At 26.4% G+C, this 144,179-nt stretch overlaps 4 protein-coding genes across 4 annotated transcripts; 2 read left to right on the forward strand and 2 right to left on the reverse strand.

Moving 5' to 3' along the window:
• Nucleotides 1–8,516: 8,516 nt before the first annotated feature.
• LOC145836017 (uncharacterized) lies at nucleotides 8,517–32,273 on the forward strand. The gene is made up of 11 exons (XM_082943805.1): nucleotides 8,517–8,714; nucleotides 8,985–9,084; nucleotides 11,489–11,651; nucleotides 14,624–14,804; nucleotides 15,666–15,767; nucleotides 15,991–16,083; nucleotides 16,468–16,567; nucleotides 16,808–16,914; nucleotides 17,761–17,832; nucleotides 31,920–32,024; nucleotides 32,073–32,273. The coding sequence occupies exons 1-11, from the start codon at nucleotides 8,529–8,531 to the stop codon at nucleotides 32,271–32,273; spliced, it is 1,410 nt and encodes a 469-aa protein (XP_082799931.1). The 5' UTR covers nucleotides 8,517–8,528.
• A 6,307-nt stretch (nucleotides 32,274–38,580) lies between these two features.
• LOC145833699 (signal transducer and activator of transcription 5B-like) lies at nucleotides 38,581–66,138 on the forward strand. The gene is made up of 20 exons (XM_082940851.1): nucleotides 38,581–38,778; nucleotides 39,049–39,148; nucleotides 41,553–41,715; nucleotides 44,688–44,868; nucleotides 45,730–45,831; nucleotides 46,055–46,147; nucleotides 46,532–46,631; nucleotides 46,872–46,978; nucleotides 47,825–47,982; nucleotides 49,447–49,599; nucleotides 56,181–56,277; nucleotides 57,067–57,143; nucleotides 58,540–58,645; nucleotides 59,023–59,157; nucleotides 60,004–60,096; nucleotides 60,890–61,058; nucleotides 62,172–62,319; nucleotides 62,760–62,899; nucleotides 63,374–63,541; nucleotides 65,709–66,138. Exons 1-20 carry the CDS (start codon nucleotides 38,593–38,595, stop codon nucleotides 65,771–65,773), a joined length of 2,541 nt encoding a protein of 846 aa, XP_082796977.1. The 5' UTR covers nucleotides 38,581–38,592; the 3' UTR covers nucleotides 65,774–66,138.
• A 1,200-nt stretch (nucleotides 66,139–67,338) lies between these two features.
• LOC145836026 (uncharacterized) lies at nucleotides 67,339–72,114 on the reverse strand. The gene is made up of 6 exons (XM_082943817.1): nucleotides 71,995–72,114; nucleotides 71,167–71,409; nucleotides 69,893–70,243; nucleotides 69,244–69,367; nucleotides 68,887–68,991; nucleotides 67,339–67,453 (listed from the first exon to the last, which is right to left on the reverse strand). Exons 1-6 carry the CDS (start codon nucleotides 72,035–72,037, stop codon nucleotides 67,339–67,341), a joined length of 981 nt encoding a protein of 326 aa, XP_082799943.1. The 5' UTR covers nucleotides 72,038–72,114.
• Nucleotides 72,115–118,128: 46,014 nt separating this feature from the next.
• Nucleotides 118,129–119,466, reverse strand: LOC145838660 (gremlin-2-like). Its single transcript, XM_082946288.1, has 2 exons — nucleotides 119,205–119,466; nucleotides 118,129–118,774 (listed from the first exon to the last, which is right to left on the reverse strand). The coding sequence occupies exons 1-2, from the start codon at nucleotides 119,456–119,458 to the stop codon at nucleotides 118,432–118,434; spliced, it is 597 nt and encodes a 198-aa protein (XP_082802414.1). The 5' UTR covers nucleotides 119,459–119,466; the 3' UTR covers nucleotides 118,129–118,431.
• Between the last annotated feature and the right edge of the window lie 24,713 nt (nucleotides 119,467–144,179).

Consider the following 144,179-nt stretch of genomic DNA (forward strand, 5'->3'; position numbering starts at 1 on the left):
AAATTTATGATGAATTACATGATGTAATTTACATCTAATGATTAGAATCATAGTATTTAATATATAGAATAATATTTCAAAATAAGCAAAGATTATCTTATTGTTTTTTAGAAAATTTGCAGTAGTATTAGCGTGTTGTAATCAAATAAAAAACTTCGCATAATTTATTTAATAAAAAAAAACATTTTAAGTTTTAACTTAATTTTGTACAAATGTATATTTGAATAGGCTAAATTAAAACTTTAATAAAAATGACAACGTAAGAAGCCGCAAAAAATATAATAAGGCTACTATAATTTTTCGGCAACTTGGACTGTTTATTTGATTATTACACCTTATTCTCAAAAACAACTAACGCAAAAACATAGTAAGACAACTTCTAAAATTTAAATACGAAACATAAATTACTACTTATAACATTTTGTTTTATAACATTATAATACAAAAATGTTACAATACCGGGAGTAATATCTTTGGAGTCTAATCGACTTCACTAATAGTTACCAGCCGCTTAAAATTTATGATAATGTCGAACAATGCAACCTAATACTTTTTTCCACTGTTTTCAAGTAGACCTATTTTTAGTCATGCCTTGTTTGTCGGATCACATTTAGCTAATGTTATACAATTTACCTACATCTATTTTTCGATAACTCACGTATTACAAAATATTTTCATTTAACTTTTAGCCAACGATTTTTGAAAATATTAAGTACTTTTTAGTGAGCGATCTAAGCCGGTTGCGTTAGAATAAAGAGCGAGTCAGTTGCGGAATTATTATATAAAAGAACACTTAGTATTAAATTTGCCTACATTCTGCTATATAATGACTTCAAGTATTAGTTTCAAGAACTACTTTATTTCAAGAGTATTTGGACTAGTATCACTTAGTTTTGGAATTAATTTAAACTTTTCCAATTCTAAACAGCTACAATAGCATAAACTATATCCATATTAGAAATACTTAATTATATATAAAATAAGCTCTGTTTTTTTTTGTTTATTACTAAGATATCAAACCACAATAGAACTAAAAGTACTGCAACACAAAATATAACTTTTAAGGTAAAATATATTTTTTTAGATATTAAACTGCGAATAAGGTTGCGTCATAAAAAATGCTTGAGTAAATGAATTAAATCGTTTGATAATTGTAGAAGTGTTTCTTATTGCGCAGGAGTTTCACTTCTCTACATCAATCAAATTATTCTTCTTTCATTTGTTTTCACAGGCTTATCTTTTTTATTTGATTGAGTATTTGACTAAGCATTTTCTTCCAAATGATGATGATGATTAACACTCTATAAAGTTGATTCTGTTATAATATTTGTTTATTTAATTATCATGTTAACTACATTTTTTAAGGCTATGGTTACATTTTATTAATTTTCAGTTATAACAACCGACACAAAAATAATTACAATTAGATACAAACTTAAAACAACCTGCTAACATATATTATAGGTAATAAATATTACAGTGAATTGCAAAAGTATTTATTAGTATACTATATTTTAAAATTTTTTCTTAGGATAGCCAAAAGGTTTAGCAGACAAAAACTACACAGTAATAAAAAAAATTACCATGTATTTCTTAAAATACTGCAATTTTAACTTGAAGTTAATTTTAAAGAAATTTTATAAGAACTTACTAACATTTTGATGACACTGCTTTGTTCAAATGTAATATCATCTTTTTGAAATAATTAATGTTATAATTTCATCAGTATCAAGGCAGATATTGTCATTCATTACTCACATATTTTCTAACAAAACAAGTAAAAGTCTGCAGTTTGAAACTCACTGATAAAAAACAAAGAAATCATGTTACAAACAAATCAGCATAAAACGAACAGAAAACTTCTCAAACACAACAAAAACAGACCGGCGAATACAAAGAACGTCTAATCATGACGAAAGCAAGACACAGACTGTGGAAACATGCTGCAAAGGACGGTCTCGTTTGAGAACCACCAATAAGCTAAATGCGAGCACGTTAGAATTATCAGACTTATCCTCATCATTTGGTCATGAGCATTGTCTTGCTGCCAGACTACTTGGTAAAAGTAGAAAACAGCTCCAATCCCAATGTTAGCCCACCGTTCGTTGTATGGACCGAAAAAGTAGAAGACAGAGAATGCGACCGAAATGTAAATAACCTCATGCCAGAATCTCAAAGCATTGTACCTTATAGGTCTGTTCAGTACTAAACAAACAAGATAGCAAAATAACATCACTATTTTCAAAATTAGGTACATATCTGTACCGTTAACAGCACTTAAAAGGCTAAAGAACACGCTTTTGATGAAATAGTTCTTATCATACAAATGACCAAATAAGTGGTTTAGCCCGCATTCAAGAAACAAATGGCCAACAAAATGCTTCAAATCTTCCATAGTGGAGTCAAAAATTAGTAACAGAGTGCAAAAGATAATTAAGAGTAGATGATTACATTTGAAAATTAGACTGTATATATACTCAAAAATAATCATTAGTATATTCGTGGTAAGAAAAGTAGTAATCAATTATTGTTAGTACTACTTTTTGAACCATTAAGTGTTTACTAGGGACAAAAAAAAATTTTTTGGTTTTCAAATAAATGAAAACATAGAAACTAAACTGTTAACATTTTTTTGTTTAAACGGTTTTATAAACATTAATTTTGATAAAAACTTTAAAACTATTTCAGAATATTAAAAATCTAAACTAAGTAAAAAAACGCGTAGTTTTAAATACTCTTTACATGCTATATAGTAATTGAAAAAATATTTCTTTATAAACGCTTATCAAGTTACTAAGTAAACTGCTAAACAAAAACAACAGTTTTAAAATTGAAGAATTTTTTTTTATAATTTTTTAAAGTTATAAACATTTTTGTTTTAAAGTTGAAGAATTTTTTTAAAAGTTTTGAATCTATTTAAGTCGTAACAACTTAAAAATCTGTTTTTATTTTTTAATCAAAATGTTTATATATTTTTGTACTTTAATAATTTTAAAACAAATTTATATAACTAAAAAAACACCAAATTAAAAAAACTATTCTTTTAAAATTTATTCAGACGTCTAAAAAACCATTTTTGCGGATATTCTAAAAACATTAAGAGAATTGCTTTTAAATATTTTTAAATTATTAAAAGAAACTTAAAAAATTTAAAAATACTGAATTTAAAAAAATATCTAGCTTTTATTGATCTAAACAAGTAAATATGAAAAATATATGTAGTTTTTACTAGTTTAAATATTTTTGAATAAGTTTTAATTATACAATAGTTATTAAATACTTTTTAGTTTACAAAAGTAAAAAACAATTTTAAAATATAATAATGAAGCAACCAGAATTTAATTAATCATTTAATGTCCTGGACAAGACCTTAAAAGGTATCCAAGTGATGTTCGACTTGTTAGCCGAAAGGTTTTTTGTGCCCTTGGTTTTGAGCGCATATATTTTTTGTTCAAAAACTCAATAATGAAGTTTATTTTTAGTTTTATATTTTTGAGAAAATTATTATTTTTTGATGTCTAAAAAAAAAACTATTGCTCAGTTATTTTTTCTTGAACTGTTTTTATTTTCCTACAAGAAAAAAAAAATCTTACTATAAAAATACAATTACTAAACTACTTATTTGCTATAAAGAAACCCTTCGGATTCACAAAAGTACATGAGAATGATAATTTAAGATGAAACATTTAACATACCTATGTACATTATTTATAAAGTATTTATTATTTTTACATTTATTCTAGAATCTTTGCTCAGCTTTATCTTTGAAAACAAGTAACTTGGTAAAAAATGTTTTAGAAACAATCTAATTTTAATTATTCTTTGACTTATAGATAAGTTTATTACAATAGTATATTGAAATAGTTTTAATAATTACGACCTATAACGATTCTATATACATCATATGATATGATGTATATAGAATCGTTATAGGTCGTAATTATTAAAACTATTCTTATAGTAAAACTGATTCTGATATGATTCATATCAGAATCAGTTTTACTATTAGAATCATAATTAAAGTGTTTTAATAACATTTTTGATTATTATTAAATTTATTTTAAACGTCTTCCAATTTTTCGAATTAATAATAAAAAATGTAATTTTAATAAAATCTTATATCTTATTTAGCGTATCTCAGTTTCGCTTACATGGACCTGAAATTATTTTTGCTTCGAAAGTTAACAATTAACCAAAAAGGTAAATATTTCCATCTGGTTTAAATTGGGAAAGCTGTAGTCACTACAAGCTTATATTTCAAAGTTCTGTTATTTCAATGCCTCAGGCAGTTTTAAAATAATGATATCTTTTAATACATTTAGTTAGCTGCTACTTTCTTCTTGGCAAAAAATAAAGCACAGTTTAAGCTAATGTATTTTTGTAGACAATTGTTTGACCAAAAGTAATACAAGTTATATATTTGCTTATTAAAAGTGAGTCTACAATAAAAGCTTTATAAAATTATAAATAAAAGCTATCAATACAACTTGAATCTTAATTAAATTTGATATTTTTTACAACTACTGTTTTAGTTTGTTACATTACAAGTAAAATTTATTGTATTTATAAAGTAAAACAAAAAAAAAAGATTAAGTTTAATCCTAAAGTAATGGTATTAATATTCAATTAGGCTAAGTATTAAATAGTTTATATTTCCTTACATAGCTTTTTTAGCAAAATAGCTGTCAGGGTAGTTGCAATAGTTGATAGAAGTTGCATAGGGAAGTGGCCCATGGTAGACTATGGTTTCCGTGGTCAATATTGGCTGTTATGGGTTAACAAAGGTGCATACCATTTTAAACTAAATAAAAAAATTAATTAAATATAATTATATAATTACTTTTTAAGTTTTTTGTTTCTATTTTTCATTATTGTTTCAAAGTTAGCTCATAGTATTAGTAACAAGTAAATGGTGTGCAGCTCAATGACCAAAAGGTCTTTCTCCACACCAATCCATTGATCTTAGTTGTGTGCGTTCACATTTTTCTTTCTTTCAATAAAATTTAGAAAACCAATAGCAACCTCAGTTTTCTTTATTCATTGGGTTCAAAATAACTTATTAACAAACCATTGACTCTCATTTAAAAACTCTATTTGAATAAAAGAGTATTTTTTGAAGGATAACAAAAAATACTATTTACACTTTCCGTATGGTCATAAAAAAATCCAGTACAAACAAATGTAGGATAAACTTTTCATAGTAAATTTTTTTAGAATATAAATATATATTATAAATTCAGTTGATACTTTTTTCAAGATCTATGTACCTAAAACTTTAAGGAAATGTTGATTGCAACAATATTATAAAAACAAAAAAGCAAAAAATAAATCAGATAACAAAACAGTGTTTTGTCAAAAAAAAGTAATTATTGTATTTCTAATTTATATAATTTATATGTAATTTATTGAAATAACGATTTTAAAAATTCTGGAACATATGTTTCATAAAAACAAAAAAGATTGTCTTTAATCTTCAGCCAGTTCAAATTTAAAATAAAAAGCACTTTGGTAAACAAAAATGCAAAAGTTTACAAAAAAAATACAAAAATATTATGACGTAAGAATTGAACATTGTATTTTCAATCTTTTTTTTTTATGAAACAATTGTTCCAGATTTTTTAAAATCGTCATTTCAATAAGTTATTTAAAAGCCCTTCAAGTGGGCTCAGTAGAAGGTGTTCAAGTTTGAACATTAACCTTCTTTTATATATATATATATATATATATATATATGTATATATATTGCGCATAATAATACTGATTATATTGATAGTAGCAAAATACTGAAATATAATGGTATAATTATTAGTAGTCTTTAAAATGAAAATCATCTTCAATTACCAATTGCCGAACTCAGAAGCACTTCTTAAAATGTATTTAAATACTTTTTAAGTTAAGTCATGCATTAGCTTGTCAATTTTTCCGGCTTGTTAAAATTTTTTTTTCTAAATTTCCAGCCAATTTTATTTTACTCAATCTAGTTGATTGAATAAAAATTCAGTTGCACGATAGGTATCAGTTGCCATGTGCTTGGGATAACTCATGGTAGTTTGAAAAAAATTCAGGGTGGCTTAGGCTAACTCAGGTCTTATCAGCTTTTTTATTTTTACTTTGCAAAATTTAGTCTAGTTTGGAAAGCTTTCTAAAACATTCATGTTGATTAATTGTGATTTTAACAATTCTTTTTTGTTATTGTTTAAGTAATTCAGCTTAACAGTACTTTATAGTTTTTGGCTCATATCAATAATTTTTTTAACTTTGTCATAAACTTAGGCCAGGTTAAGCTAGTCTTTGGTCACTCAAGTTGTCCTTTTCACTAAAAATAAAATGTCAAACCTCTTTTTTTATTGAAATTTAAAAAATTATTTATTTTCTTAAAATGTCTGTTAATCAAATTTAGTTAATTAATTTTTTTAAAATATTTCACTAGTTGTTTAAGTTATTAAAGTTTCCATTATATGTAATAGCAACTAACTGCAGTTATAACAAATATACCTCACAAAAAATTTAGAAAAAACTTAAAAAAAACTTTTGAAATAACTGTGTTATTCCTTGTCAATTCACAAAAATTTGCAACTAAATTTACCAAAAATGTCATTTTTGTTTTTAAGTTTGTAGCAACTGAAGTATATGTTTCTTGATTTAACATAACTTTTTATATTTTAAACTTTAACTTACAGGCTCTAAATTGTTAGTGTAATACTCTGAAACTGTAAAAACTTGTAAGAACAACAAAACAAGCATCTTAAAATCCTTATTTTTTTGATTCCCATAAACAGCAAAGTTCTATATAGTTTTTTTCTAAAATTTGAAATTAGTAATTAAAATTATATATTTAAAGTATAAAAGAAAATAAAAAACTCTCCTATAGTTTTGAGGTACTTTTTTTTGATAAAATTTAGTTTTACTCATGTTTGAAGTTTTAAAGCTTAAGTAGAAAAAACAACACTGGTAGTTAAATCAAAAAAAAACTTTCAAAATTTGAATACTTAAATACTTAAAGATAAAATCAAACATCTTAAAACGTATTCTACAGATCAGTGGTTTGCAGGCAATTATGTGAAAAATTTTGAAAATATAAATTTTTGCAAGCTGAATTGAAATTTCAGTTTTAAATCTTCATTTCATATGGCAGAGTATCAAGTGCAAGTTTGTAGCATTTTATTTTGCTGCTAAACATGCATATTTGTGGCATCCCAGCTAAAATATTATCAAATCAAGGGCTGAGCTTTTACCCTTCATGGGCCACAGTTTTTAGACCTCTAATTTTGATAATTTTTATACAAAAGTTAGTATTTAAATATAAAAACTGATTGATAATTTATGCCAGTATTAGAAGTATTGAATTTCATGTTTTCTAAGACAAAAAGTTTAAAATAAAATGGTTACCATTTTTTAAAAATCAAGCTTTCGTAAACTTTTATCAACTCTTACAACATATCAAAATCAATGCTATTTTAACTGCATAGCCAATATAGTATAAAAAAAAGTCCACAATTAAGGATAAAAAATTGTTTTATTTGAAAACACCTAAGAGTTATTTTGTTTCTTGTTAAAATGTAAAAAAAAAACAGCATGTAAACAAAATAATCTTAACTTTAAAAACAAAATAAAAAATCACATGTTTTACCAAAACTCATTAGTTAAACACAAGCTTTTAATATTTTTCTCATAAAAATCTCTAACTAATATTTATTATAAGATTTTTAAACAATATTCAAAAAAGGATAGAAAAAGTCAATATTTTTTAAATTAATTCAGCAAACTTAATTTTGATATTAATTCAATTTTTTTTTTTTAATTTAAATATTTATTATGTTGTCATATCTTTATAATTTTTGTTGACATATGTAATATGTCATATTTTTATACAATTTCAACTCTAACTGTTAAATTCAAAAAAAAAAAAGTAAATAGTATTCTTGGTTGAAATTTTAGCTTTTAAAATAATTTATTCACATTTTAAAAAATGTTGATTTAAAATTCTACAGAGCCTTTGGAAAAAAATATCAAAGTACTATTTTATATCTTGCTAAAGTTTTTGTCCAAAATATTTAGATATTCAATTTAAGTATAATTTTTTCACCATATTGGTTAATAAAACAAAATAATTTCAACATAAAAAACTAATAAAATATGTGAAGCTGTTACAAGTTTAAAGTTTTTTCGATAACTATAAAAGTTAAACTTAATTTAAATTTTAAACAGACAACTTTCTAAGTATTTAAAAAAAAGAGTTTGTAGTTTTCAGTAAATTTTAATTCTAATAAGTTTAACAAAAAATTACAGATATAAAAATCTTTAATCTAGCTTCTTACATCATTATATTTAGAAGAAAATCTAACAAAAACAGTTGTATTTTATTGTAAAATCTACATAGTGTGATTTAAAAAAAGTTTCAATCAAATCTCTTATACATATACATTGACAACAAAGAATTAAAAAAAGTTGTATTTTCCTGACTTAAAACAAATATGATTCAAGTAAACAACAAAAGCTTTCCAGGTTCATTTTTAAAACATATTGTAATGAACGGTGTCGACAACATTTTTGACACGGACGGCTTTGACGACTTTCCCCAGTTCGATCAGAACTCCCCCAGCAGCTTCAATGCCAGCACAATGCAGTCTCCGCAGGGCAGCTTCGTGCAGAGCCCTCCAAGCAGCTTCGTGCAAAGTCACCTGTCGCCGGGCAGCAACTTTGGTATTGAGGAGGTTTGTGAAGTTTTATTTGTTAAGTTTAATTTGTTGTGTTTTTGCTAACGTTTATGTTTTAGTGCTTGAGGAAGTTTTTTTTAGTGAGTTTTGAAACAGTTGTATTTTTTCAACCAAACATTATGTTTTATCAGTTTTACTTAAGTTAGCTGCTGTAGTAAGGTTTTAATTTTTTTTTTATATTAGGTGAGTTGGTTTTAAAAAATTAATATTCCCTTTTAAATTTTCAAATTTTTACTGAATATAAATAACACTGAATAATTGAAACAGCAAAGCCCCATACCGAGTTTGAGTGCAAACGATGTGGAAGTGTGTTTGCAGGGAAGTCTGGCCGGTGAGCAACTCCTTGATAATGTGCTCGATGATCCTCGTTAGTTTTATTTGTACTTTTTTTTAAAGTTTGAAATGTTAAAATATGATTAAATGTCCAAATTAAGCTATATTTTAAGAAAGTAATAATAAGTTATAAATTAGTCTAACTTTGTATTTAAAAATAAATAATATAGTTCATAATAAGTTATTGCAGTTTTTTATTTTGCTTTATATCTTTGTATGTGTTTTTTATTTGATAGAGTTTTGTGAAAAATTTTATACTGTTTGTTAAAAATGATGTTTTAAGTTTTATAAGCACTTAACACAATTCAAAGTTATTTTGATTTCAGATTTTTCTGTCTCGTGTTGCTATATTTCTTTTAAGTTTTCCATAAACTCTTAAATAATTTATTATTTGTATTGATAAAATGATAGTAGATTAAGTTTGTTGCATGAAATGTTATCTTTAATATTTGGGTAAAAGTATAATAATGTCATTTCAATGTTTTGATTGATTTCGATTAAAGGTTTTGAATTATTTCAATTTGATTGAAGCTTTACATAACAATTAGTTTAAGGCCATAGGGGGGTTTCCAACATTTGTTTTACAATTGTTTAAATTGGGCCATACTTGAAAGCTCAAATTATAATATCAGACACTTTTAACATAAAATAAAACTTTTAGTAAGTTTTGTAATATACTTAACTCTGTAGAAAGTCTCCTATACAAGTGTATTGAGGAGAGGTTATTATTTTTTTTTGCAAAAAAGTAACTATTAAAGTTTGGATATCTTTTGAAGTTTTTTTTTTTGACTAACTTATCTTAAAATTTAAGCAATTATAGCTTCTGATATTTAAATCAACTTGTAAGAACTTTTTTGTGAAAAAAAACATATTCACCAAAATAATAAAAATAAAAACACTTTCAGTTTCAAAATACTTACAATTAATAATTAAAGTTTTAACACTAGACTGAAATAGTTTAAAAATTGTTGCACAATAGTTTTAAGAGAAGATTGTTTTGTTTAATTGAAAGTATTTTTAGGTCATTTTCTTTCGCAGTTTTTGTTAAAAACTTATAAAAAAACTTTAATACTTCTTTTTCATAAATCAATTGAATAGAAAAAGTTTTAAAAAGCAACTATAACTTTATAAATGTAAAAAATAAGACCAAAATATCTGATTTACCTCTTTGGATTTAATGCTGAGAAACATTTAATTTTAGATTTTTAACATTATTTGACTTGGATTATGTATTGTTTGTTTAGTGCAAAAATTAAGTAAAAAGTATAGTTCTAAACATACAAAGGAAAATAAAAATGTAAAAGTACATGATTTGTTTTTGCAAACACATCTGTTAAAAACAAAGATCATAAAAGCTAAGCTTAAAGTAAACAAAAATGCTATAACAGTGGATGAATATATAACAGAATTTTTAAGTGAACTCTTGTCAATTAAATATTACTTATAAAGCAGAACGTTTCACAAAAGTGAATTCTAGCATTTTAAATTAATATATTTAGCTATTTATGTTTATTACCATTTTCTTTAAATAGCACTTTTTTGATATTTTAAAATTTTTTCTACCACTACTGAGAAATTTTGTGGTTTTTGTAATCAGTCAAACGTTATGTGAAAAAAGTTTGACAATTTAAAAGGATAAAGAAAAAAAAATAAACTTAAAAAATTTAGCTGTACTTACTATCTCTATGGTACTAGGATATACTGTGTTATATTAAGGTTTTATGAATTTCTTAAACTTGCTCTGTAATTAAAACCAGTTTTTTTTTCCATTTGACTAAAAAGTGTACAAACATACTGACAGTATTACATACTTGAGTTCATAAATAACTTTTAGCTGAACTGAATATTTTACTTGATAAGTTTTGCCTTACCCTGGTCTGATTAACTTGTATAATTATTTTCTTCAAAAAGTAGAAATTTAAAAGTATCAAAATGGTCGCATACTTAGCAACAAAATGTTGCAACTAAGGTTCTTGTTTAAACCTTAGTAATAGAATAAAAACAAATTAGTGTAAGACTTTCCAAAAAGAAAAGAAAAGTTTACACACTTTGAGTTTAATAGCTATTTTAAACTTTAACAGTTGTCTTATCCACATTTTAAGATTTATTAATGGTACTTTGAATTCGCAGAAGAACTTTTACAATTTCCTAAACAGCTGGTTCGAATTTTCGATATGCTCTACAAACCCAACATGTTTTTCGATCATTATTACAAGCTTGTACTAAGGACTTCAACTGGGAGTAACTCTTTCACATAAAACTTGTACGTGGGCAACTTTGAGCTTATATCTCAAATATACAAATGGCTTCAAAAATTTTAAAAGCTACGACTTTATTTTTTTACACATTAATATGTATAATTCTGAAAAATAAATGTATGTTTATGTTTAAAACTCCCACTACGACCTTCAACCCAAGGTGAATTCCCTTTCGCACAGAAAACTCGCCGTACATGGGCAACCTGGAGAAGCTGTCGCAGCTGGCGGCGTGCGACCTGGGGGACGAGAGCCTGCGGGTGCAGATCCAGCAGTACACGAGCGACTTCACCGCCAGCATGACCGTCAGGAAGCACTTCAAGTCCATGATCGAGAGGAAGTACTGGTTTGTGAGAAATTTGTCTGTTTGAAAATAAATTGGTTTTTTTTAATGACATTTTTTTATTGTGAAATCACGAGCAATATTTCTTATTAGCAAATGTTTACAACTACTTGGTTAGTTTGAACGTGAAAATGATTGTATGCAGTGATGTTTAGTTTTTTTGAGAAAGTTTCATAAAAGGAACTTGTCATAAGAGTTTGTCAGTATAAAATTTGCAATTTAAACAAAAATATCTAAAAAAAGTAACATAGGGTAATATATGTATAAAAATAGCTGCTGGTTTTATATTTTAAACAAAAATAAAAACGCATAAGTTACTTATTTTTTGCAAGAGAAATATTAGCATTTGTTAAGTATGCTGGAAGTTTTTGTAGACACTAAGAATTTGCTACTTTCGTGAAGTTGGAAACGATATGGTGTATAATTTACATTTAAAGTACAAAAAAGAATATTTTTACAAATATATGTATTCCTTTTACTTGACACTAGTTATGAAATAACGACTGTAAACAAGTGATGGACTTGCTTTTCAAAAAGTACGAATATGAAGTTTGTTCAAGTGTATTACTAGGGCTGTATTTGTAAGTTTGCAGTATTCATTTTAAATACATTCTACATTACTAATATATTTACTATATAAAAAAATAAGGTGGTATAAATTATATTAATATTTTTAAACGGAAAAATCTCTTTTACTTTATAAAAATTATTCTAATTTATTTGATGAAAATGTTAGTGTTTGATAGTGTATTTATCCATCATTTTATCAAACACTAATATTCGATAATTATAAGTTTATCATTAGTGTGAAACTATCTTATAAGTAATAATATTTACTTAAAAGTAAAAGTATGTTTAGTTTAGTTTTATTTTTATTCTTTTTCATATCATAAACTGTACACAATTTAAGAATTTAAAATGCTGACTATGTTTTATTCACCAAAAATACTTTTTCTAATAACTAAACAAAAATTGTTTTGCTACGATGTTTGCAATCGTGGATTACCACTTTTATATAAAATATGGTAATTTACAAAGATATAGTTTAAAATGAACTAAACTTAAAGTACTTATGTTTTTACTTCGTTCTAGAAATTAACATAATAGCTTTACTTCATTAGTGCTTTTTTTATTGAAAAGTTTAATCTAAATCTATATACTTTGGATAGTGGTATGTTTTGGAAGCTTATTTAAAAAAAGACTCAATGAGAAAAATAGATCTGTGATCTGTGTACTTTTCAAATGAATATTTTCCTAAATAAATAATAAAGTTTTTGCTAAATTATGTTATAAAACAATTTGTTTGCTTCTTTTGCTTTCAGTGGGCACGTAACCAACAAAAAATATTTTATACTTTAGACGTGTATTTCAAAGGCAAGTGATTAATTGAATGCAGTTTTAAATTAGTATTATATCGATTGAGTTACACTAAATTTATTCTTATCGTTTGCGCGTGTTTAATTGTAAATATATTTCTACTATCAATTTAAAAATTGTTAATCGTTTTTAATTTATTTTTTAAATTGATTCGTTTGAGATAATTAGAAACTTACATCAGTAGTTGGCTATAGAAATAAATTTTCAAGTCAAAACTGTTTTTAAATTTTTAATGGTTGATTTAAAAATTTTTTTTTTTTGAAATATAATGTTCGGAAAATAAAGATTTCCAATAAGATATTTGAAACTAAAGATTTGTTTTTGTTTAAAACTATAAATATCTTTAAATTACAGAAAATATGTGACTGTAAATATAATTAAAGTAAAGGTACGCGCTAATATTTATTTTGAACAATAAAACAGTAAATATTTTCTAACAAAATTATTAGTTTAATCTCAACGTTTAAGCCTTTAGCTTATTTTATAAGTTACAAAAATTTCAATGCAAAATAATTTTTTTAACAGTTTAATATAAATTTTTTTAATATTTATTTTATTTAATTAAAGGTGTATTACCTATGTTCCTTATCAATTGTTTTTAAAATAAATTATAACTTCACTTAATTTACTTTATTTGAATTTTTGTTTTTGTTAAAACATTAATAGATTTATAAGTATTTATTATTTAAAAAGTATAGTTATGATAATTTTATTATTAACCACAAAAGTTTACACAACATGAAGGAAGTTAGCTATGTAAATAACTTTAATATCTGTGAAACGATAATGAGTTATGAACTACTTGTATTCTTCTTTTATTTAGATAAATTAAATGTTCTGAAACAGAAAGTGTATTAAAAAAAAGAAAAGCCTAACATTGAGCTTTTAAAACTGTAGGTTCAAGATAGCAATTTTTTAAATAAACAATACAAAAATTTTTCAAACGTTCATAACACCTAAAGGGTGACTAGTTAATGTTTTTGGATAACTTCCAAAATGTACTTTAACTACAATATTTTGAGCTAAGTTATACTTTAGGACTAAAAATTGACACCGATTGTACAGTAACTGTATTTTATAAAATTTGTACTAGAAATATATCATTAACTTAATTTTACATATGTGACAAAAAAAAATTAATAAACTTTGTACTTTTTTAAATCGTACTTGAAACATTTGCTCAGTTTTCAAAAGTTATTTTCCGAACCAAAGTGTGTAAACCAAAATTTTATCAAAATAAGAGATAGCATGACAGTACTCGAAAGTCTAAAAATTATTAAACAGCCATGCTACACAGACACCAGTACCAAAGGTAGAAAAAATATTTCTAACATGTTTGTGACTTTCAAAAAAGAACTCTCAACAAATTATTCGCACATAAAAATTTTCGAGTACATTCGTCAATGGCAGCTTGCTGCTTTGTTTCACTTGAAGAGGTCGCAATTCTTTGCCACCGAAACCTGGTTGCAAATAAAACATTTAATTTGCACGTCTTTGTTCAAATAAGCTCTTCACATTTCAGTCAATTGAGCAACCTTTTTAGTTAAGACTATATAAGTATAATCGTAAAAAAATCATCACAACGTTCCCGCGCGCAGGAACTGGTTCCCGTCGAGCAACCAACCGTCGAGCCGGCAGCATGAGGAAGAGCAGGCGTTCGTGAGCAGGTGCCTGGTGCACGAGTTCAGCAAGGCGGTGGACAATTTGCTGAACGACCCGACCCAGCAGCTGTCCGTGTACGACAGGGACCAGCTGTTCAGGTGGAACGAGCACTGCAAGGTTTGAGTTGTTTCGTACATGAGTATGTGGTTTATCGTAGTTTTATATGTATTTGGTTGAATAGAAGTTTCTTTTGATGTCTAAGAATTTAACGAGTTTAAGCAAGGTTTGAATTTCAGTTTGGTAAAATGGTATCATAGAATGTTTGAGTTTTTGTTTAGTTCTGTATTGTTTAGTTCTGAACGAACACTGCAAGGTTTTGTCAAGTTGTTTTGTATACGGGTGTTTTATCGTGCTTTCATATGTGTTTGATTTAGTATGTTTTTTTGATGTTTACGGTTGAAAATGTTTAAATGTAAATCATATGCAGGAATTACATAAAGGAAAAAATTAAATACCTGTTTTTAACGAAACGCAAGGTTCGAATTGTTAAGTTGTTTGATGGTTTTATGAATTTAAACAAGGTTTGAATTTTAGTTTGGTAAAATGGAATATTGAATGTTTGGGTTTTTAACAGTAAATGTATTTAATACTTTCGCAGTGCAAGGTGGGCTAAGTGTTTGTTTTATGAAATTTATACTTTAAAAAAAAGATTTCGTTTATTTTTAATTTGTTCAATTTACTAATAAAACAATTAAATCACTTCTGTGTGTTTTTTTTTTAGAAAAATAGGTTTAATTAAAATCCTAGAGAGTATTTGTAAACCAAAAATGAAAAAAAAGTATCAATTAATTTTTTTTTTTTTTTGACATACTAACTTTATATATATATATTGCAGTTGTTATGCAAGTATAGTGATTATCATTTTTTTTTTGTTTTTGATGACATAGTTGTTACGGTAAACTTTTAAAATCTTAAATTTGTTTTCTTACTGCAAATGCGTCTTGATAAATTCGTTGTTTAATTTTTTTTTTCTTTTAGATTCATTATTCAAACAATTCCATGGAATTTGTAAATATGATGAGAAAAATGCTGGAAAAAGAACAGAGCATCATCATGAGCTATGAATCTAGAAAGCAAGAGGTTTGTTTAAACGTTAAAATGCATACATCTGTTGCTTAAATATTTATGCTCCTGTCACTGGAAATTAGATGTTTTTGATTAGATCATTTTACGACATGCTAGGAAACTACTTTAATTAAATGAGGAATATATCATGAGTTGATGCAACAGCCTTAAGAGTTTTTTATTATTTCAATTAGTTTAAATTTTTAAATGTTTTTGTGTTTATTATAATTTTTTCCAGTTCAAAACGAACGAAATGCAGCAGGGGAATAACCAGGTTCATTATTTGAACCAGAACCAACAATTTTCATCCGGACTTAACGCTGTATTTCAAGTTTGTTGTGTTTTTTTTTTTAATTATTTGAAAGTTCAACTAGACAGAATGTTAAAACATAGTTGCTATTTACACCTCCAACAAATTTCCTTTGAAATATCGAAGACAAAGAGCTAGCCTTTTAATTTGTGCAAGTTTGACGACGAATAGTTCTTAACATGTGGATTTCATAATAATACTGAGTTGGTTTCTCAACACTTATACTGGTTTAAAAGCTACTAGTTAAACGTTAATACTTATCAGCTTAGCTTCAAAGTAACTGCCAGTCGAAACTGTTGAGTAACTCTAACGCTCTTCGGATAACCATATTTTACATGCATATCTTGCTTTGATTTCATCTTTAAACTAACTAATTTAAAAAATTCTACTTTATTTTTTATTCAGGGATGTTCCGAGTTAAACACGATGCTGACAAACATGCGTGCCGAATTCGAGAAGACGCACAGTTTGTTCACCAGGCTGTCCGGGCTGCTCAAGGGACACAGTTTGTTGCATTAGTTGTTTTTGTCATTTTAGTTGTCTGTTATGTTGTTCTTGTAGCTTCTTATCTTTTGATTTTTTTAGTTGTAGATGGTCATAGAATCGCATTGAACAGAAAAACTTTTTTTGCTGTAAAAATTAAAAAAGCTAATAAAAATAAATTAATTAATTCTGTTTTAACAGTATTAAGTGTTGAAAGTTTGTAATGTTTGTTTGCTTCGCAATAAAACAAAACATACTCCAGGTCTCAACATAGACTTGGACTACTTGCAAAGAATTCAGAATCCGGAGCAGAGGAACGCCTGGAGTAAAGTTTACCACGAAATAAACATGTGCAAGCAGCAGAAACAAGTTTGTGTATTAAATATTGTTTCTGCTGGATTTTCCTATGTAACTTTTTCAACTTTGTATAAGTTAATCCTGTTTGAACATAATATATAAGTATCAAACTGAAAAAAAAAAACAGACAAAATAATAAAATATTTAATTAAAAAACAATTGAATAAATTTGAATATACTAATACTTTAATAATAATTATTAATTTTCCTAAAAAATAATTATTCCAAATTTAAAACTTAGTTTTAAAACAAAATATTCTAGTTTTCAATTAAAAAGTTAAGGAAACAGACGTAAATGATTTAGTATATCAGTATATGTTATAGCAAATATTCAAACAAAAATTTTTTCATCGGTCACAAAACGACTCTTATTCAAGTAGGAATAACAAAGAATTACAATAACTCACTTCTTAAATTGTGTATACCTTAATTTTTTTACCCCTGAATGATTTACCAAAGTAACAATTTTAACAAATTAATTAAATAATAGTAAAATGCTAACTATATGCCTATATGCCTATGCTAACTATTACAATGTTTCGGTGAATAAAAATATTTTAACTATTTTACTGATGCTTAATAAGATTTTAATTTTTATCCCATTAAAACTTAGTGATGTATGGAGTAGTTATTTTGCACTTGTATAATTACTTTAACAAGCTCTTAAACCAGTAAATTAAGCAACTTTTTATGATTAACACGAAAATTATTTTACAAATTAACTTCGAAGAAAAAAACTTATCCAAACAAACTTTTAACAAGTTTTCAGTTTTACTAAAATTAAAATTTAGTAAAATAGTAATGCCAAAATCCACTTCAATTGTTAGTAAAGTTTTTATTTTGATATTACCCGCACAGAAACTGATGGAGACGCACATGCAGACCTTGTTGCAGAAATTCCACAACATGGTCACTTTGGTGTTGGACCAGGTATATATTATATATTTAATAGTCTATTCATTTGTTTTCTAAAAATCAAAACATATTATTTATATAAAAATTAAACTTTTCCTCAACTTGATATTTTCTTTATAAAAACTGCGCGCCACATACCTCTGCTTGATCTGACACCTTAATCAGGCTCGCGTCGCGAACCTACCCCTGGTGTAATGCATTTATAAAAGTTATACAAAACTTAATAACTGCATAAAAATTACCGCTTTAGTTGTCACAAAGAAATTTATTTTTAACATCATTTTTAAAAAACCTTTTGAAAAGGCCTTTTAAAAAAGGATTTTTTAGATTTGCAGCAAGTTTAATTTTTAGCTAACAATATCGCCTGTTAAATGGTTATATTTTGCAAAATATTTATTTTAATATTGATGTTTGAAATGAAAAAAGGCTTCGAAATATTGGTTGCAAAAACCTTAAAATCATGAGATTTTTTTGTAGCTTTTCTATAACATTTGCTCATGCGTAAAAAATTAAATCAGTTTTCTAAGCTTTTAAGATAAAATAAGTTTGTTGAAGTTAGTCAATGTTTAAGTTATACAAACCTTAGTATTGCTTACTAGATAGTTTTCAAGCGTCTTGATTTATAAAACATTTTGTGTTGTATTTTAGTTGTAAGTATGCCATGTAAAGTAAAAGAGGTAAATATAATAGACATTTTCAAGTATTTAACATAACTTTGTTTTATTCCTATCAATCTTTAATTTATACATGATATTAGGATATATTTCGGGTGAATTTTGAACACTAAGCTTACAAATACTGGATTCTTTTAACATTAAGACCTACTAAAATACTATAAACGAGAAAAAAAATTGATAATATTTAAAAACAAAGAGCCCAGATTTATTTTACAATATTTCATTCTTAGATCAATTTTCTGACAACCTAAACAGTCAATTACCGATTTTCAACCAACTGTGTGCAAGAAGCTAAAGTTTTAAATTATCATTGAAATAAAAGTAGCTTGTGTTTACATGTATTTCGATAATTTAAATTACATACAAAAATACAAACTACTACAAATAACAGCTAAAGGGATACAGATAAAATTGTTATGTTTAAAAGTGTACAGTTTAGTACTAATATTTAATAATATATATTAAAGTAAAATAAACAAAAAAAAAATTCAAGAAGTAAGAATAATTTAGAAAAAAAAAATACTACTTCTTAGTTTCCTTAACATTTTTTTATTTAACTTAAAGTTGTCAGAAAAACTACTTCAATTTTGAAATTAAATTAAAAAACTGATCAATTAGTAAGAAAGTCTTTGAAATATTCAGTAGAATGCGAATGTTCATGTGTTATTTGATACTATTTAGTCCTTGCTAAACTTTTCTACATCATTTTCTTGTTTTTCTCTTTGTTCTGAAAAACATTTAAATTTAAGTTTTAAAGTAATTATCGCATCATCTTTAAGCGTTTTCATGCATTTGTCTAATGGTGACTTTAATCTACAAAACTGATAATACAATTGTATTAAAGTATAGACATAATTTTACTCATGGAAATAGACACTTAGTTTTAACTCTACTTTATTAGTTTATTTTAGTCTATTAATAAAATAAGTTAGTTATGCTAAATTAACTTATCAATAAGTTAATTAAAACCGATTTTTATTGTTTTCTATTATTTTGACCTAAAAATAACATAAAATAAATTATATTTAGCAATTATACAACAAAAATTTGTTTAAAATATACATGTATGCATTATATATTAATAAAACGAATCATTCTAGTATTCCAACTTTGAAATCTATTAATTATTGTTATTATACTGTTTATTGAGCAATGTTAGACTCTAGCATCAAAACCTAAGCCACTTAAAGAACACACACCACACCAAGAAATAGAAAAATCAAATTAATTTTATAAACGGCAATTTAAGTAAATATAAATAAACATTAAAACAAAAATAAATTAAAAAACAAAGTTTATAAAGAAATATTTTTAAAATTTTAGATTTATTTGTTTATACAAAATCTGATTACTTAGTACAAACAAACTGAATATTTAGCAGCAATATAAAATTAAACAAATGTTTTACTACATCCTTTGTAAAATATTTTCAAGTAATTTAAAAATTATAAAGTCTACGATAAATATAAAGTAGACAAACTCAGGAAATAAAGCAAACCTATTGTTGTTCTAGTTTTCATTTTTTTTCTATGTAGACAAAAAAAAATATACATTATTGTTAATATTAGGGTGCTATGTTAGCATTAGTAACCAGAATGAATCCTAATAATAAAGTAGTTTAAGAAACAATTTAGGGCAATACTATTAAGAAAAAAAAAATAATTTATAGCAACACAGATTTTTTATAAACACAGTAAATTAGTACAAGCTTTGCATCAAATTTGATCTAATTAATGTTAAAGTTTGTTATAAAATTTAAAGTAGTTTTCAAATTAAAAACAAATACAAAAATTCATTTTAAAAATGTTTTCTCACCTAACATTTTTTCCATTCACAGTAAATAAACTCTATGCACACCGTAAAAACATGTGTGATACTAATTAAATAAAGTTAAATAAACTTTTTTTTTCAATTTAATTGAATTTAACAAAGAATACTATCATATCACATATGGCCTGAAAATATGGTAAAGTAATTACCTTATTCAGTTTTTTATGTTTTAATACTTCAAAGCAAACAAATTTAAACAAAATCTTTATAAATGTTTATATAAAACTCAAATTGAGGGTAGACTTTAACGTTTATTTTATATCAATTCAGTTATAATTTGGGGCTTAGAAAAAAACAAAATTATTTGTAGTATAACTAAACAAAATTGATAACCCAGAGATAGACTGTTTATTTACATTCTTTTAGTCTATAAAAACTTAAAAAATTAAAAAAAAAAACAAGAAAAAATTTAAGTTGGTGTGTAACAAAAAGAATAAAGAAACAATATTCTTAACAAATCAATCAACATGATTATATAGATCGTATTAAGAGACCATGTGCCAATAAAGTGCAAGTTGAAAAATAACTCTTAGATTTTCTATCGAAACATTCTAAAATTTCTAATTTATAGCAACAAAAAATTTTTTTAGCATTGGTAGAATGTATATGTTTTGTTCTTGATCAAAAATAGACTCCCTATTTTTTATTAAAATATGGTTCATAGCAAAAAATGACTGGTCCGGTTGCAACAGCATGTAAATTTTAAGTAAAGGTTGAATATTAAATGTATATAACTAAAAAAGAACACAAACACTCTTTTTTTTTAATAAAAATTTAAAGCACAACTATTGTAGAGCAATTTCGAAGAACACTGTGCATGAAACAAGAAAATTAATCAGCTTATTTTTTTTTTCACTTAGTACCATTAAAGTTTACAAAATAAAAATACATTGTTGTACCAAAACAAAAACAATTTTTAAGTTTAAAGGAAATAAAATCAACCTCCCTATAGCTAAAATATTACTGACCACCTAAAACGTAAAAAATTATCAAACTTGACGTAAAATGATGTTTTTTAATGATTTATCTCATTAAAAGAGTACAATTTTAGTAAATTTTGGTCTACGTCTTGAAATCAAAAAAATAAATTGTAACGTAAAACATTGTACTGCTTTAAAATCTTTTGCATACTTTTGTCAACATAAAATTTATAAAAAGGTAGAAAATATAAATTAACTGGTAAAATTTAAATGTATGTTTTATATATCTCAACAAACTCAGCAAGGTCGTTAAAAAGTGACTTGGGTTATTTTTTTAAGAGCTTCATTTTAAACTTTGATAGAACTTAAGAAAAACTTTTAAAAAAATTAATTAAAAATACAATAACGCTTGAGGTAGTTTTATTCCTCGCTTCAAGTCTTATGAAGTGACAGGCTCTTTGGCGTCACCTGACTAGCTGTAAATAATTTAAGAAAAAAAAAAATTAATAAATAAGTTTTTCTTTATGTTTGTTGTTTTAAGTGTATGCCAACTAATTTTATTTAAGACGCTTAACCAAAGTTATCATTTGTTCGTTAATTTGCTTTTGTTATGAAATTATTTTTTATAAAAACAAACCTCTTTTGTATAACTAGCACAAATATACTATTATACAGCAGATTTCAAACATAACGATCAACTTAATAGTCATGTCTTCATTCTCACTCATCTGCCAAAAGTTTCCTTCCACCCAATTTTTATATTTTATCAGATCCACGTTTGAATTTTTCGGAGGAGGCATTTTAAAGCAGTTACAGTTATCTTTTGAAAGGCTAAAAGTAATATAAAAAGTTAAGAGCTTTTTAATCATTTTTATAGCTTTAAAACTAACTATAAAAATTTTTTTAGACTTATTTCAATAAAGCTAAGTTTTTCACTCAAGAAAAAAACTTCTTTTTTTTTTTTAGTTCAATTCAGTGTTTTTAAAGTAAGCATAAAGACGTCACTGACTAGATAAAAAAAATAAAATATTTTTATGTTAATGAAACCTTTATCATGATACTTCTTAAAGGTTTTAATGTTACAAATTAAAAAAAAAACTTTATAACAACTTTAACCTAATGATACTAATGTTTCTCAAGTAGACGATATCAGGTACAAAAGGATAATAAGTAAGATAATAATAGAATATTTTGTGTAGAAGCTTTAAATAATACGCATTAGAATAAAATATAACACTCTACTAGATAACTGTCTAGAAATTCTCAGGTACATAAAATGATTAAATATATTAATCTTTAAAATTGAAATAATTAGAAAATACTGGTAAAACAGAGTTCAAAATCTTAATATGAATTCCATTTCTTTAAGTTTTAGTAAACAAAAACTTGAATATAAATTTGATTCCTGGTTTTGTTGACAATGTGAGAATTTTGCCTTAGATTGTGATGATAAACTATTAAATATTTTATACACAAGAAACTTTAAACATAATACTACTAGAAATAAGGTTTTCTTAATAATAGAAAAAATACTTTTATAATGTGTAACAAAATACTAACTATAACAGTTCCAGTTAATTATAGCTTAAAACTAGTCTTAAATCCAAAACAAATTATATTTTAAAAAAATTAACAACAGACGTGAACCATTATTTTAGAAACTTGAAAAAAATATAATAGTAAGTTTATTTTAATGTTCTTAAAATAAAATCAACATGTAATATCTTCAAAAGTTTACAAAGTTAAAAATGAAACCCTTTGAGTTGTAATATCACTCAAAAACATTATCTAGCAATTTGTTTGGCTAACTTTTAATAAAAAGTTTCATTTTTCAAAATGTGCAACTTTTGTAGTTCTAAAATTTTTGTATAATTTATACATTTCTTAGACATAAAACTTATAAAACTACGTTTAGCGTAGTTCTTGAAAAATTTTAACTAAACTTTACTTATTATCAAAAACCAACAAAACAGATATGAATTTTTATTAGAATATTTTGAAAGAAAACCTTTTATTTAAAATATATTAGAAAATTTAAAAAATATACTACAATTTTGCAAAAAAAAAGTCGCTGCCCAAAAATCGAAAAAATATGTGATTTTGGGGTTGAAAACAGTTTTAAGGGCAGAAACTTTTTTTTTTGCGAAATTATAATTTGTTTTCAGATTCTTCTTAATGAAGCAAAAAGACATCCAAATCATATTTACTTATTTATATTTTACAATATGACCAAAAAAATGTGCTGTACTCCCTACCCCTAAATTTTACAAACAAATGTTGCATATCTAGGGTGATTATGACTTCATAATACACCAAAAACAGTTAATATGTCAATAAGTAAAAGCTTTCATTAGACATAAATTATAAGTCTAGGACATGTATAAGTGATTTTATTACTGTTAAAGTCAAAAAATCAAAAAGTATGTGATATTTTGGGGTTGAAAGTAGTATTTTGGGCTGCAAGCATTCTTTTTTTTTTTGATTTTTTTTTTTCAGATTCTTCTCAATGAAGCAAAAAGACATCCAAATCATATGGACTTAAATGAATATAACAATATGACCAAAAAATGTGCTGCACTCCCTATCCCTAGATAAAGTCACTTATTCATGTCCTGGACTTGTCATTTTTATCTTGAATAATAACTTATTCTTATAGATATACATTTTAAGACATTTCAACTGTTTTTGATTTATGACGTCATAATGACACAAAATATGCAAATTTTGTAAGTGAATTGTTTTTTTTTCTAATATAAAAAGCAAACTCTTCAGCTATTTGTTTTTACTTTTAGTGTCTTTGATTTTAAATGTCAAATTTATGGAGTCAGTCAACTAAAAAGATATTTTTAGAATAGAACAATAATTATAAGAGTGTTTTACTTAAAGGAGACTTTACAGATACAATCAGAACAAAAGTCATTTACTTGTGATCATATTGTAATGTGAAACAATTTTAAACTTAGTAAATCAGAAAGATACTAATAATGCAATACTTCTGTTTATTTGCATGCCTATAAATAAAACACTTCTAAGCAACTAGCATGTGGAAGTCGTCAAACTACTGCTTGATTCAAAACTTTTCTAATGACTGAAGTTGAAGCACTTACTAACAAAGTAAGACCACCATTTTTACATTTTGTTGAGGTTAGCTCTCAACAAGAATTTCTTTAAGTACTTCCTAAAGTGTATGAAGCAAATTTACAATTCGAATAATTAACACATACCGCCCAAGTTTTTGATCTTCAAACAGATAAAGAAAATGTATTTGGAAAGTTTTGTTTGTCATATGCACTTGGTGCTACTAAGCTTAATTTATTAACTAATGAGAAAAGTACTCCAAACCAATAACTTTGAATCTGAAAGGCACCTTGCAGGATTTGGATAGCGAACAACCTGCTACGTTTTTTAATTTTCATAAAAGCACCATTTTACAGACAAAATTTGCATATTATTTTTGATTATGACGTCATAATACATCAAAATCAATCTAAATGGTTTTAAATGTATGTCAATAGTTATAAGTTTTTATTTAAGGTATAAATTTTAAGTCTAGGACACGTTTAAGAGACTTTATTACTATTCAAGTCAAAAAAATCAAAAATGTGATTTTTGGAGTTGAATTGTTTTTTGGCATGTATTTTTTCTTAAATTCTTCTTAATGAAGCCAAAAAACATCAAAACCGAATGTTCAAATATGAATATTACAATATGACTAAATGAATGTGCTTTACACCCTACTCCTTCATATAATAATATTTATTTAAAAGTTTTAATAGTAATTCGTAGTTAGACAAAAGATTAGCTATTTAGAGAAAAGTTATTGAATTTGAAATTGATACCTGTAAATACAAACTTATGCTATTTAAATTCTAAGGCGTGGTTTCCAAAATTATTTTTCATAAGGCTAATTTTAAAGAAATGAAAAACCAATTGCCATCTACGACAAGATTTCTCAAAACACTACCATAATACGCCAGAGACATTTTATTTGCACTTCATCATGAACTCCAGTATATCTAGCATAAGTTTCAAATTAAGGCTTTGTGGCTTCCCCTTTTACAGCTTAGAGCTGTCTTTAATTCTGAAATTTTCCCATAATTACTAGTATAAGGTTCAAAAATAATATTAAACATGCTTAAGACCTTTTTGTTCATCATTATAAAATCCAGAATATAGTGTAAATTCCTATGACCCCTTTTCCACTTACGCCCCCCTTTGGTCCCTTTGCTGCTTATGGTGTCTAAATTTCTGTAATGGCCCACTATGGAAAATTCTGAAAGTTTTTTTGCTTCATTCTACAAACAGTGTAACAAACACGACTCTGACTTGCAGATTTTGTGTTTGTTGTGAAAAATGACATTTCACGTGGCACAATTTAGTGCAGTCAAGCGTGACTATTAAGACAAATTAATATATATTGTTTTAGTTTTTTAAGTATTATTAGTATTATATCATATAGTGTTTTATATATAGTGTGAGCTACTAGTGTTTATTAAAACCTATTCACTACTTTATTATTTGTATATCTTCCTGGTGAATTATTATTTAACTGTATTATTAATTAACTGTATTTTTATTGTGTTTTTATTCTGTATATAAATTGAACCATTGTCAACCTACTGTCTGTTTATATAGTAAATAATTATGAATGAAATTAAAATATCCAATGGCCAGCTCGATAAGTCCCCAGCTAAGGCCATTGGGTAGAACAGCTTGTGGTCTGATGACCTGTATGATCACAATTTTTGCTAATCAAAAGTTCATCATTTAATATTACAATAATAGAAGCCCTGCTTAATCATTCCTAATTGAAATTTTATCAACAGCTATATGTTTATATATTATTGTGTATACAATTTTAATTATAATTTTAGGTTATATAAAACTTGCGAAAAGTGATACATTTTTTTTTCTTAGTATATTTACCAGACAGTGGTTTCTCATTAAAGCTAAAAATATTTCTGAGTGTTTAAAAAACTAGGTTAAGTTTATAAGATAACTTTTGGTATTAGTAAGGAGCATAAAAAACCTCAAAAAAAAATTACTGAATATGAGTATGTACCAATCGTTTTTAAAATATTTTCAAGGTTTTAAAAGTTTAAAATTTTTGTTTAATTATAGTCTAAATTTAAGGTATAAAACTGTGTTAAATAGGATAAAATATTGAAAATATACTGTAAAGCTACTTTAAATGTGTTTTTTAATAATTTTTTAATGATCACAAATTTTGTTTATAGAGTTTTTGTGTTAAATCAAAATATTACAACTTATATAAAAATTGTTTAAAACTTCAGGTTTTTTCAGGGTTTTGAATGATCTTTTTTTATTCAAAGTTTTTCTAGATTTTACAAAATATCTCAAAATTTAGGTTTTCTAATTTCTTTAGGTTAAATTATCAAATTCCAGCTTTTGGTAGGTTATTCAAGGATTGCAGTTTATGTGGCACACTTAGTTTTAATTAAATTATAAAATATAAATTACAAATTCTATCAAAACTTCCTGGGTTTTCCGATTTTTTTTTTCAAGATTTATGCCTTTTCAAGGTTTTTTTTTTAATTTATAAAATTCCAGGTTTCTGTGATTAAATTGTCAACTTCCAAGATAGTTACAGGTTATTTGGTAGCCATAAATAAAATGTTGAGGTGCCAAGAACGATAGTGGTTTTCTTTGTCGATATTTTCAAAAATGAGTTTTAAAATAATACTTGCTATTTGAAAGTTTTGATATTATTTGCACATTTAAAACTGAAAGTTTTTATTTCAAGTTGAAAACTTAGTTAAGTTTGAACTTTCTTTTTTAATTAACTAAAAAAATCTCTAACTATATATTTTGTGTTTAACTAACCATACTTTGTAAAATTCTAGAGTTTAAAAAAAAAGCATTTATATGTCTTTTTAAAATCTTTACCATTGTAGTGGCTATAATTTTTTCTGTAAATAGAATTTTTTGTTACAGATATTGACAAACTTTTTAGCTACACACATGGCATGAGTTACTACATGTATAAAGTTTTCCCTAATCCGATAAGAAAATATTAGGCTATTTTAGAACTTAAATTTTATTTTCCTTAAGTCTATAATACATAGTATGAAACTATGAATCTTCGGAGAAAGGTAGGTGTCAAGTATGCACGAAGGGACACTTTTGCACGGGTTAAAAATTTTATGTTTATGTTTTTTTTTTTACTTGTAATTTTTTTTATTATCATTGGTATGATTCTTACTCGTCTGTTTACTTAGTTTAAAGAGTTAATTTTAAAGTATTTCTCATTTAATATCCAAAAATTTTATTCATTTTTTTATTCTTTTGTTTTTTTGTTCGGAAGTTGATTTGTTTCGTTACATTAACATTGGTTTAGTTTAGGTTTTAGCATTTTCTATCTGATTATATTTTAAGATCATTCTTAAAGGTTACTATTTTGAATTAAGTTCAGAATACTTAAAAACTTTTTTTTGTTATGCTTACATTTTATTTTTAGTGTACAAATGTAAAAAAGTAGTTATGGATGTTTTTACTTTAGCAGAAAAAAAGTATTTAAAAAGTAAGCTAAGATATCTGTTCCAAGCAAACTTAAGTTATTTTTTTTGAGGAAATAAAAGAAAAAAAATCTTCCTTTTATGTTTGCAAATTTTGCTTGCTTTCTAGTGTTATAGTTTTAGACTTGGACAAGTATTCAAAAAAAAAAGAAAATAAAAAGAAAGTTTTAAAATAGAAGGTCATTTGTTGTAGATATCATTATTGTTAAGATTATTACAGTTTTTTATCTTTTTATTTTATTGAAAGCAAAATTTTTACAGTATTTATTTTCATATTTTATAAAAATTAAGTTCAGTTTTTGTAAAAATCACTTCTTTAAAATTCTTTAAAAAAAGTTACAATAGTTTGTTCATCTATTTAATTTTAAAATTGTTTTTACTGTTCAAGTTAATTTTACAACAAAATAAAAACTACCTTTTTAACAAAAATACTTATAAAAAAAATTTTTTGTAAAAATTATCAGCATATGTATTACATTATACTTTCTTTGAAAAAGTTGTAACCTATAATTCATGAACTCACACGTTTGTTATTAGTGTTGTTTATCTACTTTCAAAAGTTAATTAAAGTTGTATATATGTTTTTTAATTCATATGTTACTAAACAAGATTTATAGTACATTATTAAACACAAAGTTCTGTTATTCTTCGTTTAGTTTAATTTTCATTCATTTTTGTTTTTGTTTAATTGATTGTTCATTAGTAAAGATTTAAATATAAAATGATTAAAAAAAAACTATGTTTAATAGCTCGTAAGAAATTTTATAAGCATGTGCCACATGCTATGTGGTGTACGACTCGATAACCGAAAAGTTCCTTTGTACACCAGTCCTTAGACAAAACTTTTTATGCGCTTTTTTTATCGTTCAATATACAATATATACCCTTAACTTAGTTGGTAACTCTTTTATTATTTGTTCCAACTTTTACTCTCGTGCAAAAATGACCGTACGTGCACAAGTGTCTCCGTATAAAAGTTACTGTTCGTACAAAAATGTCTTTATGCAAAAAGTCGCCACGTGCAAAAGTGTCTTCTTTCATATTTACCTGCTTCTTTTGGGAGATAAGCCTAAAGGAACTGATCAAAAAATTTAAGCTTAAAAAATTGAAAAAATATAAACTACTTAAATTTATCTTAAACCCTGCTACGATCTATAAAGTATATATAGAAAGCACTGATCAAAACATTTTTTAAAGTAAATTCTTTTAAAGTATTAAAAAGGGCATTTCTATTTAAGTTTTAAATTGAATTTTTGTAAATAAAGTTTTTCGAGAGATTTTGTTTTCTTCTTACTTTTTTCATGGCTTAACAAAAAAAATTTGTCAAAATATTTTCCAAGCTAGCACAAACTCACAATAAGATTTCTCATTTCGTATATTGATAATTTAGTGGTTGTTAAAGCCTTGTTTGTAAAAAATATTGCGTGTAAAATAATGTTGTCAAGAGTTTAATATTTTATATTTAATTTATTTCACTATGTAGTATTTAATTCAATATTAAAACCACATATTTTATAAATGACACATTTAAAACATTAAAAACAATATTAAAACAGAAGCCAATCATTTAAGTTTTGAACTATCATCTTAAGTAAAGCTTGCTTTTAAAAAATTCTTTTCAAATGTAACTTTCCATTAGTACATTTTTACACAATTTGTATTTTAACTTGGATTAACCCGCCTGTTCTATACCAGGAAAAAATATTGCGTACTTTTATTTATAAAATTTACGATATTTTTTGGCTCTTTTATCTTTCCACTAGTCAATCAAGAAAAACATAGGTGAAAGTCTGCAGAGCAGAAGTCTGGACTATAATATGCCGTGAGACAAGCTCAAGTTTAACGAAAGAGTTGATTATACCATTTGATCATCAGACCACAAGCCTTCGGTAGACTAAGACCGATTTCGTCCTTATTAGGGCTCATCAGCCAGTCACAACCGAAAAACTTGCAGTCATCAAGCTAGATTAAGACTTATAGGATCAATTGTATAAAAATTAAGTGGAGTGAAATTAAATTATACTTAAATTAAAAAGTACTTTTTAAGCCGACAGAACACAAAGCTATTTCAACTATAATCTTCCTAACTGCACTTTTATGTAAAGATAAATAGAAAATGTTATTATTCAAATGCGTGTATACATTTTTATTTATTAAAAATAAACTAGTTTCGTTTTGTTTTCCATGAAATAACTTAACAGATTGAAGTCACTTAAAATATTTTCAAACTTCAAAGTTAATTTTTTACGTCATTTAAACTGATTTTATTTTTAGATAGTAAAACAAATTTATGATGAATTACATGATGTAATTTACATCTAATGATTAGAATCATAGTATTTAATATATAGAATAATATTTCAAAATAAGCAAAGATTATCTTATTGTTTTTTAGAAAATTTGCAGTAGTATTAGCGTGTTGTAATCAAATAAAAAACTTCGCATAATTTATTTAATAAAAAAAAACATTTTAAGTTTTAACTTAATTTTGTACAAATGTATATTTGAATAGGCTAAATTAAAACTTTAATAAAAATGACAACGTAAGAAGCCGCAAAAAATATAATAAGGCTACTATAATTTTTCGGCAACTTGGACTGTTTATTTGATTATTACACCTTATTCTCAAAAACAACTAACGCAAAAACATAGTAAGACAACTTCTAAAATTTAAATACGAAACATAAATTACTACTTATAACATTTTGTTTTATAACATTATAATACAAAAATGTTACAATACCGGGAGTAATATCTTTGGAGTCTAATCGACTTCACTAATAGTTACCAGCCGCTTAAAATTTATGATAATGTCGAACAATGCAACCTAATACTTTTTTCCACTGTTTTCAAGTAGACCTATTTTTAGTCATGCCTTGTTTGTCGGATCACATTTAGCTAATGTTATACAATTTACCTACATCTATTTTTCGATAACTCACGTATTACAAAATATTTTCATTTAACTTTTAGCCAACGATTTTTGAAAATATTAAGTACTTTTTAGTGAGCGATCTAAGCCGGTTGCGTTAGAATAAAGAGCGAGTCAGTTGCGGAATTATTATATAAAAGAACACTTAGTATTAAATTTGCCTACATTCTGCTATATAATGACTTCAAGTATTAGTTTCAAGAACTACTTTATTTCAAGAGTATTTGGACTAGTATCACTTAGTTTTGGAATTAATTTAAACTTTTCCAATTCTAAACAGCTACAATAGCATAAACTATATCCATATTAGAAATACTTAATTATATATAAAATAAGCTCTGTTTTTTTTTGTTTATTACTAAGATATCAAACCACAATAGAACTAAAAGTACTGCAACACAAAATATAACTTTTAAGGTAAAATATATTTTTTTAGATATTAAACTGCGAATAAGGTTGCGTCATAAAAAATGCTTGAGTAAATGAATTAAATCGTTTGATAATTGTAGAAGTGTTTCTTATTGCGCAGGAGTTTCACTTCTCTACATCAATCAAATTATTCTTCTTTCATTTGTTTTCACAGGCTTATCTTTTTTATTTGATTGAGTATTTGACTAAGCATTTTCTTCCAAATGATGATGATGATTAACACTCTATAAAGTTGATTCTGTTATAATATTTGTTTATTTAATTATCATGTTAACTACATTTTTTAAGGCTATGGTTACATTTTATTAATTTTCAGTTATAACAACCGACACAAAAATAATTACAATTAGATACAAACTTAAAACAACCTGCTAACATATATTATAGGTAATAAATATTACAGTGAATTGCAAAAGTATTTATTAGTATACTATATTTTAAAATTTTTTCTTAGGATAGCCAAAAGGTTTAGCAGACAAAAACTACACAGTAATAAAAAAAATTACCATGTATTTCTTAAAATACTGCAATTTTAACTTGAAGTTAATTTTAAAGAAATTTTATAAGAACTTACTAACATTTTGATGACACTGCTTTGTTCAAATGTAATATCATCTTTTTGAAATAATTAATGTTATAATTTCATCAGTATCAAGGCAGATATTGTCATTCATTACTCACATATTTTCTAACAAAACAAGTAAAAGTCTGCAGTTTGAAACTCACTGATAAAAAACAAAGAAATCATGTTACAAACAAATCAGCATAAAACGAACAGAAAACTTCTCAAACACAACAAAAACAGACCGGCGAATACAAAGAACGTCTAATCATGACGAAAGCAAGACACAGACTGTGGAAACATGCTGCAAAGGACGGTCTCGTTTGAGAACCACCAATAAGCTAAATGCGAGCACGTTAGAATTATCAGACTTATCCTCATCATTTGGTCATGAGCATTGTCTTGCTGCCAGACTACTTGGTAAAAGTAGAAAACAGCTCCAATCCCAATGTTAGCCCACCGTTCGTTGTATGGACCGAAAAAGTAGAAGACAGAGAATGCGACCGAAATGTAAATAACCTCATGCCAGAATCTCAAAGCATTGTACCTTATAGGTCTGTTCAGTACTAAACAAACAAGATAGCAAAATAACATCACTATTTTCAAAATTAGGTACATATCTGTACCGTTAACAGCACTTAAAAGGCTAAAGAACACGCTTTTGATGAAATAGTTCTTATCATACAAATGACCAAATAAGTGGTTTAGCCCGCATTCAAGAAACAAATGGCCAACAAAATGCTTCAAATCTTCCATAGTGGAGTCAAAAATTAGTAACAGAGTGCAAAAGATAATTAAGAGTAGATGATTACATTTGAAAATTAGACTGTATATATACTCAAAAATAATCATTAGTATATTCGTGGTAAGAAAAGTAGTAATCAATTATTGTTAGTACTACTTTTTGAACCATTAAGTGTTTACTAGGGACAAAAAAAAATTTTTTGGTTTTCAAATAAATGAAAACATAGAAACTAAACTGTTAACATTTTTTTGTTTAAACGGTTTTATAAACATTAATTTTGATAAAAACTTTAAAACTATTTCAGAATATTAAAAATCTAAACTAAGTAAAAAAACGCGTAGTTTTAAATACTCTTTACATGCTATATAGTAATTGAAAAAATATTTCTTTATAAACGCTTATCAAGTTACTAAGTAAACTGCTAAACAAAAACAACAGTTTTAAAATTGAAGAATTTTTTTTTATAATTTTTTAAAGTTATAAACATTTTTGTTTTAAAGTTGAAGAATTTTTTTAAAAGTTTTGAATCTATTTAAGTCGTAACAACTTAAAAATCTGTTTTTATTTTTTAATCAAAATGTTTATATATTTTTGTACTTTAATAATTTTAAAACAAATTTATATAACTAAAAAAACACCAAATTAAAAAAACTATTCTTTTAAAATTTATTCAGACGTCTAAAAAACCATTTTTGCGGATATTCTAAAAACATTAAGAGAATTGCTTTTAAATATTTTTAAATTATTAAAAGAAACTTAAAAAATTTAAAAATACTGAATTTAAAAAAATATCTAGCTTTTATTGATCTAAACAAGTAAATATGAAAAATATATGTAGTTTTTACTAGTTTAAATATTTTTGAATAAGTTTTAATTATACAATAGTTATTAAATACTTTTTAGTTTACAAAAGTAAAAAACAATTTTAAAATATAATAATGAAGCAACCAGAATTTAATTAATCATTTAATGTCCTGGACAAGACCTTAAAAGGTATCCAAGTGATGTTCGACTTGTTAGCCGAAAGGTTTTTTGTGCCCTTGGTTTTGAGCGCATATATTTTTTGTTCAAAAACTCAATAATGAAGTTTATTTTTAGTTTTATATTTTTGAGAAAATTATTATTTTTTGATGTCTAAAAAAAAAACTATTGCTCAGTTATTTTTTCTTGAACTGTTTTTATTTTCCTACAAGAAAAAAAAAATCTTACTATAAAAATACAATTACTAAACTACTTATTTGCTATAAAGAAACCCTTCGGATTCACAAAAGTACATGAGAATGATAATTTAAGATGAAACATTTAACATACCTATGTACATTATTTATAAAGTATTTATTATTTTTACATTTATTCTAGAATCTTTGCTCAGCTTTATCTTTGAAAACAAGTAACTTGGTAAAAAATGTTTTAGAAACAATCTAATTTTAATTATTCTTTGACTTATAGATAAGTTTATTACAATAGTATATTGAAATAGTTTTAATAATTACGACCTATAACGATTCTATATACATCATATGATATGATGTATATAGAATCGTTATAGGTCGTAATTATTAAAACTATTCTTATAGTAAAACTGATTCTGATATGATTCATATCAGAATCAGTTTTACTATTAGAATCATAATTAAAGTGTTTTAATAACATTTTTGATTATTATTAAATTTATTTTAAACGTCTTCCAATTTTTCGAATTAATAATAAAAAATGTAATTTTAATAAAATCTTATATCTTATTTAGCGTATCTCAGTTTCGCTTACATGGACCTGAAATTATTTTTGCTTCGAAAGTTAACAATTAACCAAAAAGGTAAATATTTCCATCTGGTTTAAATTGGGAAAGCTGTAGTCACTACAAGCTTATATTTCAAAGTTCTGTTATTTCAATGCCTCAGGCAGTTTTAAAATAATGATATCTTTTAATACATTTAGTTAGCTGCTACTTTCTTCTTGGCAAAAAATAAAGCACAGTTTAAGCTAATGTATTTTTGTAGACAATTGTTTGACCAAAAGTAATACAAGTTATATATTTGCTTATTAAAAGTGAGTCTACAATAAAAGCTTTATAAAATTATAAATAAAAGCTATCAATACAACTTGAATCTTAATTAAATTTGATATTTTTTACAACTACTGTTTTAGTTTGTTACATTACAAGTAAAATTTATTGTATTTATAAAGTAAAACAAAAAAAAAAGATTAAGTTTAATCCTAAAGTAATGGTATTAATATTCAATTAGGCTAAGTATTAAATAGTTTATATTTCCTTACATAGCTTTTTTAGCAAAATAGCTGTCAGGGTAGTTGCAATAGTTGATAGAAGTTGCATAGGGAAGTGGCCCATGGTAGACTATGGTTTCCGTGGTCAATATTGGCTGTTATGGGTTAACAAAGGTGCATACCATTTTAAACTAAATAAAAAAATTAATTAAATATAATTATATAATTACTTTTTAAGTTTTTTGTTTCTATTTTTCATTATTGTTTCAAAGTTAGCTCATAGTATTAGTAACAAGTAAATGGTGTGCAGCTCAATGACCAAAAGGTCTTTCTCCACACCAATCCATTGATCTTAGTTGTGTGCGTTCACATTTTTCTTTCTTTCAATAAAATTTAGAAAACCAATAGCAACCTCAGTTTTCTTTATTCATTGGGTTCAAAATAACTTATTAACAAACCATTGACTCTCATTTAAAAACTCTATTTGAATAAAAGAGTATTTTTTGAAGGATAACAAAAAATACTATTTACACTTTCCGTATGGTCATAAAAAAATCCAGTACAAACAAATGTAGGATAAACTTTTCATAGTAAATTTTTTTAGAATATAAATATATATTATAAATTCAGTTGATACTTTTTTCAAGATCTATGTACCTAAAACTTTAAGGAAATGTTGATTGCAACAATATTATAAAAACAAAAAAGCAAAAAATAAATCAGATAACAAAACAGTGTTTTGTCAAAAAAAAGTAATTATTGTATTTCTAATTTATATAATTTATATGTAATTTATTGAAATAACGATTTTAAAAATTCTGGAACATATGTTTCATAAAAACAAAAAAGATTGTCTTTAATCTTCAGCCAGTTCAAATTTAAAATAAAAAGCACTTTGGTAAACAAAAATGCAAAAGTTTACAAAAAAAATACAAAAATATTATGACGTAAGAATTGAACATTGTATTTTCAATCTTTTTTTTTTATGAAACAATTGTTCCAGATTTTTTAAAATCGTCATTTCAATAAGTTATTTAAAAGCCCTTCAAGTGGGCTCAGTAGAAGGTGTTCAAGTTTGAACATTAACCTTCTTTTATATATATATATATATATATATATATATGTATATATATTGCGCATAATAATACTGATTATATTGATAGTAGCAAAATACTGAAATATAATGGTATAATTATTAGTAGTCTTTAAAATGAAAATCATCTTCAATTACCAATTGCCGAACTCAGAAGCACTTCTTAAAATGTATTTAAATACTTTTTAAGTTAAGTCATGCATTAGCTTGTCAATTTTTCCGGCTTGTTAAAATTTTTTTTTCTAAATTTCCAGCCAATTTTATTTTACTCAATCTAGTTGATTGAATAAAAATTCAGTTGCACGATAGGTATCAGTTGCCATGTGCTTGGGATAACTCATGGTAGTTTGAAAAAAATTCAGGGTGGCTTAGGCTAACTCAGGTCTTATCAGCTTTTTTATTTTTACTTTGCAAAATTTAGTCTAGTTTGGAAAGCTTTCTAAAACATTCATGTTGATTAATTGTGATTTTAACAATTCTTTTTTGTTATTGTTTAAGTAATTCAGCTTAACAGTACTTTATAGTTTTTGGCTCATATCAATAATTTTTTTAACTTTGTCATAAACTTAGGCCAGGTTAAGCTAGTCTTTGGTCACTCAAGTTGTCCTTTTCACTAAAAATAAAATGTCAAACCTCTTTTTTTATTGAAATTTAAAAAATTATTTATTTTCTTAAAATGTCTGTTAATCAAATTTAGTTAATTAATTTTTTTAAAATATTTCACTAGTTGTTTAAGTTATTAAAGTTTCCATTATATGTAATAGCAACTAACTGCAGTTATAACAAATATACCTCACAAAAAATTTAGAAAAAACTTAAAAAAAACTTTTGAAATAACTGTGTTATTCCTTGTCAATTCACAAAAATTTGCAACTAAATTTACCAAAAATGTCATTTTTGTTTTTAAGTTTGTAGCAACTGAAGTATATGTTTCTTGATTTAACATAACTTTTTATATTTTAAACTTTAACTTACAGGCTCTAAATTGTTAGTGTAATACTCTGAAACTGTAAAAACTTGTAAGAACAACAAAACAAGCATCTTAAAATCCTTATTTTTTTGATTCCCATAAACAGCAAAGTTCTATATAGTTTTTTTCTAAAATTTGAAATTAGTAATTAAAATTATATATTTAAAGTATAAAAGAAAATAAAAAACTCTCCTATAGTTTTGAGGTACTTTTTTTTGATAAAATTTAGTTTTACTCATGTTTGAAGTTTTAAAGCTTAAGTAGAAAAAACAACACTGGTAGTTAAATCAAAAAAAAACTTTCAAAATTTGAATACTTAAATACTTAAAGATAAAATCAAACATCTTAAAACGTATTCTACAGATCAGTGGTTTGCAGGCAATTATGTGAAAAATTTTGAAAATATAAATTTTTGCAAGCTGAATTGAAATTTCAGTTTTAAATCTTCATTTCATATGGCAGAGTATCAAGTGCAAGTTTGTAGCATTTTATTTTGCTGCTAAACATGCATATTTGTGGCATCCCAGCTAAAATATTATCAAATCAAGGGCTGAGCTTTTACCCTTCATGGGCCACAGTTTTTAGACCTCTAATTTTGATAATTTTTATACAAAAGTTAGTATTTAAATATAAAAACTGATTGATAATTTATGCCAGTATTAGAAGTATTGAATTTCATGTTTTCTAAGACAAAAAGTTTAAAATAAAATGGTTACCATTTTTTAAAAATCAAGCTTTCGTAAACTTTTATCAACTCTTACAACATATCAAAATCAATGCTATTTTAACTGCATAGCCAATATAGTATAAAAAAAAGTCCACAATTAAGGATAAAAAATTGTTTTATTTGAAAACACCTAAGAGTTATTTTGTTTCTTGTTAAAATGTAAAAAAAAAACAGCATGTAAACAAAATAATCTTAACTTTAAAAACAAAATAAAAAATCACATGTTTTACCAAAACTCATTAGTTAAACACAAGCTTTTAATATTTTTCTCATAAAAATCTCTAACTAATATTTATTATAAGATTTTTAAACAATATTCAAAAAAGGATAGAAAAAGTCAATATTTTTTAAATTAATTCAGCAAACTTAATTTTGATATTAATTCAATTTTTTTTTTTTAATTTAAATATTTATTATGTTGTCATATCTTTATAATTTTTGTTGACATATGTAATATGTCATATTTTTATACAATTTCAACTCTAACTGTTAAATTCAAAAAAAAAAAAGTAAATAGTATTCTTGGTTGAAATTTTAGCTTTTAAAATAATTTATTCACATTTTAAAAAATGTTGATTTAAAATTCTACAGAGCCTTTGGAAAAAAATATCAAAGTACTATTTTATATCTTGCTAAAGTTTTTGTCCAAAATATTTAGATATTCAATTTAAGTATAATTTTTTCACCATATTGGTTAATAAAACAAAATAATTTCAACATAAAAAACTAATAAAATATGTGAAGCTGTTACAAGTTTAAAGTTTTTTCGATAACTATAAAAGTTAAACTTAATTTAAATTTTAAACAGACAACTTTCTAAGTATTTAAAAAAAAGAGTTTGTAGTTTTCAGTAAATTTTAATTCTAATAAGTTTAACAAAAAATTACAGATATAAAAATCTTTAATCTAGCTTCTTACATCATTATATTTAGAAGAAAATCTAACAAAAACAGTTGTATTTTATTGTAAAATCTACATAGTGTGATTTAAAAAAAGTTTCAATCAAATCTCTTATACATATACATTGACAACAAAGAATTAAAAAAAGTTGTATTTTCCTGACTTAAAACAAATATGATTCAAGTAAACAACAAAAGCTTTCCAGGTTCATTTTTAAAACATATTGTAATGAACGGTGTCGACAACATTTTTGACACGGACGGCTTTGACGACTTTCCCCAGTTCGATCAGAACTCCCCCAGCAGCTTCAATGCCAGCACAATGCAGTCTCCGCAGGGCAGCTTCGTGCAGAGCCCTCCAAGCAGCTTCGTGCAAAGTCACCTGTCGCCGGGCAGCAACTTTGGTATTGAGGAGGTTTGTGAAGTTTTATTTGTTAAGTTTAATTTGTTGTGTTTTTGCTAACGTTTATGTTTTAGTGCTTGAGGAAGTTTTTTTTAGTGAGTTTTGAAACAGTTGTATTTTTTCAACCAAACATTATGTTTTATCAGTTTTACTTAAGTTAGCTGCTGTAGTAAGGTTTTAATTTTTTTTTTATATTAGGTGAGTTGGTTTTAAAAAATTAATATTCCCTTTTAAATTTTCAAATTTTTACTGAATATAAATAACACTGAATAATTGAAACAGCAAAGCCCCATACCGAGTTTGAGTGCAAACGATGTGGAAGTGTGTTTGCAGGGAAGTCTGGCCGGTGAGCAACTCCTTGATAATGTGCTCGATGATCCTCGTTAGTTTTATTTGTACTTTTTTTTAAAGTTTGAAATGTTAAAATATGATTAAATGTCCAAATTAAGCTATATTTTAAGAAAGTAATAATAAGTTATAAATTAGTCTAACTTTGTATTTAAAAATAAATAATATAGTTCATAATAAGTTATTGCAGTTTTTTATTTTGCTTTATATCTTTGTATGTGTTTTTTATTTGATAGAGTTTTGTGAAAAATTTTATACTGTTTGTTAAAAATGATGTTTTAAGTTTTATAAGCACTTAACACAATTCAAAGTTATTTTGATTTCAGATTTTTCTGTCTCGTGTTGCTATATTTCTTTTAAGTTTTCCATAAACTCTTAAATAATTTATTATTTGTATTGATAAAATGATAGTAGATTAAGTTTGTTGCATGAAATGTTATCTTTAATATTTGGGTAAAAGTATAATAATGTCATTTCAATGTTTTGATTGATTTCGATTAAAGGTTTTGAATTATTTCAATTTGATTGAAGCTTTACATAACAATTAGTTTAAGGCCATAGGGGGGTTTCCAACATTTGTTTTACAATTGTTTAAATTGGGCCATACTTGAAAGCTCAAATTATAATATCAGACACTTTTAACATAAAATAAAACTTTTAGTAAGTTTTGTAATATACTTAACTCTGTAGAAAGTCTCCTATACAAGTGTATTGAGGAGAGGTTATTATTTTTTTTTGCAAAAAAGTAACTATTAAAGTTTGGATATCTTTTGAAGTTTTTTTTTTTGACTAACTTATCTTAAAATTTAAGCAATTATAGCTTCTGATATTTAAATCAACTTGTAAGAACTTTTTTGTGAAAAAAAACATATTCACCAAAATAATAAAAATAAAAACACTTTCAGTTTCAAAATACTTACAATTAATAATTAAAGTTTTAACACTAGACTGAAATAGTTTAAAAATTGTTGCACAATAGTTTTAAGAGAAGATTGTTTTGTTTAATTGAAAGTATTTTTAGGTCATTTTCTTTCGCAGTTTTTGTTAAAAACTTATAAAAAAACTTTAATACTTCTTTTTCATAAATCAATTGAATAGAAAAAGTTTTAAAAAGCAACTATAACTTTATAAATGTAAAAAATAAGACCAAAATATCTGATTTACCTCTTTGGATTTAATGCTGAGAAACATTTAATTTTAGATTTTTAACATTATTTGACTTGGATTATGTATTGTTTGTTTAGTGCAAAAATTAAGTAAAAAGTATAGTTCTAAACATACAAAGGAAAATAAAAATGTAAAAGTACATGATTTGTTTTTGCAAACACATCTGTTAAAAACAAAGATCATAAAAGCTAAGCTTAAAGTAAACAAAAATGCTATAACAGTGGATGAATATATAACAGAATTTTTAAGTGAACTCTTGTCAATTAAATATTACTTATAAAGCAGAACGTTTCACAAAAGTGAATTCTAGCATTTTAAATTAATATATTTAGCTATTTATGTTTATTACCATTTTCTTTAAATAGCACTTTTTTGATATTTTAAAATTTTTTCTACCACTACTGAGAAATTTTGTGGTTTTTGTAATCAGTCAAACGTTATGTGAAAAAAGTTTGACAATTTAAAAGGATAAAGAAAAAAAAATAAACTTAAAAAATTTAGCTGTACTTACTATCTCTATGGTACTAGGATATACTGTGTTATATTAAGGTTTTATGAATTTCTTAAACTTGCTCTGTAATTAAAACCAGTTTTTTTTTCCATTTGACTAAAAAGTGTACAAACATACTGACAGTATTACATACTTGAGTTCATAAATAACTTTTAGCTGAACTGAATATTTTACTTGATAAGTTTTGCCTTACCCTGGTCTGATTAACTTGTATAATTATTTTCTTCAAAAAGTAGAAATTTAAAAGTATCAAAATGGTCGCATACTTAGCAACAAAATGTTGCAACTAAGGTTCTTGTTTAAACCTTAGTAATAGAATAAAAACAAATTAGTGTAAGACTTTCCAAAAAGAAAAGAAAAGTTTACACACTTTGAGTTTAATAGCTATTTTAAACTTTAACAGTTGTCTTATCCACATTTTAAGATTTATTAATGGTACTTTGAATTCGCAGAAGAACTTTTACAATTTCCTAAACAGCTGGTTCGAATTTTCGATATGCTCTACAAACCCAACATGTTTTTCGATCATTATTACAAGCTTGTACTAAGGACTTCAACTGGGAGTAACTCTTTCACATAAAACTTGTACGTGGGCAACTTTGAGCTTATATCTCAAATATACAAATGGCTTCAAAAATTTTAAAAGCTACGACTTTATTTTTTTACACATTAATATGTATAATTCTGAAAAATAAATGTATGTTTATGTTTAAAACTCCCACTACGACCTTCAACCCAAGGTGAATTCCCTTTCGCACAGAAAACTCGCCGTACATGGGCAACCTGGAGAAGCTGTCGCAGCTGGCGGCGTGCGACCTGGGGGACGAGAGCCTGCGGGTGCAGATCCAGCAGTACACGAGCGACTTCACCGCCAGCATGACCGTCAGGAAGCACTTCAAGTCCATGATCGAGAGGAAGTACTGGTTTGTGAGAAATTTGTCTGTTTGAAAATAAATTGGTTTTTTTTAATGACATTTTTTTATTGTGAAATCACGAGCAATATTTCTTATTAGCAAATGTTTACAACTACTTGGTTAGTTTGAACGTGAAAATGATTGTATGCAGTGATGTTTAGTTTTTTTGAGAAAGTTTCATAAAAGGAACTTGTCATAAGAGTTTGTCAGTATAAAATTTGCAATTTAAACAAAAATATCTAAAAAAAGTAACATAGGGTAATATATGTATAAAAATAGCTGCTGGTTTTATATTTTAAACAAAAATAAAAACGCATAAGTTACTTATTTTTTGCAAGAGAAATATTAGCATTTGTTAAGTATGCTGGAAGTTTTTGTAGACACTAAGAATTTGCTACTTTCGTGAAGTTGGAAACGATATGGTGTATAATTTACATTTAAAGTACAAAAAAGAATATTTTTACAAATATATGTATTCCTTTTACTTGACACTAGTTATGAAATAACGACTGTAAACAAGTGATGGACTTGCTTTTCAAAAAGTACGAATATGAAGTTTGTTCAAGTGTATTACTAGGGCTGTATTTGTAAGTTTGCAGTATTCATTTTAAATACATTCTACATTACTAATATATTTACTATATAAAAAAATAAGGTGGTATAAATTATATTAATATTTTTAAACGGAAAAATCTCTTTTACTTTATAAAAATTATTCTAATTTATTTGATGAAAATGTTAGTGTTTGATAGTGTATTTATCCATCATTTTATCAAACACTAATATTCGATAATTATAAGTTTATCATTAGTGTGAAACTATCTTATAAGTAATAATATTTACTTAAAAGTAAAAGTATGTTTAGTTTAGTTTTATTTTTATTCTTTTTCATATCATAAACTGTACACAATTTAAGAATTTAAAATGCTGACTATGTTTTATTCACCAAAAATACTTTTTCTAATAACTAAACAAAAATTGTTTTGCTACGATGTTTGCAATCGTGGATTACCACTTTTATATAAAATATGGTAATTTACAAAGATATAGTTTAAAATGAACTAAACTTAAAGTACTTATGTTTTTACTTCGTTCTAGAAATTAACATAATAGCTTTACTTCATTAGTGCTTTTTTTATTGAAAAGTTTAATCTAAATCTATATACTTTGGATAGTGGTATGTTTTGGAAGCTTATTTAAAAAAAGACTCAATGAGAAAAATAGATCTGTGATCTGTGTACTTTTCAAATGAATATTTTCCTAAATAAATAATAAAGTTTTTGCTAAATTATGTTATAAAACAATTTGTTTGCTTCTTTTGCTTTCAGTGGGCACGTAACCAACAAAAAATATTTTATACTTTAGACGTGTATTTCAAAGGCAAGTGATTAATTGAATGCAGTTTTAAATTAGTATTATATCGATTGAGTTACACTAAATTTATTCTTATCGTTTGCGCGTGTTTAATTGTAAATATATTTCTACTATCAATTTAAAAATTGTTAATCGTTTTTAATTTATTTTTTAAATTGATTCGTTTGAGATAATTAGAAACTTACATCAGTAGTTGGCTATAGAAATAAATTTTCAAGTCAAAACTGTTTTTAAATTTTTAATGGTTGATTTAAAAATTTTTTTTTTTTGAAATATAATGTTCGGAAAATAAAGATTTCCAATAAGATATTTGAAACTAAAGATTTGTTTTTGTTTAAAACTATAAATATCTTTAAATTACAGAAAATATGTGACTGTAAATATAATTAAAGTAAAGGTACGCGCTAATATTTATTTTGAACAATAAAACAGTAAATATTTTCTAACAAAATTATTAGTTTAATCTCAACGTTTAAGCCTTTAGCTTATTTTATAAGTTACAAAAATTTCAATGCAAAATAATTTTTTTAACAGTTTAATATAAATTTTTTTAATATTTATTTTATTTAATTAAAGGTGTATTACCTATGTTCCTTATCAATTGTTTTTAAAATAAATTATAACTTCACTTAATTTACTTTATTTGAATTTTTGTTTTTGTTAAAACATTAATAGATTTATAAGTATTTATTATTTAAAAAGTATAGTTATGATAATTTTATTATTAACCACAAAAGTTTACACAACATGAAGGAAGTTAGCTATGTAAATAACTTTAATATCTGTGAAACGATAATGAGTTATGAACTACTTGTATTCTTCTTTTATTTAGATAAATTAAATGTTCTGAAACAGAAAGTGTATTAAAAAAAAGAAAAGCCTAACATTGAGCTTTTAAAACTGTAGGTTCAAGATAGCAATTTTTTAAATAAACAATACAAAAATTTTTCAAACGTTCATAACACCTAAAGGGTGACTAGTTAATGTTTTTGGATAACTTCCAAAATGTACTTTAACTACAATATTTTGAGCTAAGTTATACTTTAGGACTAAAAATTGACACCGATTGTACAGTAACTGTATTTTATAAAATTTGTACTAGAAATATATCATTAACTTAATTTTACATATGTGACAAAAAAAAATTAATAAACTTTGTACTTTTTTAAATCGTACTTGAAACATTTGCTCAGTTTTCAAAAGTTATTTTCCGAACCAAAGTGTGTAAACCAAAATTTTATCAAAATAAGAGATAGCATGACAGTACTCGAAAGTCTAAAAATTATTAAACAGCCATGCTACACAGACACCAGTACCAAAGGTAGAAAAAATATTTCTAACATGTTTGTGACTTTCAAAAAAGAACTCTCAACAAATTATTCGCACATAAAAATTTTCGAGTACATTCGTCAATGGCAGCTTGCTGCTTTGTTTCACTTGAAGAGGTCGCAATTCTTTGCCACCGAAACCTGGTTGCAAATAAAACATTTAATTTGCACGTCTTTGTTCAAATAAGCTCTTCACATTTCAGTCAATTGAGCAACCTTTTTAGTTAAGACTATATAAGTATAATCGTAAAAAAATCATCACAACGTTCCCGCGCGCAGGAACTGGTTCCCGTCGAGCAACCAACCGTCGAGCCGGCAGCATGAGGAAGAGCAGGCGTTCGTGAGCAGGTGCCTGGTGCACGAGTTCAGCAAGGCGGTGGACAATTTGCTGAACGACCCGACCCAGCAGCTGTCCGTGTACGACAGGGACCAGCTGTTCAGGTGGAACGAGCACTGCAAGGTTTGAGTTGTTTCGTACATGAGTATGTGGTTTATCGTAGTTTTATATGTATTTGGTTGAATAGAAGTTTCTTTTGATGTCTAAGAATTTAACGAGTTTAAGCAAGGTTTGAATTTCAGTTTGGTAAAATGGTATCATAGAATGTTTGAGTTTTTGTTTAGTTCTGTATTGTTTAGTTCTGAACGAACACTGCAAGGTTTTGTCAAGTTGTTTTGTATACGGGTGTTTTATCGTGCTTTCATATGTGTTTGATTTAGTATGTTTTTTTGATGTTTACGGTTGAAAATGTTTAAATGTAAATCATATGCAGGAATTACATAAAGGAAAAAATTAAATACCTGTTTTTAACGAAACGCAAGGTTCGAATTGTTAAGTTGTTTGATGGTTTTATGAATTTAAACAAGGTTTGAATTTTAGTTTGGTAAAATGGAATATTGAATGTTTGGGTTTTTAACAGTAAATGTATTTAATACTTTCGCAGTGCAAGGTGGGCTAAGTGTTTGTTTTATGAAATTTATACTTTAAAAAAAAGATTTCGTTTATTTTTAATTTGTTCAATTTACTAATAAAACAATTAAATCACTTCTGTGTGTTTTTTTTTTAGAAAAATAGGTTTAATTAAAATCCTAGAGAGTATTTGTAAACCAAAAATGAAAAAAAAGTATCAATTAATTTTTTTTTTTTTTTGACATACTAACTTTATATATATATATTGCAGTTGTTATGCAAGTATAGTGATTATCATTTTTTTTTTGTTTTTGATGACATAGTTGTTACGGTAAACTTTTAAAATCTTAAATTTGTTTTCTTACTGCAAATGCGTCTTGATAAATTCGTTGTTTAATTTTTTTTTTCTTTTAGATTCATTATTCAAACAATTCCATGGAATTTGTAAATATGATGAGAAAAATGCTGGAAAAAGAACAGAGCATCATCATGAGCTATGAATCTAGAAAGCAAGAGGTTTGTTTAAACGTTAAAATGCATACATCTGTTGCTTAAATATTTATGCTCCTGTCACTGGAAATTAGATGTTTTTGATTAGATCATTTTACGACATGCTAGGAAACTACTTTAATTAAATGAGGAATATATCATGAGTTGATGCAACAGCCTTAAGAGTTTTTTATTATTTCAATTAGTTTAAATTTTTAAATGTTTTTGTGTTTATTATAATTTTTTCCAGTTCAAAACGAACGAAATGCAGCAGGGGAATAACCAGGTTCATTATTTGAACCAGAACCAACAATTTTCATCCGGACTTAACGCTGTATTTCAAGTTTGTTGTGTTTTTTTTTTTAATTATTTGAAAGTTCAACTAGACAGAATGTTAAAACATAGTTGCTATTTACACCTCCAACAAATTTCCTTTGAAATATCGAAGACAAAGAGCTAGCCTTTTAATTTGTGCAAGTTTGACGACGAATAGTTCTTAACATGTGGATTTCATAATAATACTGAGTTGGTTTCTCAACACTTATACTGGTTTAAAAGCTACTAGTTAAACGTTAATACTTATCAGCTTAGCTTCAAAGTAACTGCCAGTCGAAACTGTTGAGTAACTCTAACGCTCTTCGGATAACCATATTTTACATGCATATCTTGCTTTGATTTCATCTTTAAACTAACTAATTTAAAAAATTCTACTTTATTTTTTATTCAGGGATGTTCCGAGTTAAACACGATGCTGACAAACATGCGTGCCGAATTCGAGAAGACGCACAGTTTGTTCACCAGGCTGTCCGGGCTGCTCAAGGGACACAGTTTGTTGCATTAGTTGTTTTTGTCATTTTAGTTGTCTGTTATGTTGTTCTTGTAGCTTCTTATCTTTTGATTTTTTTAGTTGTAGATGGTCATAGAATCGCATTGAACAGAAAAACTTTTTTTGCTGTAAAAATTAAAAAAGCTAATAAAAATAAATTAATTAATTCTGTTTTAACAGTATTAAGTGTTGAAAGTTTGTAATGTTTGTTTGCTTCGCAATAAAACAAAACATACTCCAGGTCTCAACATAGACTTGGACTACTTGCAAAGAATTCAGAATCCGGAGCAGAGGAACGCCTGGAGTAAAGTTTACCACGAAATAAACATGTGCAAGCAGCAGAAACAAGTTTGTGTATTAAATATTGTTTCTGCTGGATTTTCCTATGTAACTTTTTCAACTTTGTATAAGTTAATCCTGTTTGAACATAATATATAAGTATCAAACTGAAAAAAAAAAACAGACAAAATAATAAAATATTTAATTAAAAAACAATTGAATAAATTTGAATATACTAATACTTTAATAATAATTATTAATTTTCCTAAAAAATAATTATTCCAAATTTAAAACTTAGTTTTAAAACAAAATATTCTAGTTTTCAATTAAAAAGTTAAGGAAACAGACGTAAATGATTTAGTATATCAGTATATGTTATAGCAAATATTCAAACAAAAATTTTTTCATCGGTCACAAAACGACTCTTATTCAAGTAGGAATAACAAAGAATTACAATAACTCACTTCTTAAATTGTGTATACCTTAATTTTTTTACCCCTGAATGATTTACCAAAGTAACAATTTTAACAAATTAATTAAATAATAGTAAAATGCTAACTATATGCCTATATGCCTATGCTAACTATTACAATGTTTCGGTGAATAAAAATATTTTAACTATTTTACTGATGCTTAATAAGATTTTAATTTTTATCCCATTAAAACTTAGTGATGTATGGAGTAGTTATTTTGCACTTGTATAATTACTTTAACAAGCTCTTAAACCAGTAAATTAAGCAACTTTTTATGATTAACACGAAAATTATTTTACAAATTAACTTCGAAGAAAAAAACTTATCCAAACAAACTTTTAACAAGTTTTCAGTTTTACTAAAATTAAAATTTAGTAAAATAGTAATGCCAAAATCCACTTCAATTGTTAGTAAAGTTTTTATTTTGATATTACCCGCACAGAAACTGATGGAGACGCACATGCAGACCTTGTTGCAGAAATTCCACAACATGGTCACTTTGGTGTTGGACCAGGTCCAGTGCTTCAAGTTCAACATGGCCCTCAAAATGATTGGGGAGAACAAACCGGACGCCCCGCAAATCGACAGGCTTCAAGATGTGTTAGTTGAGTTCTTGTTTGTGATTTTCCCTAAACATAATGCAATGCTAAAGTTTTTTTTACGTTAGAGTTATAGATAAATTAAAAAATGTTTTTGCAGTGATTCATAAAAAAGTATGTTTATGAAAGTGTTTTGAATTGATATACTTTACTGGTAAAGATTTCTGTTTGGTTTAATGTTTTAAATGAGACATTGTAGTGAAAAAATGTTTTGTAATTTTTTTAAACTAAATATTTAAAAGTTGTTAAATGTCGACAATTGTTGAATTCATATAAAGTTTTTAGAATGCTCTTGTAAAATGTTTGATTATACAATGACCTAATTAAAGTAAATTTTTTGTTAGCTGTCTTTTATTTTATACACTTTTCATATGTATTAATGCGAGAAAAATTAAATAAGAAAATAATAGTTTTGTAGACGCTTCAATGAAAAAGTTCTAAAAACTTTACAATGTTTACAGTATTTCTAAATCTTTAAATTGTGTATCTAATTTCGTCCAAAATTGTAATACACAAAATAATTCAAACACTAAAAATGTGAACACTTAAAGTATCATGTTTTTTCAAACTAATTTAAATTTATGTTGAAAAATCACACATTTGTAAGATATTTCAGATATCAGAAAATATTATATTTTAGTAAAACAGCAATTTCCTGTGCCTTTAGTTTGCTTCTGTTTTGTACACAAACGTTTCAAGTTGTCAAATTTATCTAGATAGTATTTTTCGCAGGAAGTAAACTAATTCTCCGTAAACTATTTAAATAAAATACATTTCTTTTATGATTACACTAAGTTGCATCACTTGTATGTAACTATAAATTAAAACAAATACAAATTAATACTAATTTCAAGGCTTAATTTTAGCAGATTTTAAGTGGATTAGTTGGACAATTGTCATGTGGTTTTTGTGAAATTTTAATATTAACTGATCGTGACACAAATATAATTAGTTTATATTATCGTGACTTGCCTTTATACGTTGTTGTTATTTTTTCAAATAATCAGACATGTTAATGTTTATTTATTCTGTTATTATGCAATTTCTTTACAATTTAAAAAAAAAAAGCAATTTTAAAATAAAAAATTGATTAGATGTGAATTAAAAAGTATACAAGTTATTAAAGTTTTAGAGCTAATTAAATTATTTAAAACTCAGTTTTTAAGTCCAAATACTTTGTTCTAGTTGCTTTTAATGTACAAGTAAAACTTTATAATCAATCATTCAAGTATGTATGTGCAGTGCATAAACAAGTATAACAGGAACAATTTAAAGCGCTTTATCAATCAACGTAGAAAACAGTTAATGGTTTGTTTGCTAATTTTTTTAGTCCAGTGTCATACTTTTTTCTTGTTAAACAAACACCAAATGCTTTTAAATTCGAATACGTGCTTGCTTTATAGAAAAAATAATTCAGCTACAATTTTTTTTAAACAAATACATTAAAACAATATATTCCACACAGCTGCAAGTTCATAGGAAGGATACTGCAGGTGGCTATAGATCAGATGGACAGACTGGCAAAACTTCAGTTCACGGAACAGCAGGGCTTCGAAGAGTCCAAGTGCGTGGAGATCATGACGCACTATCAGAACATGTTCAAGACCCTGGTGCAAAAGTTTGTTGTTTCCTCGATTTTTTGAATGAAAATTAAGTTTTAAGAAAACATAAATAGACTCAAAGACTAGTAAAATTTTTGTAAACTCAAAGACTAGAAACATAATTAACTTATGTTTAACAATTATCTTTTTCAATGTATTAGTAAAGTTTTATTATATCGTTTAGTTTTTTATGAAAACAAATTAACCAAAGAAGGTAATAATAATATAAAACATATTACTTTTAAAACTATGATATTTTGTTTAGATTATAATTTTTATAGGAAATAAAACTCAATAAACAACATTTTAAACATAATTAGTTGTAACTGTATAAACCTGTATATAGATAATAATTTTACTTACATAACAAACTGGCTTCCGATCACTCTAAACTTATAATAAATTTTCGTGTTTGTTTACGGTCTGTAGAGTAGAAACAAGTGGAACATGCTTCAGTATTTTCTCATAAGTGTAACTTTGTTTGATGTTTGTTTTTACCAAATATTCTTTTTTCTAAGTATAGTGCTTTAATTTAAACAATTTTCAACCTGCTATTTATAGAAAATTAAAATATTATGTGCAAAAAATTTATTCTGTTTTAATTTATTGAGTTAGTGGGAAATAAGTTATAAATAAATATAGCTAAACCGAAACAAACTAATAAAATAACTTCATAGCCTTAGGCATCGTTGTAGATACGTACAAGTTATTTATGTACTAATAATAATTTTTGTTTTAACTTTTTCAAAAGCTTCTAGAAATTTTATTTGAGAATAATTGTTTCTGCCTTTTTTTTTCTTTTAATATAAATTTGAGGATATTTTTGTCCTTCATAAAACATAACTAATTACTAAATTTATAAGAAATTTCTTTTGCTTGCGTAAATAAAACAAAGCGGATATAAATTTATTTATTAAAATAAAATACATTATAATGTGAAAATTACCTTAAATCTGTACCTTTTTGTACAATCTTTTTTGTATTGGATTTCTTTTACTTCGTCGTATTAAACTATTTTGTGAAGTTACACTTCAAAAATTACAAATTAAATCTGTAATACTTTTATTTGCTTACTTCTACGACTAGTTTCGATTATGATTAATACTCATTTTCAAATAGAGACTGATGTTAAGAGCAGAGCATTTTTAAGTTAGTACGAATATTGAAAACGTATAACATAGTGACGTAACATTCATTCTTAATTTAAAGATTTTTTAGTAAAAAAATAACATTATATAGCGTTTGTATGAGTTTTGTTGAGATAAAGCAACGTTTGCACTAATTGAAGTTTATAAAGTAAGGTCTAAATAAAAAAGGGGAGAACTAAGACGGTTTTTGAAAAAATAAGGTACAAAAATTTAAATATATAAAAATAAGTTTAAGTATATAAAAAAGTTGTTTAGTTTAACTGCTTATCAGTAAAAAGGTAATATTGTTCTGTTTATATTAATTTTAGCCTGCAGTTTATTTTTTCCAAAAAACCTAGTTCTGCTTGATCTTCTGAGCTATTCATTTTTACAATTTAATTTCTTTTTTAATTTAAATAATTTTTCTGTTTTTAATTTCAAACTGTTATTGATTTTAACCATTCCTTTTCCTAACTTTTTAAAACTAACTAAAAATTTAAATCAATTTAATCCAAACGTATTGATCACATATAAACGACCAAACACACTAGCAACGTTGCTTATCAATTATAAAATAATTGGTCAACAACTGAATGCTGATAAAGGTATTTCTTACCCATGTGGGAAATTTATGCTGTGCGATAGAGATGGAAATAAAGGAATGGCTAAAATCTATTTAGTTTGAAATTAAAAACAGAAAACATAATTTAATTAAAAAAGAGTTAAAGTTGTAAACATTTTTGGGATCCATGCGCAGAATGTATGGAGTGTAATGTGTATTATGTTGGGCAGACGATAACATCATTTTTGCAAAGGTGGTGCTCGCATAGATATAATTAGAAAAACATGGATAAGAACGAGGTTAGCGATCGAGCGGCACTTAAAAGCATCCAACTATAATTGAAGGACTTGAAAAAGCTTTCACAATAACTTTTTTGGATAGCTCAGAAGATCAAACAGAATTAGATTTTCTGGAAAGCAAATGGACAAATAAATGAAAGGCCAAAATAACAGAACAATACTACCTTTTGACAGATAAGCAATTAAACTAAAACAACTTTTTTATATACTTAGACTAATTTTTATATATTTAAATTTTTCTACCTTATTTAAAAAGTTTTCCCCCTTTTTTATTTAAACCTAACTTTAAAGATTTTGATTAGTACGTGTAAAAGTTACTTTATCTCAACAGACCTAATACAAATGCTATAAAATGTTATTTTTCTTCTGAAAAATATTAAATAAAAAGAAAATTTAAGAAATATAATATAAAAAATAAATTAATAATAATAATAATAATAATAAAATAAATTTAAGAAAATAAAATTTCTTAAAAGTTCTCTGTTCTTAACATTAATTTATACTTGAAAACTATTATTAAATATAATCGAAGCTATCGTAGAAGTAAGCAAATAAAAGTATTGCAGATTTTATTTGATATTTTGAAGTGTATCTTCACAAAATAATTCAATAAACACAAAATATTTTATTGTCTGTCACGTTTTACCAATTGACTGCGAAATTGTAAACATTGTACGTCATAAACAAAGTTTTATTATGAAAAAAAATATGAGTTTCATAAAGCTTTGTCTTTAGTTACGATATCATTTTAAAGTATTTTAGTTTAAATTAGTTGAAAATTATCTGTAAAACTTCAAAACCAATAAATAAAGTGTCAAAGAAGAATTAATGGTGTTTGTTTAATATGTATTTTAAGTAAATAAAAAAAAAGATAAAGAATTATAACTACTAACTTATTCACAAAAAACCTAATTTTGTTTCAGGAATTGCTAACATTATTTTTGTTAAAATAAACGATGTTTGTTTTGTTGATTACAAAAGTAAATATAAGTTAGTTAAATTATTTTAATATAAACACTAACTATAAGATGTATATTAAATTAAGTTAAAGGCTTTTATTTTAAACATAGTTTAATTACTTTTATTAACTAAAGTTGTTTTACACTTTACTGCTAAAATTACGTAGTTGCGAAGTTTTAAATACCTTTTAATTAATTTTTTGTTGTATAAACAAATTACATATTACTTATAAACCTGTTTTTAGGTACACAGAATGTATTGTAAAAAGTTTAAGAAAATATTTTTTTAGTTTAAATGTTATTTTCTCAAAAAAATTGAAAAAAAAATTTTAGGTGACTTTAATTTGCCAAATATAGACTGGAATATCCCAAGCACAACCTACAATGACTGTCACAAATGTTTTATTAAATTTTGTTCAGATAATCTCCTTACACAACTTATTGACTCACCTACCCATAAGAACGGTAATATCCTCGATTTACTGCTTTGTAATTATATGGCATTAGATAGAGTTAAGTTTCATTTGGTTGATTCACCTTTAACAAATATAAATGATCACAATGTTATTTTGTTTGGGATAAGTGTTCACAAAAGTAAAAAACCATCTCCTAAATCACTCTATCCAGATTTTCGTAGAGCAAATTTTGAGAATATTAATAAATTTTTATCAGATATAAATTGGAAAGTTCTTTTTAACAACTCAAAAAATCTACAAATGTTTTATGATAAATTTATCAAAACAATAAACTTTTCAATCAAACAATTTGTGCCTTTGATTAAACAAGACAGAAAAATGAAAACATATCCTTCTGATATCAAAAAGTTGTTAAGAGAAAAACTAAAACTCTACAAACAATGTAAGTTAGATAAGCAGATGATAGAAAAATACAAAACTGTATCAAAAAAATATGAAAAAGCAGTGAAAGTGTTCAACATAGAACATGAAAAACGTTTTTGCCAAAACACAAACTCAAAAAAATTCTACAGCTATGTAAAATCAAAGCTCAAGTTAACACCTTCTTTACCTGTATTAATTAATGAAAATAATATTCCAATAATATCAGAACTTGATAAAGCCTCTTTTTTTAACAGGTCCTTTCAAAAGGTATTTATTAAAGATTGTGATGACAAAAATTTTACACTTGTTAGTAAAAAGTGTCTGGAAATGAAAAACTTCTTCATAAGCAATGGTGAAATAATAAAGTCTGTTAATCATTTAAAAGATAAAATAATCAGAACGCCTGAAAACATTCCTTCATATTTTATTAAACGTACTATTCATTCTCTAATTCTTCCAATTTCACTAATTTTTAATTGTTCACTAGCTACATCCTCTGTACCAAACCAGTGGAAAGTCTCATATGTCATACCAGTGCACAAAAAAGGTAGTAAGTACAACCCTTTAAACTACAGACCCATTTCTTTAACAAGCAGTTTTTGTAGAATTTTCGAACATATAATTTCTTTAAAAATACTTGATCACCTTTTTTTAAATAAGCTAATTTCACATAAACAGTTTGGTTTTCTACCTAATCGATCATCTAGTTATCAACTGTTGAATTGCTTACACTCATGGCTGGTTTCATTTCTAAGCAATAAGTCAACTAAAGTTATTTACACAGACATTCAAAAGGCTTTTGACTCTGTATCCCATTTTAAACTAATAAAGACTTTAACTCAATACAAAATTCATAAAAGTTTAGTTAGCTGGTTCAAAGAGTTCCTTGAAAACAGAACCCAAAAAGTAGTTATTGGTAACACTTTTTCAGAGTCTTTACCTGTTTTCAGTGGAGTGCCTCAAGGAGGGGTTATTGGCCCACTTTTATTTATAATTTATATCAATGATATAGCTTTAGAAGTAGATGTCGATAGCAACATAAATCTCTTTGCAGACGATACAAAAATTTTTAGCCATTCTAACACAATTCTACAAAAATCTTTGGATAAAATTTATCATTGGCTAAAAGAAAGAAAACTAGTTTTAAATCCTAGTAAATGTCAGGTTCTAAACATTCAAAAAAATACATCTAGTATCACTTCTGAATTTAGAATAAACAACATAAGGTTACCTTCAACTAAAGTGTTTAAAGATCTGGGAATTTTTATTGCTGAAAACCTAAAATGGATCCACCACATCAATTACGTTTATCAAATTGCATCAACTATTTCTTTTCAAGTTTTAAAGAGTTTTAAATCTACAGATATAAACATTCTCAAAAAAATTTATCTCGTTTACATTCGTCCTAAGTTAGAATACAACACACCAATTTGGTCTCCATACCTGAAGAAAGATATTAACCATCTTGAATCCATTCAAAGAAAATATACAAGAATAGTCTTCAACCGTTGTAACATCTCATACACATCTTATTTTGATAGACTCTCAAAACTTGGTATTAAGTCTTTAGAGTATAGAAGGATTGAGTTTGACTTAATTACTTTTTTCAAACTGATTAATAGTGAAACTACAATTAATTTACAGTCTATTTTTGAACCTCATAAATGTACTTATTTACTGAGAGGTAACAGCAGAAAATTTACATGCAGACATAGTTTCAATAATAATGTTTGGCATAATTCTTTTTTTTATCGTTCAGTTGAATTATGGAACAAGCTTCCAAACGAATTAGTTTCTTGTAAAAAAGTTGAGCATTTTCGGTTAAGGTTAAAAAAGTTTGATTTAAATAAATATTTTGTTAGCAAAATTCATAAGTGATTTTTTTTTTGTTCTTATTTCTTCATTAACCACTGATTGTATTTGTCTAATTTGGTTTAACCTATAACTTTATTTTATTGGCGGCGCCTTTCCTCTGTGTATAACAAAACCTGTTCCTTAATACATAGTTTATTCGGCTATTAAAGTGCTAGAGGCCTTGGGTTCTTAAGTTTTGTTTATAGTCAGTGTTCTCAACATTTATCAGCTACTACGAAAGTCCAACAAACGCTGAGTTATCTGAGTATTAAAGATTTGAAAGTAAATATGAAGCAGGCTCTCCTAAGAAAAAAGAAAAACGTTGTTCATATAAAAGCGGTTCTAGTTAAACGAATAAAAGTGAAACAAGTTGTATGGATAAAAGTTAAGCCGGTTACTCAAATGAAAGCTGAACCAGTTGTTCAAATAATGTGAAGCCAGTCGTTCGAATGAAAGTGAAACCAGTTTTGGAGTGAAACCATCTGTTCGGGTGAAGTTGAAGTAGGATATTGTTGTTCTTTTTTCGGAAGCACCGGAATTATAAATTTTGTGTTATAATTTTTGGTGTTTTTATGTTAATTTTTAAACTTTAATTAGTTAAACTCAGTTTTTGTTTTTCATTTTTAATGTACAATTTTGGTTTATTTTTGTCTTTTTGTTGTATGTCTTTCTGTATAAGTGGCCTAGGTTTTGACGCCTGGGTCCATCGCATGACAATAAACTTACAATAATAAAAAAAAAAAAAAAAAAAAATGTTTGACATCTTAAAAGTATTATAGTTCTTTCAAGATTTCAAAGTATTAAAGGTTAACAGTTGTTATACTAAACTAAAGTAAGCGTTGTAAAAAAGTATAACATTTTACAGTTAAAAGTCAGTTGTTTAGTTTTAATATTAAGTTATCACAAACAAACAGTAGTTATCAAATTGAGTATTTATATATTTTTATCCAATCAACAGCTGCGTGGTGATAGACAAGCACCCGGCCCAGGTCATAATGAAGGAAAAGAAATTCGTCGTGGAACTGCGACACCTGATGGGCACTGCCCTTCCGCAGGTATAATGACGTAATAGTCAATTGCCTAAAATTGATTTCAAATGCATTCAAGGTTTTATTGGTATATACATGTCATGTACTTTAAAGTTGAAATTTTTACTGGTTCAGTATACTTTAAACCTTTTAGAACTGTTTATTTAGTTTAGTTCACCTTTTTAATATAAATAAATGAAAACATCTACCAGAGGTAAGAAAGCCTCTCGTTTGATTTTTCTAAAAGTGTTTATAAACTGAAAAAAAAAAATTAAATCACCAAAGTTAAAATTATATTTTTTCAAATATGTTTTAGTTTTAAGTTGTTAAATCAGATAACTTTACTTTAAAAACAAATATCTACAATGACAAAAAAAGATTAAGCTAACTTTTTTTTTTAAAGTTTGCCCTATTGTTCATAAAGGCTGCCGACCCCTGAATTGCGTGATTAATTTTGATAAGAACTTTTTGTTTAAATTTCTTTTGAGGAAAAATTTCTTGTGAGTTTGTTTTCAAGTTCACGCACAAATTGAAAGGCAAACAGTAATTGTTGACAGAAAAATGAACAAATATTTGGCGGGCTAACTGTAAGTGTAATTAAGGTAAAACTTCGGTTAGCGTTAAGACAAACAAAACCGTGTGTTGTTTGGTTTACATCATTGGAAAACAAAGCAACTAGAAACCAAAGTTACGCGTATGTTTAAGTAAAAAAAAAAATTCTTAAATTTAGCTCATAAACTTTGATTTATTGTTAGTTTAAAATGTGTTTACCAAGCTGAGTAAAACTGTCTATTTGCATGACGTTAATTGTTTCAGACTTCATTTGAAACGACAGTGGTGCTCATAAACTCCGCTACCTACGTGAAATTGAAGCAAAACGAAAACGCTGAAATGTGAGTTTAAATGATTGTTGTGTTTTAAAAATTTATCAACCCATTTAAAAAGTAGGTTAATTTTTCCAAAGGTTTATAATGCAATCTTCATGTGTTTATAAAATTTACTTAGAGATGATATTTGTGTTCAAGTTTAGAATAGCCGGAAACATTGCTTGTTATAAATAACATACAAATTTGTTTTGTTTACTATTTAGACTTCAAATATGCTTGTGTTTATAAAGTTAACTGACTTAGAAAAAAATAAAACTATACAAAATAAGAATACTGAAAGTTTAGTTTTGTAATTTTTTCTGATAACTCTTAAATAAAAATTTTAGTTTTCAAAAGTTGTTATAAATTATTTTATGACTAACTAAACTTAGGTAAACAAAAATAACTGATATTTATCAGATTATTATTACAATATTTTAAAGCTTTTCATGTAAAAACTCGATTGTTATAGTAAAACCTTTAAATTAAACCGTCGAAGTTTAAATTATTGAACAAAATCATAAATTAAAACAGATCCTTTATACTATCATGATTATGATGTATTGATTGTTTGTGAGGAACTATAAGTAGTAAATATAAAATAATATCTATCATTGTTTTGTTAATAAACCATAAATAGTTTATATCGTTAATGCTATCTTTATTTTGTTACTATGTTAGTAAAGAGCTATGAATAGTAACTTTAAGACCTAAAATTGGTTATTGATAATTTATTCTCAGATAAAACTAGATATCATGAGAAATTTTTGATAATTGTAGATTATAATATAATATGCATAAGTGAATTTTTACATTTCTTTTCACAGACTGTAAAAAATTAATATATATAAATTAAATTAACTATAAATGATTACGATTGTCACAATGATTTTATTATTCCTAAACTTTTTAGTTTGGACCCTAGACCTTAACTAATGGTTAATTTTGGAACATTGTCTTGAATGCTCAGATTAACTGACGTATTCTGTTTTATTAATATCATACAACTTATTTTTTAAAATAGGCATCTTCTAATTTATGTTCATTAAGGTTTTCTATCAATATAAAACTATGTTTACTTCAAAGTAAGGCACAAAAGTTTTATATTAACTAAATTTAAAAGCATAACAATTTCTTGTACTAAAAGCTCTTCATAATAAGCTTTTTTTCAGCTTTGTTTTAGACAACCTGGATTTTAAAAAGTAGTTTACAGCTCACTGCAGTTGTCTGAGTTCGTTATTCAAGTTTTTTGTTATAAACACAAAATTATTTTTATGTAAAAATTGTACAAAAACTTAAAAAAATTGAATTGAAATATTTTCTTAAGATAAGTGTAGTGAAATTCTGCTTAGTTAGTTAGCTATGAGGTTGTAAAGTTATTGAAGTTGAAATAAATAGTTTTTATTTGTACTTTTATTTTCAGTCGTTCAGTGGGGCAGATAAAAGTGAAGAATCAGGGTCGCGACGGTAAAACGAGGTCAACTACCAACAACGACACCGGCCAAGTGACCGTTAAATTGAATAATATGGTCAGTTCATACTTTAATAAATACACATTTTAATAGCATGCCTTTTTAATTTATGAATTAAACATGGTTTTTATTTTTACAGTGTTGAAAAGACCTAATTTATGTATACATTAATCGTTATTAACATTTTTTTAAACTCATTTAGTTCACTTTAAAAACAAGAATTTAAAAAAATCATGAAAATTTATTTAAAATGTTATTATATGCTTTGCTTAATCTTCTACAGTTTTTTTTCTGTGTTAAAATGCTTTTGAAATTTAGTTAAGTAATAAGACAGAAATGGTTATAATCAGATGAAATATTAGTTATTTTTAAGTATAGTTTATCAGTAACATTTTCATGCAACAAAACCCCCTTATAGAAAATACCCTAAACAGAGCATATCAATTGGGGCTAGGGGCGGTGACAAGACAAAATCGGAGACAGTGGCAGAAGAAAAATTGACCATTTTGTTCACTTCGGAAATCCCCGTCAACTTTCTAAACGGAGACTCCTCCAAAGTCGTATGCAGGGTGATTAATCGTATTCTTTAATATTTTTTACTTCAGTGTTAGCTAATTTTTGGTAAAATAATGTATGAAGGTATTTTAAATATATTCTAGTATTCATAGTATTAATAAACTAACTAAGTTAACTACTTTGGAGTTAGTTAAAGAATGATTTTATAACTAAGTAAGTTTTATACAAGCACAAACTAACTAAATAAAAATACACATTAACTACATATTAAGACTCATTGACAATCACAAATTAAATAAAAAAAGTATACAATCTTAATATCTTTTTCTTTATAATATTTTATCTGCAGGTCTTAGAGTTTTTTTTTATTAATACTTACTTTTGTGCGTTGTATTTAGTTATAAATGTTTTTTTTATATTTGCCTAAATTTAAAGAAAATTGTTTGAGATTTTCTAACTTAAATTAAAGTGAGGTCATAAGAGTTTATTCAAAAAATTAAATTCTTTATTTAAATTTGATAACAGCATAAAAAATTTCTAGTTAATAAATAGTTTTTTTGAATTTTTTTTCTTAAATTTAACAGTTTAATCATAATAAGACTCATAAAAAATTTTAAACAAATTTTATTCAAAGAAAAATGTTAACAAATGATATGTTTTAGTATTAGTTCTTCTATCTATACATTCTTAAATTTCAAAAATACATTTCAATATTTTTTGTAACATTATATCACGTTTACACTTTTGTCTACAATAAATATTTGGTTGTGGTTTAATCTAAAAAACATTATGTCAATTTATGTTATCTTTTTCTAAAATTTTAGAAAAAAATGTTTGCTCAAGCTGAATTATGTTAAGTTAGGTTGACTTTTGTTAAACCTCACATATTTTCTAAACAGACATACTCTCTACCACTAGTGGTGACAACGCACGGTAAACAAGAAGCTGATGCCAATGCTACCATATTCTGGGACAACGCTTTCCAAGTTCCCGTTAGTTTGTTGATGCAATATTGTTATTTTGTTTTTGTTATAGTCTTATATTTTGTTATTAATTAGTTTTCAGTATAAATTATAATTTAAATAATTACAATGTAAATTAAGTTCAAAAAAAATAATCTCTCTTCCTTAGTTTTGTTGATGCAACTTGAGTTAATGATTTGAATATTCAAACAAGAAAAAACTGTGATGTGAAACCTTCTCCTAACAAATACAAATTGAAAAATAAATATTTTGTATGTAAAAAAATGTTTAATGTTTTAGCTTAGTTTTGTCAAGCAGTGACTACCAAAAAGTATCTTCCTTGTTGGCTATTAAAGTTTTAAACCAAAGTAAAACACTTTTAACACCTTTCTAATTACTGTTATAAACTTCATCAAAATGTTTTTACTCAATTTTTAAACTTTGTTAACTGATTACAGGGTAGAAAAAACGTACATCCTAATTTCAGGTTTCTGCCTGTAATTAAAATACGTCTGACTAAAAGTTACGTTAGCCTGTGATTGCAAATGAATTTACGTTTTTAACTTCCCAATAATAAGCTTGAATTTCCGAATTTGTAACATTTTAGTTTTTTGTTTAGATTTTCATGGATGAATAAGTTTTAAAATAACATTTTTATGTGCAGTTTACTGTTTAATTTAAATTGAAGAGGTCGTAATTTTTTGTCACCGAAACCTGGTTGTAAATAAAATATTCAATTTGCACATCTTTATTTAACTTCACCACAGCTAACCAACACCAATTAAAAATACTGTATCAAAAACCATAAATTCCCCCGAAACAGAACAGGGTGGGGTTCGAGACGTACGACCAGGTGGAGTGGGGGACGCTGATGTACTTCCTGGACAAGTTCTGGAGGAAGAGCTGCGAGTCGGAGCAGGGGTTCGAGGTTGACAAGGAGGGGAGGGGGCTGGACAACAACGCGCAGCTCTTCCTCAAAAACATGATCACCGGTTCGTTTGTTTGTAAATTTAGTAGAATTTTATGTTAAATTATCTTATTTTACTTGACCCTGATAGAGTTTCACAGCTTGAACTGATTCTATACTTGGTATAATAGTATAATTATTTGGGACACGTTAAAAATCCACCCGCGTTCAAAATCCACCCAGTCAATTTTGAGAACCGCTTACCGATCGAGGGTAAGGGTTAGGGGCAATAGTGAAAAACTTATAAAAAATAAACAAAATAAACCAAAAAATATTTAAAATAAGTTAGTAATTGAAAATTTTTAAAAACATTTGGTGGACTTTGAACGCGGGTGGATTTTGATATTATACCAATTATTTAGTTAGAAACGCGCGATTGTTCCTCAAACGCATGGTCATTGGTTTTGTAAATTTTGTTACGTTCAGAGTTAGATTAAATAGTTTCTTTGACTAACAGATTGATTGAGTTTTGATCACTGGTTGGTTGGGTTGTTGTTATTTTTAAGTTAGATTAGGTAGTTTTTTAAGTTATTAGAAACTGATAGAATTTTGTAGGTTTAATTGGTTCTATGTTTAAAATACATAGTAAAGTTATTTAAATGAGTATATGACTTAAATAAAGTAAAAAACATAGTTATTTTCAGTAAATTTAAAATATCTTGAAAATATTTAAGAATTTGCGAAAAAGAAAAAGTGGCTGGTAGATTTTAATAAGATCTACACATGTATTTCATTTTTCAAAAATTTATATTACTTTTTGAGATAGAGTCTTTTAAATGTTTTTTTAAGAGTTTGAATTGTTGGAATTTGAATTGTCATGTAACCACTTTTATTAAACAAAAAACACATTTAAACTACCTCAAAAGTATCTTTACAATGTTTTTAAACTATTTAAGACAGTTTTTTTAATTTTAAGTTATACTATAAATATGCCTAAAAATTTGTTTATTAAAAAACCTTGAAGAAATTATAAAACCTGGAAAAAACTTTCAAAAAACCTTTGGCAACCCTGTTAATTACATTGTAAGATTCTTCTTTTATAGCTTCCTGTGTTTTATTTCTCTGCAAACTAACTGGTTTGCAAATACGATAATTATTAACAACCACTGACATGAACTCCAGGCAACACACATTTCAGGTAACCACAGCGTGCAGGAGTTCACCGTGACCAGGTCCCAGTTTTCCAAGAACCAGTTGCGGGGCAGGGACTTTTCTTTTTGGACGTGGTTCTACAAAGTGGTCGAGCTCGTCTCCTCGCAATGGGTGAAAAAGTTCTGGAAAAAAGGGTTTGTTTATTTGTTTGTTCGTTATTTTTGATGTTACCATAAAATTTTATCTCTTACTTAAACGTTCATGTTTTTTTAATCTAAATTATTAGAATTTAAAGTTTGTTAACTGTCGGTAGTTTCACTAAATAATTTATAAGTTTGATTTCAAGATTTTATTTGTGCATACAATTTTTTTAAATATAACATGGTTTAAATGAACACATAATTATTTTTTCTGTGCGCTTTAAAGTACTTGTTTATCTAGTCTACTCAATATAAGATCACAATTTTTATCAAAAAAATACTGCTTTTTTGTTATAATAAAGTTAACAGCTTATGCTATATCTTATACTTAATCTAACAGCTTTCTCATTTAAAAACACAAACCTAGATAAAATTTATTAGCTACACTTCAACCTCACATTATTGTACTATTTATGAATCTTATCTGTCATCAGGTTCATCGAAGGCTTCATTTCGCGCCAAAAGTGCGAGCGCTTGCTGACGTCACAGAAACAGGCGGGAACTTTCTTGTTACGCTTCAGTGAATCTCACTGCGGTTCGTTGGTCATCACCGTTCTCATGAGCAACAAGCAAGGTTTGCTAAATGTTTTTGACATTAGTATTTTTTGACCTTAAACAAGTTTTTTAATGACTTCTTCAAAGTTGCAAACGTTGAATAAATACGCAAACTAGAAAGTTAAATAAGCTTTGCGTAATAAAAGTTTAATGTGTGAATTTTTTTATTGATGTTTTTTTCTTAAGGTTTTATAATAAAATTTATTACTTTTATCTTTAATCTTGTACCTTTTCAATGTTTTTATACAATTTAATATAGATTTTTACCCTAAACAAGACTTCAAACTAAAAATATACCAAAAACGTGTACTTTTCAAACCTGAAATAAAATCAGAAAACCTGGAAGAAATTTCTCATAAACTAGTGGCAACCATGATATCATCTTAACAAACAAAATATTCACAAAACAAACTCTGTATATTTCACATTAAGTTCTGAGTTACCATAGATCTGCGAAGCATCGCATTAAAGTTTTTTCACCTTTTATCAACAGGCAAGTACTCGGTGATGAACCTGGAACCGGACAACATCAACTCGTTCAAGCACAAGAGGTCGCTGCCGGGTAACATGAAGGACCTGACGCAGCTGGTCTACCTGTACCCCAACAAGAGCAAGGAGGAGGCGTTCCGGGAGTTCTGGGAGCCCGAGAGCAAGACCAACGGTTGGTTGTTAGAACGTATAAATTCTTTGTTATTTTGTATTTTTATTTTTTTATTATGTAACAACAAAAATGATAGAAAAATTGGAAAAAATAAAATAGGAAAGTGCAGACGAATTAAAAAAAAAAAAACATTTACTGAGCTTAGTTCCGTATGAATAATTCTTTTAAAATAATAGTTAATAATGATAAAGTAATAATAAATAATTCCGTAACACGTATAAATATTTTTTTTATGTTATGTAACAAATAAAAATGATTTATGTTTTAAAAAAAATAGAAAAATAAAATAGAATACTGCAGGCGATTTAAAAATAAATATTTTACTAAAAAAGTTTTGCTTATTTTTATAAATAAACAGTATTTCAAGTTCTAGCTTTACTTTTTTAATGTTATTTTTTACAGCCGAATCGCCTATGAGTTTAAACCATCATTATATTCCAAAGCCGTGTATAGTAACTGTAGAACTGCAATAAAAAAAAAAAACAATCACTCATACATTTTGGCATATTAAAGTACGTACTACTAGCGATTTCTAGTTTTTTGCCTTCATTTAGCGTACTGTTTTCAAACAATTTTTTCATAGAACAATGCGAAATAATGTTTGCTATCTAATTGGGTTTTTTAAGCATGATTTAATTTTAGTTTAAAATTAAATCAACAACGCAATCAATTTTTTTTTTTTTGTGCATTAATTTGATGCTGTTTTTTAATTAGCTACATTTTAAGCGTAGAAAAAACACATGGTACAAGTTTTTTTTTTTATACATTTTGACACCTCAAACATTTTATTTTTAGTTCTTAGAACTTTAGTTGAAATTTAGTTCTTCGGCTTTAAAATTCTGTTTTTTTAATGAAAACTTATTAAGCTTGTTTGGAATTTTTTTAGTAATGGGGTGAAAAATTTAAATTCATTTTGATTCAGATGCAAGTTTTACTACCAAAAAAAAACTTTACAAAATCAGAATATGGAATAACAGTCCATAAACTTAGGTTCAAATCGGTTAATCTCCAAAAGTATCAGCTTTTACCATTTAATTTGCCTTTTTCAGTGGGTAGTTGTAGCAATAGAATATATTTAACAGAGTCACGAAAACAAATTTTAGAGTCAAGATTTATTTTATGTTGACCAGTCACAGTTGTTTGTATATATTTTGAACAATTAGAATAATATAAGAATCATTCAGCTTTAAATATTCAGAACTTAATATTCTTTAAACAGACAATTCAATTAATTTTTAAAAAGCTGTTAGCTAAAACTTATACTTTTCAATAAGGTACATTATATTATTAGATTTTGATCAAATAACGACAAATTAAAAAAAAATCTTGTTTAAAATCAAGTCTTAAATTTTGATAAGTCTCCGTTGTTGGTTTTTTGAAAATTATCTTAACTTTCTATATTTATACATTTTGTCTATAGTATTTAATATAAATGCATATACAATAAATGTGATGTTTGGGTTGGGGTAGAAAACTAAATATTTACTTTTTATTTAGTACCCAGTTTAATGTTTTTTAGCCAGTGAGAACATAATATGTTTTTTAAATTAAGATGTTAAGGTAATTTATTTAAATTTCCAATGCGGTAATACAGATGTACGATTTTTTTTGTTATTTGATTTATTTACTAAATTATTACTGAAAGTTTAGAAAAAGAAGAAAACTTTCGAAAGCAATTAAAAATTGTAGGCTTAAATAAAAATTTAATTAGTTTTTGTTGAGTTTTTTTTTTTTGTATATTTCTATGAGTATTGTTTATTAAATGACAAAAAAACGCTCAAGATATTTGGTCCTAGGACCTGGTGTACGAAAAAACCTTTCGGTTACCGAGTCGCACACCACAAATACTTTTTAACGTCTTGTCCAAGACTAATACTTAAATTTTTTGCTCAACATGCTGCATAAAATTAAACAAATAATTAAAGGAATATTAAAACTTAAATAAATTTATGTTTTTATAAATTATTTATTAAATAAATTTCCAAAATACAAAAATATGCATTTGTTTAACGTTTATGGTCAATATTTTTCTATTTATTTTTAATTATAATAATATTTCTTAATTACTTTTAACGTTTTGTCCCGGACAGACGTTAACTCCTTGTCGAAGAGTAAACAATATTTCAAAATTCAATATAATATTTTTTAATTATTACTCTTTTTGCAGCTGAATTGTATCCGAACCTGAGCCATTATTTCAAAAAGACGTGCAAAGTGACAGTTGAACAATAACAAAAATAAAACAATCATTCATATTTTCTTGACAATTTAAAGTACGTACTGTTTTCGTGTTTGAGTTGTTTGCCTTCACCAAACGTACTTTTTTTTAAACAATCTTATTGTAGAATAAAATTAACTTTTGCTACCTGTTTGACTTTTAAGCACAAAACTGAAATTTCATCTAAAATTATCGATACAGGCACAAATTAAAAATTTTATTTTTAAATTTGATGCCATTTTTGAAGTTTATTAACAGCTACGTTTTTGGTACGTAGACAAAACAAAAAATATGGCACAAGTTCGTCATTTTTATACATTTTTACACATCGAAAATTTTATTTTATATATTTAATTTGTTCCAATTTTTTTTTACAATTTCTGCTTCCATCTTTTTAAATGATGATTTATCTTGATTGTAAATTAGTTTAACAAATAAGTCAAAAACAGTCGACCTATTTTCAAGGATAGAATTCACTTCAAGTTTAATTTAATTTACATTATTTTGTTGCATTTAGTTTTAAAAAACTAATTTAAATTTAAACCGAAATAGTTTTACGAGAAAAAATGGTAAATTTATAAAACTGTTTAGTTTTTATCAAAATTCCTGAAAAAATAGTTAATTTTTAATTGACATACCGATACAAATATGTTCAATCAAAATACTATTTTCTATTTTTTTATCGTAAAATTAAATTTTCAGAAAATTTTATTATAAATAAAGCTATATAAAAGAAAAAAAACTGTTTATCTAAATAATAAAATTAGCAGTTTTTGGCTGAGTTAAGTCTATTTTTAAGCATTTTGTTGTAAATTCAATCAAAAAAAATAATAACTAATTAGTTTTTTGAGTTTAACTAAAATTTACTCCGATAACAAATAATTTATTTTTTATATCCCTAAAAGTATAATGTGTGATTTTTACAATTGATAACTTAATGTTTTTTAAGAGAAAGACTAATGTTAAAAAATATTTTGGGATTTATGAAACTCTATAATGTAAGCTTTGGATAAACTTATAACAAACTAAAAAAACATTTATGATTTTTTTAAATATAAAGTTAAATTAAATTATAAAAACCACTAAATTTAGTATTAAACTAGTTGTACTTTAAGAAAAACTAAAACAATACCTTCATCGTTAATATTAAAAAAGCTTCTGTATTGTAGGTAATTATATAAAAAATGATTTTTGCTTAGGTTGAAAAAAAAAATCGTTTATTTTCTAATTAATTTTATTTGTACATCCGTTAGTAGTTATAAAACAATATTTTCTTGAATAGTTTATGTTTTCATTTATTTATATTTATATATTGAAACTTACATATACAACGAACTAAAATTTTTATTTTATGCTTGAACATTTTTCTAGTTTTTTTTTTCAAGTTTTGTTTAATTAGTCAAAATTGACTAACCATATTTAGTTGTTAAATTCTTAGTATTACTTTTAACCTTGAGAAAAATTTTAAAAGTCAATTGACTCTTAGGTATTTGTGACATGTTTTATTAAAATAAAGAGAAATACATTCTTATTAAAAAATTCGTACAGTCTAACTGCACTAAAAACTAGTTTTTTAAAGTTAGTTATTTTCAGGAATTTCAGCATAAGTTGTTTTATCTTCTTTTTCATTTCCACAAGTTTCAGCGCTCGAATTGTTATCGTCTTTGATTGTTGAGTATATTTCCTTGTTAGCTCTGCAACATATAAGTTTTATCTAAATCAGTAAACTAATTACAATAGTAAGCAAACTTAACAAAAAAGAACAAAACATTTTAAATATCTTTGTTGTATAAAAATTACTAAAAGTTTGTCATTTTCATGCTTCCTAGTTTTTTAAAGTGTAAGAAGAACTTAATTAAAATAATACACGCTGCGAGTAATTTCATTATTGTGATTTAGAAGCCAATGATTATTCCTTTACTAATAATTAGCATTTAAAAAACAAACCTTAAACTTAATGTTAGATATATAATAAAATTTATATATAAATTATAAAATAATATAATAAAATTTTAATAAACTACTCATCAAAACTTTACTGAAATTGAATTTTTTCTTGCTAGACTTTTATTAAAGTATAGAAAACTAAGCCACTTCCAACATTTAATTTAAAAAAATTAAAGAAAATAAGTTTGTTCACACAATTTTTTATTTTTGTTTCATATATTTACGTAAAACTGGTCACGACTTTACCTTAAGTTATGAAAATAAATTCTTATAACGTTTTTAAATAATTTAAAATAAAATCAACAATTATACTTCTAAAAAGCGCAATCATAGAGCCATGTTTTATAAAATATGTAGTAAATAAAAACGACTGCATATGTTTTACTGATAATACTTTTAGTTATACTCAGTTTATAAAAAAAGCTAAATTTGTTTGAATTTTTTTTTAAGTTTTCGGAGATAAAGTAATTTAAATAACAAATTTTCGAAAATAAATAAATACTAAGCTTCATTACCAGCATAACAGTTACTACAACTAAGCAATCAGTGCTTATAGATAGTAAAATTTATTGATTTTAAAATAAATAAAGCTTTAGTGTTTAATAAATTTAAAGCCTTAGTCGCTTGTATTTACAATTAATTTATATATTAATTATTAGTAGTATATTAATATACAATATATTAAATAATATATTTTAACTAATTTATAATTAATAATTTTTACAATTACACTATATACTTTTAAAAATTCTATGCACTGTGAAAATACTTTTGTCTTAGGAGACATTTTAATAAAACTAACCTAAGAAGTCAGCATACTGACTTTTTAAACGTGTAAAGTTTAATCTGTTCTCACCAGAAACTTACTTAGTTACCAAAATAAAGTTTAAATTTGTGCTCTTATTACAGATAACATAAGTATGATTGTTAGCTGTTTATTTCTATATAAAAACATTTCAAAATGTAGTACTGTGTGCTTTTTTTGTACATCTAAGGTTAATAAACTGCATATGTTTTAGTGTCACTTTACTATTGTAAAAAGCTTAAGTACTGTTACTTTTGTTTCATTCTTCTAACAGTAACCAAAAAAAAAACCAAATCACATAGTATAACTTTACTAAATAGACTTTGTAACACTATTAGTAGAACAAATGCCTGAAAGTTCAATGTGACAACTAACTCGTTCGTTGGATTGTTTTCAATTTTGTTGACTTCATAAATACTGTTTCCCTTCCAAGAAGTATTCACAAATTCATTCTCTTCTGATTTCGTTTTTTGCTCGCACCTGTATAATTTAACATAGTAGTTTTAAACAATTTTTCTTAAAACATGTTATAAACTAGTTGTTTATAATTTTTATAAAACAAAAAAATCTTTTTTTATTGTTCATTGTCTACTACAAATAATTTAGTGTTGTAAATTGTTAATTAAGTCAAGCTACTTAATTTATAACATATTTTATTTTAAGAAGTTAAAACATTATCAAAAATACAAATCTTAATAACTACTTTTAAATGTGAAATTTGTTTATAACCACCTTAGATTACAAATAGCACTTAAAAGTATTATGAGAACTACTAGTGTGATACAGCCGAGTGCTAATGGTAGTATTAATGTTTCTAACATTCCCGAATCGTTCTGACTTTCGATTGTAGTTGCATCTGTAGTTTTAATATTTTCATTTTTACTTTGTTAGAAATATTTTAAAAACCTAAATATAATGAGTACTTAACTTTTAAAAAACTTCTGTTTGTTCATTTAAATGTATTCTTAATAAACTAACTATATTGTGTAAAAAGTAAATGTGTAATGGTTGCTAATATACGATCTCAAAAGTTTATTAAAACCAAACTAATAATTTTTTTAAACGGTATTTTTTTTAATAATTAATCATTTGATAATAAAAAATAATTTTTTGGGCTAAAAATAGAGAATAAATTATGATATTGTAACTTTGAAATTGTTTTAAAAATTGTACATTTTTATAAATACTTAAATAATTCTAATAAAACTAACATACTTTTATTTTTCTTATCTATAGAACCATATTTTTTACAACTATGCACTTTTTATTATAAAAGTTTTTAATACTGATAACTAAAAATCGATTACAACCTTTGTATTATAATTGATTATAAAAAGTATAAAAGGTTGGTTTTTGATTAAAAAAAAGATTAATTTACAACCTTTTTGTGTTGACCCAAATTCAGATAAACTTTTATTAGTTTGTGATGTAGTTTTGAAATTTCTCGTAACTTTTTTAGTATTTTTCCTTGACAGATGAGTAGTTGTTTCATAGTATTCTTCGCTATCACACTCGAAAAACATAAACTGAGCGAGAAAGCTTTCTTCACCTTGTGGAAGCTCGAACACGAATTCTCTGTAGCTGTTTATCAGGTATTTAGATTTTGGTTTGCAGAATCTTTCAGCTAGCACGTAAGGGCATCGCATTCCTCTTATAATGTGGAAACAGTTAAGTTCTTTCTTGTAATCTTCAACAATGTTGTATTTTCGATCAAAGACGTATTTTCCACTTTCTTAAAAGTAAAGAATAATAATTAAAAAATAAAGTTTGGTAATTATATTTTGTATATTGAATTTTTTAAATGTGAACATAAAAATTAAGAGTTTATTAAAAGCTATAGACTTTTCAAATGAAAAACACTCTGATTTAGTATCTAAAGTCTTAGATTTAGTGGAGTTTTTTAACGTTTCACGTAAAAAGAGGTTTAAAACATAAACACATCTTTCTCAAAAAAAATACAGATTAAAAATATTTGTAATATTTTATAGAAACTTCATCTAATTTGTAAAAATGAGCAAAGTAAAAAGTAGATACATTAAACTTGTCCGATATTAGGATAACGGTTTAAAAGTTAACTTGTTGTGATTTAATTTTGTAAACTAGTTTCAGTTAAAAGTTATCTAGTAATCTCTTAAGAAATTACAAGTTTAATTTTGATATCTTTATTTTACCATGTATGCTTTTTAATGCTTTGTTGTTTTGTTTTTGTCTATATCCAAAGGGCTTGTTAATCACAGAGAAATCTTGTAGATTAAATGAAAAAATAGTTTAAGTTTTGTGAACTTTAAATTTGCATAATATTTTATAAATTTTTAGCACTTTAATGCATTAAGATTAATATTTTCAAAGAATTACATAAGTTAAAGGATGAAATCTAAAGAGAGTTGTTTTCTTTATAAGTTAGTCCCGTATAATTTTAAAAATCATTATATCGGTTTTAAAATTGCAAAACTAATGAATACAAAACTAATTACTACAACCCTACTTAAAACCAGTAATGTGGTTGAAAAATATAAAACATACAGAATAAAATATACAAAGTTTTTTTTTGATCTCAAGTTATAACTACAATTATTACAAACAACAGTTGATATGTTTCTGAAAACCTTTAAGTTACACTTATTTTTAGCAAAGTTAACTTTTATTCAAACTCACTTGCGGGATATGTAATAAAACCTCTTCCCTCAGTAGAATAGAACACATTGACAGCCATCACAATGTTTTCCTTGTTCAAAAGTTCAGCGGGGCTGAAATTTACTTTGCAGTTTGAAGATATGAACTTTTTGTCGAATCCCCAGTAGCCAGATGTCTGGTTGTTAACGATTTTGATTCGCCTTCCCAAGCAACTTAAAGGCGTGAGTTCAGTCTCAGCGCTAGTCGTAGGAATGAGAGCTGTAGCTGTAAGAAAATTTGCAATAAAAGTTTTGTTTTGCTTTTAGAAGTATTTTTGAGCACACACAACAGTATTAGTTGTATTGCTTAAGTAACAAATTGTTTTAATATTTTTTACGATTTTTTTCTATTAAAAATTAAAAACTAGTTTTGTATGATTTCAGATACAAACTTTTTACTTTTAATCTTTTCAATGCATTTAGAACAATATCTACTTATAGCAAATTAAAAGCTAGCTTTTTGTTTTTTAAGTACCAGTATAAAAAAGGAATAATGTTTAAAGCTTACCACTCTAAAATATAGTTAAATATTTGTACTATTTCAAGTTGTTTAAAACATGTAATACGTATACATACATGTGTAACATAATGTATTCTTAACAAAACTGTTTGCAAAATGTTCGTAGTATAGACATTATGAATATTGTACTAAGGTTATTTTGTTAATTAAAACAAAGCTAGTTACAATGAACAAAAAGTTGAATATAATTTTTATTGAAAGTAAATTTCGAGATAAATGTAACTTTTGTAGTTTTATATATATATAAAAATTATATTAATTAAAACATCATTATCAAATACACGAATTTACCTAAAAGCACAAGCTTCAAAAGTCTTTTGTCCATGACTAGCATTCTATACCTGTAACGAAAATACTATTTTGTTGTTCATGTTTAAAAAAATTTCTTATTAAACTCTTATCAAATTAAACTCTAGTACATAGAATTTGTAACATTAAAGCACAATCAGTAAGCAAAATCACATATAAATAAAATAATAAAATTTGTTGATTTTTTACGTGACAAAATCAGCAGACAAACATTGTTTACCTTTCTACTAACCAAAAAGAGCTTAAATAAAAATGAGTTTAAGCTATACGATGTTACTGAGAAAGTTAGTCGAATATATCAAAACGTAACTTTAACGTGAAATTATAATAAGCACGATAGTGTTTCCAAGTGATGACACATTTTGTATTATATTTTAAAAGCACAAACTTATTTTAAAGCTATAAAACAGCTTGTAAAACACTTAGGTTATATATTTAAAAGGTATTATAAGTAAATAAGTTTGTTTGTAATGTTTTGTGAACATCATCTCATTGAAAGTAGTTTAGTCATAAAAACCAAAATGCTAATATAAAAAAATTTTAAATGTTAAAAGTATATACTGCTGTTTAAACACTTTTACTACAAATTTAATCATTGTATCTTAAGTTAATTAGTTTTTTTGTTAACTTGTTTTGGAATTTAAATTTTGTCTTTGTACTTAAAATATTTCGTATTTAAAAAAAACTTTAATGTACTTTAATCTTAAAGATTACCTTAAATATTTGCTTATTTTGCAATTATATTGCAAAGTTGCCCTTATCTTTTAACAACTAATTAATGATACATTAAGGATTGCAACGGAAATATAAACGTGTTAAACTAAACTTTCTGTTCAATTGCATAATGCTCTTCGTCACAACATTCAAAAAGAGATGTAATACTATTCTGCAGAAGTAGCTATATCTAGTAAAGTCTTAAAACTTTTACATTTAAATTACATATAAATGGTTAAATAAAATAGCTTTGGTGTTAAACTATTCATTAAAGTCTCCAAAGCATTTAAAACAAACAAATAACAAACTTCTGCAGTACCCGTATTCGAGTACATTTAATATTTGACTTTTGAATATTGAGTTTTACTGTTGAGCTAGCTTATTTAAAAGAACTACAATACTAGTTTTAAGGTATATTTAATTTTAAAAATAACGAAAATTAAAATTGTTAACTTAAGATTTAAAAAACTTAAACTGTGAAGTAAGAACGAAGCGAAGGAAGCATGAATGAAGAAAAGAACATCAATGAATTAATTAATACTAGTTAATACTTTTAGTATTTAATGTTTTTATTTTTCGCTTAGTCAAAGATTGCAAAGCTTTTAATAGTATTCTGATAAAAGAATGCGCTTTGACTGGAATTGCACAGTAATAACAAATTTTCAGTAGTTTACTTATGCTGGTTTCACTGAGTTGTTGTTAAACTTCTTAAAAAAACTTAAAAAATATCCTAGGCTATTTGGAAAGATACATGTAATTTTTGTCGCAAAATATTGCCTACATGCATGTTAATAGTATAAATTTGTAGAAGGCAAACTATACTGCGGAATAGAATGATCCGACACTGCAAAAAGACGTCAGAAATTTAGTCTCTCACGTATTTTGTAACTAGAAAATAATTTATGCAATGTAATTAAACATAGCATTTCCTTAAACCTTTTTAAATTTAAAGTAAGAAGCTGTTACCTAGACAAAGTTAATATTTTTAAATAACTCAAAAACAACTTTTGCAAAAAAAAATTAAGTTACTTAACAAATTAATAATACTAACTTTTTTGACAAATTAATGCGACTAAATCAGAAAGATAAGAAATAGGTTTTACTTCGATTACAATCAAAATAAACAAGTTAAAAGCTAAGTTCAAATTAATCACGACTTTGAATAGGATAACCTGGCTAATTATCTACCGACGACAACAAATAAAAGTTAACACCTCCCTGCTAATTAGGTGGCGTCTATAAACCTGTGAATGATATTGCTGTTACGCTGCATACTTTGTAGCTCTTATCTATATGATTTTTTGTTAAATACAAATTCTCGTATATTTCAAGTTTTCTCTTTATATAAAGTTAATAAAATCATCGGTAACTATTTATAATCATAAGAAACTATTTAAATTATCGTTTTTAAATTTGTTATGTGTAGGTAAAAGTGTAAACTGATTTATAATATTTCTTCTTATGTATATTAAAACCTCAGACTTTTGTACACTATTACTTAATGTTGTGTTTAATGAAAATAGCTTTTTGTACTTTGCAACTTTTATTATTTCGTAAAACATTTAAAAAAGAAACTGTTCTTTTTCCACCTGATACTTACGCATGTTACATATAGGTAATGAGTAAATTTACAATTTTATCTAGACCTTATTGTTACTAACTTATATAGTATAAGACGCTTTAAATATTTTACAAAAACTAATTAATTTAAATGTAAACATACATTTATTATAAATTAAGTCACTACTTAACTATTGCGGACTTAGTAATAAGCTTGAGAGAAACGATAAATAAAAATAAACTGTTTGAATTAATCTATCTTACTTTGGAATAATCAATTATTATTGAGTATAACAGCAGTCAAGTTTATTAAACAATTATTATTACACTAAAACTTTAAATATATACAATACCAATAAGCAACATTTTAAGAAACAATTTCAGGCAGTTTAGCGTGGATAATGAATCAGATTTGTAAAAATAGAAAAGTTAAAAATTACTTTCAAAGTTTTAATTGCAACTTCGTTTTATGGTAAAACAATTCATGATAAGGCTTACCTTGTTAAACGAAAGCAAAAGTTTTACATTGATGATTTCATAAGTTGAAATAAAAATTTTGTTTTTAAATGGATACAAATACAAAAGGCTTTTTTTAAATTAAAAAACATACAGCTTCAGAAGAAATTGTTATTAGCTTCAAAAGGATCGTTAAAGTTAAAATAAGGAACACTAAAGTTAGAAAATTAAAAGTTTATAAAACATTAACGTCTTTAACTTCTTTTGTAATTGTATGTAGAAATTGATAAAACTATATTGATTAAAGGGGGCTTCTTTTACAGAAAACTAAAAAAACTATATATATTACTTCTTAAGAAATCAAACAAATCAAAAAAGCTGTTATTTTGGTCATACTTAAAGAAAATTAAAAACAGTACGAATCACTAAGTAATTATATTTTCAAAAAAGTTTAAGCTGACTAAAGTAGTGAATTAGTATACCTGCAATAAGAACCTTTAAGTCAAACTTTACACAAACTAACTTTAAAAGAATATTTGTTTTCAAACACAAGATTGGTCCATAAAGCTGTTGTACTTTACTACGACAAAAAAAAAACACTTTAAAACTAAACATTGTTTTTATCACTAATACAGCATATTTTATTACAGAAAACAATTACTGTTAAGAGTTTGAAAAATCGGGAAGTTGCAAAATATCTGCTAGTTTCGTTGACAAACTTGACAACTTGCTGTCGTAGTTCTGATGTTCAGTTGTCGAATCTCCAACGTGTTTCCAATAAAAGTCACACAATTCCTGCAAAATACTACGACTCAATTTCCGTTGCACACTGCTTCGAGTGTTTTTAACTTTTTTCTCGTACTCCCGAATCCTTTCGAGGCTCCTCTTCACCCTGCTCAAAACCGATTCCACCCTCGCGACTGATTCATTAAATTTTTGCAACTCGCCTACGCAGTTGGAAGCGAGATCGGTGTTGGCCTTTCTGTTTCTTATTTTTTGCTTTTTGGGTTCATTCAAACACTCGTCCAGCTGCAAATCGTTTTTTGTTTTTTCTTGCAGACTTTCGTCGCTCGATTCAACTTCCGCCTCCATTTTCTCCACTTTTTCCGACTTCTCTTTCGAAAAGTCATCAGAGCTTTTCATTATTTTGCTTTCAGGCGGGGCGACATCGCCGCTGCCTCTTCTTTTTTTGGAGCTCGCTTTTTTGACGTTGTCAGTTGAATCGGTAGTTTTGTTTATTTTACCATTGTGGCTTTTACTTCTTTCGTCCTGGGCTTTGTTTAGTGGTTTTTCAATCTTTTTAGAGCTTTTTTTATACTTGATGTTACTGGTCGTTTGTATTGTGACATACTCATCTGCTTCTATTGGTTGCAATTTCTTTAAAACTAGTTTATCTATGTCGGTTTTCTTTTGATTGAGCTGAGAAAGACTTAGCAGGCAGTTTTTCAGCTTTATTTTGTCGAAATTTGATCTGACTTGATCATTGAAAAGTTGTACAATTTTTTCACCGCTCGTAACATTATAACTTATGTCGTAAAGTGCGTTTTGTGCAAAGTTAATATTTTCTTTGTTGAAAATATCGAGTATGGAAACCAAGCTAAACAGAATTTTCTTTTCATTCTCGTTTGTTATCTGTAAAAGTATACAGTATAAAAATTAAAAAAGCAATACTTTAAAAACTATAAACTTATATTTTTGTACATTGATAGCGCCTAAAAAAATGAACCTATCAAAAATTTATTAAATTTTGAAATACTAAATGTAAAACTGTTTTCTATTGTGGTAAATTTTATGTAAGAAATTACTTTTTTTTTACTAATTTCTACTAACCAAAACTAAGTCTATGTATATAACTATGTTATAAAAACCCCTAAATGCTTATTTTGTTTTGGTATTATCACTAATTAGTAAAAATGCTATTTAAATTACTTTATAAAAACACGCTTACGTTAACAGCTGGCCAGAGCGAGGATTCAATTCCGCGGATGACCTGATCATACAAGCTTGAACATTTCTTTCTCAGGCACAGCTGATTGACAAATTTGTTTTGTGTTTCATTATTTTCATCGTAACAATGCTTTTCCACGGCAACCTTTATCGATTCAAATTGTCCGCTCGTCAAATATTTTTTAATTCTCTCATCTAAAAGACCGTGAATGAACGAAACTTCCCTTTTTTTAAAGTTTTCTCCGTCCTGTAGATGTTAAAACTAGCTGAAATGGCATAAAAAAATTGCAAGCCAACTCTATCAAATCTACGCACTCGTTTAGTTAGACGTTTTGGAATTTTTAAAAATATAATTTTTTTAAATTTTTTATTTAAAATTTATTGTATTGAGTTCACAATATATTCATATTTTTACTTATAAACAGTAGATTTTGTTCAAATTATCAGTTTTTTTTTTGAAAATTTCTCAAATTCAAGGTTTTACCGGTTTTGTTTTGCCTAAATAGTGAAGTGTCAGGTATTTTTAGGTTTTTAGGAAACAATATTATATAAAAAATACAAGAGGAGCTAGATTTTTAATAAAATTAAGATTTTTCAATTTTAAGTTTTTGTCGTCTATAAGGGAATCTAATGAGTTCTTTTCAGGGTTGCCACTCGTTTTTTCCAAATTTTTTCCAGGTTTTTAAAAGTACACATTTTTGGGTCTAATTTTAGTTTTAAGTTTATTTCTTTATAAGAAACTGTGTTAAATAGTAAAAAACATTGAAAAGATACTTTAGAATTACTTTAAATGTGTTTTTTTAATAAAAAATTGATGATGACAGAAAATCTCACCTATATAATAGACTTCTTGTGTCAAATCAAAACTTTACTACTGAAAATGTATATTGTTAAAAATTCCAGGTTTTTCCAGGTTAGTTTTGCCTAAATTGTGGAATTCCAGGTTTTTCCAGGTAAAGTGGTAACCCTGTCTATTGCTTTGCTTTTTACTTTTTAGGTGTCTTCACCCCCCCTTTATACTTATAAATCAAACAAGCTACAATGTTATATCCCTCTACAATACTTAGGCACAAAGTTTTATTTCAACTCAATAAATCTCTTACTTTTAGGTAATTTGTTCTTTGCCTAACTAAGATTAAACTTTACTTGCATGGTATTGAAGAGAGGTAATAATACCGTGCAAGGCAAACTTAATCTTAGGTGAGAAAGGAGCAATGGAAAATTAATAAACTTTGATTACTTATTAAAAATATTTCTTTAAATGTTTTACATCTATGTACAATTTGAACGAAAACTAATTTCGTAAACAAAAAAAAAAGTAAAGTTGTAATGAAACTAACATTTCATTTTAGTATTTTAAAGCTTGTGAATAAATATGGAATTTTTTGTAACAATAAAATCTTTTCCAAAACATTTTTCATTATTTTCAAAACAACTTTTCCAAAACAATTTTTATAACTCTTAAAACAATTTTCTAAAACAATAAACAATATTGTTTACTTAAAGGAGTTACATTTATTTCAGTGCTTATAAAACGGAGTTTTACTTGCAGTAGCAGTAGCAGTTTCGGCAGAGCATTCGGCAAGTGTGCTTTAAGTTAAAATGCATTTTAAACACGTTAGATTTAAGAACTAATGTTTTCTTGTGTGTTTAACTTTAGTTCTCGTATAGAGTGATGTAATTGTATCTTTGTGTTGTTTAGTTTATGTAAATAAAATATAAGTGTTGTTTTGATTGTTGTACTAATCTACTTTACTAATCCCTATTACCCCTTAAACTTATCTGTATCGAGACATTGGAAACCATGTGTGGCCTGTATTTTAGGAATCTTCTGATATTTAGGAATTAGGTGCCTTATCAATTAAAAAACGCAGCAAAAAAAAAACTTTAGTTTATTACTAAACAACTTTTTAACGAGTTTCAAATTTTGACAGTATAATTTGCGATAATACTTTACTTTGCGACATTTCACTATGATAATAGTAGGAAAAACTGTGTGAAAAACTTTGTACTGTGAAACAGCAAGTCTACAATTATAATACAAGTGTGTAGTAATGGTTTATTGAGTTTTATTAAAAAAGAAGCTTGATGTCAAGGATGTTTTGTTAGAAATACTATATGATTTTTGCGGTTATTTCTAATTATACTTTTGTATATGCTTTTTTAGTGCTTAAATGCACAGTTTTTTTGCTAACGAGCATAATATTTCTTCTTCTAAGTGCACAATATATGTTGTAACTAACATAAGTCGCATGGGTGCGCAGTATTTCGATCCTAAAAAGCTTAATCTTTTTAGCTAAGGGCACAATATAAGTTGCAACTAACATAAGTCGCATGGGGGCGCAGTATTTCGATTATAAAAAGCACAGTCTTTTTACTCTAGTGCACAATGTTCTTTGAAGATGTTGCAATTTACATAAGTCGTCAGGGGACGCAGTATTTTAGTGCAAAATTGCATTTTATAAGTTGCCAAGAGAGCGCAGTTATTATATTTTTCTAAGCATAGAAATATAAAGTAAGAACCGCAATAAAATTCAGAATTACAACAGCAGAATAGTTGTTCTTAATAACGTCGGAGTTTTAGCTGATAAGACTAATTTTCCTATGTGTTTACTATTACTAGTTTATTGTTTTGATCTGCTGATTGATTGTTCTAAAGTATAGATTGTATTTGTTTTAAACCAGAATGTTGCTGAAGTTTAAAAATATATTTGAATGAGTTTTCATCTTTCTTAGTCGTAAAAAGATAAGTTTCTTGCCTTATTTTATTACTCGTTTCAAGTTCAAGTATAAAGTTGTGTTAAAACTTTCCTTTTGAAAGAAATCAAAAATAAACTCCCCTTAATTTTAGCAGTCGTCGCTTGTAAATAAATTGTTGCGTTTATATCTTTTTAACGTTGTTTGAAGCAAATTGTTGTTTGATAACCACAACTTTTAAGCACACCTAACACCTTGCTACTGCATGAAACTTTAAAAGTTTTTTTTGTTTATAAGTACGACAATAAACAAAAGATTGAATGAAGATTTTGTGTTTGTTCTATTACGTCACAATCAAGTTCCTGCTGTCTTTGTTTCCGAAGCCAATCGATGTGGTGTTTTGCTGATTCAACAAACCAGCTAGAAGACAGAAAGTCAAATGTTTCCTAAAAGAAACAAGACGTTGTCAATGATCCAATTGATGGTTCATAAGCCTCAATTAACAACCTGAGGATAACAACCTGAGGATAACAGCCTGAGGATAACAGCCCGACGACAAGCCCGAGGACAACAAGCCCAAGGACAAGAACTTCGAGGACAACAAGCCAGAAGCCAACTAAATGACTATCATTGTTACCTTGTTGTGTTTTATCTAAGTTTTTGTAAATTATGTAATTTTTAAGATAATAAGAAATACAATTTCTTTTTCTTACTTTTTTTAAACCGGACTTTTGATAATGTCTAAAAAGTTTAAAGTTAAGTAGGATTTTAAGGATTTAAATTATTTAAAACCAGGCTTTAAACGTTAAAATTGAAAATTAAAAAAGAAACAATGTAAAGAAACTAACATTTCATTTTAGTATTTTAAAGCTTGTGAATAAATATGGAATTTTTTGTAACAATAAAATCTTTTCCAAAACATTTTTCATTATTTTCAAAACAAGCTTTTCCAAAACAATTTTTATAACTCTTAAAACAATTTTCTAAAACAATAAACAATATTGTTTACTTAAAGGAGTTACATTTATTTCAGTGCTTATAAAACGGAGTTTTACTTGCAGTAGCAGTAGCAGTTTCGGCAGAGCATTCGGCAAGTGTGCTTTAAGTTAAAATGCATTTTAAACACGTTAGATTTAAGAACTAATGTTTTCTTGTGTGTTTAACTTTAGTTCTCGTATAGAGTGATGTAATTGTATCTTTGTGTTGTTTAGTTTATGTAAATAAAATATAAGTGTTGTTTTGATTGTTGTACTAATCTACTTTACTAATCCCTATTACCCCTTAAACTTATCTGTATCGAGACAAAGTGCCCAAACTTTATTAAATCAATCGCATTTTAAGAAAACAGCAAATATAGTAGGTATATTTGCTTTATCTCGTTTAGTTATGCACTTTTGCTGTGGACACAATGTGCGTAGATTTGCGAGAGATGACTGAAGTAAAAATTTCAAATGTGTAAATAATTAAACAGAATGGTCATGTTTAAGTAAGTATACAAAGTTTATATTTATTAATTATTGAAAATCATAAATTTATAACCAGCTACTAAAACTTCCTGTTTTTATATTTCTAATCTCTTTATTGCGAGTTTTCCACGTTAAACCCATAAATGTTTATGTTCTATTAAACTAAAATTTTGTATCATTTGTAAATAACACATTTATTTTTATAAATCAGAAGTTTAACAAACGGTCGAAAATCTCAAATTACTTCACTTGAAACATTGCTAAAGAAAGTGATTTCTTCAACTGTTAGAAACTGGATAATTAACAAAAAAGAACCATACTTCCTAAAACCCCTTATAGTTAGAAAAACAAACTTACTACTGCTTAAGTTAATAAGCACTTATGACTCTAGCTTACAATGCAAAACTGGTCACAAACAGACTTACACCCAAAAATTTTTCCAGCAAGCACTGTAGGTTGTCTTCTTGCTTCTGTTGGGCAGCAACTTTACTGCGCCCATACCATCCACTGAACATCGAGTCAGCGTCTTCAACCAAATGTTTGAAGCAACCGTTCGCTTCGTAGTACGCTTTGACGTCAGCAATGACCTTGTCAGCCTTTTCGTTTTTCAATTTCTTGATAATGTGCTGCGTTGAAAATAAATTGTTTGAAAACGAAAACTTGAAAAAACTTTGCGTAAAAAGACAATTTTTAAAGCTGAACACAGTTGAGGCCATAGGGGGGGTTTGAGCCATTTTTTTTACAAGTTGTTCTTATTTTATAGTGTTTTTTCTAAAGATTTTTTTTTTAATTTTTGTGGTAAATTTTTATTTTTTTTTAATTATTAAAATTCATAGGTAACGTTTTTTTCTTTTTATATGAGGAACATTTTCTGAAAATTTGAAGAAGATTGCTTGAAAAATGAATAATGAGATAGATTTTTAGTGAATTTTAAAACTTCCGAGAAAACTGACCCTGAAAGATTTGCGGTGCATACGTTTGTACCAGAAACTTTTTATAAAAAATAAAATATCTCAAAAGTTAAATGAAGTTTTTAAATTCTAAAAAAACTGGCTTGTAGTTTGTTCTTAAAGCTTTCATATAAAAACTAAAGTTAACTTTTGTGTTTGATTAAATTAAAAAAAAAATCTATTTTGAAGTAAAAATATCTAAAATTGCCTTAAAATTTGAATAGCTTTTGGTATATTTGAAAAAAAAAAAAAATTTATAAGAATAAATCCAGCTCAACTCAAATATATTTAAATTTAATTTAAAGTTAGATTGTATAATCAATAAAAAGTCAGTAACAGTTTGATATATTTTTTCAGTCCACTGTTTAAGAGACTGAAATAATAAAAACTCAAAACTTTTAAACAAACATTTGTAATCTTAGTTGAGAGAAGTTAAAATTTCTAAATAATAATATTTGAAAACTGTATTTATTACGCTTTTAGTATTATGGTAAAAACAATAAGAAACCTTTTCTTCAGCACCAATTGACAAAATTTCTTTATCATTAAGTTCTTTTTTGAACAAAATAGCTTCAATGAAAGCCCTTTCAACAACTTTTCTATCAAAGCATTTACTTAAAAATTTAGAAAGAAAGCTGGGATTCGACTTCCAAAAGCAAAAACAACCATAGCAAGCTACGCAGAAGTCCTAAAAGCTAACATTTTAGAACAGATACTAAAAATTTATATAAAACTTAACTTGAATACATACAAAAAATAACTTTTAAAGTAGGAATATAAAAAGAATTTTTAACATATATTTGTAGAAATATACAAACATATAAATTAACTTGATATTGTAAACGGCATATGAAAAAACATATTACTTTATCTTATTAATGCCAAATAGTTTTCAAGTATATAATACTTCTATTGAATGTTTTAGCGGGGTCTACATTTCATTTTAGTGAGTTGATTTAAATGTAAATTTTATCTTGGGACGTTTTAAGTTTAATTGTTTTTAATTATAAGTTCTTTTCTTTTTCTATGGAACGAGTATATAAGAAAAGGGAAAATAATAAGAAAAACAATTTATTAAAATGAATATCTTGTCCTACACACTCAAAAGCGACTTATTTAGAATTTAAAAAACTTTTATTTACCTAACTTCGTATATTTTGAGTCTTCAGAAACAATGAGGAAGATCAAAACAAATATTTGTTTTAATATCTTTAGTTTGATTCTTAGAAGTTTGATATTTTCAAAACTTTATAAAGTATTGTTTATTGAACGATAAAAAAAGATCAAAACAGTTGGCCAAAGGACCTAATGTACGATGAAACCTTTCGGTTATCGTTAAAATTATTTTGAATCTTAAGAAGTTCACTATTCTTTATACTTGATATGCATATCAGTTTGTTATTCTACAGCTAACTATGACAATGGTCCTAATGTAGCTAAATTCAAAGCATCATACAAAGTTTAGTTATTTGGCACTTATAGGTTTGTGCAAGTAACAATTACTTCGATGCAAAAAGCTCACCTTGTACAATTCCCTGCGATCCTCAGCTTTAATCTGTTTAGGAAAAGTTCTAGAAATCAAATCAACGTGTCGCTTAACATTGATCGAATCGCATTCACGGGTGACCAACTTTAGAACGGCATATTGTGCGGCGACCCGGCACAAAGCTTTCACCATTTTGCGGTATTCCATCAATTTATACGTGTTTGGGGTTAATATGAACTTTTTGTTGACCGTGGCAAAAAAATTCAACCAGCTTTTGACTATTGAGGCGAACTCGTTCTAAGAGCATTAATACAATAATTAGTTGAAAATACTGCTGCAGGTTTAGGCTAAAGCGAATTTATTAGTTTCAACAAACTAGTCTTATGTCTTACATTGTGTGATCAGTAAAAAAAATAGTATGTGTAAGATTTTGTGCTTAAAAATATTTATAGATTTAATATAACTAATTAAATAAATATAATCGCCTTTGTACTTGTTATGTAATAAAAGTTTCTAGCTTATTTGTTTTACGTTTACATGTTTTTTGAACATCGTCTACTAAATTAAACAGGTCAAAGTTTTAAATAAAATATAGAAAACATAAATCAACATTTCGAAAAAATTATATATAATTAAAATTAATCCTCGGCTGATTCTAGCATATTTGCTAGATTAATAATGAATGTATCGCCACAAAGTTGCTCAAACAGAACAGTTTAGAAAAATAATAATTTATATTCTTTTACTATGGCAACTCTGGTTTATACTACAACTTTTGTTATGGCAACAGAATGAACTTTTATATTTATTTATCAAACTAACTTCAAACTTAAGATTTTCAAAAACTATATTCCCACATTCAGTTCTGGCAGCTTCGAAATATTTATCTTCAGCTGCAACTAACCGTGTCCCACTGCTGTTTGTAGCAAAGTTCAAAACGCAATTTCTAACAGCTTCAGCAAAGCTCTTAGATAAACTAAACTTAAAAAGATCGTCATTTATAAGTTCTTCCAGCTTTTCCTTTCTATAAGCCGGTAGATCAATGTTTACCTAAACAAAACCGGTTGTAAGTTCTATAATACTCTGGTGTCTTAGATTTTTAAGTTATTTTAAGGTAGAATACTAATCTATAATAAACAAAACACTAAAATAAAGTTGGATTTGTACGAACAAAAGGATTGTATTTAACATTGTTAAGTTTTCATGTAAGAAGGAGAAAAATATTTTTAAAAAAAAGTGCTTATAAGATAACTTTATAAAACTAGTTTTCTTTCAACTTGGTAGAAATGCAATGAAAAAACAGTATATTTGACATCTTAACCTTTTTAAATACCTAAACAAAAAAAATTTGTTTACTTAAAATTAACTTGTAAACTTTCTGAAGTACACCATTTTGTATAAAAACACTTTTTTAAGAACTCAAATTTAATTAGTATCAACTATAAAATAAAAATTTCTAACATCAGATATTGTTTTTTAAAGTAAAAGTAATTTATTTTATATGAAACAATAATAAACTTTAAAACAAAATAAGTAGCTAAATACGGAAAAGCTTAACAACTTCATATGAAAATATATTAACCTCATCATTCTTGTTAATACACAAATTTTCAATTTCACTGTAATATGCTTTTGAAGCTGTTTTTTCTGTTATCCAACGATGGATCTAAAAAAGGCAATTACAGCTAAAAAATTGTGTAGATTTGGAATAAGGATAACTCGTGTATATTTGGAATAAGAAAAGTTTGTGTTTATTTGGAATAAGAATAACTTGTGTAAATTTGCAATAATAGCAATTTGTGTAAAATTGCAATAGCAAAGTATAGCAATAGCTTGTTTTAATTAGGAATTAAAATTTCTTTTGTGACCTTAGTGCATTTTCTCCAGTAATTCTTAAACATTTATATACAGAGTTGGCACCGGTTTTTTGGAAATTTTTTCCAGGTTTTTAAAATTTCCTCCAGGTTCGTTATAAGTACACGTTTTTGGGTCTATTTTTAGTTTAATTTAGGTATAAGGTAAAAAACTGTGTTAAATAGAATAATAACATTGAAAAGATATACTGTTAAGCTACTTTTAATGTGTTTTATAATAAAAAATACTTTTGATATGACAGTTTTTTTATTTTTATGATAAAATTTTGTGTCAAATCGAAAACTTACTACTTAACATGTAAAAATTATTTAAAATTACAGGTTTTTTAGTGATTTATTTCAAAATTCCGGGTTTTTATTTGAAAAATTTCACATATTCCAGGTTTTTTTTAAACCTAAATTATCAAACTAAAAGTTTTCCAAGGAATCCAGATTTTGTTGCTACCCTGTATATTTTTATCAGAACAGTGAAAAACAATGTTTCAAGAAGAAATTAAAAATGTAATTGAATTGCTTTTTCTTTAATACTCAAAGTATACTATTCATACTATGATTACTCATAAGCATAGTTTTTTGCTAGATACAGGGTTGCTAAATGCTGTTGGCAAGTTTTATCCAGTTTTCAATTTTTTTCCAGTTTTAAAAATTACTCGTTTTAGGGTCTATATATATTTTAAATTAAGTTTTGAGTAAAAGACTGTGTAAAATAGTATAACGAAATTGAAAGTTGTCTTAAAGCTTCTTTAAATCTGTTTTTTAATAAAAAATTGTTGATGATGACAAAAAATCTTATCTATAGGATGAGTTTTTGTGTCATATGAAAATATTACTACTTAACTGGTAAAATTTGCTTGAGATTTTAGGATTTTTAGAGGTTTTTGTTCAAAATTCCAGGTTTTTTATTTCAAAATTACTCAAACCCAAGGTTTTTTAAGCCTAAATTGTCAAGTTTTAGGTTATTCGGGGATTCAAGGTTTTTTGGCAACCCTGTAGATAAAAAGTTCAATTTTTTAGTTACTGTTTTTTACCAAAAAACTGTCGAAAGTGTTTACTTTTTAAACAGTTTAACTAAAAATAAATAAAAATTACGATTGCTTGGTTCATTTTTTACAATTTAAATCAAATTTGTTTAACAAGGTTAAGCTTAGATTTTTTTTTATTTTTAGCTGTAATTATTGAAATGTAATCATTAAAACTTGTGTGTCACTAAGTAGAATATAAAAAATATTAATAAGTTAAAAAAAAACAAGTTTAAGCTAGCAGTCTAAACTTGTTGTTGTTATTTTAATTGTTTTTAATAAACTTATATAAATAAGAAGGTAGTAGAACTGGTTATAACTTGAACTATACAAGAAATAAAACTTACGAGAGAGTTATTTTCGGTTCCATATAAGTCAAACACGTCGTTATGACTATACTGGAAGTTAATGTCTCTGTAAATATCAACTTTTGTGTTCTCCAAGTAATAAGACCAAAATGCAAGAAACGTACTCGCTTGACCATAATTGTACTTGCAACCTTTCTGCTTAAAATGTTCAAACTGCAGAATGCAGCAGAAGTACAAGACAAATACACGGATCTCTTTAAAATCACTGTCTGGTGGGATCTAATAAATTTGTTTATAATGTTGCAACAATTGTAGAAGTTTTCAACAACAGCACACACTGAACTATAAATTAAGAAGGCAATGTGCTGTAAATTAAATAATTTTATTAAGGTTGTAGGGTCCTTTTGATTTTAGAAGTTGATATTGTTTTCCTAAGCTTTATTAAAAATTCAAGATAGTTTTTACCGCTTAACAAAACTCATAGTAGCTTTTGGGAAGCGGTTAAAGTCAGAGAATGTAATTGATTTATTGGAAAGCGCAAACAGAATAGGCAAAAAAAATACTATTTCACTAAATTTTTCTTCACCTTCACTAACAGAGCTAATTTTTATAATTTTGTAAAACAATCTTAGAATCATAACCAAAATAAAACAAAACGTTTTTGCTAATAACATTAATGGAAGTTAGCTGTGAACATATAAAATTTTAATTTTGAACTTTAGTTATGATCAAAATAACTAAAGAACTTAAAAAACAAGCTACTGGATGTAAATTACTATGGGATAAAATGATGATTAAATAAATAATAAAAAGTATTTCATTTCAACGTATGAAACTTAACTTTTTATAACCGACTCTTCAAGTAAATTTTAAAATTTATTAAAAATAGATCTACTCCTTCATTATTTAGGTAACTTTCATCAAATTTCAAGGATATGTTGATTTCATTATTAAAAACAATTTGTAGAAAATGAGTTTAAAAAAATATTTAATGGTAACAACTTTTTAAACAATAGCTTTTTTTGTTTATTAAATAAAGATCTTTAAAGTTATAAAAAGATTATATATTTCCTAAAGAATTTTTATAACTTATTAAACATTTGATTGATAAAAATCAAAAACAAATGCTAAAAAATTGTAGTTAAAGAAAGATTTGTAGTGAACCAGTCATTTTTCTGAGTTTTAGTAGTCAATGAGTAAACAATATAATTCTCAAACGTTGATCGCTTTTACCTCCAAATTTACTTTATAATTTAAAATACAGTAAAAACAACTGACAGTAAAAAATGTAACTTACCTTTCCAACGGTCTTAATTTTAAAAAAACAAAAAAAAAAACGCTTACTTCATATAGTTTAAACTTCTTCAAACCAAACGCATAGTCCATTATAAAGTTTGTAGAACGATTACGATAACTGGTTAAAAGCTTATTATCTGTTGTTTTTTTGTACTTCATTAACGATTTGTAAAACTTTTCTGCTTCTCTTGTTAGAAGCCAATAACACTCGAGATGAACAGTCTGTTTTTTATAACTGAATTTATATTGATTTATCTTAAAATAGCAAATTTAACTGAGAGACTTAACTAAATATAAATGAGATCTGAAGTGTAAAAAAGCTAACAATCTTTTAAAGACTTACAAGTCAACCACCTATTACCTGTAATTATCTGTTTAAATTTTAACATTTAATTAAACAGTACAGTCATCTTCCACGTGAGTTCGCATTAAAAAAATTTCAAATGCATACTCGACGGGAAGGGCGAACACAAGAATTTATGATAATTTTTTGATTAAATTGAACGATTTTCAATATCAGGGTTGCCCTCCCTTAGTTTCAAAAATTGTCCTTACTGATGGAAAACTGTCCTGTGTGACCTTAAACTACCCTGAACTTTAGAAAACTCATCGCCTATGGCGCAAACTTACTTCACGCTTATTTTTCTTCAAAATAATAAAACTATAAGTCGTATTCATTTAAATTCTTCTACATTAGATTTTTTAAACTGGTGAGAAATACTATTTTCAAATATTCAACGTTTAAAAATTTTAATTAAGGGTATATGGGGGGTCCAACAGTTTTTTACTATAAATAACATTGGTTCTTATATAAAGCTCTAAGTACATACTACAAGCCAGTTTTTATAGAATAAAAATTATAATTTAAATTTCAGTAAAATGTTTCCGATACAAGCGTAAGGATTGCAAAATTTTAGGGTTAATTTTCTAAAAAATTTTAATAATCATTAAAAATCTATCTTTCTCCTTCATTTTTTGAGCTACAGATCTCAAATATTCAGGAAATGTTCCTTTTATAGTTTAAAAGAATTTTAATATTGCGATTTTAAAAATCTTAAAAACTTAATTTAGGTTTAAAAAAAAAAGGTGTTTTTTTAATAAAAACTTTATTTTTCAAAGTTAAAACAATTCCTGCATACAATCTTTTTTAAATATGAATTCTGTGAAAATTTGAAGAAGATTGATTAAAAAAAGAAGTAGAAGATAGATTTTTAATGAAATAGTCTTTTGTCGCGTTTTTGGTTTGCGCCTTCCGTAAAAAACCTATTAAAGTTATCGAATTTGATCGCTTATATCTCAAAAATTACTTTATATTTTCAATAAGTTAAAAATATAGCTCAGATAAAACTCTATAAAATAAGATCAACTTGTAAAAATCAAGTTGAAAATATATCATAATATCCTTGATTACTTTGAGTTATCCTAAAATTTTCATAAATTCCATACATCCTGAGTATGTGGCAACTCTGCAATATGTAAAAGGCTAATTATTTTAAGGTAAGATATAAAATCCCTTAATACCGAAAATTAAAACTTATTTGAATCTTTTTTTAAGCTAATAAATATGTTCAACTATTAAACTACATAATAAAAAAATATTTAAAACCTAAAAATATTTCGTCATATATTTTGAAGTCCAGTAAATGATTGTTATGTAAAATTATAGTTAGAAAAGTTCTATATCAGTCTTGGACTGATGCAAAAAATCTAAAGACAACAAATTTTACTTACATTTCCACCCTTCATAACTTTGCAATATTTATCAACGTATTTGAGCACAATATACGATTCTCTACTTAACGGTTTCTTCTGAGAAATGCCCGTGAGAGGATCAGGTAAACTTTCCGCAGTTAAGTAACGCTTCAAGTCCGGAATGAACTTTTTCTTCGGTTCCAACTTATTTCCTCCTTTTACAGGACGATACAAAATCTCGTATTTTTTAATTTCTTCGTACGTTTCGTACATACATTTGCTCGCGTGAACCACCGCTTCTGCCACCAATTTTTGATAGTACTGCGCCAGTACAAATAATAAATGTTTGTTAAACAGTTAAGATAAAACGACTACATAAAACAATGAGAATTTTATGGATATTTGTAGAGTTTGGAACAGGAAAAACAAGTGTTTTACTAGATTTTAAGTAAAATTTGAAAATTTAATTATTTTCTATTATTTTAAAATTAAGTATGATAGAAAGTAAAAAAATATTACAAATGTTCCATCAAGGTTAAAACTTTTAACGAGGATACAAACATACAAGAAATTTTTGAAACTAAAGTTATAAAACAATATTACTGAAGCATTAATATTGACAGTTAGTTTTGTTAAGCTATGAATTTAAGGAGGTGAAAAGTTGGGCTTGATTTTAAAAGTATCATACCTTTGTATCTTTTGACTAGTTACTCATTAATGCGTTCTGACGTTTACAACAGATTTATGCAAAGAAAATGAGACAAAATCATCAAATTTGAACTTAGAATTTTAATAAATAAAATAAACATTAGTTTGATGACCTGAACTTTTCAAAAAAAAATTGTCAATAATATCATGCTTAATTTTTAAAAGGCGAAACAAGCAAATTAATGATGTTTAACTTTTTAGTATAAAGTTATTTGTTGTCAACAAATCATCACAGGAGAAAACTAAAGATGATACTCAACATACTTGTTTGTTTAAACAGTTTATAGAACAAACAACACAAAACTCAAAGTAAAAAAAACTTAAACACAACTGACCGGTTTTTGTCGAATTGTTGCAATGAGTTTAGACTGGACACTCAAATGTGCCAAATATTCAAAAATACCATGTTTAGCCAAATATTTTTGACCGATTTCTTTATCGACCATTTCGCGCATTTTTCCTTCTAGTATAGATGTAATTAGGTAAAAATCTATGGACTTTTCAACAGAGATCAGAAAATTTTCAAAAGACTCTCTGGAGTTTTTAATGATTCTGTCTTCAATCAAATAATTGGTTGATAAAGTCTAAAAAATAAAGCAAAATATGTTTTATGACAACTCAACTATTGAAACATATTTATATAACATATGAGGCTGGTTACTTATAATGTGCTTAACAATTTTGAACATCTGTTAACTTGAAATCTGTAGATATGGCTGTAGCTTAGTAAAGTAAATCTTATCACTTGAGTAAACAATACAATTGAGGGGTTTTTGTAGATAATATTTGCTCTTGTATAAAAGCTTGAAGTATAAATTTTAATCCATTAATTTAATAATATACAAATTTTATTGTTATAATGAGATGTAGTCATTTTCAACAAAAAATTCTGATACAAATGTACGGTTTCATCATCATTTTTTTCAGAATTCATTAAAAAATTATTTCTTATTTGTTTTTTAAGTAATGAACTACAAATTTTCAGAAAACGTTCCTTGCATTATAAGGAAGTAATTCAATTAAAACATGATAACAATTTATTATTATGTTTAAGTAAAATTGCTAGGGAAAATTAAATTATATTTATGTAAAATTTTAATTACACAGCAAAATAATACAATTAACAGATTTTAACTACATTTAATTTATAAACTTACAAAAACTAGTCAATAAAATTTATACATGATTGACTATTTTTATTCATTAGATTAAAATACTTTGTTTTAATGGTTGTTTAGCTTAAATAAGTGGTAATCATTATGACACAAAACTATGAAAAATTATGTAAAAATGGACTAACAAAAAACTAACTTCATATATAAAAAATTGTTGTTCAAAACATTGCTTAACAGAATCTTTATATCTATTTATTTCATCATTGTCTACATGGTTAGGGAATCTTTCGTTGACTATCTCGTAAATTTTTAACTGAATGATCGGCGGCGGTACAGAGGAGTTTTTTTTGTATTGACTAGCCAAAATTAACTTTTGCTGAAGCTGTTGTAAGATTTCGTGCAGCCGTTGTGTGTTGTTTTCTTTATTGCTGACTGAAACTTTTGATTCGACCGCAACTTTTGGTGCTTTGTTTTGCTGCTTATGCAAAAATAATTGATCCAATTTATTTTGTAAATCGAATATAGTTTGAATTTAAAGATATTACTAAAATTATACATAAAAAGACGTCTTACTTTTAGAAATTAGTATAAAAATAAAGCAGAGAAAAAAAAGTATTTTAATATACATTGGGCAATACCGACCTCCTTTGGCCGATTGTAGTCGGTCAGTATACAATAAATAGTAAAAGGGAAAAAAAGGGAGCGGTTTTAAAACAATGGTTAACTAACATTTGTGTAAGTGCTATCAAAACTCTTAAACTCATACTCGGTACTTTTCTTGAATAAAAGTTCACAGAAACTAGTAAAAAAACTTAAGTGTTTGTGTTTAAAATAAGGTCAACCTTTAAACGACATAAGAACTAGTCTCGGTTGTACTTGCAAAATAATTAACTGTTTTGTTTTTGCAACCTAAATCAAACACTTAGTTGATGATTTTATCAACAACTTTTAAAATTAAATTATAACAGCTTTTATTTTAGGTAAAATAATTAAGCTTTAATAAACTAGCTAAGTTTTAATAACTTTGTTATGTATATAAAAAAAGTAGCATTTAGATCACACAATCCAAGAGTTTCACTTTAACTAGTATTCAAACCTTGAACACAATTTGTAAACATATTTCGTTTATTTTCTTATTCAAAATAGCTCAAGTTTTTCACTAGTCTTTATTAGTTTGTACTTATTTTTTAAAAGATATAGATTCTTACATTCAGAATTCAATTATAAATGCAAAGCCAATGAAGGGCGAGCATAGTTTTAAAAAAGAATTCTGTTAGATATTAAATTTGTGAGCTTTTTTTGATTTCAATGAGTTTTTTAATACAAAGTGTTCAATAACTTATGCAGTTGTAAACTAGAATAAACTCTACATCTTACAGATCTAGTTTTGAAAAAAAACTGACTTGATTATTTGTATTTCTATTTTGATTTTTTCTACCCTGATTTTTTTTTCTTCCAGCAGATTCGACTATTGCATCTTTGCACAATGCTTTTAAATCTGTACACAAAAAAACATTAAAATTTTAAATAACAAGCTGAAAATTTGTAACTGTTTAATTTTAAGTAGATAGAACAAAATTATGGCTTTTTAATTAGTCACTTTGGCATTGTTTGTTTCAAACATAGAAGTGTATATACAATAATAATAATATAAAAGTCAAAGTTTTAAAATATGCATAAAAGCATAACAAAGACTATACAAAATTGAAACTTACTTTTAAGCACAAAAAATGTACTAAAAAAACTGCTTACTTGTCAAAACTACCAATTTTTTTTTCAATCGATAGATCAAAACTTATATGGCAAAACAATTTTTTTTAAATTCATAAAAAAGCAGCCTTAAAACACCTTTGAAACTTAGCTTTTCAGTGCTTTCGAGCTGCTTTTCTGTAAGAGCTTTAATCGCCAAGATAGCCACTTTAGTGTTGCTCTTAAAAATTAGAGTATGCTCTTGTGGGGAAGATGTCAAAAAACTTTCACCGATTGTTTTCTTTGTCTTGTCAATGACCAACTCAATGCAGTCCTTTAAATTTCCAATCAGCAGGGAATGCCGATTCCAAGCTTGCTCAAAGTTGTTCTCGTATTCCTCTTTCAGTCTGCTCGCTTCGATTTTGTGCTTGGCCAGCAGCTGACAGGACGCTTGCAGTATTTCCAGGCTCGCATCAAACGACCCGTTGCTTTGAATGAAGGTTTTGTTGCCATAGCTTCTGGAAATTCGCCTCAGCAATTCTTTGTAGCTCCCAGCTGACTTTGTCGCTTCCAAGTAAATTTTTTCGACTATTTCGTCTAAATTATTGTGTGTGTGATTTTTAACCTGCAAGGAAATTATCAGTAACTTAAACTTAAGATTAATAAGTTACTAAAAGACTAAGAAGTTAGCTGATTTTTCTTTGTTATAAAACATACCATCAAACAAATATTCAACATATAATACAAAACATAATAAAGAGTAAACAAAAATGACAATTTTAGTTATCATAAAAATCAAAACCTTTTCCAACAGTCTCATGAATGGAACTTGAATATTGTTTTTCTGAACTGCAAGTCTGATTTCTTGCATGCAATATCGAAATAAATAATCGTCCATGAAATCATTAACTAAATAATGAGCAACCAAGTTTCTTATCTGTAGAAATCGCAACTTTAGAATTATAACAAACCAAAATTTTTAATAAATAGAATCAATAGTTTGATATACAGTTTAATTGATGTTGGATAGTTATAGTTTCCGTTAAAAAAGCCATATGATTAAGTAGGCAAGACTTTAACAAAACTAAATTAAAATAATAACTCTGATATTTTCAGTATTAACCAGTTTTTTAGTTGTTTTAGTAACATTACCAAACCAAGAGTTATCTTATAGCTCAACAAACTTTTATTAGATTTCTTGCAGAATGATCATCCAGGTATTTATGTGCTTTATTACAAAATTTAGCAAAGCTTAAGACACTGTAAGCATCAAGTGATGAAAAAGTCTTTTTCTCTTTCAATGTAGTGAAGTGTCTGTCATTTTTAGGTTGTGAAAGGAACTTAGCTTTATCATACTCATTTTCAAATTGTGGGTTTAAATAAATCTGTACATAATTTTTAAAAGTTTGTAAGCTTAAACAATTAAGAGATTATACGATTTTTTTTTTATTTCTAGCATAAACAACACAAATGCAAATATATAAATATTTATTAAAAAATTTTAGTAGGGTTGATTTTTCTTATTTATGGAAACAAAAATACATTTTTTGAAAGGTATAACTTAGAAATATTTATTTTGTTTATAAAATTCATTCAATAGTATAATCAAAATTCATATATAGCTTGTAAATTTATGTGATTTTTATGCTTTGCAACTAAAGTGTTTCAACAATAATAAGCAAAATAACGTTTAGAAGCCGAAGTCCATCTTCTAAGTGCATATTATTATTGTAATAATTTATTAGACTTGGAAAGTCTTTAATATTTTTAATATCTTCTAATTTATAACCACCTTCGGTGTTTTGAATATTTTTGTAATTTGTACTAGCGAATTGGTTGAAAAACTTCACTGCATCATTTTCCCAGTTAGATTTTAAACTGTTAAATTAACTAAATTTTAAAACTATGTATAATATGTATTGTATGTATAATAAAAATTAAAGCAGTAAACAGTTTTTGAAAACAAAATACGATAACCAAAGTTACCAAAGATTTTTTGAAATATTTTTCAGATTCTCTAATTTTTTAAAGTTTAATTTTTTTTGTCTATTTTTAGTATAAAATTAAGTTTAAGGTAAAAAACTGTCTTAAATAGGATTAAAGTAATAAAAAATTATTGTAATGCTAATTTGAATGTTTTTAAAACTATAAAATTCTAAATGATACAAAGAAATTTATTGTTTATGTTATATTTTTTATTATTAGAACATAAGTGACCAGTAATTAATTAAGTTTAATCAAACACTCTTAAACAAAGTTACTCTTAAACAAAAACGGTTACCCACAACAGTAAGTTAACAAAACAATTCATTTACATTTGAAAAATGTGGATAGAATAAAGACAATAGTACCGGAAAAATGTGTAGTTACTTTAAAAGTTCCATTCATTAATAAAAGCTCAGAGATGTTAGAAAAGAAAATTAGACAACCAATAAGAAATACTTGTTATGCAGCAAACCCTAGAATTGTTTTCACCTCTAAGCCACTATTAACACCAAGTGGTAAGGATCCAGTATCAAACTTAAATAAAAGTATGGTAATCTACTAATACAGCTGCTGTTGTACCGCAAGTTATATTGTAACGACAAAACATTTAAGAAAAAGAATAAAAGAGCATGTACCAAAAAGTGTAGTGAATTTTTGCTTTTCAGATAAGAAAGATGATATACCGGTAGTTATAAACGCATCTAAACGTTCATTTATTGCAGAACATTTAGTTGATTATTCAACTTGTGCAAACAGTTATAATATAAATAGATTTAAAATTATCAAAACTTGTTGTAATGTTTTAAATTTGATTAAATTAGAAGCCATTTCTATTTTGTTAAGGAAACCTGTTTTATGTAAACAAAAAGATTTTGACTATACTGTTTCGTTATTTTCGTAATACTTTTCAAAGGTTTTTTTATTATTTTATTTATGTTTAGTTTTATTGTAGATCAATTATAACGTAAGTGAACTTATTTGATTTTAACTGTTACTAATTGTTTTTGTCTTGTATTAATCTCTTGATTACTTTATGATTACTTGATTACTATATAAGTTTGTAAAATCTTATTACTTGTTAGCTTTGTATTCTACTGATGAGAATTGCTCAAAATATATTTAGTGTTTTTGAAATTGTGTGTCTTGTGTAACTTATTGTATATTTTTCATTACTAATCAATATTTTGTCACTTTATATCTAAATTTTAATTCCAGATTTTTTAATGATTTTTATTAAAATTTCAGGTTTTTCAAAGTTTCTCTAATTTGAAGTTTTTTTTTACCTAAATTGTCAAACCTTAGGTTTTTTTAGGATATCAGGTTTTTATGCAACCCTAAATAAATTTAAAAATGAGCTTGGTTTAGTTGAACAGTAAGGACATTGAAAATATGAACTTTGAATTTAGGCAAAAGAGCAGATCTAACAGACTTAAGAAAAATTTTAACCTTTCTAAACCAGATACAAGCAAATAAAGTGGATAGTAGGCATTTGGCAGTTTCTTATACTTAGTTTCTCTTGTACTTATAGCACACGTTAATTATATTTATCTGTATATTTTAAAAATCAATATTAGTTGATTATTTTTCTTAAAAATAAATTGCAGATCTGTAGTAAAATAATAATGGTAAAAATGACAAATAATTAAAAATTGGTTTGAGCCAAGTTTTTTTACAAAATTAAAATTAAAAAAATTAATAATAATAATAATAATAATAATAATAATAATAATAATAATAATAATAATAATAATAATAATAATAATAAATTAAGAATTATATTGATGCGAAACAATCTTTAATTAAAAAACGATTAAAATATAGTTCATAAACAAATACAATTGAACCATGGTATACAGTGGGGTATTGATATCTAATGGATTTATAAAAAAACAAAACTGTACAGAGTTAGAAATTATAGAGTTGTAAATTAATATTATTAAGCACATTGTTCCTATAATTAATTAATAATGTAATTATGTTTATAATAAAACCAGGGTGTAAAAACTAGAAAATTTTTGAAAGCATTCTTGTTGTTGTTAACACAGTTATATTATGATGACATAGAAGAAAATGGCTTTTTATAAAAAATATTTGTTAAGCGAAAGATAGAATGAAGGTTAGATTTAAGACGTTAAATTTAAAAAGATATTTAGTTAAGAAATAATCAAAGAAAGTATAATCTACTAATAATCTAACTAAAACAAGTTATAATAATTTAAATCAGAAAAAAATTTTTAACTGGAAATGGGTATGTTATAAGGCATGCACAAATTATTTAATATCTTAATAAAATACAATTTAATATTAAACTAACTTAAAAATATATATATATATATAACAACTTAAGACTGAAAACTGGAATACTATTATAATGGATGTACAAATAATTTAATATCTTAATAAAATTTATTCTTATGTGAGATCTAATCTATAAATATTCATTTAAGTAATATGGGCATTGGGTTATCAGTTCGTTTCTCTTGTTAAGGTTTTTCTTTTGTTTGCTAGTTTCTGTTGTTTTGGTTAATGATAAATCCCATAAATGCTTCATCAACTTTGATATAAAAAAAATTTACCATTCAATAAAAAAAGAACACCTCACCAAAGCTATTTAATTTGCAGAAAAATACACTACTTTCAACAAACAAGAAATAGACACCCTTATGCACACTTGCCAAACCATTATATTTTATGACAATAGAATCTGGACCAAAAAATCAAAGTCCAATAACTTTGACATAGCTATGGGTTCATTTCAGGGCGCCTAGGTCTGCGATTTAATAGGTTTATATATTCTAAGCGAAATATTCCCAATTACAGGTCCATCAAATATAGGCTTATATAGAGATGATGGTCTTGCAATTATAAAACAACCTTCAGGAACCACCCTTTAAAAAATTAAATATCCCTTATAAAAAAATGTCTTCAATAGGCTTTGAAATCACAATTGACATTGGCAACACTAGCACAGAATTTCTTGAGGTCTCCCTGGACCTATCCCTAAACACCTACAGTCCCTCCCGTAAACCTAATTCCAAAACTAACTACATCAACAACAATTCCAGCTATCCTAAAAACATACGTAACAATATACCAAAAATGATTGAAAAAAGATTATGCAAATTATCTAAAAATGAAGAAGTTTTCAATAACATTAAAGGCTTATACCAAAATGCATTAAACAAAAGTAATTTTAAACATAATTTAACCTACAAACAATTTTATAGTACAAACATTAACAAAAATAGAAAAATAAATTGCATTTATTACAACCCCCTTTTTGTAAATCCGTACAGACCAAAATTGGCAAGCTTTTCCTGGAATTAATATATAAGTGTTCTAAAAAAGACAGCATCTACCACAAAATAATTAACAGAAATTATATAAAAATATTATACTGCTGCACACCAAATGTTATGACCCTTATAAATTCACACAACATAACAATTATGAATAAAATCGGATAAAAACAAAAAATTTTGTAATTGTAGATAAAAAACAAACTGCCCCGTGGATAAGAAGTGTTGCCTAAGTAATGTCATATATCAAGCTAAAGTTTCCACATCCATAAATGACCACAAAATTTATATTGGTTCAACCAAAAGAACATTTAAGTCTAGATATAATGAACATAAAGCCTCTTTCCCTAAACCTTTGAAAGCAAACCCAAAAATTGTACCCAACTTGCAAATCACCTATGGGATCTAAACAATAACCATATAAAATACTCAATTGAATGGAAAATAGTAGAATCAGTAAAATCTAACACAAACCATACTAACATGTGCACTTTATGTAACCTAGAAAGACTCCATATAGCCCTAGCAGACAAAAGAAAAACCTTAAACGAGAAAAACGAACTGATAACCCAATGCCCATACTACTTAAATGAATATTTATAGATTAGATCTCACATAGGTATAAATTTTATTAAAATATTAGATTATTTGTACATGCATTATAATAGTATTCCAGTTTTCAATCTTAAGTTGTTATATACATATATATTTTTAAGTTAGTTTATTATTAAATTGTATTTTATAAAGATATTAAATAATTTGTGCATGCCTTATAACATACCCATTTCCAGTTAAAAAATTTTTTCTAATTTAAATTATTATAACTTGTTTGAGTTCAATTATTAAAAGATTATACTTTCTTTGATTAATTCTCAACTAAATATTTTTTTTAATTTAACCCTCATTCTATCTTTTTCTTAACAAATATTTTTCACAAAAAGCCATTTTATTCTGTGTCATCATAATATAACTGTGTTAACAATAACAACAAGAACAATGCTTTCAAAAAATTTCTTTTGTTAATCCCCTAGTTTTATTTTAAACATTATTATATTATTAATTAATTATAGGAACAATGTGCTTAATAATATTAAGGGCATAGAAGGTAAACACCTTATTTTTAAATTTGATCTTATTTTATAATGTTTTTACTAAGCTACAAAATGCTTTTTACAGATTAAAAAATTCAAAATAAATTTTGAGATATAGCTAGTCAAATATTTTTAAAAAAATAAAAAATATAAATTTTATATAAAAAATAAACAAAAAAAAAAAGTTTAAAAAAAAACCCCTTATACCCTTAATTTACAACGCTATAATTTCAAACTCTGTAAAGTTTTGCTTTTTATACACCCATTAGATATCACTACCCCACTGTATACCATGGTTTAATTGTATTTGTTTATGAACTATAATTTAATAGCTTTTAAATTAAAGGTTGTGTAGCATCAATATAATTCTTAATTTATTATTATTATTTTACTTTTTTTAATTCTAATTTTGTAAAAAAACTTAGCTCAAACCAATTTTTAATTATTTGTCATTTTTACCATTATTATTTTACTGCAGATCTGCAATCTGAAAATCTGCTCTGCGGTGAAACTTAGTAATTGTTTTTCTGAAAAATAATCAATTATTAATTATCAATCTCCCTTGTGGATAGATTACTGTGTATTATTTATTTGTTTTGAACTCAATAGTTATTGATTAAATCCTCTGATTTAGTAGGTTAGAAACAAAATGCTAATAAAATATTTGGCCTTATTATAAAGTAAATAGTTTTATTTTTTAATTTTAGCAGATGTATTCTTCTAAATACTCTATGAAACTCATTTTTATATTTTTATTTAATAACTTTTGTAGAATGAGTTCTTTCCTTATAAAAACTTTATAATAAGGGCATAGGGTAAATCACATTTTTCACGATTTGATCATATTCTATAGTTTTAATTAAGGTACAATATGTTTTTTACAATTTCTAAAAACTCAAAATAGTTTTTGAGATATAGCAGGTCAAAGTCAGAGGCAACAATAGTTTCCTTATTGGAGGCACAACTCAAACAAAAAAAAACCATTTCTTTAAAAATCTATCTTCTCCTAGGTTTTTTATGACAAATACTTCAAACTAACACAAAATTTTCTTTGCAATGTTTAGAAAGTTCTGTTAAAACAAAATTTAAAAATATTAAAATTCTAAAACATATATAATCAAAAAAAAAAACAGATTTAGAGAGATACTACTTAAAATATGTAACTATTTTTCTGCTAGGAAATTTTTTTTAGTGTGAAAAGTTAAATAGATACAACCATAGACTACATAAAAACTTTAAATTATAAAAGAAATAAAATATTGATTCCGTAAGAAATGTCATTCCATATACTCAGTTAAACAGGGTTAGGGCCCACTGTGAACACCTGCTGCTGAATCTTCAATTAATATTGTTGGTGACCATAACTGATTTAGTGTGAATTCATAATAAATTTAAGATTGTTTTGGTTTTGTCTATGTTGCTTTATTGTAATTGTTGTTTTTTTGTTTTCTTCAAATGAAGTATAACAATGAAGATCAAAAAACTGTTAAATTAGAAAAAGTCAGACCTACAACTGATTAAATTGAACAAAAAATTACTTCTGTCCTCCAGCATAAATTCTTTTAGACAACTTGTAAACTAATAACGTCATTTCTCCAATGATCCCATCTTTGACATTGTTCACCACATAACTGAAAAAACTCACTTGCTGATTTAAACAACTTACTTTATAAAAAAAGTAGTAAAATATTTTACATTATAAGAAACTTACTTAATTGTATTTAAATTTCTAGGAAGTTATAACTTATAAAAGTTGAATACAATACATGTGCTTTATATTCGTTTTTTCAAATTAAAAAACATTTTGTTTTAGTATAAACAACTTTGAAAAAAAATCAGAATTTGAAGTTTATTCAAGGAGTAGGGGACTAAATTAACTTTTTCACTAATTAGTCTTATTTTATTAAGTTTTAAATAAGCTACAAGTTGCTTTTAACAGATTTTTTTAAATACAAAATACTTTTTGAGATATAGCCGGTCAAAGTTAGAGACTACAATAGGTTCCAAATGGGAGGCGCAAACTAAAATTGCAAAAAAGACTATTTCACTAAAAATTCATATTTTCCTACATTTTTTGAGATAAACACCTCAAACTTTCAAGAAATGTTTCTTGCAATATTTAAAAATCTTTAGCAAGGATTTTTTTTAAATTAAAAACTTTATATAAATATGCCCTTAACATTACAAAAACATTTAGTTTTCAAAAATTTTTAACATTTTATTTTTATTTATTTAGCTTAAAACTTAATCTTTATTAAAAAATTAAATATTTGAGAAGTGTTTTCAGTATTTTAACATAATTGAAAATTTACATAAATGTAACATTTAGTAAAACTAACATTTATATGAATTTAACTTACCTCAAGCAATAATGAACTGCAACAAGTCGCTGGAAACTGATGTTAAACCCTGTAAAATTATTTTGATATATGTGCAACATTTTTTTTTTTAAGCTTGAAACTTATTTTTTCAACTGATAATTGAAATTAACAAAACACTAGTTACAGACTGAGACTAAAGTAATTTAATTTCGGGTTATTGATTTGTTAAATTAATTAGACATCCTAATTTCTATTTAACTTAAAACATGTGCCATCTCTTAATTCAAATGGAAGCACAAAAAGCTGGGCAACTGCTTTTTACCAAGAAAACTTTTTTTTTTTCTTTAAAAAATTATAAACACGCTCGATTTTTGTTTTTGAGTAAACTATGTTGATATTTAAATGTTTATTGTTTTGTAAAACAATAGGCCTTTTGTATATACTTTCTACTTGAAAATGTTTTTTGTTAAATGTAGGCTTTTTTCAACTTTTTTAAGCAAAAAAAGTTCCATACTTCATAAAAGCTGCTGGCACCTGTCTTAAGTTTTTTTATTTTAAAGAAAACCATAAAAACTACTAATGATAAAATAATAATGTTATAATAAATATAAACATATAAGGATAAAAAAACTGATTTAAAAATATAAATAATATCAATGAAAAAAAAGTTACAACTTTTATTTTAAACAATAGAAACAAAAGAACAGCTTCAAAATATTTTCTTTGTGTACTTTTAAAAACATTTAAATGCTATTTGTAACTTAAGCATACAATAGTTTAAAACAATGTAAATATTAATTTCATTGTTGAATTATATGAATCTCATTTATTTTTGAAAAAAATGTATAGTTAAATACTGATCGCCTAGTTACAAGTCAATATTATTGTATAATGTATTTTTTAATTTCCAGCTAAAAATTATTTAAAAAGGATTTTAAAAACACAAAAACAGTACTAAAAGTAATATATTTCAAATAAAAACCTAAGATTGTATAAATGTTAACAAAAGTGTTGAAAACTATTTTTAAGGTTTTGAATACATAGTTTGAACAAAATTTTAAAAGTTATGTCTTTGTGTATGTAAACTGATATTTGAATTTTCAGAAGTGACAGTACAACTTTTAGATATTAAACTTTAAATATTTGAATTAGTATAAATAGTTTTAATAAAATGTATAATAATAGATTTTTTGTCACCACTTTGAATATACTTTAATAAAATATTAAGATTTCTATTATCAACTTTAAGCTTAACAAATCTAATGTTAAAATAAAAATACTACTATATTTATCTTATGTCATGGTATTTTAAACAGAACAATAATGCCCCCCTTTTCTGTTTTAAGGAGGTTGGGGGCAAAAGAGGGATAGGTTTTGAAATTTTTGGCAAACATAGAACTTTTACTTTTTAGCTTACCATATAATTTTTGAATCTGAGTAAAATTTATGCAAAAATTTTGTTTAACTACATGAAAAAGTTTAAATCCTTAGGTGAGGTTTCTTAAAGTTGTTGATATTGCTCCCTTATGAAAAATTAAGAACAACAGGGGGCAATAAAAAAGGGGATGGGTAGTAAACTAGTAAAGGGGCGGTAGGTAACTTTCAAATTTCTTCTAAGAGGGCAATTATGAAAACGATTTCAGGAAACTGTAATCTAAATAGTAAAACTTTTCACTGACTAATAATATTTTTTAAACTTACTTTCATCTGTCATTATTTTTGTCCTATTGCAATTTGATCTATGTTTTTATTACTTACTTTTAGTTAAAACTATAATAGGCTGTTTAGTTCTGAAAAAAAAAAGGTTTTAGTTATATAACAAAAGCACTCTAAACTAAACCTTGGATAATTTTTTTTATTAAGAATCATATTTCCATAAACTACCATATGCAGCAAGGAGATACAAGCTGCAGCAGTTCAATTTTTATAACAGCACTTATGGTTTATATTTTTATTTGTTTATGTTTTTTAGTGAGACAAAATTAAAACTACTTTGAGTTAAAAATACAAATTAAGAGTACTATTTTAAGGAAATATTTTTGTAACAATCTACCTCCCTGACATTAAAAAACACTATAAAAATACAATCAAATAACTTAATATTAACCATGTTAATGAACTTGCAGTTGCTAGTTTTTACAAAAAAAAAAATAAATAGTAAATGTGTTGAAATTGCTTAACACCAGAGGCAACTTCAGAGGGTGGAGCAATGGCTTACTTGACCAACCTAAAAAGTTTAACGAAAAAATATTAAATTTAAAACCAGGGTTGCAAAAAGTTTTTTGAAAATTTTTCCTGGTTTTTGAAAATATAATTTTTTTTGTCCAATTTTTGCACAAAATTAACCTCTAAGGTAAAACTTTGTCTTAAATGTTATAAAAATATTGAGTAGACATTGTAATGCTACTTTTAATGTGTGTTATATAAAAAATTTAAACAATACAAAAAAAAAAAATTTATGATAGAGTTTTAGTATATAATCGAAATGTCATCATTTTACCTATAATAATTGTTTTAAATTCCAGGTTAAGGACATAGAGGAGTAAATCACTTTTTTTACAAATTGATCTTGTTTTAGAGTTTCAACTAAGCTACAAGTAGCTTTTTATAGTTTTTAATACTCAAACTAATTCTTAAGATTTAGCCAGTTAAAGTTGGATAGTATAAAACAGGGGTCAACAAACCTTATATAAGTAGTAGGCCAATTTATTTTACAAAAACTTGCTTGCAGGCTGCACTATACCTTTGCCAGCCTGTTTTTAGAATATTATTGTAGTAATTAATACAAAAATATTATTTAAAATCAAAAAAATGAACAAGCTATAAATGAGCACTAGTAATGCGTAATTACTTAAATTAAACTCTAGTTGCAAGTTTTTACCACCAAAACTTTTTTTTAACTGTTTAAAAAAAATATGTTTTCAAGCTGAAATGTACCTCCCCACGTATTTTGTCTTTAGGGCCGCATTTGGTTGGCAGGCCACAGTTTGCTATTGGTGATGTAACTAAAAAGAAAATTTCACTAAATATCTATCTCTTCCTACATTTTTAGAGAAAAAACTTAATCTTTTCTGGAAATGTTCCTTGCAATATTAAGAAAATTTAAAAAAAAAAAACAAATAAAGATTGTTTTATTATCATAAAAATTTATTTTTTATAGCTTTTTTTTTGCGCCAACCTTTTGTAGTCTCTGACTTTGACTGCTGTATCTTAAAAGCTATTTTGAATTTTTAAAATTTGTAAAAAGCAACTTGTCATCAAAGCTCAGCAAAATTAGATTAAATTGTGACCATATTTTTTTTTTAATTTTAGGATTACAAAACTTTGCAACCCTGTAAAATATTTAGTTTTGTTTTTGAAGAAGCATTCTTATGAAAATTTGGCATAAATTACAACCATTTCAGTCAAACCACACTTTTAGGTGGGGCAATTACACTATTAAGTTTTAATAAAGATATTTGAAATATATGTATTTCTTTTATAAATGAACAGATCATTTAAAATAAAATTTGTGCTGAAAACATTTAATATCAAAAATTTTAAGTTACAGCTAAGGAATAGATAAATATTACTTTTAATCAGAAAATGTTAACATAAAGCATATATCAAAACAAGCTAGTTTTTATAAGTCAGTGCACTTGATCTAATTTAGACAAAAATTTAAAAAGTGTGTAGTTATTTGAAAGAATAAAAGTAAGTTTTTAAATATGTACAACTAAAAATTTAAAGTTTTTAGTTTTTTGTATCAATAACATTATATTATAAATACTGTTTGAAACACTTGTACTTAAAAATTGTTAGTATATTTTCTAAGAATTAATAGTTTGTTTTAATAAATTTGTAATAAATAAACAAGAAAAAATAAGACACTGTAGTTAGAAAGTATGAAAACTTAGGTTCATAAACTACATCTAATCTATTAAGTTTTTTTTTATTAAATAAGTTCATTTTGCTATCATAAAAGCAAAGGTAAAAAACAGTTGCATTTTCAACCCATTGATATTGACCATGCAAACCAAAGTTTATATTGTCTACTTTGGGTACTACACTATTATCTCCATTAGGTTTTAATTTTTACATTTTTTGTAACCTTTTACAAAAGCAATAATACAACAATAAAAAAATACAATAATCAACAGTTTAGTGAAAAAAAATCCTTTTATTCTTATATTTTTCATTCAGTAAAATGGTAAATTAATCTGTAAACTTGTAGTATTTTATTAAAATTATTACTACAGACTCTTAAATATCATGTAAAAGTTTATGCACTTTTCATATGTTCAATCAGTACTTATTTGTTTGATAATAGTTTCAATCATTTTAAATGAGTCACAATACAATTATTATAAGGAACCAAATTCAAAAAAGCTTTATGTATTTACAAAAATAAAAGTGTTGCTAACCATTTTTTAATTTGAATTAGTTGGGCAGGGACAAAATATCTTTAATATTTCATCAAAAGAACAACAATATTGATCTAATAACATAAGTTTAACGTTTACCACTATATATACATAAATGTGTATACAGAAAGAAACTTATATATATTTTAACTAAATTACCTTCCACAGAGCCCACTTGAAGGACTTTAAAAGTATTTAATGTTAAAGTCTATTATGTGTATTTTGTGAATTTTAGTTCTTTGTTTAGGAGGAAGACTAATTTTTATACTAAAAATCTGTCATCTACTAAATTTAATAATTATGTCACACTGTTTTTTGGTTTGTTTAAAACTTTTGTATTAAAATTTAGAAAATTCATTTTAGATTCCAACTACAGCTTTGATTGAAAATAATATATTGTTTTTATAAAACAAATGTATGTACTACTCTTTTTAAATTCGAATTTTTAAGAAAGCTAAATATATATGTATATCTGTAAGTTTAAATTTCATTAATAAACATAATAAATATATTGTCACGTTAAACATAATTGAACCTATATTAAGTATATTTTTAACGATAACTATGCTTAAAAGTTGTTTTTTTTTAAAGAATATAATTTAGTTATTTAGCTTTAAAAACCTTAATACGGCATAGTTCTAAGTGCTGACAGTTCAAATTTCGACTTTTCGAGTTCTAAAAATTCAAATTATCCTAAGCTATATTTTTGTTAACAATTTTAGTAAGCATCGTAATCTTATTGATTAGATATAAAAAATAATTTTACTTTGTATAACTTTTTTACTTAAGCCGTTAATAAATCTTAAAATTTTTTAAATTGTTCTGTTACCAGACAACCTATAAGGCAAATAATAATTTAAGAACAAAACACTTTAAGTAAAAGTAAAACTTATACTTTAAGCATCGTGGCTTAAGCATTAGTTAAAAATTCATCCATTAATTTTAATAATTAAAAAATTGCTTTTAAAACTAAACTTTACAAAAATAAAGTTCTCAACAGAAAAATTGCTAATTTGAAATTTTATAAGTTTCTAAAATAGATGTGAAACAGAAAGTATACCTAACTATTTATTTTGTCGAGTTTCTGGTCTAATGTGGTTTACTGCAAGCATTTACTATCTACTTTTAAGAAACAATAATTTATTTATTATGTCTTACATAATTTTAAGATTTTTAGTAAAATATATTGAGTGTTTGGTTCAAGCAGCCACTTTTTTTCAGGTAATAAAAAAATATAAGCTTTAGTGGTGATGTTTATAAAAGAAAATTAGCTTTTTTTTTACTTATAAATTGACTTTTATACTATGTAAAAATAATATAACTCATTAAGGTTTGTGTTAACTAGCATTACCTAAAAATTTAAAGATTTTCTTTTTGTACAACGTTTTTGTTTATAAAACTTGATAGCAAACAAAATAAACTTAATGCTGCATTTGAAATTAATTCCAGTAGTAATAATATTTACAAAATTAGCTATAAAGTAAATAACATATGATTCGTATTAAGTAGTCTAGTGTGTTACTTAATTAGTCTTTTCACTAGAAAATATTTTTTGGTTTTAGAGTCATGCAAAACATAATTAAAAAGAAAAGAAACACTGTAAACTTGTTCTTAGTTTATATAATGAAGTTTATAAACTTTATAAAAAAGGTTTTTTTTCAAACAAACTTAATCAGTTCTTTTAAATTAAAAAATTATAAGTGTAGCTGAAATTAAATTAAAATAAAATTTTATGTTTAATTTCTGCTGATAAAAAATAATTTATCTGGTTTTAGGCTCAGGAAACTTTTCGTGTTACCACACGTTTTTAATTTGTTTTAGAGGTTAGCTCATGCATTAGTCTAAAAAATAGTTGATTCCGATAAAACTAAAGAGCTTAAAAACCGTCCGTTTAATAAGTTTGTTTCTAAATGATCAAAGCATAATTATTTGACAAAGTTAATAACATTTCACTGAAAGAACTCTACTTGTAAACTATTTTCGTCAGAAGTAGCAATAAAGTTATTTGTCGTTAAAAATTGCTCAGTTTACTGAAATGTAAAAAGCTTATTTAAATAAAGATGTGCAAATTATATATTTTTTTACAACCAGGTTTTTTTTTGTCACCGAAACCTGGTTGTGAATGAAATATTAAATTGCACATCTTCATTTATAGCAGAAATAGCTAATATTTTTTTGAGATAAGTATCCTTGAAATGTACCAAAAAAGACAGACACAGTGACGGTTATATTCTTTAAAAAATACAAAAATCGACTTTTATGGACTTAAGTATTTGAATTAGTTTAAGTTTAAAGACATATCGGTTTTTAGAAGCTAAAAACGAAAGAAGCAGTTTAAAAACTATTCAGAATGTAACGCTAACATTTATGACTATTTTGGTGTCTATAAAATTGAACATTAAAAAAAAATCTTAATTTTTTAAGTTATTTTTAGACAAACACTATTCCTTTTGTGTAGTTTTTCTATTTTGTAAATATCTGTTTCATTATCCACGTTAAACTGCCTTAAAATTGTTTCTTAAAATGTTGATTATTAGTATTGTATATAGTTTAAAGTTTTAGTGTAATAATAAATGTTGAACAAACTTGACTGCTGTTATACTCAATAATAATTGATAATTCCAAAGTTAGGTAACTTAATTCAAGCAGTTTGTTTTTATTTATCGTTTTCTTAAGTTTATTACGCTATGTTAACAACAAATTAAATGTCACTTTTAATTAATGCTTTTTGTCTAAAATGTGTTAATACTTTGCATGTTACTTCATTGGCTTGTCACAGAAAAATTTAAGTGCGTATTAAAACAGTTGAATTGTTTTTAGAAATATATACAATTCCTTTTAGTAATGTGTTTAAATAGTAGCTTATTTCTTTTAACAAAAATAAACATTTAAAGGGTTATTTACAATATAAATTACTAAGTTTATATAAAATTGTGATTTTACTTATCACCTATATAACAAAAATGTAAAAAACGGCTGTATAAAAAGTTGTTTCTTTTTTAAATTATTCACAAAATAAGAAAGACGCCTTGTACCAAAAACTTGTTTTCATTAAGCAGAACATTAAGTAAAAAAGTAAAAGGGTCATAGGTGGTATTGTACATAAAAAAAAATTATAAATCAGTTTACACTTTTACTTATAAATAACATGATTAATGAATAGTTTTTTATGTTTCTTATAATTAGAAATCGTTACCAATGGTTTTCTTAAACTTATATAAAGAGAAAACTTGGAAAATACGAGGATTTTGTGTTTAACAAAAAATCATATATATAATATAGATAAGAGCTACAAAGTATGCAGCGTAACAGCAATATCATTCACAAGTTTATAGACGCCACCTAATTAGCAGGGAGGTGTTAACTTTTATTTGTTGTCGTCGGTAGATAATTAGCCAGATTATCCTGTTCAAAGTCGTGACTAATTTGAACTTAGCTTTCAACTTGTTTATTTTTGATTGTAATTAGAGTAAAACCTATTTCTTATCTATCTGATTTGATTATTTTGATTAATCTCAAAGCTTACTTTGAATTTTTCTCTTTGCTTAGTGATATACTTTTCCGACGCAAATGGCTATCCTGTTATAATTTAAAATAACAAAAAAAATATATATTTGTTTAGTTCAATCAATTTGTTTGCTACCATCGCCAAATTATTTTAAATTTTTTCTATAAAATAATAGACGTATTTTGAGTTCTTAGTATAAAATATTTTACAGAAGTTAAAATTAAATCTAAACTATGTTAAACATAGTTAAATTATGATAACAAAACTCTTTTGTTTGAAATATAATTAATTAATTAAACGACCTTTTTATAATTTTTACTGTATTCAATTTGTTATTTTTTTTTGAATTTTTCTTTATGATTTAAAATGGTTTAAAGTAAATGCGTATTACAAAAGTTTCATTTAGAAAATTAAATGTTTGCTCAAATACTTTTTACAACTCTTTTTAAAAATTCAGTAAGTTTGTTGATTTAGGTTATAATCTTAAACTTTTTTTTTTTTTCTACAGCTTTAACAAATCGCTATGAAATGTATAATTAATCAGCAGACACTTTAAAAAAATATTTATTTAGAAAGGCGCCAATGTTTTAGTTATCGTGGATATATTTAATTAACGTGTTAAATTAAACCCAATTTGTTGAGTTTAAACAGATTAGGGTTGTTGTTTAATTGGCGGTAAAATTTTTTGGAGCCGAAATTAATCTGAATGGTATAATGTGACACTTGTAAGCTAGCTTCCAATTATTCACTCAGGAAGATTAATAAGGTGTATTGAGTTCGATTTAGGTAACTTGAAACTGAGATTAAGTAAATTTTGTCTGTTGAAAATTAAAGGAAATTGGTGGCGTTATGTTACTTACTTTACATTTAGGAATTTTCAATACCAGATAATTTATTTGATCGAAACAAACAATTTAAACTTAACGTTCCTTACGGTCTGTATGCACAAAATGTCCTATTTATTTGTAAAAAAAAGTTTGTTAGTCTCAAATGAATTTGTGCGTTACGAAAAATTTAATTCAAAATATTTTGTTTTTGAACTATATTGTTTCTTCATAAAAACAAATATTAAGTTGCTCATTTACAAAAAGTATACTTATTTGTAATCAATTTTAATTTAAGGTGTTCTGACAAATAAAACACCTATAGTTAAACATTTTTTTTTTGATTTCCTGACTTACATAAATTAAAAGTAGATGTTAAATAGTTTCTAAATAAATACTGAAATACTTATAGAAATAAGAGTAAGTTATGTTTTACAAGGTTTTTAAAATCTAAAGTTATTTATTTATTGTAAATAAATTTTATAGTATGTTAGCTAAAAGACATCAATGAGTTTTTTAGTTAACGCCACAGTTAACTGTTAACTTGCAAATAGATAAATTCACTAGAAATTAAATACTGCAAAATTTTTTTTTTAAACTAAGTCATTTTGTTTTTATACAATATCCTTGTTTCAAAAGTAAAAGTTAAGTATTTTTTAGTAAAATAAGATAAACACTAAATCAATTTAATTTAGAAACTTTACATCTACGCAGTAAGTACTTTTCACATTTAGAAACTAAATGATGTCAATAAAACTTTATAAAATAGGTGCACTACTCGGATAAATGAAGTAAAGTATATATTTTGATACTTTAATAAAAATATAGTTATAGTTGTATATTAGATTAGGTTATTTGTTAAACAATTATATAGCTAACTCTTTAATATAAAAAGGTTGTAGAAATAAATCCACCAAAAATTTATTTGTAAGTATAATGATTTGCACATCAGTTTATAAAAAATGCGTATTTGTAACCATTTTTTTACAATGTTTTTTATAGTTGTTAAACAGTTATAAAACAAAATAACTACAGTAAGTAATAAGCCTACAACTACTCTAAATAAAAACAGTTATAAAGAAAACTTTAATTATTAAGAAAAAAATTCTTTGAATTACTTAACTGTTTTATAAACACTTTATCGAAGTTTAAGAGCATCTACAAGATCGTGGAAAATGAATCAAATCATTCAAAAAATTACAGTGCTCTACATACGAAAGCATGAGAAAAATATATCGTGCACAATTAATACCCTACTGTGGTTTTAATTCGGTGTCTTTTTGCTTGTCATTCAGCGTGAACTGGCGACAATGCGACATATGTACACAATTTCGACATTAATTAAAAGGGTCAGCATACATTGGAACATAGTGAAAAAGTTAATTAAATTCGAAATCCATGTTAGGCTTTACGAGAACTATGTTGCCAATAAGTGTATATAGCTACATTTGAGATTTTAATTTAATTTGTTTCTTTGAAATGAGCAGTTTAAACTCCATAAAAGGTAAATACAATTAAACTTTTTATTCATGGTTACAAAATTTAGTTCTAAGCTTTTTGAAAAGAAGCTAACGAAAGAAGTCTTCTAACTGTTAAGTTTTTTTTAGTAAAAACTTTTAAAAGGTCTGCAATAATTTTTATAATGTCAAACTGATTCTTTAATATAAAACTTAGAAGCTTTACTACTTTCAAAAAATTTAAAAAGTTAGAACAGTTATATATTTTTTTGAACTTTCAGAAAACTAAGTACTGTAAAATACCTGATTTTTCCAAGATTTTGTAAAATAAATAAATAAATAACGTTTTAAGTTAAAATTTATACTTACACCAGGAAGTATAAGAACAAATATTTTCTCAGAAAAAAACTTTTAATAAACTACAGTAAAAGTTTAAACAAAACATGACACTTATTTAACTTATAGGAAGTGAGACATATGATACTTTATAAGAGGTAAATGAGTTAGTGAAAACGTTTAAAGTGTTTTAATTACAAGCCCGTTATTATCTTACAATACTTAAAGTAAAATATACTGAGACTTTTAGGATATGAAAACGTTACTGAATATATTTAAAAAATTTTAATTTTAAGATCATACCTATCAAGTTTTTTTTCTCATTAAAATGTACAATATTTTGTATGAAATACATAAGTTTTAAATGTTCGATCCTTATTAACTTTGTAAATAGTACTTAGTTTTTAGAAATTTACACAAAAATAAAAGGAGCTTATTAGCTTAAGCTAAAATTGCAGTATTTAATATTAAGCTGTGCTTTTGACTAGTTTTTAACAATGTTTTTCAGAAATATGTATGCATTTTGTTTTCAAACTGAATGTATTCTAAGAAATTTATTGCAAAATTTGTATTTTTTGTCTAGGAATCCTTTTAAAGTTAGTCTTTTTGCAAGTTTATAGTCATAGAAGCACATTTATTTATAAAAAAAATTATTGCAGATATAAAATGCTTTACTTAATTTGATTGATGAAAAATTTTTAATGATTAAACACTTAAAGCTCTATGGCAATTGTTTTTAGTGATAATAAAGTCATTGATTATAAGCGGTAATTTGTTTTTAGAGTAAAAGCTTAAACTAAAACTTAGTAAAATACAAGGACGCTTCCGGACGTGTATGATTTTATTGGATATTTTAAAATAACTGCATTAAATGTTAAAAAAAAATATTTTTTCAGAAATAAGTTAGTTTTCACAAAAATTAATGTCACTAGATTTTCCGAAACCAAAGATTGTATTTTGATGCAAGGATTAAAAAAAAAGTAAAAAAAAACATAGTATTGTTTAAATTTAAGTGCTAATATTCCTTAAATGCATAAAAACAAACTAACTCTTCTACAGTTGACTTTATGAGTAAATAAAGTTTTACAAACTATACACTGATTCAAAAAAAAAAAACATAAAATGATTATTTTATGTTTGTTAAACATTTAAGATTTTATGAAAATTATAAAGTACTTATATTTAAATTCCACTTTAACGTATTTAGTAAGATAATACTTATAAAACTTTTTAACTTTTTAATAACTCATTATGTTATGTTATATATATAGCAGTAAATAAAATATTAAGCTAAATATGTATTAAAACGTTATCGTTGCAAGGGGTAGAGTTTGAGACTGATGTTTTTTTTATATAAAAAAATAAAAACTTTGTAAAAGTCATTAAAAAACTGTAATAGTTGAAACCTGTAAGTCGCTATCAATAACATTTAGTATCAAAATAAGAGAATATTAAAGAGTCATTAATAAAACAATTAAGAATTAAATAGTTTAAACATAGTTAATAACGTTTTTATTTTAATTAGTTTGCTAAGCAATCTTTTACCAATTTTGCATTTTAAAAGATTTAAATTCAAAATAAGTAGGTGTTTTAAACTAAAGTTATTTACTTGATTTGTTTTCTTAAACTTACTATAGTATCTGTTTATTTTTGATTAAACTTTTAAAAACAAAATAAATCTTTCAGAAAATTAGAAAACTAATATTTTTTAAGTTAAAACAATGACTGTTCTAGTATTCAGCAAACCTAAACAGAAGGCTATATACGAAAAAAAAGTGATTAATTTGTACTTTTGAAAAATAACTTAATCTTTTTAACATAAGAAGAACGGCGACATTATCAAATTACAAATTAATCCGGCGCCACAAAACACAACCACACAAAAGTAAATATCTCAACTTTTTTATTTTGATTTATAAGAAACTAATTTGCATTTTACAAGCATTCAACAATGTATTAACAGTGTTAGTAAAGCTAGTTAGTTTTATTGTTGTTTTTGATCTGACTCATTGAACATTATTTTTCTTACACTTTAACATTAACTTTAGGTTTAATCCTTAAAAAAATAAAATAAAAACTTTAAGATAAAATATAAATGTTTTTTATACGCAAGTAACAAATATATTTTAAACACTAACCCATACAACAAAGTTTTTTTTCGAAACTATTTAAAATATGGTTTTAATTTTTCTTACATAACTAAAACAATTTTTTAATATTAAATATGAATATAATTATATATAAATTAAGTAAATTTTAACGGATTATGTGACTGTTTCTATTTTACTTTCTTATCAAATAGAAAAGCTGCAAGCCTCACAAGATTTGTTACTGAACTTTGAAACGTTTTAAACAATCTGAAAATAGTTAAATATTATAAACTTTCGTTCGTTTTATTATTTTACAAATAACATATAATTAATTAAATAACGACATTTAGTACTAATAATAGAACACGAATCAAAATATGAAAAAAAGTTTTTATACATGTTTAACTTATTTCAAAATTAAAAATTAGTTTGACCAACAAACATTCTACATCAGGGATTTGTTTACTTTATAAAATAACACGTTTTCTTGTTCTTTTACTACAACTTGATTAATAATAATAAGGCCCGCTATCAGCCGAGATCGGCTATGCGTGTTGTGCATAGAGAAAAAAATAAAAAAAATTACATGTTTAAAAAAAAAAAAAAGACATACACAGTGATGCAATAAACAAAACACAAACACACAAAAAAACAATTAAATTCGTTCTGCTTCTTATTTCTTCATCTTCTTCTTCGTTTTTCTAAAATATTCCTTTTCTCTTTCTTGCAGTCTTTTGTGTATAGTTGATCTCCATTTGGCACGGTCATTTGCAAGCAACTCCCAATCATCAGTTCTAATGTTCAAGCTTTTTAGGTCGCGCTTGCATACATCCTTAAAACGTAATTTTGGACGTCCTCGGTTTCGTTTGCCAACGACCAACTCACCATACAATAGAAACTTTGGGATCCGCTCAGTATTCATTCTCAGGATATGTCCGAGCCAGCGATATGACAACTTGATTACAATTTTCTCTTTTAAATATTGAAAAAGAGACAATTTGCTGAAAATATACGCAAAAGTACTATAAAAAACAGAAAGTCGACTCCCAATTTACGTCAATAAACAAATAGTGTGTGGTTAGTTATTAAAAACAATTTGCGTGTGATGAGAATTAGGCTTGTTTTCTTTTATAGTGTTTTTATTTCTGTTTATTTTTAACTAAATTTTCAAAATTTCGTGTTTTCTAACAGAATTTATAGATTCAATCATTATTTTGTTTCTAAAAAAATTAAGCTTAAAACAACTTTGAAACTCTAAATAAAAAAAACCCTTTAATGCATTATCATTAGTTTGTACAATATAAAACGAGTAAAAATACCAACATGTTTAGTACTTTTAGTGATTTTAAGGTTATTATTGTTTTATTACTTCTAAATTTAGTGTTTATTGGAAACCTAAGCTTACCTACTGAATGTTAAAAACTAGGTTCGTTCGTTTAATTTTTCGCATGTATGTTTTGATACAACTTGGGTAAAAGTTTGCTTTCGATGTCTTTACAAAGTTTACTTTTTACAATTTTTTTTGGCAACTCTTAAACTTGCGACTACTCAAGGCGCCAATGCCTAACAACTGACCTTAGATTGCCCTTAAAAGTACGAGAACGACCCTAAAAATAACAAGATGGAATACCAGCAAAACCCAATTATTTATAACATAAAAATGCTAAACTGGCCTTACAGACTTTCAGGATGTTTGAAAAAAAAAACAAAAGTTTTATTTAAATACAGTTAAGGTACTGCTCACCGCCCCTTTTTTTTACTTGTTGCCAAGCAACCGACTGTTTGGCGGGGTTTTCATGGCGCCGTAGAAACCCGCTTGTGCTAGAGTGGCGACGGCTTACAAATATTTGTGCGCGTTTATCAAGTGTTGCTTTGCATCAAACTTTGACTTGAGACACGCGATTACAAAAACTTGAATGACAGACGGAATTTTTTCAACAAATTGTAAAATGAATTGCTTAAGTAACTTTATAACGTAACTTAGTTTATTTGTTTTAATGTTAAATGAAATATAAAACCTAAACAAATACTTTTATTTGACTAATTAGTTTCGCTTTTCAATTTAAACATATTAAAAACATAAGTAAACAATAACAACACTTTTTTTGCTAAGTAAACAAAACCTGCAAAACTTAAAAAAAAATTTGAACATAAGGTTTTGTTACTGAATATTAATGCTTATTTTAAACAAACATCTTAAAGTTAATTTTTTAATTTTTTCTAATAAATAAACTGGAGTATACATTTCCTAAAGCCCTACTATTGTTCAAACTTTAGTAAATAAAAATTTTAAAGAAAAAAAAAAGTTAGTTTTATGATAGTTATAACGGTTTAACTTTTTTAAAACTAGGACGGTCGTGTTTAAATAAAATACTAGAACATTAGTTTTTAAATTAATATGCAAACACAAATTTGAAAGTAATAGAATTTTGTACGTATAACAGTTAAAATATTTATCTACTCATTTACAAACATATTTATTCTAATCAAACAAATTTACTAGCTCAGAAGAAACATTTGCTGACACATAAAATGCATTTTTTTGTGTTTTTTAAAACACATACAACTGTATATTTTTATATGATAGCCTTTAGAATACTTCTTCTAAAAACATGCATTTTTTTCTAAACACTAAGTACTAGTAATTGCATTTGAAAGTTTTTATGTTTTAGTGACGTAGAATTATAAAACGGTTAAGGCAAACTTTTGTTTAAACTTATATAATAATAAAAAAAGTTAAATAATGTAGAGACCTTTGTTTATCCAAAGTAGCAAAATGTGGTATTTAAAATTTTGTCTTATAGTAAGTATTATATGTTGCAGAACTATATAGTCAAACATATAGTGTATTTCAAGCATAAAACTTTATGAGTAGACAACAAAGAATTTTTAATGTAATTTAAAATGCTTTCTCTAAAAAGACTAATACTTTTAAAAAATTAAATTCAGATTACTAATAATTAAATGAAAAACACAGAAAAGTAGTATTTAAATATAGATAATAGTTAAAAACAATATATTCTTTAGTTCGTGTAAGTCAAGGTTTTTTTTCGTATTGGTGTACAAAAGATATTTTATAAATTAATAACTTTACAACGTTTTCTTATCAAAAAACCACCAAGACAATGTTTGTTTCTTAAACATACTTTACTAAATCAAATATTCAAGTAGTCATAATAAATAGTCAAAATATTCATAACTAAAGTAAATGTTTGAGCACTTGACTTAAGAGACGCGAGCTTGATTGACGGCCGGGCCAATTAGCGAAAGTTTCCAACGAAAGCGAAATTGTTTCAACGCCCGCACAGTGTATGCGCGGCAGGCGACGTCGGGGGAGTTTCTTACCGCGAAACTGTGACGTCACAGTTCGTTTGCCGAGCGGATTAGCGGTTCGGACGCGTCGCCGACGTTAATCTTCAAAGTTGGCGAGTTTCGGCGCGCGCCAAGCCTCACGCCGGGTCGCAGCCAGGAGAAGAAATCTCGTTCAAATCGGATGAATGAATTGTTGAGGCTTGGGCTTTCGGATTTAACTTATTAATTTGCACAATGAGTTGTATTTGACAGGCTTATTCGTGAATGAGACTTAGTGCTTCGGCGCCCGGTTATGAGCTTTTACTAATGAAAAGCGGCGAGGCTTTGTCGGCAACAATAAAAATTTACAACAATAATTTAGTATTACGCAAAGAGATTGTTGTGTTGTTCTGTAAAACTGCACGGTTCTGTTCAGTTGACAACAATAAATAAGCTTTCTGCTTTGTTAAACAAAATAAAGAAATAAACCGGAAAACTTTACCGTTGGTATATAAAAACTCTAACTAAATAAATGAAAGTTCTTTTGAATTGTTTATTTAAAAAGCGACAAACATGAAATAAATAAGAGTATTGAATCAAATATTTTTAAATAAATTTTTTTTAAATATGTTGTAAACAATCCTGTTTTAACATTAGATACTTTTAATAAAATTCTAAAACGAACTATCATTGAAATCTCAAAGTATTTCAGTTAACCGACAGCAGAAATACAACGTACAAAAAACAATTACTAATGGTAGTGTTCAAGCTTCGAGCTTCCGACTTCCCAACCACCGTGTTCCTCGCTCCAACAAACGCTCGTTCCCCACCGGTCGCTACACTTCGCCGCTCGTCGCGTTGACAACGACCGGCGACGTCGCGTTCTTCGCCACGCCACCGGCCACCGTCGTCGTTTCCGGCATGCCGTTGGCCAGGTGGGGAGTGGACTGGCACAGGCAGGTCTTGGTCCTCAGCGCCCTCCTCCGGACCGTCCTCCTGCCGCCCTTCTTGTTCTGGCAGCGCATCCTGACGGTGACGTGCTCGTACTCGTACGGCATGCAGAAGGCGCACGAGCGGAAGTACTCGGAGTTGAAGTCGGAAGTGTCGATGACGGACTTCCCGTTCTCGACGGTGACGTCGCTGGGGATGAAGAAGGAGTTGCACTGGCCGTAGCAGAACCTGTTCGGGTGGGTTGCGGGTTAAAATAAATGAGTATTTTTGTGAAATTTATTAACAAAATAAGTTTAAATGTCTTAGAATCTAGTTTCTAAAAAGATATTCAGCTTTAAACTTTTAAAAGTCGCACTACCCTGGTAATGCTTTGTTTTTTAATTTTTAGAAACAAAATAGAAAAAGTTATGTGTATTAGTAATTTTAAACAGCTGTCAGTTGTTTTTACAAACTAGTCTTATTAAAATTATAAAATTTGTTTTCATAAATACAATGACAACAAAAAATAAGCTGTTACATTATATGACACATTAAAGTTCAAAGGCATGTTACTTTAAACTTCTAAAAAACTGTTTAATTCATAGGAATAAAGTAATATTGAATTTAAAAAGTTTGAAGTTTTTATCGTTGAAAAAACATAATCAGTTTTTCAATCAACCTGTTGTTGATCTTTCCCTTGCAGAGTCCGTCTTCGGTCACCACTTGCTGCCTCACCTCCCTCGTCTTGCACCAGTCCTTCTTGATCAGCTTCTTGTTGGCGATCACCAGCGCCTGCTCCGTCGAATGCAGCATCTCCCGCTTCCTCGTCTTGCCCTGCTTGTTTCTGCGACGGGAACTTCCCTGAAGCGCGAGCACTGACAGTAGCAGGAGGGTGAAGGTGATCTTGCTCAGGTCTCTCACGTTGTAAAACATTTTTATATTTTTCTGAAAGGTCGTATTAAGATATAGTTTATTAAAGTTTACGTTCGATAAAAGTTTTCATTTTCTTGTGTAGTAGTTAACAAGCTGATTGTATAAAACACTTTTTTAAGCATTTAAAACAAAAAAATACAAGTTTTACTTTTAATTCAATACAATAATTTTATTTCCAATTTTAACCTCAAACTGCTCTTAAGCAACTAAATACTTATTTGTCATCTATTTAGCAGCGACTAACTTCGAAAACTGTACTTTTTAACGAACATGCCACTTATCAACCGAAGCTTCTCTTTTTTTCTTTGAGTCTCTCCAATTTTTTTCTCTCGTTTTCCACCGCCGCTGGTCGACTGCCGCTGTTGCGCGGTGAACGCGCTATGCGACTTCCTCGCAAATTTTCTCACAACTTTTAGCTGCCAACAATCATGTGTTCGCGCGTGGCGACAAAAAACAATTTCTCGTTCCGAAAAGAAGATTCGAGGCGCCACGCGAGCAGCCACGCCGAGGCGTCACCTCTCCCCCCAACATCGCCTAGCAACCGCGCAGCGACCGCGCATAGCAACAGGGACCAGGCACGATGATTACCAAGAAGTTGGCGCCTCTGCCAACCGTGTTTGCCTAGCAACGAGACGTCGAGTCTGCCGTTTCCATGCTAATTGCTGTTGCGCGCCCCAACGCAGTTTGTGTTTCTCCCCTAATTAAACAAGCGCTAATTAGCGACCCGACGAGGTTGCCATGAAGCTCATTGGTTGGAGATTGATGATAAAATTTGTAGAATATTTGATTGACTAAGTTATATAAAAAACTAAAATAAAAGGATGGAATAGCTTTAGTTTTTGATGCTTTAAAAAGTAATTTTATAAGTGTTAGTTACAGTTGAATTATTGAAAATTGTTAAACTTTAAAAAGTATCTGTACCAATAAAAAGCTTAAATTATCTTAACTGATTTAATTTTGAACACTGGCTAGAATTCAAATAACAGTGATTATTTCAGCTGTTTGTAGTTGAAACTGCTTAAACTAATAGAAAATACATATATTAATATAAAACGGCTTTTGTTATTAAATGCTAAGTTTGTTTTTGATGTTTTTTGGTAACGTTTATATAATAACTAATAACGACTAACGGAAATTTTGGGGTTGACTTCAAGCGCACGATTGTAAACATGTATAGTTTTTGTTATTGTTCTAGTAATAAATGTAGATAGTAAAACTGACAAAACTAACAAGCTTTAATAAAATTTAAACCTAACAATCAACCAGTTAACAACTCTATTATATGTATATATATATATATATATGCGTTTTTACTAAATCAAGTGTTTTAAACATATGATAGATATTTGTTGTATTATGTGATAGTTTATAAGTGAAACTTTTTAATGCTTGCTAAAAAATTCTTAAGCAGTTAGTAATATACTGTTTTTTGAACGATAAAGATAAGCGATCAAAAAGTTTTTTATAAGGACCTGGTGTACGAAAAAACCTTTCAGTCATTGAGAATGAAAGTTATATTTATAAAAATAATTACTTATAATTGTTTATTAAAAACAGTTTTGGATATAAAATCTAATAGTTTAATTAATTAATTTGCATTTTTGGTACAGTTTAATAGAATCAATATAACAAAGCATTTACAAATGTTATAGAAATACAAAAGTTGCTCAATTTTAGTTGATTGCCAAATTTTTCTAAGAAATTAAATATCAAATTTGTTTGCTACCAGTATGTTATTCATTTTATTAAGGTTTAGAAGTATTACGTAAATAATTCATGTTTAGCTGTAACTTAAATGATATTTGAAAAGTTTGTGTCTAACAACTAAATCGTTTTACATCTAAAAAATTAAAAATCAGACACATACTACATCAAACTGCTTAAAATTAACAAACCTGTTTTTTTATTTTTTAATATTTAACTGAAAGTCGTTACTGTTAATCGATGTTTAAGGCACTATATTAAATAGTAAAAGTATTCATAAACTAGTTATATCGAACTATTTTATTAGTTAAAGTTATAACTTAAACCAAAATAAACACTTCATATAACTTATTTAACAATGCATTAAAACTTAATGCTGAAATTTTTTAAGATTAGCTCGTTTTTGTAGCATTTGTACTGCTTTAAATTATTGCTTAGTTGTTAATCATAAACATAAAACAATTTTTTATGGATAATAATTAAATTTATTAAAAAAAAAACGTTTTATTAGGAATTTTATTAGTTTATTAAGATGTAAACCATAAAATACTAAAATTTAAAAGTTACAAATGCATTTAAGTTTTATTATTAAACTATAAAAAGTACTAAACACAGTTAAAAACATTTTACAATTTTCTTCATCAACATTATTTTATTTATTTACAACAAAATGTTTAACTGTTGCCTTATAAAATGAACAATGTTAACTTCACAATAGCCACTTATTTCACTTTTCTTTAGATTGTTTAATAACAGCAACATATAACTTGAAGTAAACGTTGTGCATTTTATGATACAACATATACAGTATGACATATTCTCATACTTATTTTTGAAAAAATTCTAAAATTACAATTATAAACTACAAACTTTAAAACAAACTTAAAACTTTGCTACAAGCTACTATAGACCAAACATATTCTTTTAATTTACTTATTTTCAAAAATGCTACTGCATTTTTTTTTGTAATAAATTTTAAATATATATTACAATGTATAAAAAGCTAAACGTTTGTTAATTTTTCAATTCGAAACGTTTGAATTTTTTTTTGTTTTTATTTAAATCAATAAAACCTACAATAAAACTAGCAAAATATCTTTTTTTTAACATTAAATTACTTTCAATAACTGTAGCGCTTAAGAAGTGACATTTGCATGAGACACAAACGAGCTAATTAGCAATCGATAAAAAGTCGCCGCCACTTAAAAACAAGAGTCTTGGCGCACACAGATAAAAATCGATAAACACGGTTGGCGCTGTCGGCGTCGCAAATCTTCTTTTGTTACGTCACGAAACCGTGATTTTGACGTCATGATCGGTCGGTTGGAGTTTTTCGTCGCCGTGCGCGCATCCAGGTCTTTTTCTAGACGAAAACCACTCTATGAAGCTAGTAATTAAGGTTTTTTAATGAATTAATTTTATCGGCCTGGATTACCTCGTTAGTTCTTTGCAGTGACTTTTATAAGTTCGTATATTAGCATATATAAATCACTAAAAAACCTTGAGGCTAGCTTTAAACGTACGTTTCTTTAAAGGATGCCTATTTGTCCAGCCCGAATGCAGAGTTGTCTGCAATTCGCTGCAACAACTCTCTCTCTCTCGAAACAAGTCGCTGGCAGAACAAACAAATTAAAGTCTTGCAAAGGTCGATTTGAATTTGGATTCGGAGATTTTAATGGCCGTGACTTGGCGCCATTGCGAGCAGACTGCGGGAGCCTTCAACGAGATTCGGCAGTTTGTCATTGTTTGTCTTGCTAAATACCATGAGACGGTAAGATGGTTACCGACGCATTTAACAAGCCGTAATCAGTTTGTACTACAAATTAAAGTTTGCTTTAGTTATTACAACGTTTATTTTGTTATTGTTAAAAGATAAACCAATCATGGTCGATAGTAAAACAACTATCAACGGATATAATAAAACTACTTGCAAAAGTTTTTTTTGACGATGTTGAAAAACCTTGTGTTGAAAATTAGCTGTTTTCTATTAATTGTTGTATAGTTAACTGTTTTTACTATCAATTCTCTAAGTTACCACCTAGATATTCAAAACAGTTTTAAATGATAATAAAAAAAAACTAAGAAAAACACGTTCATTTTTCAATAAAAACCTGTACTCGACAAAGATTTAATATCTAATATAATCTAGTTTTTATATGCTTTATACTGCTTTATTCATTATAACCCTTTTATAATTGGATACCGACCTTCTATTTTAAGATTTTCAAAAGTTGAATTTAAAAAGAATCAGGATTTAATATTCTTTATTTTCAAAATCAGACATATCTCAAACACAAACAAACTTTCTGCGCCTCCAAAAGCGCACATTCGAGTTTGTTTGTGAAAGACGCGTCCGACTGTCGTCAGGCGAAACAAGCGCGCGTATTTTTAGACGCCACCTAATTAGCTGAGGGGTGTGAAATTTTATTTGTTGTCGTCGGGCCGTAATTAGCCGGATTATCTTTGTTGCAGCGACATCATCCTGTTTACCGTCGCCTTTTTACTGCTTGTCGAACAAAGGTAGGCGAAAATTTTTACTTGAATCAGTTTATTTTGTTTTTTACTTATTCTGTTTTTCTGTGTTTTTTATATCGTTTAAGTGAAAAAAAAAGAATTCGACTAAGTTAATTCTGAGTGGTTAAATTAAATAAACGATTCGATATATACTTATATTACCGAGATTATCCTATTAACGTGACGCCAGTTTATGCTTTGTGATTAACTACAGCTCATAGTTGTTTAAAAAAAAGTTTGTACCTGGAAAATTATGCGTAACAAATTAAATTTAAGTAAAAGTACTACTGTTGCTGCCCGATTGTCTAAAACTCTGTTTTAATAAAGTTTAATTTTTACAAGCACCCAATAAACATTATACAGACATATAAAAACTAACAGTTAAACACTGTAGTTAATAAAAAAATATACAAAAAAAAAACAAACTACAAACAATTTTTTTTAGATTTAATAATCTACAACGGCTAGAAATAATTTAAAAGAAAATCGTTCTTAAATTGTTTGAGTAAAGTGTTTCAAGAATATTTTGCTTAATTTATCAAGAGAAACTAAAAATACAGCTCATATAAAAACAAAAAAATGTTTTGATATAGTTTGTTCGTCTAACTAGTTCGTCTAACTGAAGTTATGGGCGTTTATTAATTAAAATAATTCAAATAGTTTAAATAAGCACTGCTTGTTAATAAAAAAACAAAAAATCAATTAAAATTAATAAAAATTTGTATTAAAACCATTTCCCTATTTAAGATTCACGCATAAAACGAATTATTTTTTAAAATAAGCTTACATACAGATTAACTTTTTATAAAGTAATTGATATGTTTGAATTAAACCAAAGTAAAGATATTACTATAAGTTAACATTTAGTTTTTCAATTTAGTTAGACTTCATAGACTACTCAAAACCTTTTATACTTTAGTTTTATTTATTTTTATTTTTTAAACTCAAATTGAAAAATAACCGATGAAAGAAGGCCTACTGCTTGAAGTTTCTATATCGTGTTTAGAAAACTATAACTTATTTGCAGTGAAACTAGTAAAATTTATTTTTTTAAAACTAATATTAATTTTTCAGTTTAAAAGCAGATTTTTTTAAATTGGTTTGAAAGGTATTCTCTTGTTTAAAACTTATATTGTTACAGTAGTTTGCTAAAGAAGTTATGTCCACCACACAAAAAATATATACTGCATCTACTTTCGGAATCCAAAAGCTACCTTTATGACCATGTAGTGAACTACTACATGTACTATTACATGAACTAAAAATCTAAAACTGTTTGTTTACACTACCATGATGTATCTCAGACAAAGCTTGTTTACTGCAGACGGCAGCTTGTTAGCAACTCCGTCTGTAGAGCAAAGTTCGTGATTAATAGCTGATCGAATCTTCGAATAATTTGTTAATTTGTTTGTTTTTGTTTGCCCAAATCAATTTGTAACTTGTTTGTTTTGCAACGGCTTATTTGAGTTTTGTCTGACCGTCGAAAACTGTTGTTTTTGCAACAAGTCTGAAGTTAAAGATGAAATCTTTCTTTCAATATAATCTATGAAGTTAGGAAGATTTGAAAAGTTAGGTCATAAGTGTAATAATTAGTATTTGAACAAAGGATTTTTTCAATCGGAAAACTTATGTTATGGTTCAAAATTTAAATTTTTCCATATTAGAGTGAAAATCTGTATTTTTAAGATTTTTTTTTGTAATATTTTTAACAAAATAGTTTTTAAGAAACTTTTTTAACAAGTTGATGTAAAAATTCGAAATTCTGTTTTATAAAAATCAAAATTCTTTAAAAAAATATAAAGTAAAACACTTTTTTAGTTTCAAAATTGTGATTTATGTATTTTGAACTATGTACTTTAAACTACAAAATTTACAAAATCAGGAAAAACACAGTTTTAAAATAGAAATTCATTTTAAAACATTGTTTTTAGAGTTGTTTATTTTTCAATATTAAAAAGTAGTTTTTTTTTTGTTTTGTGTATTTTGAAAACAGAATACGAATATTTTTCTCAGGCAAATAAAATCTTTTATGGTCATTGTTTTTAGTAAGCTTTTTAATACAATGTTTTTTAACAATAGTTTTAGCTTTATATTTTTACAGTTCATTGTTTGTTTTTATTTCTTCAGTCTTTTGATAAAACTAAAGTGTAAGTTGTTATTATTAATAACTCAAAAAAAACTGTAAGGGTTTTTTTAAACTATATTAAAAAAATAGTATCAAATTTTAAAAAAGTATACTGCTAGTTCATACTCATATTAATATGTAAGCGTTTAATAGTCGTTGAAATCCTAATAAGATATTGAGAGAAAAAAGTATAAATACATTTAAAAACTGCTAGCAATTGATTTGGTATATCTAGGAAACGATAAATTATATACAGTTTTTTATTATTTAAAACTGTATATTAATTTGCAACTAGGTTATTTTAGTTTTAAATTTTTATACTTATAATTGAGCAACCTACAACAACAATTAAAACAATTTAAAATCAATTTTGAAATAAAAACTTAAACTTTTATCGATAAAAAAGTTTTAAAAAACATTCTTTTATATTAATCTTATACTTTATTTCAATAAACTTTAAGCCTAAACAACGGTGTATGTGATGTGACGGTAAACAAATAAAATATCATAGATAAAACAAACAGGCGCCAATGTTTGTTTGATAAAGTTTTTTTTTTAATCGTGAGAATTTTTCGCAACGTGTAAAAATAAAACTTAATTCGGTTACTACGAAAAAATCGGGGTTGTTATTTAATTAGCGGTCAATATTTTTGGAGCCAAAAAAAATCCTGCCGTTACAAGGTAGTGCAAATATGCTGGTTTAGAGTTATTTGTAAATTTTTTCTTTACTGTTGTTTTTGTATTAATTCAAGAAAAACAAGTTAAATTTTTTTATTACTTTCGTTAATTCAAGTAAACACTCTTAGTCAAATATGTTTACTTTTCAACGTCAAATACTTATGAAAACTTGTTTTAGGTAACAAAACAAATAGCCAACATATTTTATGGTATATATTTACTCAAAGCTTAAAAATGTTATTACACATTTAAATTACAAAAATTTTACTAAAAAGTTTATCTAGTACAAATTGAGACTATTTTTAATTTTGTTTAATTGAATTAAATTAACACTTTACTAGCTTATTTTATTTATATGATTTTTTATTAAAGTTGTTTTAAGTTTTTTCAACCCTCAAGAACATAAGCTATGACCTTAAAAAACATTTTAACTAAATCAAATGTTAATAAAAAAAATATTAACATACTTCGTTTTTACTTTAAGTATATTTTAATTTAAATCGTATGTAAAAATTTTCCAAAAATTTACTATCTCAGCACATAAAAATTTTAACTAATACTAAATTTTTACAAATCAAGTTTGCAGTAAAAGATAACAGCAAATTTTGAAGAAATTACGCGGTTGAGCATTTGTTTTGACAAGTTTGAAGTTTATCACAAAGCATTCTTATATGGTTTCATTGAAAACTTGAAGGTTGATGAACTTGACTGTGCTTTACAGCGGCTTTGCAATCAGCCGGATAATCAAAACAATTTCAATGCTTTTTGAGGTTGTTAACCTTGATAAAAGAAACAAATTGTAAAGTTCTATTCGACTTAAAAGTAGCTGTTTTTTTTATATATGTTGAAAACAGTGCTAAAAAATCCTTTTATTAAGTTAAACTAGCAAAGATCATATTTAAAAAAATTAAAAAAAAGTAGTAGTCTAAAATCGATAGAACATACCTTATATTTAAAATGTTTTTACTTTGTTTTTTTACTTATAAGCTTTATTTCAATATAATTGAAATAAAAAACTAATTTAGTAACTTTTGTAAAATATATTGAATGAAAAACTTAATAATGATGTTAAAACACTTAACAATAATGTAAAATTATTTTTTTTAATTTTCAGCTGATTATGTTTAAATATTGAATATGTTGATATATGACACAAAAATGAATTTTTTTGAAAATTACATAGTTTAACATGTTACCAATACTTCTCTCTATAAAAGCTTTAACATTTTAGCTCAAGTTTTCAAATGAGTCATAAAAACTTAGTTAATTTAGCTATAAAATACTTACATGCATTTAACAGTAACTGAACTGTCGCAAAGTCAATAATAATAAGGGCGGTAGATATGATTCTTTGTACTTTTACTTACATGTTTTATTTTAACTGTTTTTTCATTAAAGAGAACTTTTTTAACGAAGTAAACTGGTAGAAAATTATGAAGCTGTAAAACCTAGTTCGTTTTAGATATTTCCTTTAAAAACCGTGACCCTAAACACATTACGTTTAAAATTATTTTAACAAGTAAGAAGGTAATATAAAAAATTACTTTAAAAACTCAGCAGATTTATATTTTTTACCAACTTACTTACCAACAGAACGTACACTAAGTTTCGAGTATTAATTGATTTTCTTAAAACTATAAAACTTTGTATTCAATGTATAGTTTTTAAAATATAATCATTAAACAAGTTGAACACTAAAAGTCAATGTAAAAAGAAAATCTTAAAAAGATCTATAAACAACACAAAAGTATTAGCACAAGATACCGTTGTTTAGTTTGCCTACCTGTATTTTATTTCAAAAACAAAAATTATAGTTACTAAACATAGATTTAAATATATAAATATAAAATAGTAAGTAAGATTTGATTTGAATACTTTATGTTCATTCTTTTTCAGTAGATTTTAATTAATAGTTAATAGCAAAACTAGACAATAAATGGTTAAAGTGCTTTCAGTACTAAAGTAAAAGATCGTACATAATTAATATCATATTGTGGTTTTCTTTTGCTTGTCGTTCAACATAGACTGGCGACATATATACATAGTTTCAACATTAATTAGAATGTTTGGTGACCATTTGAACAGTGGAAAAATTTAATTAAATCCGAAACACATGTAAGGCAATAAAAAGTTTGTGTCAATAATTTATGTAAACATTTCCATTACGTCGTGTCATTTGCAATTTTGTTTTGTACACATTTTATAATCTATCATTCTAAAAGGTCTACTTGATTTTCGCAGTTTCAAAAGTTTTGCATTTGTATATATACAAAGTATCACTTAAAAAGTTTGTAGGACTTTAGTCCAATACTTTAAGTTTTATATTAAAGCAACAAAGTTAGAAAATTGGTTAAATAATTTGTAAAAAGTTCAATAAGCTGTGTTAGTTTTCGAAACAAAAAGTAAATAACCTGTTTTCTTAAATACGAGCTAAAATACTTTATAGCCTCTATTAATAGAATTGTAGCTTTATTACGTAGTAGTAACAATTGTATATTGTAACTGTTTATTTATAAAAAATGTTTATTTTGTCTTCGCTAGTTTTATGTTTTATGAACCTTTATAAATAACAGCATTGAAAAAATATAACTTCTATTTATGATAACATTTTCGCTTTAAAAGTTATTTAATTAAATTGTTCGAAAATATTAAATAGTATTTAATAAATATAGATTTATTTAAAAAAGCTAGTTAAAAACAGTTTATAGGAAGTTTTTAAAGAAGAAACTTAGGCTCTTGGTGTTTTGCTCACAAAGTTTACAACTATTTTCTGTTGGAAGAAAATATTAATTGAACCCGTTTACAATTGAACTATTTACAAATCAGAACGCTACTGCTTTTAATGAACAGTATTTTCATTGAGATTTAGCTAAAGTTAAGTACTTTTGATCGAAAATTTCCAGAATTCTACTCAGACAAAAACCGCATTCAGCCAGGACTTACAATGAGCTCTCCAACAAAAACCTTAAGTTCCGAAAGATTAATTCGTACTTTTGAAAAATAACTTAATCTTTTTAACATAAGAAGCACGGCGACATTATTAAATTACAAATTAATCCGGCGCCACAAAACACAACCACACAAAAGTAAATATCTCAACCTTTTTATTTTGATTTATCTGCAAACAACAACGCAAACCGAACGCTCTGTTGTGCAAGCGAGTTCTCTGCACGCGCTAATCTGATTATACGAAGGATTGAGATTGAAAATATAAGAATGGTCGATGCTGTCTGGTCGCGTAGAACTCATTGTCTTTGCTTGCTTAATTGACGCTGTGGTTTTTTAGTTTTCAAGTACAACTTTCTGCTTGGCAGGCCGGATCCAGCCACCAGGTTGTAGGGTTCGTACCTGGTTTAGAACAAATTATTAGCATTAAACAAAGTTGTAAAACTTGTTTTTATTTTTAACCTGTTGTGTGTAAAACAAACGTCATTAAGTTTATTATTATAATGATTTATAACGATTATATTACATTTTGTATGCTTTCTACCTAACCATTGTGTATCTTGAGTTTTAATAAACTGAAAATTTTTTGCCAAAAACCAAACAAAAACTGTCTTAAAAATGATTCAATAAGTAGGCATAGTTTTAATGGTAAAATTTAGTAATATTAAATTGATAAGTTACATGAATGAAGTTAATACGTTTTATGAAGTAAAAAAATGGATACTCTATGTATTTATGGACATATAGCATACTTCGTTTGAGCATTAGTTTATTTATAAAACATCTTTTGTACTTTATATCTTTTTTTTGATAAATTGCATTTACATTCATTTTTTTTTAAGTTTAACACATCTTAATTCTCTTAGTAAAGAAAGTTTTATTTTCCGGTGTTAATTCAAAGAAAGTGGTAATTTTTAGTTCGTTTAGTATAATATTTGCAATGTAGTCACAGAGGTAAAGTTGTTTTTATTTTTTGTTAGTCAAAACTTGTTTTTTTTTCGAGCTTGTTATTTGTTTAAAGTTATTTCAAAAATCTATATACTTACATAAACAAAAACATGTAACGAAATAAAAACATAAAACAAACTCCTTTAACACGTCAATAAATCAAAACATATACCTAATTTTAAAATTATTTAAAAATAAACTACTTGCGTATGATGAGAAATAAACTTACTTTTATACTTGATGATGTTTAGGAAAATGTTTTTGTTAATTTGGTATTAAAGCTGTTTTGTTTACTTTGCTAACTAAAAGCTTATACACTGAATTGGAAATATTTTGTATCCTTAGAAAAGTTATACCTTTAGAGAAATAAGTTCAATTTTGTACAAAACTTTAGCTATGAATTGTACTGGGAAGGCATAAAGACTTGAATAGTACAGCATCACTTTTACCATTGCTTTGGTAATATATGCAACATCATGTAACAACAGTTTAGTTATAGTTTTGAACACAAATGCACTTGTTCACCTTTTTGCATGTTTGTTTTGCCCTGATAAAAGTTCGCCTTCTTACAAAACTTTTGGCACGCTCTCTTGCGTTGCACAACATAAACTTGTGACTTCTTCAAGGCGCCACTGTGCTGCAACTGACCCCCGGGTGCCCTGAAAAGTACAAGAATGACCTTGAAAACAACAACACCGAACCAGCGGAGAAAATTAAAATGTTTGTGACGTCATAATGTTACTGAAACGCAAACATTGTCCCATCGAAGTTTTAGGGTTTTTCGAACATGAAAATTAATCGCAATCCAAATACGATTTGGGGACTGCAAGTCTTGTTGCCAAGCAACCGACTGTTTGGCGGGGTTTTCATGGCGCCGTAGAAACCCGCTTGTGCTAGAGTGGCGACGGCTTACAAATATTTGTGCGCGTTTATCAAGTGTTGCTTTGCATCAAACTTTGACTTGAGACACGCGATTACAAGCACTTGAATGACAGACGGAATTTTTTCAACAAGCAAATACAAATAAAAATATTTTTGATAAGATTAAAAGAGATAAGTTGTTTGAGTTGATGTTTGTTTTACTGACAGACGGAATTCAAGTCTAAAAATAAACTTTTGTTTGATTAATTACTTTCGTTTGTGGAATGTAAACTAATAGTAATAAAAGTAAATATTTGATTTAAAGCGAAGTAAAACAGATACAAAAACGCATAGTTCAGATTTATAAGTATGCATGCATTTATACTTATTCGATACTTCAAGCTACAAACTTTATGTGATTGGAAATTTTAAAAGTTTGAATAGTATTTATAAGCCTTAAAGCTAATTGCAAACGTGTGCTTTTGAAAAAAAATAACTTTTATCGTTAGTTAGCAAAATTAGAATAGCATCAGAATATGAAAAACTTATTGTAGTGATAAGTTTAATAACTAAGTAGTATAACTAATTTTTGAGTTTTTAAAATTTGTTACATGACTATAAAAACTTTGACAATTTGTGTTCTGTAAAAATTTTTAAAAGACTACATCTCAAAAATTAAACCTAATTTAAAAAAAAATATGCTGTTCAAATTAATAAGATTATGATGGTAAAAAGAAAATTAATAAAAAAAAACATTAAAATATTAAATACATAATTACTAAAAACAGATATGTTTTAATAAGCTTTAAAACTTCTTTTAACTAACAATATCTCAAACAGTATTTTTACTAAATATGTAGGTCCATTTCAGGGGTCGGCAGTCTTTAAAAAATCGAGGGTCAATTTACTAGAAAAAATTGCTCGCGGGCTGCACTGTATAAAAAATAGTTCGGTGGGCGTTATTTTTTTCACATTCATTATAGTAATCAGTAAATTAATATTACTTTTAACCAAAAATATGGTTTGGTACATTAGTATGACTAGTAAACATGAATAATTAGACTTAGATATAAACTTTAAGAACGGCGTTTTTTTAAATTGTTTTTAGCTGAAAAGTACCTCGCGACAAAAAAGTATGTTTTTGTTTTGCAAGCCGCAGTTTGCCAACCCTTGTTATAGTAGATAATCATCTTATGGGTATAATTATATGTTTTAAATATTACTTGCCTTTTTTAGTTCTAAATTTATACCAGTCTAAAAATTGTATGTTGTTACATTAGTAAAAGAAATTTCAACACTGAATATTTTCTAAATAATCTTTTTTGAAATACTACATAACTTAAGAAGATAACAAAAGTAAGATAGTTTAAAAAATACAGATTTTTTTTCTAAAACCATAGAATAGAAATAACTTTTTCAAAAAAATATTGTTGATATAATAAAATGTTATGTTGTATATGTTTAATTGTCATTCAAAACTGTTTTCAACAACTAGTTTTCGAAAATTTAAAAGCTTGTTAGCTATAAGCCGTAACTAAGATTTAAGTATCTTTTTTATTATTAAGTTAATATTGAGGGTTGAAATATTTATAAACTCTTATTTTACATTTCACACACAGTACAACTCGATTGATTTCAAAGCTTGTCTAGTAATTGCCTATATAGTTATAGTACTTTAAAAAAGTCTCCATAACTTAGATCAAATTACTTATTACAAAGAGAGTTTTTGTGTAAATAATGGCCACATCAAAAAGTTTATACTTTGGGCTGAATTTTTTCGGTACGAAAATGCTTTTTTTACCAACAGTGAGTCGCTTCTATTTCTCAATTATGTCGTTGTAGTCTTTTGAGCCGGCAATAACTTCGACTCGGTGAAAAGCGTACTTCCTCGTCTCCTCATTTTTCGCTTTGTTTCTAGCTGCCACGTTCATTCATTCGAAACCCAGTCAAGCTTTTTGTTGGTGCCTTTGCTTGACTTGGGAGCTCGTATTATTTTCACTCTCAAAAAACCCATGTGCACTTTTAACCGTACCAAGTGATTCAAAGCTCTTGTTTTGCTGCAATTTTGTTTGGGAGAAGAGCAAAACGTTTTAGAAAATCTTCCTTTTATAACGTAGGCTAACCAAGATCAACAGCTTAATATTCAGTTATCGTTTAAAAAATTAATTGCGCTCTTAAGTTAAGTTTTCGTATACAAGCGTAAAAGTGGAAACAAAATGTAGTTTGTTTATTAAAAATAAAACTCTGAAAGCTACCAGAGTCTTAATTCAATTAAGTCTTAAAAAATCAACACACTTGCTATTAATTTTTGTCAATAACAGGGTTACCAAGTTTGGCCATGTAGATATTAGGAGGCGATAAGCAGCAAGTAGACTAGAGGGGGGAGGGCTTTTGAATAAAAAGGGCCAATAAGATAGATACATTTCACGAGAAATAACAAACTTACATTAGATACTCTTGATTATGTAACAAAGAGCAAAGACAAAAGGTCCTAGGCTCAAACTAAAATGTTTTAAATCTTTAATTTTTTTTTTACTAAAACAAAGCTAATGGCATTAAGTTTTTTAATTTTTGTTGAGCTTTTTAAAATTCTTCAAGTTTTGTTTGCTTTTTAAAAGAAACATTTTAGTAATTACGGGTACAAGAACTAAAGAAAAGAATGAATAATGATAATAAATAATTACTTTAGGTATACTTACAGATATTACAGTTAGTATTAGGTTAACTACAAAAAAATACACACTAGTTAAAAATGATAGGCATTTAGACAAAATTAAATAACTATCAGCCAAGTTAGAGGGCTGCTAGAAAGAAGTTTTAAGTTAATAATATATTTATTACAATTTTTAAACACACAGGTCATTTTAATGGACAACTTCTATGTTTAATAAGTTGTATATAGTTTATTGAAGGACAAAAAATACGCTCAAATTATTCGTTCCTAGGACCTGATGCACGAAAAACCCATACGGTTATAGAGTCGCAAACCACGGGTATCTTTAAATGTCTTGTCAAGGACAGTTCAGAAAAAAGTATAAACTTACTTATCATGGAACAGATAAAGAACATTTACAATTAATTTGAACATCACTAAACAGCTTACTTTTTAATAATAAACATAAGCTTAAATAATTAACCTGCTCATTCAAAAAGAAAAGTGGTAATTTTCTAACCAAAAACTTATGCTATTGATTTTATTTTACTACCTGAGATTTAAAATTGAATGATAAAGCAAATAATTCAAACCGGATTATTGCAAAAATAGAAGTTTTTTCAAGAATAATACATTAACTACAGATATATCACTTTTTGTTTTACTCAACTTATTGTTAAAATAAACTATTAAAGTTTAACAACTGGAATAAGAAAAGTTTTAATATTAAACACGTTTTTTTTCAGCAAAATATGGCCTTGTTGATACCGTTAATAAATACTGACAATTGTACTTATCTTACTAACGACTTACTAACTTAGTTGAAATTATGTTCATAAAATTCCGTATTAATTTTACACATTTACAACATATTTACGTACAAACTAGCTTAACTTAGAATCAACATGTTCTAACATGTTAATTCTAAAATTATATCAAACCCACAAACTGAAATTCTTGACATCTATGACGAAAACTTGCATATTTAACAGCTTGCATATTTAGGAGTTTTTCTAATCATGCATATCATTATACTATTTAGATTAATTTACTAATTAAAAACTTAAATTCTCAATTTTGTTTTTGATTAAGTAAATAATCAGCTATTTAACACCTTACTTTGAAAAAGTCAATACTTCTTAACAGAAACAAATCTTTCGTGCACGAATTTATTTAAATAACAAAATTTATATAGCATGACAGAAAACAACAGAAACTATAAGAACAGCGAACGAAAAAGAATCACGAAAACTAAAAAATAATCATGTTAACAAATATATTTTCCTGTAAGAAGATCAAAATGCAAGTTAACCACAAAAATCTGGAAAACTTAGTAACAGTCGGAATCAGAAGAAATTTGAATAATTTCGGTTGAGCTTGAGTTTTGCGAAACCTCTGCTTCATCATTGTCTAACTTTTCAGCAGACTTTCCTGCACCAGATAGTAATTCGGAACCTTCAGCGGTTACACTGCTAGGAGTTTTACCATTGCTGTCAGCTCTTGTAGGTTTTTCATCAGATTTGGATTGTTGGCGCGCTTCGACTACGCCCGTAAACTTGATTATTTTTTTTGAATCCACCTTTTCGACCACTGTCCAAAAATCATCAGCTTTTAAAGTTTTATTAGATTCATCATTCGTCAAAATGCTGCTTTCATCAGAATCAAGCGTGTTAGATTCACATTCGGACAAAAACAAGTGGTCGGGCGAATACTCCGCTTCTTCGTGATCGAAACCTGGCTCAAAACAGGAATCTTTCAACCTCTGACTAACAGAATCAGCAGCTTCTAATGTGCTTGTTGCATTTACGGGACCATTTGGAGCTTCTTTTGCTAAATCTGCGAACTTTTTGCGTTCAATTGTCTCATTTGAATTCGCTGGCAGCTTAACAATAGATATAGCTTTATTGATACGAAATGATTTGTAGTTTCCTTCAGCTGCTGCTTTTTTGATTGATTCTTCAAAAGCTTTAAAACGTGCTTTAAGTAAAACTACTTCATTTTTTAATCTCTCTGCTTCAACCGCTATACAGTTGTAACTTTTTACAAAATTATTCTCAGCCATAGCAGAACCAGTTGGTTTGCTTTCGGACTCAACATCTTTCAGTTCGCAATTGCTTCCATTGGAATCGTATCTCAAAGAAGTATCAAGTTTGTTCGCCACCTCACTGTCATCTAATGCACCTTTAACTTTTGGTACTGCCACGTCATTCTTAAAAAAGTCTTCATCGTAAACAAAAGGAACAGGCTGCAGCGGTTCATTGACGTTTGAACTTTTACTTTCAGATTTACCAAAGCAATTGTACTTTTCTTGAGATAATCCCGCTGTCTCAGCTGGAGTTGTTTCACTTGGGCTTGATTTTTTCGCTACTTCTGCTTCATCGTTGTTCAACTTTTTAGCAGATTTTGCTGCACGAGATGGTAAATCTCGGTTAGATATTGTACTCACAGCATTCTTGAATGCTTTGAACGCATCCGAAAATATTTTGAGGTGGTGGTCTAACTGCTGGTCACTCAGCTCAGCATATTTGTTTATTTCTCTTGAAGATTTATCAAGCGTTCCATGCTTTGTATCATCTTCCACTGAACAACTGTCATCAACTGCGGAAGTATCAACTGATTTATTTCTTGTCATCTCAGGCTTAAGCTCACTTGAGTCGTATGTGAAAGATATTTCCAATTTATTTACTTCATCATCGACGGCTTGTGAACCTGATTTAGTTTCATTGCTAGAAGTTTTATTTATGCTGCCAGCTGTTGTAAAATTTTTATTAGCGGTTGCTTTGGCTGCACCTTTGGACTTGTTTAATCTATTTGCACCAACCTTTTCGACCACCGTCCAAACATCATCAGCTATTAAAGTTTTATTCAATTCATTATCCGTCAAAGTTATGCTTTCATCAGAGTCAATCATATTGGATTTACATTTGGACAAAAACAAGTGGTCGGGCGAATACTCCGCTTCTTCGTGATCGAAATCTGGCTCAAAACAGGAATTTTTCAATCTCTGACTAACAGAATCAGCTGCAGAACTTGTTGTATCGTCTTCTGTTGTGCTGGTTTCAATTACATATAAAATTGAATCTTCTTCTACTGAAGCTGGTTTATCCTTCCTTTCGCTCTTCTCATCTAAATCTGCTGGCAGCTTAACAATTGATATAGCCTCATTGCTATGAAAAGATTGATAGTTTCCATCAGCTGCTGCTTTTCTAATCGATTCGTCTTTAGCTTTAATGCGTGCATTAAGTAAAATTATTTCATTTTTTAATCTCTCTGCATCAACCGCTATACAGTTGTAACTTTTTACAAAACTATTCTCGGCCATAGCGGAACCAGTTGGTTTGCTTTCGGACTCAACATCTTTCAGCTCGCAATTGCTTCCATTGGAATCGTATCTCAAAGAAATTTTGGATTTTTTCGCCACTTCACTGACTTCTAATGCACCTTTAACTTTTGGTACTGCCACGTCATTCTTAAAAAAGTCTTCATCGTAAACAAAAGGAACAGGCTGCAGCGGTTCATTGACGTTTGAAGTTTTCTGTTCAGTTTCTTCAGCGCAGTTCGACTTTTCACGGGATATTTCTGCTGTCTCAGCGGGAGTTGTGACACTTTCAAAAACCTTTTTCGCCTTAGCAAACTGCTTTCTGCCCATCAGAAGTTCTTCCACGAAACGCCCCATTGACTTGTAGTTGCTCAATTCAAAATGCTCGTACAAACAAAGCAGCGCATCATTCAGTTTGGCCAGTTCTTCGGCAGGGGAGGGTCTTGCTCTCAGCTTGTATTTGCAGTCATCTTCTGCAAACCTGTGATAAAAATGTTCAGTTAAATACGACTTAAAAACAACTGGAAATAAAATGTTAGAAATCGCAAATGACGAAGTAATGTTCAAGTATGTTAGTGTTTTATACGATTTTTCAATAAGGCTTTAGCTTTCTTAAAAAATAATATCTTTAAACCCTTATTAATAATTTTTAGTCTGTACTTTAATTAAGTCTATTTCAAACAAACTCAGCATAGATATTTTAAATGATTTAATCCAAAAAAATAATTATAATATGTTTTTCTGCTGATTTCATTTTGATATAAATCTAATACAACTTGATGAATTTTATTTTTATCCATCACTTAACTCTAAAACTTCTTAAACCTTAACTCTAAACTAAAAACTTTCAATTTAATTTAACTCTAGAAATTCATCAAACCTGTATTTGGTGTAAAGACGGTCGCTAAGACTCACAAGAGCATCAATGGCTTCTGCCAGCGTTGAGAAGTTACTCATGAAAGATTTGAACTCATTTTTGACCTGCTTGCTGGCATAACCGAAGCAGATGTATGAATACTCTTCGCTTCCTTTTGACATTACACAAGTTCACTTTAAGCCTTGAAAATTGTTTAGTGTAAGTTTTAAGTTTTAAAATTATGAAAAACCTAAACTTTCTATTTAATTCTGTTTTCTATTCTATTTAACATCAAGAGGTAGTCAATTTTTATGAAGGCTTTCGTAGGTAGATGATCTTAATTAAATTGATATATTTCAGTTAGTTTTGACTTTAAATTTATAATTTATAAGTGAGTAATTTCATTTTTGTCTCAAAGTTGTTACTCTAAAAAAGATGCAAGCTTTTATGACTAATGAAAAGTTTAAAAAAACATTAAAGAACTTATTCTAAATAAGATTTAATCTGTATTTTTTAAATTTTAAAGATTCTAAACATTGATATCTTTCTCGCTCATAATTTGTTTATATATAAATTGCTTTTTGAGGGAGTTATTGTTTTTTACTACATATAACGACTATCAAACATGTTAAATTTTAGCAAGTAATCAAAAGCTGATTTCTTACATGAACATTATTTCGAAACACTTTACTAATGAGAGGATGTTCGGTATGTAAAACAACGTTTTTGGTCTTTTAGGAAGTATATAACATATGTTACTTCGTAATAACTTAGCCATATATAATTTTATCAGACTGAGTTATATTGATTATGTAAAACTGAATTAAAAAAATACTTTTTACAAAAGCTTTAAATAAAAAAAGTTTAATGTTAGTCAACGTTTTTAAATAGTATTAATACTAAGTGGTACCATGATAGAAACTCGCTAAACGTTATGTCAACTTTATTTTAACACTTCAATAAAAATGTTTAGTTCTTAGTGTGTATATTTTGTAACATTTTTTTGACGCTCTGTCTGTACTCTAGGAAAAATCTAGTTTAAAATGTTTATTTAAAGTATATATTTATTAGATTACAAGCAAAGTTGAAGACTTTAAACAGACTAAAAACAAAAAAAAAACACTTTATATATAAATTGTAATAAAAACGACATTCTTTTAATCGGTTAGTACATTTATAAATCAGTCTGGTTTTCATATTCGCAGAGTAAGCAAAAATATAAAAGACATTTTCAGTTTTAAGTATTTAAACTTTTATTTTTTTGACTAATTTTTATTTTATTTAGGTAAGGTGGGTTAGGGCAGGGGTCGGCAAACTGCGGCCCAAATCTACAGCCCGCGAGGTACCTTTTAGTTTAAAACATACGTTTTAAAAAACAAAAAAATTAAACGTTTTGCGATAAAGACTTACAACTAGCCTTTTACTTTAATAGACAGTCCTTAAAGGTGCAATTTTACTGCTTTTGTTATATGAATGGTTTTAAACAGTAATTTTCTACTAATTATTATAGTTATTTTTAAATAACTTCAGCCCTCGAAGACATTTTTCTAAATAGTGCGGCCCGCGAGCAGTTTTTTCTGAGAAAATTGGTCCGCGAGTTACTAAAGGCTGCCGACCTCTGGGTTAGGGATAATGGTATAATAAACAAAATACTTTTTTTAGAACTTGCTGACTCAGCAAAAATGTAAATCAGACTGACCTTTAAGTATACTTTCCCCTAAAATCTACTTTTAAGTACTTTGTGTCTTAACTGTTAATGCAAAATTTGCTGACTTATATAAATAGAATTCAAGCATGTGTTCGATTATAAAATAAATTTGAAATTAAAAAGTTGAGTTAGACTTTGTTTATAGAATTAGTATTTAATTCTACAGTTGAAACTATGATACTCGAAAATCAAGTTGACTAGTAGCTAACTAATTATTCAAGAAAATTTTGTAGAGACTTCAATTGTTATCTTAAATTCGACTTATTCATCTTTAAAAAAATACTTAAAAAAGGTATATTATTTACAGTACTACAGTTTAATATATTATAGTACTAAGTTGAACATAATTATTGATTAAAACTTTGAGCTTTCAAAAAGCTCATGTTTAAAAGACATATTATCCGTCTTTAACTTAAGAAAAATTTCTTTTTTAAATAAAATCTATAAACACAGTTTAGTTAGGTTTTTAATAGTTATTTAAAAGTTTTTTAACCCATTATTTAGCTGAAAAATACCTCGCTGCCCGCCTATTTTTACTTTGAAGGCCCTTGTTATAGGTAATAGTCTTTTGAGTACAATATGAAATTTGTAATATTACTTTGTTTTATTTAAATTTATTTATAAACTAGTCTAAAAATTATATATCAATTCTATACAACCCACTTAGAAGTTTAATTATATATATATTTACTTTTTAAGATTTTGCACAACACAAGAACATAACAAAAGCAAGATATTAAAAAATATTATTTACATAATGCGGTTTTCCTAATTCCATAAAGTTGAATTAATTTTGTCAAAATAATATGCATTTATATAATGAAGGTTTTAAAATATATTTTTGATCTTTATGTAAACTGTTTTTAACAACTAGTATTCGTTAGTCTGAAATCTTGTAATATGTTCAAGTGATTTTTTATTTTAAGTTAACGCTTAGAATGAAAATAAGGTACAAACCTTTTTTTGACGTTTTACACACGGGAAAGCTTGAATGAGTAGATTGATGAAAGAAATTGCCATGAATAATTGAAGTAGATGGTTTTAATTTTTTTTTTGAGGTTTTCATAACTTAATTCTAAACAATTACGGCACCTGTATCTGAAAAATGCGAACTCTTCCTTGATAGTTACAGGGTTTTACCCTTTTTTAGGGCAAAAAACATGTTTTTATTTACTCGTATCTTTCGCTGTAGCAGACGTAACAGAATTGCCATCGTCAAAACTAGCGCGTATTTTTTACTACTCGGATCGACGCTTCCATATTTCGTTCTAACATAATCAAAAATATCACGCCTTTTTGTAACTTTTAAGCACGTACTTTTAAATTCAAAATAACTCGTGTGCACTTTTAAACCCGTCATGTACATTTCGATGCGCTTGCGTTCGGGAAGGGCTAAAAGATTGCCAAAACCAGTAATTAGTTTCAGAGAACACCTTTATATGAAGAGGTTTCAATTAAAGTCAAACAACTTTACATTTAATTATTGCTAAAAATAAAATTAAGCTCTCTAAGTTAGTTTTCGTATATAAGCCTTTAGGTGGCAACAAAGAAAAGTATATACACATAGCTGTGGCTTATAAACTTAAATATACACCTCTAAAAGTCACCTTATACTTTATACACCTGTATTCTAAGAAAAAAAACATTAAAAACAATTATAAAAATATATCTTGTGTTAATAAATTCTTTAATACAGATTATTCGTATCCAAATTTATTTAAACGACAAAACTCATTAACCATGACAGAAGCAAACAGAAAATAGATAAAATAAACGAACAAGAATCACAAAACTGAAAACTTAATAGTAATTAAAACATTTGTTTAAATTAAGTCAAAGTATAAACACAACATAGAAAAAAATGCCTGATAACAATCTCACAATAGTTTTTAAAACTTAGTAGCAGTCGGAATCAGAAGAAATTCGAATGATTTCACTTGAACTTGAATTTTTTGCAACTTCTGCTTCATTACTGTTCAACTTTTTAGCAGATTTTTCTGCAGGAGATGGCAAATCTCGGTTCGATATCGTACTCACAGCACTCCTGAATGCTTTGAAAGCATCCGAGAATATTTCTAGGTGGTGGTCTAACTGCTGGCCACTCAGCGTAACATATTTGTTTATTTCTTTTGAAGCTTTATCAATCGTTTCATGCCTTGAAGCATCATCCACTAAACAATTATCGAAAACTGCGGAAGTATTAAATGATTTATTTTCTGTCAGTTCAGGAGTAAGCTTACTTGTGACGTATGTGAATGATATTTCCAATAGGTTTGCTTCATCCCTGACGGCTTGTGAGTTTGAGTTGATTTCATTGCTAGAAGTTTTATTATTGCTGCCAGCTACTGTAAAATTTTTATTAGCTTTTGCTTTGGCAGCAACTTTGGACTTATTTAAAAACTCAACAGTTGATGTAGCTTCATTGCTAAGAAAAGATGGATTGTTTTTGTCAACTGCTGCTTTTCTAATTGATTTTTCAATAGCTTTAATGCGTGCTTTAAGTAAATCTACTTCATTTTTTATTTTTTCTGTTTCAGGTAGTATACAATTGCATTTTTTAGCACACTTATTTTCAGCCATTGTAGAACCAGTTGGTTTGCTTTCTGACTTAACATCTTTCAGCTCGCAATTGCTTCCATTGGGATCGCATCTAAAAGAAATTTTGGATTTTTTCGCAACTTCACTGACATCAGATGGACCTTTAACTTTTGGTACTGTCACGTCGTTCTCCAAAAAGTCTTCATCGTAAACAAAAGGAACAGGCTGCAGCGGTTCATTAAAGTTCGAACTTCTCTTTTCAGACTTATCAAAGTAATCGTACTTTTTATAGGATAACTCCGCTGGAGTTGCGAAACCTTCAACAACCTGAAGAGCTTTGGCGAAGTGCTTTATGCCCATCAAAATTTCTTCCACGAAACACCCCATTGACTTGTTGTTGCTAAATTCAAAATTTTTGTACAAACGAAGCAGCGCTTCATCAAGTTTGCCCAGATCTTCGAAAGGGGAAGGTTTTGCTCTCAGCCGATGCTTGTATTCAGTCTCTACAAGTCTGTGATTGAATTTCAGTTAATTAAGACTTAATGCTATTGCACAGAAGTTATAATAAAGTGCTCATTTAAAATTTATATCTTAGGTCATTTAAGTTTTACATTTATTTAGAGGCATTATCGTTTTTTTTTCTTAAAAAAATCACCAAGAAATGGTTTGATTACAGTTTAAAGAATCTCTCAAAAAATTAATTTAGTTTAAGTTTTAACTAATTAGCAGAAGCATAACCAAGTTAAATGTCAATACTTAAAAACTAATTATTTCAAGTTATAATTTTGTTCCTGTAACTTTATTACAATTTGATAAACAAGTTGACGTACTTTTATAAAATACCTAACACTAAAACTTGATGCAAACCTGTATTTGCTGTTAAGATGGTCGTACAGACTTACAAGAGCATTAACAGCATTAATAGCATTAATAGCTTCTGCTAAAGTTGTAAAACATCTTAAAATTTGTTTGAATTTCTTTTTGACCTGTTTGCTGGCGTAACCAATGAAAAAGTAAGAATCCTCTTCACTTTTTTTTGACATAACACAAATTTACTGTAATAAGCCTGAAAAGTTTTTCAGTATAAATCTCAGATTTCTGACATCATGAAAACTGCATAGTTAGAATCTTAAAATTCATTTAGGTATCTGTTTTAATTAAAAAGGTTAGTGTAGGTAGATGATATAGCTTGACACAACTTGCTAAAAATACACTTTTAATACAATTAAAAAGGTTGTAAGTGGATAATGTAATTTTTACCATTAAAAAATTGTTTCATATCAAGCTTGAAGTTTTTATGACTAATGAAAAGCTTAAGTTAGCTTAATAAAACTTTTACTAAAAATGATTGATCACTATTTTTTACTTCAATATTGGTCTAAATATTTACCTTCTACTAATTGTAATTAAAGTTAAATGTTTCAAATTACTTTCATACGACTAAACTACTTTAAAGCACTTTCCAGCTATTATGACCATACATGTTGGTAAATATAAACAACCAGTTAAATGTTAGTTTTAATATTGAATATTATTTTGAGAAAATAAATTAATGAGATAACTTTCAGTTTTTTACAAAGAACTTTTTATATTTTTTAAAGTTTATCATACTTATAATTCTGTAATAATTTAGCTAAACATAGTCGATTCAAAAACAATTGTATTTCAACTTAAGGAATTTTCTTTGTTTTTATTTATTCTATATGAGCTTTTAAACTTAGGAAAGTTTAATGTCAATAAGAGTTTTAGAATGGTATTTAATCTAAATTATACCGTAATAAAAACACTCTAGACTTTTACTTAAACTAGAATCTTAAACTTGAGTCAAAATCTTTAATTCCTAAATTTTATATCGTTAAACAGATTTTTAA

Source organism: Thalia democratica, chromosome 1 (assembly GCF_965202585.1).
Source record: "Thalia democratica chromosome 1, ktThaDemo2.hap1.1, whole genome shotgun sequence".
Taxonomy (NCBI): domain Eukaryota; kingdom Metazoa; phylum Chordata; class Thaliacea; order Salpida; family Salpidae; genus Thalia; species Thalia democratica.

Coding starts and splice junctions, on each gene's coding strand:
- LOC145836017 (XM_082943805.1), top strand. CDS start 8,529: ATGAACGGTGTCGACAACATTTTTGACACGGACGGCTTTGACGACTTT. Junction 15,768..15,990: donor ATGAATCTAGAAAGCAAGAG/GTTTGTTTAAAC, acceptor AATTTTTTCCAG/TTCAAAACGAACGAAATGCA. Junction 32,025..32,072: donor ATGCTGCAAAGGACGGTCTC/GTTTGAGAACCA, acceptor TAGAATTATCAG/ACTTATCCTCATCATTTGGT.
- LOC145833699 (XM_082940851.1), top strand. CDS start 38,593: ATGAACGGTGTCGACAACATTTTTGACACGGACGGCTTTGACGACTTT. Junction 46,148..46,531: donor GACTTAACGCTGTATTTCAA/GTTTGTTGTGTT, acceptor TTTTTTATTCAG/GGATGTTCCGAGTTAAACAC. Junction 47,983..49,446: donor ATCGACAGGCTTCAAGATGT/GTTAGTTGAGTT, acceptor TATTCCACACAG/CTGCAAGTTCATAGGAAGGA.
- LOC145836026 (XM_082943817.1), bottom strand. CDS start 72,037: ATGCTAGTCATGGACAAAAGACTTTTGAAGCTTGTGCTTTTAG. Junction 70,244..71,166: donor TTTTATTACATATCCCGCAA/GTGAGTTTGAAT, acceptor TTTACTTTTAAG/AAAGTGGAAAATACGTCTTT. Junction 68,992..69,243: donor AGTGCTATTTGTAATCTAAG/GTGGTTATAAAC, acceptor TAAATTATACAG/GTGCGAGCAAAAAACGAAAT.
- LOC145838660 (XM_082946288.1), bottom strand. CDS start 119,458: ATGTTTTACAACGTGAGAGACCTGAGCAAGATCACCTTCACCCTCCTG. Junction 118,775..119,204: donor AAGGGAAAGATCAACAACAG/GTTGATTGAAAA, acceptor CCACCCGAACAG/GTTCTGCTACGGCCAGTGCA.